Source organism: Urocitellus parryii, chromosome 12 (assembly GCF_045843805.1).
Source record: "Urocitellus parryii isolate mUroPar1 chromosome 12, mUroPar1.hap1, whole genome shotgun sequence".
NCBI lineage: Eukaryota > Metazoa > Chordata > Mammalia > Rodentia > Sciuridae > Urocitellus > Urocitellus parryii.
The window spans coordinates 6,381,675-6,525,538 of NC_135542.1; the positions used below are offsets into that span (position 1 = coordinate 6,381,675).

General features: G+C 41.3%; 2 protein-coding genes and 1 long non-coding RNA gene across 4 annotated transcripts; all 3 read left to right on the forward strand.

Annotated features, from left to right (window-relative positions):
- Positions 1 to 6,164: 6,164 nt before the first annotated feature.
- Il1rl1 (interleukin 1 receptor like 1) lies at positions 6,165 to 100,358 on the forward strand. The gene is made up of 14 exons (XM_026408612.2): positions 6,165 to 6,227; positions 15,955 to 16,143; positions 18,201 to 18,312; positions 20,205 to 20,247; positions 86,164 to 86,276; positions 86,775 to 86,985; positions 88,019 to 88,193; positions 88,295 to 88,457; positions 90,613 to 90,684; positions 92,106 to 92,247; positions 92,560 to 92,705; positions 96,489 to 96,635; positions 98,461 to 98,628; positions 99,973 to 100,358. Exons 1-14 carry the CDS (start codon positions 6,165 to 6,167, stop codon positions 100,356 to 100,358), a joined length of 2,130 nt encoding a protein of 709 aa, XP_026264397.2.
- A 4,287-nt stretch (positions 100,359 to 104,645) lies between these two features.
- Positions 104,646 to 111,096, forward strand: LOC144249706 (uncharacterized). The gene is made up of 3 exons (XR_013342271.1): positions 104,646 to 104,751; positions 105,160 to 105,292; positions 111,011 to 111,096. It is a non-coding gene; the product is annotated as an uncharacterized LOC144249706 (long non-coding RNA).
- A 3,539-nt stretch (positions 111,097 to 114,635) lies between these two features.
- Il18r1 (interleukin 18 receptor 1) lies at positions 114,636 to 140,031 on the forward strand. Of its 2 annotated transcripts, none has more exons than XM_026408621.2 (9): positions 114,636 to 114,757; positions 118,215 to 118,380; positions 120,832 to 120,985; positions 123,619 to 123,681; positions 126,721 to 126,838; positions 129,382 to 129,521; positions 132,710 to 132,871; positions 137,779 to 137,934; positions 139,019 to 140,031. In XM_026408621.2, exons 1-9 carry the CDS (start codon positions 114,687 to 114,689, stop codon positions 139,372 to 139,374), a joined length of 1,386 nt encoding a protein of 461 aa, XP_026264406.2. In that variant the 5' UTR covers positions 114,636 to 114,686; the 3' UTR covers positions 139,375 to 140,031. The 2 variants fall into 2 exon arrangements, with proteins under 2 accessions (XP_026264406.2, XP_077648107.1); XM_077791981.1 differs by having other exon boundaries at positions 132,719 to 132,871.
- The last annotated feature ends 3,833 nt before the right edge of the window (positions 140,032 to 143,864 follow it).

Sequence of the window (143,864 nt, forward strand, 5' to 3'; positions counted from 1 at the left end):
TTTTCCTATAAAAACTACTCAAGATAAAGGTGAATGTGTAAATTAGACATAGTAAGAGATTAACAATGATAACTACTAATACAATAGAGCAATTGTAACAATATACTGCAATAAACATTCAGTAAATGTGCTCTCTCTCTCTCTCTCTCTCTCTCTCTCTCTCTCTCTCTCTCTCTCTCTCTCTCCCATGAAACATCTCATATGCTGGACACTCTGCTTCCTGAGTGGATGTGAGATGGCACAAAGCTTGGGTGGACCAGGAATAGCTGGAACCTTGGGGAGTGAGACCCCCAGATAAGGGGGCTACTGTATTTCTTCCTGGTGTGTCTGGAGTCTTAGGCCTTTCCTGGTCAGCCAGTGTGCCTTCTTCACTTCTGTGTGGGCTGTGACGGGAACAAGGTTACCCTGGGGGAGACTAAGGCCCTGAGGAATTGAAGTGACTCACTGAAGCCTCTAGTAATCTGAGATGGAGAGGGACAGGTGTCTTGTGTTGAGAGCCACAGCCGAAGGGGCCCCAGTAAACTTCCAGCTGATTGGCTCGCAGCGGCCCCAGCAAACTTCCAGCTGCCAGCTGATTGGCTCCTCTGCGGTGATGCTCATTGGGCTGTTTCCCCGCCCTTTCAGACCACGGAGCTGCTCATTGGGGGACTCTTTTGGCTCCACCCATGCGACCCAGCCAATCGGCCTCAAGAGTGGGAGGAGAGGGGGTTGAGAGGCTTGTGGGAAGCCGGTGGTGGCAGTTGGGCTCTGAGGGAATTCCTGAAGAGCTGTGTGGTGCGGTGTGTGTTCTAAAAATAAAGTTCGTTTCTGCTTGACAAGTGGCTCCTGAATTGTGCCCAGCCAGGCTGCAGCAGACTTGGTCTTCTAAGTCGTGCTTTGATTTATATGAGCCCCCCACCCCTAGCAGGATGCATTGGCGTTAACTAATGTCCATCTCTAGACTAGGGAGTCCACTGCCTCCTAGGAATCTGGAACCTGGAGGTTGTGTGCTTGGTGATTTTAAGAGGAAAGGGGACTTAAGTTTGGAACTCACCATCTCCACACTACACCTGTGCAGCCCTTCAGAAGCTGATCAGCCTCTCCGAGTTCCTTCATTTTTGTGGTGGCGCGAGTCAAGTCGGATGAGATCTGAAGTTCGGCATGGGCTTTATATGTAGTGGTCATTTATATGCAACTTGGACACACTTGAAAGAACTCTGCCACCCGTGCTATTTGGAGAAAAGCTTTCATTACAGAGAAAAGCATCAGTAGACATTGAGTGTTTTGCAGAAGGCAGCTTATGGTGTGGGGGAAATCCTCATCTACTACTCAAAGTCAGACAGAAAAAGCCCATGAAGACAGGATGCTCTCTATCTGGATCTATGGGACCTGCAGCTGTGCTGTACGGTGAGGGCTCAGCTGGAGGAGCTGTCCAGGCCACCCCCGCTTCACCTGCTGGTGGCTTTCTGTCCTGTTTACACAAGGACCCCAGTCTTTCCTGATTGCCCTGGATATTCGAGAGACTTTTTTCCTGATGGAACCTCTGATTATTGTCCTTACTACTTGGTATTGATTGGAGGGACTTAAGGAGTTTTGAAGGCCAGTCTTGGGAGGCAGATGCTAAATACTGCTGAAAGCCAGGACTAATTTTCAGTAGCGACCACTCGGCCAGGTAGTAACCCAGGCCAAGGAGCATTTGGAGGAAGAACCTTCAATAGGCATCTGCTGTTGACAGTGCCATCCCTAGCTTGGGCCTCCCAAGGACTAGGCTGGAGTAGAGAGTACAGGGTCACCCCTGCCCCAGCCTTAAAGTCAGTCCCACCAACTCAGACCATCACCAGTTGTTCCTTGGGCCTTCAGCAGCATGATTCCAAACGAGATTTGCAGGTGTTAAGGTCCTGGAGGTGTTCACTTCTTACCATCATTTGATACCAGCACAAGTTTAATGAAACTTGCCAATTTTCCTTGAAGACCCTGCTTCACTCTAGAATTTCTGAAGCAGTTCAGGGGCACCCTTTGTTTGGGGTGGTGGTAGTTGAGAAGAACCTGGGGTAGCATTTGTGTAGTAATCTTCTCTAATCGGCAGTTTTACTTTTCTGTTTCAGTTACCCGTGGTCAACTGCCATCTGAAAATACTAAATGGAAAAATCTCAGAAGTAAAGCGTGCATAAGTTTTTAAACTGTATGCCATTCTGAGTAGTGTAATGAAATCTTACATGGCCCCATCCACCAAGCATCCCTTTGTGCAGTGTATCTGTGCTGTATATGCTACCCACCAGTTAATAGCCATCTGAGTTAGCAGATCTGTTGTTATATCACAGTGATTCTGTTCAAGCAATCTTTATTTTACTTTATAATAACCCCTAAGTGATATTGTTAAGCAATTTGGATATGCTGACGAGAAGTGGTAAAGCACTTTCTTTAAATACCTTCTCATGTCATCACAAAAAGGGTAAGTAGAGTACAATAAGATCTTTGAGAGAGAAATAAATATCTCCTGTGGTTAAAGGAGTTGGGTGGGGGATCTTTATAGAGCCATATCAAAGACGGCTGAATCTCAATGGAAATTTGGGGGGAGAGGTGCTGGAATTCCTCTCACTCAACCACGAAACTCAGTCAATTTTATCCACTCTTTTGTAGGGGTTCTTTAACCTTTGTCTCAACTGAACATGTAATCAAGCTGCTAACAATCAAGATCATACCTTATACCGGGTATCTGCCATTTTGAATCCTCAACAGTTCTGCTGTTTCCCATTTCGTTATCACCAGCTGGGGCACTTGTATTTTTTAAATTCCCGTGAACTTTTAACACTGTAGAAGGGATCCAATACAGCCAAAAGAAAAATAAGTGAATTAGCCTGGCCTCATTACTGGTTGGTAGGTAATGGCTCAAAATACCCAAAAGCCAGTTGATGGTCTTTGTCTAAATTTGCATAGGTAGGAAGGGTTAGGTGGCCAGCCCCGAGTGCAGCAAAACACAGGTTGTCTGAGAACTGAAGACCACCATTGATTTTCTCCTGTGTAACCATCTGGGCCTGGGGCGGAGATGCACTTCTACAGGGTCTTCCCTCCTTCTTGGAAGTGAAGCCTAGCCCTGCTGGGACAACCTGAGGGGCGGGAGCTGACCTGAGCATGCGGCTGCCAAAGGTGACCAGGTGAGAGAGAAGGTGACTACAGGTGCTGAGTCCCTAGGTTCCCTGTAATGACTGAGTGGTCAATAAGGCCCACTTTGTTTGGGCCTTTCCCCTTCTGCCTCGGAGGCTTAGGAGAGACTGAGTCACATGCCATGAAGGGTCTGGGCAGGTATGGTCTTTCCTCAGAAGCCGAACTGAGCTGACGGTGTGCATGTGCGGGTGCTTGACAGACTGTTGGACTCATCTGGGGAATGGGGAAATGGGGGTGGGAGGGCTTGGCCTCAGTGCTTTCTATTCCTGTGGGGACCCTGCCGTGACTCAGACGGCTTCCTGTTGTGTCAGAGTTGACCTTTCCTCAGCTTGCTCCTGCCTCCTGTTACAAACTCTCTTTCAGCACATGCTTGTTGGGTTGATTGATCCAGGGCGTGTGTTTGGAAAATGAAGAAGGTGGAAAATTCCTCTCTGGTTTCCCTCTTGGAACGGAGGCTCTTCTACAGATGACCAACCTCTGCAGAGCAGACTGAACTTCTGGGTCCACTCTGCCTCTAAGAGCTGCAGACCCTTGGGTCTGAATTGCTGGAGGCCTCACAGCTCAAGTGGAACTATTCTGGGGCCCCTGAGAGCTGGGGACTCTAGTGTACACATGGCTATGCTCACCCATACCCAGGGAGCTTCGGGGGATGCCACCTTTCCTTAAATACAATTAAACCCTGCTCTCCCAAGTGATCCAAGGCAGAGATTCCCCACTAGGGAAGGACTCACCTTTCCTCTGAGCTCCTACTGGCTGCTGCTCACCTTTGAGGCCTCACCGCCCTTGAACCCATAACACCAGAGCAATGAAACCACAGGGTATGGCGGGTGATTTGAACTACAAGGTGAGATTCTCCTGTTCTCTCATGAGTTTCTGAGCAAACCCACCACCTCAGGAAGGAAGAAATACCTAGTTCCTGATGTCAGGCCCCAAACGGGGCTTGAGATCACATGCCTGCCAAAGGCCTGCTGATGCTAACTTTTGGTTTTCCCTAAATCTCTTCTTTCCTGCATACCATCTATTCCCTTCTGCGGAATGAGGCTGGGGTTGGGATTTCGGACACCCAGCTGAGCTCAGTCTCAGAGGGCACCCGGATGGGGTGCGAGGTGTGTGAGTGTGAGGTTACCATGGTCATGGTGGGCTGACCCCATCAGGAAGCCAGAGCCCGGATGACATATATGCTTTCTTTCCTGTCTCCTCACATGGAAAATTTAAACTGTAAGTGCTAGAAACATCAAAAGTTCCTGAAATAAGATTCCATTTGTGTTTGAGAAACAAATCCCGGTTTTATTTGTTCAACATCTATGTGGAAAAAAAAATCACAAAACTTTGTGTCTAGAAAATGAAAATCTATTTCTACTACAGCCAAGCAATCAGCTTGTCAGCCTTCAAATAGATATCAACTGAACGTCACTACTATGGAGGTGTAGTCAATTGAAATATTGGTAAAATCCGCACTGCGATTCTAGCTGTTGGACGATGTCGGGGTAATGTGAATAGAAGTTCATGCCACACTTTCTCTTTAGCCTGGGAACCCTGGACCCCTGACCTCCTCATTTCTCCCTGTTTCTCTCCCTTGGATACCACCACTTGCCTTGACGAGAGTCCTGCTTCCCAGATTGCTGAGGTGTAACACAGAGAAGCACACTGAGCCGAGAAAGCAAGAGGCTTTATTGAAGATAGTAGAGCAGACTTCTCCCCAGGAAGAAGGGGACCGGAGAGGCGGAATCCACAGGATGAGGAAGTCCCATCCCTTTTATGCCTAAGGTTTACTTTCTCCTTCTGCATTTCTTCCTTTATCTTCCATGGGATGGGCAATGCAGGTGGGAAGGCCAATGGTGGGAAGAACAGACTGAGCTTCTGGGTCCACTCTGTCTCTAAGAGCTGTACTTGAGTCTGAATTGCTGGAGCTCACAGCTCACGTGGAACTATTTTGGGGGCCCCCAGAGCCCTGATGGGGCCGGGAGGTGAGGGCCCTAGGACAGAAGGTGGGGGGATGGGGGTGGTGGGGGGAGTGACTGGGCATGAAGGGCCTAGGGGACAATTCTTTAGGATGGGCCTGGGCCTTGGGGACTTAACATTTCAGTCTCCCAGGTGCAGTTTTGGATTTCCCGGATGGGACTCCATTTTCTCTATTAGACCCCATATCAGACCTGATTTACTAGCTACACTAACTACCTATCTTTCAATCTAGCTTTGCCTTCACTTTACTTTTGTTATTAAGATCTATCCCCCTGATCCACTACTCATTTAGCACCTTTCTGGAGAATAAAAGCATTTATAAGGAGAAAGGCTTGGACAAGAGCTGGAGGACTTTACAGTGGTCAGGACACAGACCATGTTTTCACTGTCTCTGGGTCCCACCAAAGGCCATACACTAGACAGAGTCAGGGGTGCAGAGTGCAGACTCTAGGTTTTTAGCTACTGGTATCCATCACCTTGCAGTTCGTGTTTTTAAAATTGCAAGCTAACAGGCAGAAAGGCATTATATTTTTGGACTTAGTGTACAGGTGCACACATACACAGAATAATAAAAAAAAAATTCTGTCCCATGTAATTTGTCCTGTTTTGTTCCAGTTTAGTTCAGTTTTACAAAATGCTGGCCACAGCCCAACTTGGTTTAACGACCAACTTCTGCATTTCCAATGCTACTTGGAACACACAGTAACACAGCTTCCTGGTGCTTCCCTCCCCTCCATCCCATCATGATATTTTATGTTCTTCCATCCACAAGGCTTTATCAAGAACCAATTATGGCTCTTTTAAGGATCTAACTTCCGGTCCATCAGCTTTGTTTATTGTGTTAAGTGACCACAGGGCAGGAGAGGTCTTCCCACCAGCACAGGTTTAAGCAAACACAATTTCCTGTGTAAAAGGATGAAACCAAGAGGAACAGAAAGCAGTCCTAGGGGTGAAAAACCTCAAGAAAGAGAAAAGCATCATTTCCTCCCAAAGAAGCCCAGAGCAAACTGTTCAAACCTTAACTTGTCAAAATACAGAGGATTCCGCCCCACGGCGCCATGGCGCCCTCTGGTGGCGACTTGGGAGATGCACTCCCACCTGCGGCTCATGGAGTCATTCCGGTCAGGCAGCCAGAGCAGGTCTTTCCACGTGTGTGGACATGCAGTCAGCTTCTCATGGATCTCCCACTTAAGGCCACGAGTATTTTCTTCTCCTAAGGCTGTGGAGGGCCGGGTAGTGCCATTTTATAATTAGGTAACTGTGTTTTAAATTCTTGGGTATCATGAAATGCAGCCATCTGACCCATTAGTGGAGAGTGGGGGTCAGCGGGCTGTGTTACTGTGGTGTCCCAAGGCAGGACGGCGGTCCTAGTGAGAGAATGGTGGCCCTGGACTCCACTCAGGACTCCACCACTGGGTTATGCTGGCTAAACTTGATTTCTTTTTTATTGGTTCTTTTTAGTTACATATGACAGCAGAATCCATTTTGATGGAATTTTACAAACATGGGATATATCCTATTCTTGTTAGAGTCCCATTCTTACCAAGGTACGAGGTGGTGGAATTCACTGTGGTTTTTGTACATGTACACGGGGAAACTATGTCAGATTCATTCCACTGTCTTTCCTTTGATTTCTTAACCCTTCAGACAAGTGACAAACTATGCCTCAGTTTCTTCATCTGCACCTACACGGTAGGATAACTGCTAAGTAATGACATTTACTCATTATTACAGATTGAATATCCCTTATCTGAAAGGCTTGGGACCAGAATTGTGTCAGATTTTGTACGTACACACATATTTATATATAATATTTAAATATATTACATATATAATGTTTTGATTTTAAACTATATGAATGTATTTATCTTGTATTTGTCTGACCAGGAAATTCAGGAAATTTTTGAATTTATGTTTTATATGCATCTTATTCACATAGCCTGAAGGTGATTTTATTTATCGATGTATTTATTTTTTATTAGCGCATTATGGTTATACGTAGTAGTTGGATTGGTCTCGACAAATGCCTACATTTATGGAATTTGATTTCAGTTCATGTCCCCTCACTTTTCCTCCCTCTCCCCTATTCTTCTTTCTCTACTGATCTTCCTTTTGTTCATCTATGTATTCCATTTTTGATTGGTCCTTTCTATTTACACATAAAGGTGAAATTCCCTGTGATATATTTATAGATGCACACAGCATGAGGTCAGGTGTGAAAGTTTTCAGGTGTAGTCAGTGCTTAACAAGTTTCAGATGTTGAGGCATTTTGGATTTTCAGATTGAGATCATAATTCGTATCCTTATTATACTAATATTTTTACTATCATGGTTATTTTTGCATTTTTGATTTCAGATTTTTCTAGCGTTTGCAGAGTGCTTGCTACATTGCATGCATTTTCGTAATTATCTTGAAACAAGCCCTGTGAGTCCCATGTTATGTTCATTAAGAGCTTTTCAAATGCTGTTCTCTTTCTTGAGGTTTTTCACCCCTAGGAATGCTTTCTTTTCCTCTTGATGGCATCCCTTTACACTTATTTTTTTATTACTGCTTGAATGATTATGATGCATTTACAACATTTCAGATATTGCTCTCCTGACTTACACACATTTTTGCATTGGGAGCTCTGTGAAGCAGGTGCTCTAAGGACTTGCCCTCTGAGGCAAGGTAAGTGTGGTGTAGTGTTAGGGAGGCTTGGGAGCTGGAGGACCCTGGTTCCAGGTGTCTGGCCTCTCTGGGCTGCAGTGCTCCATCTCCAGGTGGAGTAAGAGTGCCTCCAGAGAGTGGTTGTAAGGATTAAATGCAGTGTGTGAAAAGTACTTATTTTAGTTTGCTTTTTTTTTTGCTGCTTGACTAAAAGGACCCAACCAGAAAAGTTGTAGAGGAGGGAAAGTTTATTTGAGAGCTCACAGTTTCAGAGGTTGACAGAGGGCTCCATTCCTCTGGGCTGTAGGTGAGGCAGGACAGGGTGGCTGAAGGGTGTGGGGAGGGATGAAGCTCACATCATGGTGATCAGAAAGCAGAGAGAGAGAGTCTACTCCAAGATAAAAATATATACCCCAAAGCCACACCGCCAATTCCCACCTCCTCCATCCGCACCCTACCACTTCAGTTACCACTCAGTTAATCCCTGCCAGGGGATTAGTTCACTGATTGGGTTAAGGCTATAACCCAATCATTTCTCCTCCAAACCTTCTTTCATTGTCTCACATGTGAACTTTCGGGGGACACTACATCTAAACAATAAACAGTACTTTAAATCCTACGCAGGGACTAATTATTGCTAGTATTATGAACTTGGCAGTGGCCAGACAGCCTTATATAACTGAATTATTTATAGACTGTATCTACTTAAGAAAAATCCAATTTTATAGAAAATATATAAAAGCACATGAAATTAGAGAATGATTACAGCTTGACTTTATTTTTTTTTTTTTAAATCGAGACAAGTTCTCACTATGCTGCCCTGGCTGGCCTCCAACTCCTGAGCTTAAGTGATCCTTCTGCCTCAGCCTCTCAAGTGGTTGAGACTATGGGCATGCATTGCTATGCCTGGATATTTTGCTTTTAAAATAATAACTAAAAAGATTCTAGGGTTCATTTAAAAGTAATTCTTAAAGTTTATATGGACCCCCGCCCCCCGCAAAAAAAAAAAAAAAAAAAAACAGCAAACCATTGGAAAACATAGTTATATGTTATATTGTGTTAGCTTTTTGTCACAGTGACCAAAATACCTGACAAAAAACTTGGAGGAAAATAAGTTTGAGTTCACAGTTTCAGAGATTTTTTTTTCCCATGGTTGACTGATACTGCTCTGGGCCCAAATTAAGGCAGAACATCCACCATGTTGAAAGGGCATGATGGTGGGAAGCTGCTCTGCTCATGGTGGCCAGGAAGCCATCGGGGAGGGATGGGGTAACTGCCTACAGTTACCACCCAGTTGGTCCCTTCAAACTGGGATGCACTAATTAGGTTACGGCTCTCATAATCTAACTGTAGAGCCTCCTATGTAGAAGTCTCTGGGGAACACCTCATATTTAAAACATCACTTCTTGGATTGGAGCAAAAGGAAGGGAAGATTGACACATTTTACTACGTACTTGCAAATAAAGTGAAATGCATAGAACACATTGAATAAATGTGGGGAATAAGTATTAAAAAAAAGATTTGCTATCATGACTGCCTCATTGAAAAAAGGCCAAGGAATATGAACAGAACATTTACAAAATAAGGGCTAACTCATCAAATGCTTAGCAAATGGAAAGATGGCTAACAGCACAAATGATCCAGCACTGTAGTGAAGTACATTTACAATGGCTCAGCCTCTTTGTCTAGATCTTTAAATACATTCTCTCATTAGTGCTCTCAAGTATCCTATATTCTCCCATTTAAAAACCAAAAATAAGCCAGGCTTGTAATCCTAGCAGCCTTGGGGCTGGGGGGGGGGTTGCTGAGGCAGGAAAATTATGAGTTCAAAGCCAGCCTCAGAAATGTAGCAAAATCCTGAGCAACTTGATGAGACCCTGTCTCAAAATAAAAAAATATAAAAATGGGCTGGGGATGTGGCTCCGTGGTTAAACAACCCTTGCTTCAATCCCCAGTACCAAAATTTAAAAAATAAATAAATAACGAAATAAGTAAGAGATTTAAGTATGTAAGAATTTTTGAGTATGGACAAAATTTGGTAACATACCCAAGAGTAACAAAGTTGTAAGAAATAGACCTGGTCCTGGGTGAATTTATCACCAATGGCTGTTTCATGATGTTACAGCATTACTATTAAATTTGTAGACAGCATAATGAAAGCATCCTTCTGCTTCAGAGTTGATACCCTTAAAATATTCAGAGATGTGATACTATGACATTTGAGATTTGCATCAAAATAATCCAGGACAGGGAGATGTTCAGGGCTTTGAAGAGTTGATCAAACACGATTGGCCAGGAATGAGGATTGTGGGGTTCACAGTACTTTACTTTTTCTACTTTTGTATATTTCTGAAATTTTCTTCAAAGAAAGGTTAAAAAATAAAGTAGTTAAAAAGGAAATTGAAAATAAAAAAATAACAGACAAAAAAAGAAGTCTTTTGTTAAATAAATAAATACTGGGCTCTCTAAAAAGTAGGTGAATCTACGGAATCTAGGGAAGGAGATACTGTGTGTGTGTGTGTGTGTGTGTGTGCGCTTTCAAAATATAAAGTGAATTTTCCTGCCTGAGAATTTGTTCATTAGAAACACTCATAAAAATAGTCAAATGCAAAAAAAATATACATTAGCGTTTTGGTGTAGGGATGACTATTCATGCATTTCAATCTTGCAAAATATGTGCTTCATTTATTTAACAATCCTATATTTACGGATTACATTAGTCAGTTTTCCAGAGAAACAGAACCAAGAGGAGGTTTACACCACACACACACACACACACACACACACACACACACACACGAATCATCTCACAAGATTGATCAGGGAGTCTGAGATGCTCCATAATCTGTTCTCTGCAAGCTAGAAACCAGGAAGGCCATGGGTTTATCCATCAGTCAGAGTCTGGGCTGTATTTTGATTTATTCAGCCCCTCAGTGGCCTGGTGATGTTCACCCCCTGCTGGAAAGTTCCATCTCCTTTACTGAGTCCACTGATTCAAATGCTGATGTCATCCAGAAACATCCTCAGAGACGCACCCATTAATCAATCCTGGGCATCTCCTGGCCCAGCCAAGTTGATACAAACAAAACTAAACAGAACAGAACAACAAAACGAAACAAAACTTCTCATCAAACAGAATTCTCATGAACTCTGTTGTTTCCAATTGGTCACTTTTGCAAACAAAGTGCACTCATCTGATAATTTGCCTTGGATAGACTACTGGAAATAGAATTTCCAGGTTGAGATATCTGATGTATTCTTCCAAATTCCCCTCCAGAAAGTTCTACCAATTGTGAATCCAACCTCTATTGCCTGAAGATGCCAGAAGGTGAAGTATTCTAAGTGTTCTAGAGAAGAATTACAGCATCAAGTTTGGATTCCTACTATGGTAACGACATTGGGGAATTTGTTGTTCTATTATATTGATGTACATTTCAAAAGAAATGATCAAAGAGCATGGGGATTTGTTTTGCTCTTGAGTTCCAGTTATTCAAGTCTCCCTTCTGGGAAGGGTTATGTAATTTCCAGTCTTTTGTTTTCCTATCTCATGCACTTAGCACGTTGCATAGGCCCTGCATATTCTCAGGTGGTAGAGCATCCCTGAAAGTTGGGTTGCTGTTTCCATCTCTCTGGGCACACCCTGAAAACTTGAAAGGCCATTATCAGAAGAAAGGAAACATCCAGACTCAAAACAAAAAGGGAATCATCTAGTCATTTCTAGTAACCACTCTGATACAGAAAGTTAGTTAAACAATAGCAACCAAAAACTCTGCTCGGTGTTGTCTCCTTTTCTTACCCACCCCACCCCACCCAAGGGCAAATCAAAGCTATTGCAGGTTGAGCATCCTATACCCAAAGTACTTGTTACCACAGTGTTTTGGATTTCAGAATTTTTTGAACTTTGGTGTATTTGCATATACATAATAAGACACGTGGGGTCGGGACCCAAGTCAAACATGAAGTTGATGTATGTTTTATAAGCATTTTATAAACATACTCTGAGGGTAATTTTTGGGGGGTGGTTTACTGAGGGATTGAACCCAGGAGTGCTCTAACACTGAGCTACATCCTCAGCCCTATTTTGTATTTTATGTAGAGACAGTGTCTCACTGGGTTGCTTAGCACCTTACTTTTGCTGAGGCTGGCTTTGAACTCGAGATCCTCCTGCCTCAACCTCCTGAGCTGCTGGGATTATAGGCACGTGTCACTGTGCCTGGCTCTAAGAGTAATTTTATACAATAGTTTTTATACACCTTTGTTTGGACTGTGGCCTGTCACATGAGGTCAGATGTCAAATTTCCCACTTGTGGTATAATTTCAACACTCAGAAAGTTTCAGATTTTGGAGCATTTCAGAGTTTGGAATTAGGGAGCCTCACCATTATATTTTGTTGGGGGGCATCTATTGCATTTAGGATCTCATGTACGAGATAAAGCTGAGGGGTCCCAGAGAGAAAGAGATGGAGACAGGGGATTGCTTCCCTAGACTGTAACAGAAATCTGCTCCTTGGAGAGAAGGCTGAAATCCCGTGAAACTCAGAGAACACTTGGGGTCTGGAGATACAGCTGTGAAATGGAAAAGAATCAAAGTCATACTATTTTGTTCTGACCTGACTCCACTTGTGCTTGCTTGAAATGTCTTCTTTCCAGCCGCCTGACAGCTGTCTCTATGTCGACAGCACCGTAGGGCCTTCCCATGTCCCTGATTATGGCTCTGATGTCTAACAAAAATGACTCCGGAATGTAAATCAAAACAATTCTCTCATGTAATCAAAAGACCTGTCTCAACCAGGTCTCTTCTGACCCACGTCCTTGTGGTTTTTGTGGGTTTTGCCTTTATAAACTCTGTACTCCCAAAATTCAGGTGCTGGGAATTCTTTGAGGTGCTAGCCTGCTCCCAGTCGCTTGGCTGGAACGCTCATTAGAGGACTTTTTTCCCCCTTTCAGTTTGGCTCAGTAAGTGTGATGGTCTGTCATTCCCCATGCACACTCAGCTGGTCACAACAGCTGACCCTGCTTGGATGCCACCGTCTGTGATTTCACGTCACATATCAGTATACAGGGAACACATGTTCTCTGAAGACATTTCTGAAAGGAATGTTTGGGGTCTTGAGAAGATTATAGGTCTTACAGGAGGCATTGAAAAAAATCAACAAAATCAAAGATTTCATTGGGAACAAGTGCATGGGAAACAGCAGAAAAATTATTCTCACTCTCCACGCTTGAAAACTGGTTCCTTTCCCACTTTTTCAACTTTTTTTTTTTTTTTTGGCTCAAGCAATGGTGATGAGTTATCAAAACACCCACAACACTTTTCTGACTGCATGAATAATAGGTAGCCCCTGCGTGCAAATAAAGGGTCTGTAACTTGCGATTCTTACAAGAGTCAATATATGCCCCCAAAGGTACAACCACGGACTTCTCTGGAGTTGAAGACCCCCAGCATGGGGGCCTTGGCTAGACCCCTCTGCAGAGGTTTGTTAAATGAATGAACAATGAGATTATGGATGCAAAAGCAATGATTAGATTTGCTTATGGTCTTTCCCTGGCCCAAGCTTAATTTCTCCCCCTGCACCAAGCAAGGTAAGGACCTGTTGTTTCCATTTTATTTGTATCTGCGATCTGAGATTGCCACGTGAAGGTCAACACCAAATAGGTGGCAGATTTTTGTTCCAATGTTGGAACCATGCAGTTCCCAAAGCTTGGGCAGTCTGGCCTTGGAAGCTACTCCCTCCTCAGGTTGTGATAGCTCCAGCTTTCAAGGGTGTGGTCTGAGCCAGGGAATCCAAAACGTGTGCTTGATTTCTGGAAATCTTACCTCTGCAGAAGGGTGGCTGGGGATCTGGAATGATCAGTTCTACACTTCGGTTTACCCTACCTCGCTCCTTTCAAATTGAAAGGGAGTCCTCTACAGAGACACCTCTGGAGGCAATGAGAGAGCCCATGTGGTCAGTTGGTGACTCTCTGACAAATGCCCCAAACTGTGTCTTCTACCACCCATGGAACAAATGCCTCTCCTACTAGGTTACAGAAAGGGCCAAATCAGCTTGGTCTCTGTCCTGATGGCACACACCCCAGCATGAATGGATAAGTCAGCAGCAGGAGGGCAGGTGGCTGGGAGAGGAGGTGGGAGATGCAGAGCAGAGATGAGAACAAAGGAAATCATGGAAGAGGAAGTAATCCGATGGGCTCTCTTTCTCTTGCTCTCTCTTGAGCTTATCTTTTAAAAATGCAACGATAGTTGCAAGAGAATGTGACTGACCTGAACGTGATTTCCCTAATGAAGAAGCCTCAGCACTCTATCTGGTTTTGACCTTCAGGCCTCCGTGTGGGAAGAGCTGCAGCCAGGGGCCTCGTGGGGTTTGGAGCACGGTTGCACACTTTGTCCAGTTGAGTTGATTGCTTTAAATTAAACCCAAGGCTGAACACTCCACCAAAGGAGTGTTTAAAGGTCATTTAGTGTGCTCTTTCACTCAGGACTTGGTGAATTTGTCAGCTAGTGATATCAGCCTCAAATGAGCCCAGAGAACATGTTTGGGGGTCCCTGCTCTCCTGTGGAGAAGGGTGGCGGTGGCTTGTCTGGGACAGGGGTTTCCAGATACCCTGGTTTGCTGAGGACGGAGCTAAACAAGAAGAAGCCTTGTCCTCAGGATTGCTGCTGCCTCCCTCTGTCAGTCCCCGAGAGTGTGTCTGTCACAACGTGCCTCCTGCCAACATACCTGCTAATCTAATCTCAATGTCAAATTCCTGACTTCACCATTCCTGGTAGTTGCACAGCTAATGTGTCCCCAATCCAAGAAGTGGATGTGATCGGGCGCCATTGCTCTACGTGTCCTGCAGAGGGCGCCCTGGCGTTTCTTTCCTATTTTGCAGCAGATTCTTGATTTGTCAGAAAGCAGTGGAGATATGCTGAGAACTGACTTTGCACCTTCTTGTCTCAGGCAAACGCACACTCACACACGCACACATAATTGAAAATAACACACAACCTTAGGTTTCTTCTATGATTGGATGGGTGAGCATTTTTTTGGTAGACTTTTCTGGAGACGCGCCATCAACGTGGGAAAAGTGTAAAATGATTGTTGTCAAAACAATCCCATAAGACTGTTGTGGCAGGTGGGAGACAGGAGGTGTATCCAGGTAATTTAGCTCAAAGAGAATGGCACAAACATGATTTTTCCCCAGTCCTAAGCCTTCTTTCCTACTGGATAGAATCTCCTGTGCTGATATTTGGGCTAGATTCCATAGCTTTGTGGTCACTTTTTTGGAGTTTGAGGAGGTGTTGGGGTTGAAAGGGGACATATTGCTGGTCCATACTAGTACTTCTACCATTTGATTAGGGCTTTTCTTTTCCTCTGGCCCTCGTGGAGTAGACCGAAGCTGACCCTCCACTAGTTGGAGGGAAGGGGGGTGTGGGATGCTTCACACTCTTGTCCTCTTCCTTCCTCTCTCCTATCCCAGCTGGAGCAGTGGGAGATGGAGGAGGGCCAGGTCCACGTTCTTGACTGCACATGGTGGCCACCCTCTCTCCCTGGGCCACCACAGCTGCTCTCCTAGCTCACTGTCAAGGGCGTCAGGAAGAGGGACCCTGCCAACCCCTCAGGCTGTAAGGATCTCCCATCTGAGCAGAGCCCTGGGCAGACATGGTCCTTGGAGAGATGACATTGTACTCTGCTGACAGGCAGTGGGTGCCCTCATGCTAGATACTGGTCACCTCTGTGCTGCTTCATGCCTGGCTTCCTGACTCGGCTTCCTGACTCAGCTTCCTGTCCTGGTTGACTCTCAGGTTGCAGGGACACTTGGCATCCTTCTTCCTAACCTAGAAGCCAGACCCTCCTGGCCTATGTCCCCTTGGGAGAGTGGGAGTGTCCATGCCCTGCCCCACTGGGCAATGCCCTACCTGGTCACCTCTTCCAAGTCTACTTTTCTCTACTCTAGAGGCACAGGGACAGTTCAGCAAAGCTACCAGCTGAGCAGATGCACAGCGGAGCTCAATATCCAGGCTCTCTTGCTGGCTCTCAGAGTTTTAGGAGTATTTTCCTTGGGGATCTTGCCCTGTTGAGATAGAAAAGAAATGGGCTGTTTGAACAAACCAAATCCTTCTACCAAAAGTCCAAAGTCGACCCTTGATCTTTCTCCCCATCAGGATGGAGTCTAGTGGTCATCAGGGGGGAACCAGTTTTTGTGAAATGTCCCACCCAGTGGCCCTCGGCCACACCCCTCTTTAGCTTCTGCCTTGGACAGAGGAACAGTCCTGCCTGGTATGGGACATCAGCCTTTTACATCGATCTTCTTGTGAGGAAGAGTGGAAGGTTTGAGGCGATGCGTCAGCACTCTGAGGCGTTAGAGTTAGTCCCCCCTCCGGTATTCTTCCTGGAGCCACGCCGGGAGGTACGCGGCTGGGATCAGCTGTCAATCACCCTATTCTGACCACACATCTAGGAACCAATGCAGGAGAAGGAGAGGAGATGGGCACAATGCAGCAAGGGCACTGACAGTTGAAGACAGGGGTCGGGGAGATTCAGACATGGATCAGGACGAGCTGTAATGGGAAGACACCCAAAGAGACAAAGTGGAAAGATTGTTGTACTTATCAGTCCATTTTCTATTGTGGTGACCAATAGCAGGATGAGAAGGATAGTCAAGATCACAAGACCCTCCACTTTTATCTGTCCTGAAAAGGGACGTCCAGCCTGTGAGTACAGCCCATCTTGGTGTCGATGGGTGTGGCTGCAGCTTTGCCTTTTCACAGGGGACACACCCTAACGGGGAGGCGAGCTCTCTGTTTCCAGTGGGCTGTGACTAGGTTATGGTTTGAGTGTGCTGTCCCAGGCTTCCTGTGTCGGGAGCTTGGTCCCTAATGTGGCAGGGATGACTGGCAGTGAGTCCTTAAAAGTTAGGGACTCATGGAATGTCCTTAGGCCGCTGGAAGAGCTGCTCTGGGAAAGGATTAACACAGTTCTCTTGGGATTCCTGAGCTCTCTCGAGAGCCAATTGTTAGAACAAGTGCCACCCTTGAATTGCTCTTTGGCTTTCTGTTTGTGATCTCTTCCTTCCACATGGGCTCCCACTTCTGTGACGCCACCCACCACGAGGTCCTCATCAGAGCAGGGCTGACGCTGGCACCTTGCCCTTGAGTCTGTAGAACCGTGAGCTAAATAATTCTTTATAATGACCCAGCCTTGGGCATTTTGTTATAGTAGTGAAATACAGACTAATACTGTCTGATTTAAAGGCTACTTCAAGTTCTGTAAAGAGTGATCTTAAAAGATCTCTCCACATAAAGATGGGTTTAGATAAACTATTATGCAATGATTCCTTTTTCATAAATAATAAATTTCTGCATATGGTGGAGACTTCATTTGTTGGGCTTTGCTTTGGTTTTTGGAAGGGGGTGTGGCTTTCTGGAAGAGCTGTAAGAATTGTGTATATCTCTTGCCTGCAGTCATGTGTTAGAATTATCAGCTTGATGAAGTTTATCTTCTCTCTCTCTCTCCTCTCTCTCTCTCTCTCCCTCTTCCCCTCTCCCTCCCTCTCCCTCTCTGCCTCCTTTCCTTCTCTTTCCTTTCCTTCTCATTGCTGCCCAAGACACACAGGACAGACCACAGGGACATAGCAGAATTCTGCTAGTTACTTGTCTTATGTCTTCTGGTCAGAAAGCCCTGATTTGCTTACCACCATCACCACATGTGCATTCACATGTAAAAAGGCATGTTTGTTTACTCAAAGTTGTTCCTGAGTGGAAAGTTGATTCTTTAGCTCCCTTGGCTGATAGCTGCTGGATTTACAATAAAATATATTCTTAAAAAAAAAATAAAAAGGCGGGGAGTGAGGGGAATAAAACCAACAAGAAAATATTGTAAAAGAGGAAGAAGAATCATGAGATACCCTTTCAGGGAGTTCAACAGGAAACTGTTGACAATCAAAATGATCAGGAACGATGTAGGTCACTGATGCTAGAGCAAGCAGAAGAGGCAGATATCACACTAGGCACTTTTCTAGGTAGTGACTGGACAATAAAACAGGAGCTTTTAGTGAAGCCTACTACTGAGCACTCATTCAGTGAGGGGGATCTCAGTGGAGGCCCTTCAGGCCAACCCTTGAAACTTTCTGTGTTTTGAGTTTTTTTATGCCAACTTTCTAATAGATTATGGAAATCTGACTGAAGAATAAGATCATAAATACCCCGAATAATTTGTGTTTTGCAAGTGTTTTGAGTTGAGATCAGTAAACTGGTTTTATGTCTAAGGTTTCATATTAAGACAGGCATCTTGAAAATTGAGACATTTTCTTATTTTCAATTTTTCTGATTAAGAAATAAGTGGAACAGTTTTCATTACAAGATCATAAAATACGCTCCCTTCCCCAATGGAAGGCTATCTTGGATCTTAATGTTTTTCTTTCATCCATTTCTTCTCTTCCTGTACTTTCCTGTGCTATAACAAGAGGAAAGAGGACAGGATTCAGGAGGTCGGAGAGAACTTTCCGGAGAATGTGATTCTGGTGCAAGCCAGAGTCTGATGGAGATGGTAGGTGTGGTGGACGATGAGGGGAAACCATGTGAGCAAAGAAGCACAAAATCATGTGGACGGTCATGTGTCGCTTAATGATGGGGACAGATTCTCAGAGACACACCCTTAGTGGATTTCATGGCCACGGGGCTGAATGAAATGTCTTTTTGCAGCACAGGGTTGTAGTTAGTCCAGTTTCCTGAGATGTGACATCTAGAAGGAAAGTGGGACTGAGAGGCGTGGCGCCGGGAAGAGGTCAAGGAGGAGCAGAGGGAGGAGTGTGGGAGCCTTCCTCATTCCTGAGGTTCCTTCTGGAATGAGGAAGACTTGGGATTCTATAAGTGCATTTTATCTTCAAAGATTTTTCTGATTGTAAATCCTTGGAAGCTTTGAAATTGTGAAAAGAACAAAGAAAAAATCTTCCATAATCCTAGCATATTTCTATAAACACAATTTTAATGCCGTATAATGTGTTTTAACATCTGTGTTTTAATACAAATAATTCCATATTGTTATACTTTTTATTCAACATTTTCCCGACTCTTGCTCATCCATTGGTTTATCAAGTTTTGACAAATTTCTGTTGGTATTTTGATTTGAATTGTTTGGGATTATGCAATAATTTATAATATTTTACCTCTCTACAAATATAGTATCCCTTAATTCAATATGTCTGTAGTGTCTTGATATAATTTCATGCTTTTCTATGCATCCTGGACTAAGCTTCTTAAATAATTTCTTCTCAGGAAGTATTTTGTTGCTGCCATTGGGATTCCCCCCTTCCCTAGTTTTCCCTTTAATATTTAATTCCAGGTTAAAGGAATTCTATCTATTTTTGTATTTTTATTTTACCATGGTCAAACTGCTATTAATTTTAATATATTTTTATCCGATTTGATTATTTTTTTCCCTGCATGGATAACCATAACTAAATGTCATAATAAACTTGTCTTTTTCTTTCCATGATTTACAGCATTTTTTTTTGTTGCCTAATTGTTAAAGTGTCTAGATTTTATATCATAGGGATAAGAGTATGTCTGGGTCTCTAGGGTCTTACTCTTAGCTATGAGGCTAGATATTAATTTTCTTTAGGAATTTTTAAGTGTTTTAAATTTAAATTAGTTTAAATTAAATGATCACCTAGGCCTTTTTGCCAAAATTTTTAAAACTTGTGTGTTGAATTTTGTTGTAGGTGTCTTTGTCAAATATTATGATGATTATATGCTTTTTCTCCACTAGCCTTTTGATATGACATTTTCTGCTATTAAACCATCTTTGCATTCCTGAGGACACACCAAATTTATATATTTTTTAAACTATTTTAATTATATGTTTGGGGGAGGGCAGATTTTTATTTATATTTGCAAGTAAAATTGACCTTTACTTTTTCTAATTCTGTCTGGAAATTGCCTGCTTTATTAAATGAATTGTGAAGATTTCATCTTTTAATAGGCTCTGAAAGCATTTATGGAGGCTGTTTACTGTTTCTTTTTTACAGGTTTGAAAACTGTGTCAGGAAACCATGTGTATCAGGGACTACTTTGCTGATGATTAAATTATATATATATATATATATATTTATTTATTTATTTTACCTTCTATCACATAAATTGATTTACTTGGATTTTTCTTTATTCACATGTAAATATCTAGACGTTATGTATGCATCTTACTTTTCAAATTAATTACCACAGAGAGACACAAGGTACTTCTCCGACAGCAACAGATGCCCCACACAAGCCCACTGGTGTTCTTTGTTTGCTCTCTGAATTTTTTTCCTTTTGCTTTCACTTTTCCCCTCTGTGACTTAATCAGCTAAAGGTCTCTATTTTACATTCTACCCTCTGTCCTGCTTGGATTTATCCATGCAAACATTTTCTCCTTACCTCTTTCTTTCCTTCTTTCTTTCATCTTTAAGTCCTTCTTCCTCCTATTTTTTAGGTTCATTTGTGATTGTTGATCCTCCCCCCACCAACTTCTCAAGGTAAGTACTTAACAACTTTATTAAAATACTTTATTTTACAAATTAAAGATTTGCTCCCACAGTACAGCTTTGGCTGCATTTCAGAGATTTGGTATGTGGTATTCTGCCAGCCTTTACTGGATTAGTATTGAGACATTGAATTTTGACTTTTTAAAGTTTTGATTTTCATTTTAACCAATGTTGTCTCTCCTTTTTTCCTACGGATTCAATTTCTTTGTTAATCACTGCTAGTTTAGTGGCATCGTGATCCGAAAATAGATTCTTTACCGATTATAGGATGTTTTTAAACAATCTCTTGGCACAACTTCTGGAATTCAATTGGCATTAGAAGCAAGGTGGTGATTTTCCCATGACTACTTCAGTGTCCGGAGTACCAGTTCATTGTCAAGTTGCTTTACTCACCAGCTACCAAGTCTCCAGGACTAGGTGGAGTCAAGTGTACCTGGAACATAACTTGGAAGTGCAGTGTTATATCTGTGGCTAGAGAGCAAATGTGAACAGGCCCTTCCCTCCCAGCCTCTCTCACCCCCTGCCCCTCACTACTCGAGGGGCATAAAGGTGCTCTTACTTCAGGGCCATGAGATGGTAGGGATTTGGGCTTCAGAAAACCAATGTTTCAGACTCTGTTTTAAGTGTCAGATGCTTGGGATGGGCAGGTGGCTCCATTTCCTTGGCAGAAGGTCCAGGGAGGGTGTGGCAGTGAGGCGCAAGTTCCAGGGAGGTCCTCTGCCACCCACACAAGCAAAGCTGTCCCTGGAGGCATGCCCAGAACACAACAGAGAGGGCACATCCTGTTATCGGCAGTGGGCATCAGGTCAGGGCAACTGTGAGTACATGCTGCCCCCACCCGCTTCCGTGTCTCTGGCCACCAACCCCTCCCCTGTGTGGGGCCAGTCCTTTTTCAGCCCAGGACTATAGCTCTTTTCTGCCTGTCCTTCTACCCATCCTTCAAAGGAAGGCATTGCCATACCAACGATAGGACCTCCTGAATAAGGTGGGGGTCTCCAGGAATCCCAAGCCTTCTCTCACCCTCGCTTCGATCCCCTGAGACCTTCTCTCACATCTGAGCACGACCCCTGGCTCACACACTCACACTCAGTTTCCAGCGGGGGTATCTCTCCACTGGGTCACTCATCACAGAGAGGAAATAAACATTCTGAAACGTTCACCGAGTTTCTATTCTCTTTCTTCTACACTGAGTCCACAAATAAAATGTCACATGTCTTTGAGCTTCTAAATTGGACTCTGATAGGATCTGTGCCTTCTAAATCCTTCCAGAACACTCTTTTCCTAAAATTTACATTTTTATGCAAAGCTGTGCTTCCATGGCCTGTGTCCAATTTGAGTGAGAAGAATGTCACTTGATGCTCACGTCCAGGCCCCTCCTATGGTGACCACACTGTGCTGTTTCTTGCTCAAAATTCCACAGCCTACCATTATTCATTCTATTGCTTGTCACAGCCACAGGAAGAGCATAGTGGCCTGGATTCGAGACCCAACCTGGTGACATAGTAGCTGGGTGGCCTGGAGGATGCCGCTTTGCCGTTGTTTTCTGGTCTGGGGACATAATGATACCAACTGTAGAAGTGCTCAGATATGAACTTGAAAGCCTGGGACCCTCCAGAGGCTCAGCTAGGGCTGACTTCCTGGTTCTCAGCAGCATCCAAGACTCTTCAGAACTCGGCTGACCAGAGTTCCCTCCCCAGTCTCTGTCTCTGCCCCCAACGAAGTCCCATCTTCAAAACTTTCTTCACGGGCCTATCGCACACCCTCCTGTGGAACAAACCTGTCCTCTAGGACAGTGGTTCTCTGTTGTAACTGCACCCCAGGGGTCCTGGGGATGTTTGGGATGCCTGGAGACCTTTTTAATTGTCACAGTTGCAAAAGGTTAACCCTGGTGCTTAGAGTAGAGGTCAGCTGCTGCTGAGTGTGAGGCAGAAGTGCACCTGCCTGCAGGTTCTTCTTTTTCTGTCTTCGTTTTGTGGTGGGAGGCCATGTCTTGTGCAGCTCACAGCCATGCAGGGAGGGGATCATCTGCAGAATCACGCAACGATTAAGAAATAGCTTTTCATTTCACCACAGGGGATAGAAAGGTGAATTTAGTGACAGGCAATTAAAACTCTCAAAACCACAAGCGGTGTATGTTATGAGAGCAGCAAATAATACAGTGAAAAACTTTTTCTTTCCTTTCTGAGAACATTTCCTTTCTCAGAAAAAAAAAGTGTGAAAATCACTTTTTCTTGTAAAGTGGTGACTAGAAGCAACCATTGGTCACAAGTGCTAATTCAGCTGCTCTAGGAGGCATATTGGATGTGGCTCCTTGGCTTCCCACCACCCTCCTGCCCCCTCACGCACACACGCATACACACACACACACACACACACCTGATTTTCTGCATGTGGTCATGTCTGTGGCCACAACATATCACACAAGTTTGCACTTTTTCTTCAGCCTGATATGAGTGAAATTTAAAGTAAATACAAAACCCAATAATGTTTTTACTGTTATTCACTAAAAGTCTTAGAGCTAGCAGGTTCACAGTGTCTCATTATGACTGGAAAGTATTTTAATTTGCAACTGGAAATTTTGTTTTCCACAAAGAAACAGTGACTTGGTTGGCACCAAGGGTTGACTTTTGTTTAAAAACAGTGTTTTTTTGTGTCTTTTTTTTTTCTTTTCTTTCTTTTTTGTTTGTTTTGTGGTACTGGGGATTGAATCCAGGAGTTCTGTAAAACTAGCTACATCTCCAGATTTATTTATTTATTTACTTACTTACTTATTTATATCCTGAGACAGGGTCTCGTTAAATTGCAGAGACTGGCCTTGAACTTGTGATCCTCCTGCCTCAGCCTCCTGAGTCACTGGGATTACAGGCCTGTGCTACCACACCCAGCTGTTTTGGTGGCTTTTCTAGGACAGGCTTGCATAGTTATCCCTATGAATCCCTGCTGTTTTCCTCCATCTTTCCTTGTAAGAAGAGACTTAAAAATATCTAAATATATGATGTCCATTATCTCTTGGCAATATTTCCAGTTTTGTTCCTCCTGTGGGTCACCTTGCCTGGCCCTTATCTTTCTCAAGCCAAGAGAGAGAGGAGGGCTTTGGACGTCATTGCTGTTTCTCAGACCTGGTGGCACAGAAGAATGACCTCGGAGCTTAAGGAATACCTAATGCCCAGCTGGTTCCAATCAGAGTCCAGCTGTGGCTTGGTGAGGACCCTCTTCTAGGTTATTTCCATCCTTAGAATCCTGTGATCTGACAGCACCTGTGTGGGTGCAGGTGGTGACGTTAGCGTGTCAGCACTGTCAAGTGGAAAGGTGAGGGTCAGCTGGTGACTCTGAGGGTCAGCAGGACTGCAGGGATTATAAACCTTTAAAAAGCACCTAACCTTTGACCCAGCAGGTCTATTTCTAGGTATTCATTCTGAAAAGGTAAGTACACTTGACCCTCTGCATCTGTGGGCTGCACATCCACGGTTTCAACTAACAGTGAATGGAAAAGAGTTGGGGAGAATTCCATCCATACAGGAAATTACATGGAGAGTCCTGAGATGAGGTGAACACAGAGAGCAGTGAGGGAGTTCTTGCTGCCATCCTGGTGAAACTCGATGAGACTTGAATCAGGGCAGTGGCAGTGAGCCATGACCGAGTGGATGATACCGTGGAGACGGCATGAATGAGTTTGCGGACGAAATCTTTCCTTGTCATGATTCACTCAAGAGAACAGTAGAGCCACTGTGTCCATGGCCTGACGTTGCCTTAGATATTGTAGGTGATTTCAAGGGTGGGGGAGGATGATGGTAGATTAAATACAAATACCATGTCATTTTACATAAAAGAGCTCAGTACCCATGGAGTTTGGTATTTACCATGTGTCTTGGAAGCAAACTTTCATGGCTATAGAAGGACAACCCAGTGTTTGGTTATGATGATGTTCATTCTGTAATTACATGAAATAGAGAAAAAAAAATGAAAATAAGGGAATTCTTAAATAAATTATGATACGACCATCCAATGCTACTACACAGACACTGAAATAATACTGTTATAGAAAAATATTTTTTATCATGGGAAAATGCTCATGAGATACCAAGTGAAGAAGTACACAATAATCTCTTTTTGTCTTGGCAGGGGGGACGTGTATAGAGTGACATTTGTCAGGTTATAAAGCAAAACAGTGACCAGGCAGCCATTATCTCTCACTGGTAGTAGTTTGGATTTCTCTTCTTTATTCTATATTCTATATTCTTTGATGGCCGTAGTGCACTGCTGTCATGAGGATTGTCTCTAATCTGTCCCTTTCCCAAAATGTGCATTTACTCCATGAATTCTTTCAGCTTTATCCTGATGGAGCTTAGCTACAAACCCGGGCTTTCCAGAAGTATTGAGCTCAGACCAGCAAACACACACAGACTTCACTCTCAGGTGGCCTTCAGGTCACCCAGAGCAAATGGAGGAGAGTTTCCTAACAGAGGTGGCCTGTGCTCCATCAGCGAGCAACCAGGATGGGAGACTCAAGGGGACTTCCAAGCTAGGAGGGATGCCCAGAGCCTTCCCAAGGTCAAGAAGCACCGGAGAGTGAAGTTTCCCAGGTGAAACTGGGAGGATGACCTGCTGCAGAGATGATGGGAACCTCAGCGGGTTGTTAGCACACCTGGCATATTTGGGGAAAATAGACTGGGCCTGAGTGGCACCCATGGGGAGGGAAACATATGCATTGATGAAGAAACCTGGGAAAGTCCCAGGCTCTGCCTTTATGTGAAGGAGGGAAATGTGCTTCCTATTAAAACCAAACTCAGACTCAGCCCAGGCCAGGGAATTGACAATGGTTGTAGGATGGCTTAGATTCCTGTTTCTACTTACTGTCGTGGCTGGGCACACTCTTGCAGTGCATGATCTGGACAACTGCTCCTACCCAGGATACAGTGACTCAAAGAAGGTAAATAATTTTTACAAAGTCCTGTAACTTTGCAATGTGCAGGGACATGCATCCAGATTGAAGCAATGAATTTGGGCTTTATTTTATGAGCATTGTCGGTTTTTGAAGAGGAAATTAGATTGAGAATTCTAAGGTAGGAGGGTGAACACAGGGAGCAGTGAGGGAGTTCTTGCTACCATCCTGGTGAAACTCGATGAGACTTGAATCAGGGCAGTGGCAGTGGGCGATGACCGAGTGGGTGGGTACTGTGGAGAGGGCATGGATGAGTTTGCCAATGGGTGACGTAGGAAGGTGTTGGAAGAGAACCTCTTGAAGTGGACCTCCAAGGCATCCGCATCTGTTGATGGCGGAAGGTTAAACAAGCACAGATCTTCAGAGAATGCCGCCGACAGGGGGAATCAGTGGGGCATCCTGAGAGGGAAACCGAGAATGGTGTGGGGCGTCCTGGAAACCAACCGAGGAGGGAGATGTAATGGAAACCAAGAGTGGAAGGATGGAGGGGGTTCAGGGGGCCCAAGAGTGAAGTATCAGGGAGGAAGTGGTCACTGCAGCAAATGACAGCAGTGGGCAATTGATTTGCCCAGAGAAGACTCCGTCAGCCGGTCAGCTGGAAGGTGTCCCTTTATCCTTAATTAATAGTCCTGCAGCGCCACAGCAATCTGATCCTAGGCCCCAAGGGGTAGGTGTGTTGGGGTTGGTGAAGGCTGGAGTTGACCTCTCTGGTAAGAACTTGAACAAGGAAAGGCAGGAGGGTGGCAGGCAGCAGTGGCATCAGATAGTAAAGACCAAGGAAGGCTTTAGTTACAGCAGGAGGCTCTAGAACATTCTTAGAGATCAGTGGTGGGAAGCTCTGGAGACAGAGGTTAAAAGTGATTCCAAGCAGACTCACATAAAGGGTGAGACCATCAGTGTCTGGGAGGTTGGAAAGATCACATCTAGCCACCAATGGAGGAGCTAAGCACGGCTGAGGAGGCATGTGTTCCTCAGAGGGGGGGTGAGGAATAGGGAGAAGGTGGGTGCAGAGCCCGGGAAACGCTGGGTTGGGAAAAACAGGTGATGATGGTAGGCCACGTGGTGTGGCTAGAAAACGAGACCTTGACGATGGATTCTCCAATTTGGGTCAAACAGAACATGTGAAAAGATGCTTCGGGAATGGGAAGGACATGAGTATGGGGTGCAGACCAGGGCCAGCTGCAGTTGGATAACTCGATTCCCATGAAATTTGTGAGGAGGGACACTATGTCCATCTTGGTACCATTCCATTTCCATTGCCTCTCTGTGATGGAACCCAGTGCCCGGCGAGGGCAGATGCTCAGGAAACCTGAGTCGGATGAGTACATTCTGTTGTTGTGCTGATGAATATTTATTTAGCCCGTGGAGAAAAACAGAATAAGAGAAAAGGGAGTACACAGGAACAAATGGGGGCCTCCGCCTGGGTCCAGCACCAGATGCAAAGTCCCTTTGCAGTCGATGGTGGGTAGCCCTCCCTTGTCATCCAAAGGTCAGAGGGCGGTGTCTCACCCTGAGTTCACGGACATTTTCCGCTGTATCCTTTGTATCAGTTTCCTTTTCTCAAATCTGTCTGCCTAGCTTGGTGCAAACCAGCGTATGCACAGACCATTCCTGTTACTGGCCGCGAGGTTGCAGGGCCTCCTACCGGTGTGGAAGTGTGAAGTTTCCATCCCAGGACGGGTCTTGCTGGAGGCGGTAGCTCCTTTCCTCTTGACTCTTCTTTTTGCAAATAAGACTTTTTTTTTTCCTTTCCATGGTCCCATCACCTTTCATTTGTATGCTATGATTTCATATCCATATGTTCTCTTTGGCTTCATCACCACCATTTCTCTTCTGGTCTTTGAAGCATGAGGACCTTCTTCCCGGGACCTGAGTTTCTCTGTCTTTGGCTCTCAGTTGAAACATCTGTCCTGGGGATCTGTGGCTCACCCATGTGGATGATGGTTTTTTTTTTTTTTGAGCCCATCTGCATGAAAATTCATAAACCCATTTCCAGTGAGGGACAGTCCCCCTCTAGCTGTTTCCCTGTGTTGGGTTCTACCTTTCCCAGACCACTTTTGGGGTGTAGACTTCCTAATGGAGCATCCTGGCAGTCCCCTCTAAGCAAGTGTGTGGTTCTCTCAGTTTCTCCGGATGAGGTCAGGTGGGCTTTCTCTGAGCCCACACTTGTACCCCAGAACCCCTTCCCTTCTTCTGAATTCTTTTTTTTTTTTTTGTGGGGGCATGGAGGTACCAGGGATTAAACTCAAGGACACTCAACCACTGAGCCATATCCCCAGCCCTATTTTGTATTTTATTTAGTGACCAGGTCTCACTGAGTCGCTTCGTGCCTGGCCATTGCTGAGGCTGGCTTTGAACTCACGATCCTCCTGCCTCAGCCTCTTGAGCCACAGGGATTATGGGTGTGCACCACCAAGCTCGGCTGAATTCTTCTTCAGGCCATCAGCTTCCCCAGCCCATCCTGGAAGCTGCATTTTAGGATTCATAGTGTATCTTAGAATGGAAAAGAGAAAGAGAGGGAGGGAGGGAGGGGAAGAGGGAAAAGGGAGAGAAGGCAATTAATTTCCTACTTGATTTTCTGAAAAGCAAAAATCATACGTAAATCCGGGCACCCCCTAAGACAGCGTTAAACCCGGGTAAGTACAGGAGGATGCCTCCCTGCTTGAGGCCCAGAGGCTTGCAGTTTTAATCAGGAGGGTGGTGAGTTTCCTTCCAGGTGGCGGAAGCTCCTCTTCTTGGCTGTGCCACTTTCTCTATGAGTGGTTTTTCCTCTCCTGGTGCCCAAGGCAGCAGGGTGGAGAGAATGATTCACAGGGTTGGCAAAGGCATGGTGTTTCTGAGGTGCTCCTGGCCATGAGAACTTGTGTGGCTTGAAAATAAGGTGAGCAGGGGGAGCATGGAAACCACGGACTTGTAGGCCCCCTTGAGGGGCTGGGTCAGTGGGAACTGCACTGGGAAAGTGAGTCCACCGCACGGCCTGGGGTGGCTTAAAAACGCACCTCCTTTTCTGTGGGACATGTGAATGCAGATCCAGCGTCCACGGTCTTCCATGACACAGATCAGATTGGGGATGGGTTGCTGCCAGTTGAGAGAGGCCAGTATGTGCCCTTGGGTCTTCCCATGCTGAGATGCAGAGACCCCGTCTGTATTAGCCACCGTGGGCTACTATAACAGAGTGCTACAGACTGGGTGGCTTAAACGACAGAGGGGTTTTTATAGTTTCATTAGGGCATTATAGTTATACATAATAGTGGGGTTCCTTTTGATAAACTCATAATGCACTGAATATCATTTTTTTTTCATTTAAGTCCCCAGTACTTTCGTTTCCCCCTACTACTCCCTTCCTCTGGTTCCCTTTCTCTATTCTACTGGTTTTCCTTTTATTTACTTTTTTTAAAGCATCCACAAAGGTGGAATTCACTGTGGTTTACATTACACTGAATATAATTTTATATGTACATAGTATAATTATATATAATTATATATAATATATAGTTATATATATCTACATATATAAATATATACATAGTATAATCTGATCACTTTCCTCACTTTTCCTCCTCCCCCTGCCACCCCCTTCCTTTGCCTCAATGATTTCCCTTCTATTTTCATGGATTCACCCTTTGCCCCTTATTTTGCTGTAGCTTTTGCATAGGAGACAAAACATTTGACCCTTGACTTTCTGAGTCTGGCTTACTTCACTTAGTATGTTCTCCAGTTCTACCTATTTACCAGCAAGGGCCACAATTGCCTCCTTCTTCTCTCCATTTTCCAAAAAAGGCCTTATTTTCCCTCTTTATGACTGAATAAAACTCCACTGTGTACCTATACCACATTTTTTACTGATAGGAACCTGGGTTGGTTCCATAACTTGGCTATTGTGAATTGCACTGTTTTAACATGAGGGTGCCTAACCACAGAGGTTCATTTGCTCACAGTTCTGGAGTCTGGAAGTTTTAAGATCAAGGTGTTGTTTTCTTCTGAGGTTGTTGAGGGAAAGGTCTGCTGCAGGCCTCTCTTGTGTGTCTTCGCATGGCCTTTCCTTTGTGTGTGCACATTCCTGGTATCTCACTGTCTTAGAAGGATACCTCTGGGTCATATAGAAATTAGGGCCCTTCCATATACAGTAGTCCCCAATTAACCTTGGTGATTATGTTCCAAGATCTCTAGTGGACACTTATAACTCTGAATAGCACTGAACCCTATAAATGCTATGTTTTATAATCCACACCTAAGATAAAAGTTAATTTATAAATTAGGCACAGTAAAAGTTTAACAGTCACTTAGCATAGTTCTTAGCAAACTCAGCCTATGCTGTTTTTCCTTTCCTTATTGAGAACTTCTACTTTTTTACTTAAAGGAAGCACTTTACAGCCATTCTTTGGCTTATTCAGACTATAAACATCACTACTCTTGCACTTCGGGATCATTAGTCAGTACAACATGGGTCACTTGATATGTTAGTTACCTTTCCCTTGCCAAAACAGATATCTGAGATAATCAACTTTATAAAGAGAGAAGGTTTACTTTGACTCAGAGTTTTGGAGGTGTCCATGATCAAGGGGGATTGCTTTGGGCCTGTGATGGCCCACCCTAGTGGCCAAGAAGCAGAAGAGATGAAGGGAGAGATGACAGTTCCACAGTCCCTTTCAAGGACATGTCCTCCGTGACTTGAATATCTCCCACTAAACCTCACCTTTTTAAGTTCCCACCATCTCCCCAAAGCATCAATCTGGAGGCCAACCCTGTAATCCACGAATCACTGGAGAACACTTAAGATCCAAACTACAGCACTTGAAAACATCCCTCGGATACCACGACGGTCTAATCACCAAGATGGATATTAATAGGCTGCATCCTAACTGGACAAAGAGACGATTCCCATCCCGGGTGGGATGGAATGGGACAGTGTGAGATCTCATCACACAACTCAGAGTGCTATGCAGTCAAAAACTCACGATTTTTTTTTCCTCTGGAAATTTCCATTTGATACTTTGGGATCATGGTGGACCACAGGTAAATGGAACCTTAGACAGCAAAACTGTGGTTTAAAAGGATGACTCTCATCTTAATTACCTCCTCAAAGACCCCGTTTTCAAATGCAGCCCCATTCTAGGCTGTGGATCAGGGGTTAGGAGTTCCACACTGAAGGGGGGTCACACTTCTGTCCATACGTTACCCACAGTGTCATCAGGGGCATCGGCTTAAGGAGAAGGGCAGCGTAGTGATCCCTGAGACCACCAGAGACCACCAGACCCCATCCCAGAGGCTGCAGCATTGAAAGCCCCTGTGCCACGGCTCTGCCTGACTTTAAGGACATCACACTAAATGAAAGAAGCCAGACTCCAAATGACAAGTGCTGTGTGATTTCACTTGTGGGAGGTGCCTCAAGTAGTCTAGCTCAGGGAAACCAGAAGGAAAACAGTGGTTGTCCAGGGCCGGGGTAAGGGGGAGGTGGGGAGTGAGTGTTCAGTGGGTGTAGAGTTTTGGTCTGGGATGATGAAAACCCTCTAGAGATGGATGGTATTGGATGGTGAACAAACGGGATGAATGTCCTTAATGTCACTTTCTACTTAAAATTGGCTAATAAAACAAATTTTACGCTATGTATATTTTATCATAATGATAACAATAAAAAGGGCAGGAGCCACGGTGTCAGACCTGTTTCAGCCTCTCATTCTCCTCCTCCAAGATACACACCTTAATTTTATTGTATGGGGTCTCAGATTTTTAACCTGCACAATGGGGATGTTTCCTACCCAGAGCTTAAAGGAGACAATGGAGCTAAAGTGTTTAGCAAAGGCTGTGGGGTAAACTTGGCACTCAGCCAACTGTAGCTGATAATAGGACCAGTGACAGAGAAGGAAAAAAAAAAAGGCAATGTTCAGGTGACGGTGACATTTACTTTAGAGCAATTTGCTTCTCGATGGGGGTCAAAATAACCTAGAACCGTGGATTCAGAGAATTGAGATTGACCTGCTTTTTGCTCCTGGATCCTCTGGAACTAGGAGGTTCCAGCAAAACTTCAAAGGAGGCATTTTGCATTCTCAGAAGAGCTGCCACTTTATCGTGCACGAAATCAAGCACATCAGGAAGAGCTGGCCAGAGCCAGGGGTGGGGCGCCCTTAGCTGTGGACTTGTTTCTCTGCTTCTAGCTTCAGTGGCTACCTCATGTGGCTACTAGGCCAGTCCTGCTAGGCCTGCGGTACACAAAGGGCCTGTTCTCAGGTGAGAGTGCGTGGTTCTGCCAGGACGAGTGGGCTTTTCCCAGCAGGGTTCTGTGCCCAGTGAGGCTCTGCAGCCCTGGCTGTCCTGCTGACCCTGTCCTGCATTTTTGCCCTTCATGGAGGGCCACCTCCCAAGCCCTGAGTGACTTCACTCTCTGGGTTTCTGCTGTGGCCTTTAGCTACCATCTTACTCTCCACTCCCTGAGAGTTGGCCCATGGCCTAGGCACAACTGACTCAAGAGGGCACTTCTTCAAGTATAGAGAAATTTAATTGCTTTTAATAAGTATGAACCCAGAGCTTCCACTTGGAGCTAGAGGAGTGTGGTTTTCAAACCCTGGTGAACAGCAGAATCAAGCACCTGTGGATCCTTTTCCTCCTTCCCCAGTTCCCAGTTCTGATGTAGAGATTTGGAGGGTCCCTGGAAGGAGACCCTTCTCAGGGAGGATGGTGGAGGACTGGACCACTGGGTTGGGCTATTCCTGAGGCCTACAATGCTGTAGTATTTCTTCTTGGCTGTGGACACCAGCCTGTAATGCCATCCTGCCCATCCAGGGCTCTAGCCATGCTGTGCCTCCTGACAAGTCCAGGTGAGCTCTGTGGTCATGTCTGCTCACCCACCCCTTCAGGCCCAGCTCCGTTTGCAGAGACCTGGTCAGCATCACCCAGCCCTCCTGCTTGTCCGCACTTTCTCCGTGGAGGAGCTAGCTGCGCTCAGCCTGCCAGCTGTAAATTGGTCTCTTCGGGGGATCTCCAGTTTTCTCCTCCTCACCATCTCTTATGTGCCAGGTCCTAGCCTTCTGATACGACAGGTTTCACAACTCTTAATACACATTTTCCTTATGGGTCTTTAGGCCTTGGTCACTGGGCCAGGAATGCTGATGGTGTGACTCTCATGGGGACACTGGAGGAGGCTGCATTTGGGAATGATCCCCGGATGCTACCCACATGGCCTTGACGGTCCCCTGCACAGAGTAGACTGCCTTTCAGCCTACCAGGTGGCTGAAAGTGACACCCAGAGAAAAAGTCCCCTCCTTTTGCTTTTAGATTTCCATGAACAGGGGCAAGGAGAGGCCCAGGTTCTTGGTATAAAGTGGTCTCTGCTGCCTCCAAGAATCGCATGGAGGCCCCACTCCCATCTTTCCCTTCCCACCTACTCTTGGGTTCTTTCCCCATCATCGCAAAGACTTCAGGGCTACGTTTAGAATTTCTTTCATCCCTCTTTGAGTCACTTATTGGAACGCCACAGACCCTATCTCCCCTCATCTACAACCCCCTAGTTGACCCTGCTCTCAACACCTCTACAACACTCCAGAAACCCCAATTCCATTTCTTTCTCCCATCCTCACTCAATCTTGAAGTTCTCCCTGATTTTTTTTTTTTCCCCTGGCTTCACTCTCCACCTGCAGTTCACCTCCCGGATCTTAAATTCTTCTGGAATGATCCGTGCCTCCCCTCCTCACTCTTAGCTGGTGATCCTCTTCCCAGTCTTCTGAGAAAATGGATAATGCAGTTTGAATCCTGGTTCACTTGCCCAATGAGTTTGCTCCAGAATGCTCCCTTATTCCTGATACGTATGTGCAGATAGTGATTTTTCTTCTTATATGGAAACAAACTCTCATCTCTTTGTCCTCGTTTCCTTTCTGGATTTTTTTTTTTTTCATGTTTGTTTTCTTCCCATTCTCAGCAAAATTCCCTCAAATAGTTCTATGTCCTCATTGTTTAATTTTCCTTCTCCCACTCTTTCTCAAAACTCTGGACAGGCTTTCACCCCTCCTGATCCACAAACACTGACTTCTCAAGGCGAACACGATGCCCAAGTTGCTAAATCCAGTGATTTTTCGTTAGTCCTCCTATTTGAGTTACTGGCAGCATTTGACGTGGTGGATGGCTACTTCCTTTTTAAAATCTCTTCCTTGGCTTCCAGATGCTGCATATGCTTGGGCTGAGGTTTCTTGTTATCTAACTGGTCTCTCTCTCCCTTTCTGTTTCTTTTCTTCTACCCAACTTTTTCAGTATGAGGGCTCCGGAGGTCACATCTGCCAGTTTCTCTTAGTTATCTCATCTAGTTTCATGACTTAAATTTGACATGCTGATAACTTCTAAAGCCATCTTTCTAGCCTGGACCCATCCCCTATGTTTTAGCTGGTTTACTCAAACTTGCCTCTTAGCTATTTAATGACATCTCAGACTTCATGCATTCAAAATGGAGCCTCTTTCCAAATCTCCCCTACCTGCAGCCTTCTTATCTTAGTTTTACCTTTTAAGGTGCTGTGGATTAAAAACGTGTAGTTTTCCTTTCTTTGCCTCCCATCCAAACCTAATCCCATGGCAAATGCAGTCGGCTTTACTTCCCAGTTGTTTCCAGAATGTAGTTCACTTATCAGGACTCTTGCCTCTACCTCCCTCATCCTAATCTGCCATTTAGATGATGACAACAGACCCCAAATATGCAGCCGCCCCTCCACCCACTCCCATCCTCGACACACACTGAAATCTGCCGGCCAGTGTAATCCTTTTAATGTTTGTCTAAGATATCAGTTCACATTTCTGAAGTCTCTAAAGGCGACCGTCTCAAGCAGAGCGAAAGCTAAATAAAGTTTCTACAACAGCCAACAAGGACTTCACCATCGTCTCCAAGACCCTTTGAGTCATCTTCTCTTGTTGCTCCCTCATTCCAACACTGCCCCATTTGACCTCCCACACGTATTCTTTGTCCATTGCTCTCTGGACCAACCATTTCCACTGTGCTCTGGGGAATCTTCATAGATTAATTGGTTCACTTATTCATTCCACTGAGTAGTCACTGATCTACCATAATGCAGAGATACAACAGTGAAGGTAGGGAATGCATTTCCTGGTCCCACGGAGCTCACAGAAGAGGAGGAGACATATTGAACAATTTGTGTGTGTGAAGAGTGGCACCACAGGCACACCCAGGGGTATGGGAACACACTGAGTTGGGGCAAACCAAAAGTGTGAGTCTAGAGAGTTCCTGTGGGAGTCCTGTGAGCTGAACCCTAAAGGATCAGGAGGAACTGGTTAGGCATGGGGTGCAGGGGAAGCAGGACAGAGGGCAGTCCTGCTCCCTTGTCAACAGTTTTCTTCACCTCTAAAGCCCCCCAGAGAGAACTTTCCAGAACCTGACTCAGTTGAGACCTGGTTCTCCTCTGAGAACACTATGTCTGCCAAGGGGATGCTGCGGCTCCTTTTCCTGACTTTAAAGGTGTGAGAGGATGGGGTAGTGATCTTTTCGTGGCCTTTTCCAAATAGCCAACCTCGCTGAACGTAACTCAATGTTTTTACTTCTAAGGTTCTTTTTCCATCTCTGTTTCCTGCCTGGGCCACCCTCCATATCTCGGAAATCACTTGAGATAAGGTAAGTGGTGACTGTACTTATTACTGTTGGAAACTTCTCTGTCCTTCTCTGCCTAAGCTCTTGGTGGCATTTACTAATGCTTGCACCAGCCCTTATCTGCAGATTGCACACCTGAAGATTCAACCAACCTCAGGTCAAAATATTCAGAAAAAAAACCAAAAAACTATACCTGAACTGAACATGTACAGAATGTTTTCCTTGTCATTATTCTCTGAAATATAGTGTAACCACCATTTGCTCTGAACTAGCTGTTTTAAAAGTCATCTAGAGATGATTTTAAATGTGTGGGAGAATGTGCATAGGTTATGTGTAAATGCTAGGCCATTTCATATGATGGGTTTGAGACTCCACGGATCGGGCCTCTGCGAGAGGCTTAGAACCAACCCTGCCTAAGGAATGCATCCGCCATCATTAATTACCATGTGGAATCTCTGTTCACCCTTGACTCCTGTCCCCTTGCCTACTGCCGCATTGGCAATCTTTGTATTTCCCTTCACAAGTGTCTTTTCTTCAGTTGTCTACTAGATTCTCCTGATGCTAGGCCTCCTTGCTTTACAGGTCTGGCTGTCTTCTGTCTTCCCAAGAGACCCTCTGATATCAGCTACAATTCACAGGCTGACGATACTGGACCTATGATTTAGTTGACTGTGAAACTAAACTAGTTGACATTTCCAAGACCTTGATGTCAAGACGACACCTCAACATCAGCCTATCCAAAGTGAACTGGCCATAGCCTCCTCTGTCCCACATCCTCCTCCTCCAGGGTTTGTACCTCTGGGAGTGGACCTCCACCCTTCCCCTTGGCCTGAATGTGGTCCTGACTCCTTTTTCCCCTTCCAATACAAAATAATGAATCCAATTCATCCTACTTTTTAAACCCAGAAATACAATTGGCTCTTCTTCTTTCTTCCTGCTAACGTTTTATTTTCCCCCTAAATTTTAGTCCTTACCACTTCCTGGTGGGATTCTTGTGGGAGCCTCCCAGCTGGTATCCCAGTTTCTCATGGGCTGCCTCTGGTCACCTCTGTGTGGTCTCAAGGTTTTAGGACTCAACTGACTGGTGTTCAGTTAGAAGGAAGATTGGGTTATATTTTGCTGTGGGTCAAAATGAAGGCTTTCCCTTATCTCCCTTTTCTTCATTTTCTCTTTTCTTTACTCAGCTCCTTCTTTCCAACCACAATTCCTGGAATCTTTACTCTTCCTCAGTATTCTGAACTCTGCTGGAGAGAAACTAACAAATACGATTCCTCTGAGATGTGAAAGTTTAAACTTCTTTTACCTCCTTCTATTTTAGATAATGTACCTTTAACAAATGCTAAACCATATTTAAAATGCTAGAATTTTACATACGGAATCCTGGTATGGCTGCATATTAGGATTTCTGTCTGTTCATTTCCCATTTTTATTTTCTGCACATCTCTCTTTATATGAATATTCACAGATTATGTTCCATTCTTTAACATGTCACTCCAACATGTAGTTGTGAAATTTTGTTCTTTTAACCAAAATACGATTTAATTTTAAATGCTGTTATATAAGAAGAACTTTAACACTTCTTACCTAATTAATTAATTAATTCGTAAAATCATCTTTGCTATCTCACAATCTCTTATGGTATTGGGTCAACATATTATTCTGATCAAGACTCAGAGAATGCTGCCTTAGAGACTCCTAGGACCTCCCTCATTTCTAGAAACACATTGGCTTTTTGCCTCCAAAAGCTTTTCCTGAACAGTCTGTTCTACGAGGCACATGATATTTCTACTTGTCTAAGAACATGTGTTTGTTTTGAGATGTCTGTCTCTGCAGATGCTGTCAGTTCATCTATCTGGGGAAGCAAAGCTCTAGACAGCAAGAAGTTCACTTATCTAGTCCCATAATACATCTAACTCTGTGACCTACTCAGGGCAACAGGGTATCACTGATAAAAATAAGACAAACAAGAAGACACGATTTTGTTGCTAGGACATCACTGACTAGCCCACACTCTACTTCCTAACCTTAAGCCAGAGGGTATAGCCACCCACCTAAAAGACTGATGAGAAATAAACAATCAGCACAAAGATTAGGCAGATAGTGCCACCTCGAGACCACCTTGACTAGGCTTTTGATCCTGGCTGTCACACCTGCTATGTGACCCTTACTTCTGCATGCCTTGGTTTCTTACACAACAAAAATGATAATGCCTTACTATAAAGGTGTTTTGGCTTCTATGTGAGCTTGACTTAGGCCGAACATATAAAGTCCTCAGTAAGTGGCAACGTTCTAGGATTTGAGCCACAGAACTCCCCATAACAGCATCCTTCTTCCCTGACCCAACTTATTTTTGTAAGACGTTGTGAAGCTGTCTCTGGGCTAAACTAGTGCATGTGAAAATATCCAGGATCCTGATTTTGGTACGTGCTTTGATTATAGAAGAAAAGTTAGGATCTGGATCTCTGTTGAGTACTTAAAAGACTTGTAGCTTAAGAGAAAATGTCTTTGGTTCTTTGGAAGGTAACTTTGATGCTTGTCATTCTTCTCAACTTACCCTTGAAGGTGCACGCCATGGTTGCGTAGGGAAATTCAACTCGTTCTTGAACTTCCAATAATTGAGTAGAAAAGGTAACTGGAGAAAAGACATACAAATTTATTTTAAAATGGCCAGATTGTTAAAGCTTGTCATAGGCAAGAGGGAAGTGAGGGTCTAAGAAATGATTTGAGACTAGACTATAGCTGTCTGTCTTATAACCTGACCACTCCAAGTTTCTTCCCTGGTGGTTAATTTTCCTCTGGTTGATGAAATTTTAGATTTCTCTCCCCTCCTTCCTTCCCTTTTTGTTTTCTTTTTCACTCCCTTTTCCTGGGCTGCACTATCTTGGGATTTTTCATTTTCCATATCTAACAGGGTCGGGGAGAAACAAAGGAGCATTTTAGACCTTGATTCTCAGGCAGCTTCTAAATCCTTCCAGTTTCTTTGTAAGCCAAAGTCTACTTTGGGGTCTAATTCTCTGAGCCCCGCTTGTCATCGGTGTCAGTGTACACCAGCTGAACACGCGTCCTCCTGTAACAGGCTTCCGGACCCTCAAGAAGGTGGCCGGAAGCTGTTGTCTCAATTTCCCAGTTCCTAGAAAGGCTACTCCCTTGTGCACCTAATATTAAACTAGGCATAAAAAAATCCAACAGCCCCTTCTCTCACTTTATTAAATTCTCAGATGACTTTAAATTAACATTTTAAATATTAAATTATTAATAAATAGAAATAAATATAAAATATCTGGAACTGACCCCCTCTCTTGTTGAACATGAGGTCATATGTAGGAAAATGAGAAATGGGGACAGTCTTGCTGTCTATTCCCTAATGGCTTTGTGCTCAAGAATCAGGATTCTGTAGTCTTCCTGAAGCTCTCTGCCAGGCAGGACCGACCCTGGGAGGAGGCTGAGGAGGCGTGGCCTGGCCTGCTCTTGATGAGAAGGAGAGAGAGGCCACGGTCAAGGGTGACTGGTCCGGGCACCTGACAAATGTGCAAGAGTCTGACTGCTGCCCTGAGGACTTGACACGGATCTGAGGGCCCAGGGAATTCCTACAGGGGGAATTCTCAGAGTACTTTCCATGCCATGGCCTTGCTAAATAAACCATGGATTTTTGCCTTTAGTTAAAAATTATGTTCTTAGACAATAGTATGTTTTCCCTTTAAAAAGTGTTTATGGCAGACAGGGAAATGCAAACCAAAACTCCACTTAGATTCCATCTCACTCCGGTCAGATGGCAACTATCAAGAAGACAAGCAATAATCAATGTTGGCGAGGATGTGGGGAAAAGGGTACTCTCTTAGATTGCTGGGGGGACTGAAAATTGGTTCAATTACTTTGGAAAGCCACATGGAGATTCCTCAGAAAACTTGAAATGGAACCACCCTTTGACCCAGCTCTCCCACTCCTCAGCATATACCCAAAGGACTTAAAGTCATCGTAGTACGGTGAGACAGCCACATCAATGTTTATAGCAACTCAATTCACAATAGCTAGACTATGGGACCAACCTAGATGCCTTTCAACAGATGAATGGATAAAAAGAAAATGTGTAACATACATGGCATTTGCTGGTAAATGGATGGAGCTAGAGATTAACATGCAAAGTGAAATAAGCTAAGCTGAATGAACCAACGTATGAACTTTTTTTCTGATATGTAGATGCTAATTCACAATAAGGGGGCACTAGGGAAGAAAAGAGGTACTTTGGATTAGACAGAGGGGAGTGAAGGGAGGGGAGGAGGTGTGAGGGTAGGAAGCACAGTAGAATGAATCGGATTATTACCCTATGTAATATGTGATTACATGACCAGTGTAATTCTACATTATGTACAACCAGAAGAATGAGGAGTTATACTCACCTATGTATGATGTGTCAAAATGGATTCTACTGTCATGTATTACTGATTAGAACAAATTTTTAAAAAATGTTTAATGGATGGGTGTGTGGGAGAGCACTTGCCTAGTGTGAGTGCGGCCCTGAGTTCAATCTTCAGCACAAAAAGCCATAACAGCACTTTCCCACTTGCTACCATGACTGCAGCCTTCATCAATGGCGGGAGGGAAATGTTGCTATAGCTCTGCTCTGCCATGTGGGTTATTGTTGGAAATGGTCACTGCTGCTGGATACCCTCCCTGGTCTCAGTTCCCGATTCCAGTTGTACTTCCAGACCCAGGTGGTTATTATTTTCTGATGGACCACAACTGTGCTGGGGACTCTGGCCACAATCCACCTTCATGACTTGAGAGTCTTGTGTAGTAGGGCCACTCTATTGCCCTGTAACTTGCCTCTTTAACTTGGAATCTCTGGAAACAGTATCTTCTCTCCTCCAAGAACCCATTAGGTTTCTGCACAGAAACCTGTTCCCTTCATAGAGTCCAGGAAGACAAAAAATTCAGTTATGTTCTTCTGCTAGGATAATGATTGCCAACTCATTTTTATTACTTTTCTTAGGAGGCACTTAACTGACCATACTCAAGAGAAAGAAAAGGAAGTCCCATTACGTAATGACTATTTCCCAGGGCGGTTGGAGTTGCTGTAGTTTGAATGTGACTGGTCCTCACCAAAACTCACGTCAAGGCATTAATTCCCAAAGTCACAGTACTGCGGTGGTGGGGCCTCTAAGAGATCTGGCTAGACCTTCAAGATGAATTAACGCCACCTCGTTGGACTTTTAACTCTCATGGGAATATTCTGAGACAGGGTTTTCTTTTTTCTTTTTGTCAATTTATACTATTTTGTTTGATAAAATCACAGGATATGGAGCTTATTAAATGATAGGGTTATCATCAACTTATCTGTCAAATAATCTTGCTTCTAAGAAGAGATGATTAACACTTCTCTGTTGAAAAATTAAGGGTCATCCTGTTCCCCTCCTCTTTCCCTCTCTTTCTTTTTAAAAAATTTGTTCTAATTAGCTACACATGGCAGTCAAATGCCCTTTGACACACCGTATATAGATGGGGCATCGTTTCTCATTCTTCTGGTTGTACGTGATGTAGAATCACACCTGTGGTGTACTCATATATGTACATAGGCTATGAATGTCTGATTCATTCTACTATCCTTTCCATCCGTATACCCTCTCCCCTCCGTTTACTCCCCTCTGCCTAATTCAGATTTTTATAAGGGAACTTGGCCGGTCCCTTGAGTCCTTCTTTTGCAAGTGTGTACTAGTGTAATTCTTGGACCTCCCAAACAGTGACCTGAATAAACCTCTTCTCTTTATAAAACCCAGCCTCAGACACTTTGTTGTAACAGCACAAAATGAATAGAGACCAGCTGGAAACACCTATGGGTTAAAAAAAAATACTTTTACTTAAGGATGAGTAGTTCCTATGTGTGCCTCTTATTAGGAGCCAACCACTTTGCATACATTTCCTTATAGATCATGGCAATCATCCTGATAAGTCATAATGGAGGTCTCCATTTTATAGATAGGGCAACTGAGGTTTAGAGAAGTTTAATAACTTGCTCAAGATTACACTGCTGGTAAGCAGTGAGGAGGTTCTTGCAGAGATTGTGTGGATCTTGTAACCACTGTGCTCATCTGCACTCTAGTTCTTGCTGGGGCTGGCCAAGCCAAGTTCGTTAAGCATTTCTTGTTAGCCAAGGTATCTGTCAATGAATGAATGGGAAAAGGCCATGTCTATCTATCCCATGGAGTTTTACTCAGCCACAAAAAAGAATGAAATTATGTCATTTGCTGGTAAATAGTTAGGATCGGAGAACACCATGTTAAGTGAAATAAGCCAGACTCAGAGAACTAAGAATCATGTTTTCTCTCCGATGTGGAAGCTATAGAGAATCAAGGGGGGAGAAAGGTGTTGGGAGGAATTTTATGAAAACAGAAGGGAGACCAGTGGATTGGAGGAAAGGGACCAGGGGAAGGGAAAGGGGAAGTACTTGGGAATAAAGTCGACCAAAGCCTATTGTTATATTATTATTGTATGCATGTACAAATATCTAACAATGAACACACTCTTCTGCATGATTATAATGCACCAATAAAAAGGGGAAAAAGACATTTCCTGTTAGATTCTGTAAGAGATTTTATCTTTAGAGGTGACTCAAGTATAGGTCAGAGAGCTGAATGTGATGTAATAGTATTTGCATATCTTGTGGGTAGATTAAAGAAAAACAAAAACCCTGGAAAGTCAAAGAAAGAGAAAAAAAAACAGACCTCAGAAAAAGAAAAGAAGAAAAAAAGAAAAAAACTTTGATTTACATATATGAAATGGCTGCATTGGTGTCCCTGAGACAGTGAGAAGTATGGCTATGGACCCACCTGGCTGCAGCTACATCTAATGTCTTATCTAGTGACTTGGTGCCACTAAGCACTTGGATGTTAAAAATATCCTCAGCTTTTCAAGAGTGTATTTCTGTGGCCAGAGGAGTTTATGTCCATTCTTACGTTCGGCTAAAGTCACCTTTAGATGAGATCAACTCCTGCAAGTGTCTTTCCCCCCTTAGTAATGGAAAAGCGTCCATTTGTTAACAAAAATTACATATCTGGATCTATCTCAAATAACATAGCCCCAGTAGGATTTGAAGTTCATGTTTTTTTTAATGCATACATTATAGAATTCCTCTACTTAGTGAAGCCAACAGTGTTGCCTGTAGAATTTTTAATTATACTTTATTTTTTTTTTCAAATACGTATTGTGCTAAAAGGTATCAACCTTCCTGGAATCTTTGTAGGCACACAGTTTTGGAGGGACTGGGGCCATCTGTGTAGTATGCTGGGGCTGGGTGCTGTGCTTGACCCTTGGGAATTCATTGCTGCATCCTGGGAACTTCCCCTGAAGAACCTGACCTACAAACATCTGGGCCTGTTCCTCAGAGCACACGCTGAGACATTCCCCTGCACCCATCTTTGTGACCACAAAACCTATTTGAGAGCATTTAAGGGGTATCACCCTGCCTACTCCCATCCCTCTAGATCTGTAATAGGTCAAAGTGGAAATTTCCAAAACACCATCAATATTGGAACCCATCTGAGTTCAGGAGAACATATCCCACCATTCTTGGCTCTGGAATTCCATACCACTCTTGGGTCTTGCATTGCCTTGGAAGCCAACAGTCCTTTTTGATCTTTAGAAATAGGCCCAGTACATTTTCCATTCCCTTTTATAAGGATCTAACCTGTTCTCAGAGATTACCACTTTTCTCCTAAAAAATTCCTTCTCTTCTAACTCAGTGTCCACCTTCATTAAAAAAAAAAAATTAGAAGTTCTGACAACACACAAATTGTTGACCAACACTTGCTTTTTGTTTTAGTTCGTTTAATGAATACCACTTTTTCTTTAGTGTCCAAGATAACAGCATTCTTTGAAACAGTGCCAATTTCCCTTAGGTTTCTGGTTCAGTTTGTATTTTTTTTTTAATTCTTAACCCCAAAAGATATCTGACTTACTTTGTGATAAGGTCATCTATACTTTTTATCTGTTCTGTGATAAAAAGGAACCACCTCCAAGTGGTTGAACCCACAGGTTGGGTCCTGAAATCATTCTTTATCAGAAATTATGCAATCAGTGATGCAAATAGAACATTAAGCTTCCAAGCAGAGAATGCTCCTGTCTGCTGGAGGCCTTGTAGGCAGTCACCTGAACTCAAGAGGTGGTCCCAACAATCAGGTGCTTCCTTCTATTATGAAGAGCAATGAAATGTGGGCAGCTATGACCTCGTGCTGCCAACCCCACCTCCTGCCCCATCCTGTGGCTGATACAGGGAAAAATTTCATGCACACTTTCCTTGGAGCTCTTGCAGTTATTTCTAGATGAGAAACAGAATGAAGTAGAGAAAAATGGTGGGTTTCTGCTTAAATCTCACACACTGGTGACTCCCAGTCTGGGCTTTTCAGACTGGGGAGGGGGGGAGCAGGTACAGCACTGAAGGGTCTTCCCTGCTCACACATCCTGTGGTTTTGGAAGCATGTGGACTCACACCCTGAAGTTCAGAGGTGAGACTTTGAGGGAAGAATTCCCAGGGATCTACTTTCCCACGGCTTAGGAGCCTGGCTGCTGCTGTCCACCTGAGTTATAGGGTTTGGCTATGTAGGACCTTGTCGCTCAGATGTCACTGTTGTCACTTGCCTGGCAGTTTCCTGGTTTGCACATATGTGTTCTACAAGACCAATAAGACTTCAAAAAGAAAATAAATAAAACAAAACAAGCAAACAACAACATTGTTGGTCATGAGTTCAATGTTAAAAAATTAATTATAGGGCTGTGGATGTGGCTCAAGCGATAGGGCGCTCACCTGGCATGCGTGGAACGCTGGGTTCGATCCTCAGCACCACATAAAAATAAAAAAATAAAGATGTTGTGTCCACCAAAAACTAAAAAAATAAATATTAAAAAATCTATCTCTCTCTTTAAAAAATTAATTATAATTTATTTACATATATATTAAATAAGGTGTTTTTAAACAGATACGTGCATAAAACAAGGTTATGCTTAGTTGAGTAACTTGTGACCAGAGACTCACAGAAACCGAATCCTGTATTGCCCCTGGAAGTGATGGCTCAGTGTTCACTAATTCAGTGTTGATGACAACTTTATATAACATAACAGCTCTGCATAACAAGATCAGATCTGAAAATCAACTGTGTTTGATAGAGCGAAGAGTTTTCTACATTTGTTTTCTAACTTTTATGGGTACCAATGAGTTTACTGAGTTGATAATGCTCTGATCCTGGGGCATTTAGAGAAAACAGGATGCACAAATAAAATCAACTTCATGTAGAGTTTCTTGTAGAAATGGGCAATACTGAGGCTGAAGGAACCCAAGGTTCCTCTGGTTGAGCATCAGAATTCAAGAGTGAGGAGAAAATACTTTGGATCTTCAGTTGTCAATTCAAAGTGAATTCACGTGCAACTTTAGTTTCTCCTTGAGGTTTTAATAAATAGAGAGCAATTTAATTTGGGGATGATTTTTTTTCCCTAGAATTTGGTTATTATTATATTGTCATTTGGGTTTATTGTTCCATTGTTGTTGCCTTGTTAGGATATTGTAACTGGGCATCACATAAGATGAGAAAATGGCTAGACTACGCATTTTTGGCTTTAGTTGAAGAAATATATCTGATGTCCTGTGTGAATCTTCTTTTTTAAAATTATTTATTTATTTATTTTTATTGGTTGTTCAAAACATTACAAAGCTCTTGACATATTTCATACATTAGATTCAAGTGGGTTATGAACTCCCATTTTTACCCCAAATACAGATTGCAGAATCACATCGGTTACACATCCACATTTTTACATAATGCCATATTAGTAACTGTTGTATTCTGCTACCTTTCCTATCCTCTACTATCCCCCCTTCCCTCCCCTCCCATCTTCTCTCTCTACCCCATCTTCCTGTGTGAATCTTCTGCAGATGCACTTGAGGACCAAAGCTATGTCTGTCTTACTTGGAGCTGAGCACCAGTGGATGCTATTTATTAGAAAATGAATGTCCTGGGATCATGGAGTTGTCTTTCCCAATTAACTCTTGGTCTCTTGTCCCAGGGGAGATAGTCACAGCCAGGAAGTTTGCAGGCTTGGCAAGTAAACCCCATGAATCAGAAGAACTAACAAGGAGTTGAAGAAGGCTGGAGTTTAAGCAGGAAGACTGGAGGTTCTCTTTTACCTCCAGTCTAGTTTTACTGTTAAAATTCAGTGCATATTTTGACTGACAGCAGATGCCTTGTAGGTATTCAATAGCTAGAACCCTGAAAGGGTGGACACCTTGAACCCATCAAGATGGAGCCCAGGGTCAGGTAGGAACGGTGAGGTCCGGGAAGGACTGGGAAGCTCATCTGAGGAACACAAACAGGGGAGTTCAAACCTCACAGTCTTTAATTCACAAAGAAATCTGAACTGCAGGGGAGATGGGGAAGCTTTAAAACTTCTGGGTTTCTACTTTCACTTCTTCAAGGGGGCCTCTGGTTTGGTACCTCATGGATATCTGAGAGACAGGACCCAAGCCTGGAAAAGGGAGAAGCAAGTACGAGGTGCGGCTCGAACTTCAGGGCCGGATACGTGGGTTAAGGGTGGGGCTTCCTCCAAAGGAGGGGTCTGGGGAGGACAGGCTCCCGGGCAGAGGTGAAGGGAAGTGGTCTTGTAGGAACTTCAGCCTGATGCTCACATGCACACCCGGGAGGCTGCTTCTACTGTAAGCACACTGTTCCTGGTGCTGAGGGCACTTCTGGCCACTCCTGTTAGGGAAGAGGGGGCTTTTCAGATGCAATGATCTCACCACTTTAGTTCCTTGTCATGGCTGATCCCATAGGTATCAGACTCCCGACTCTGCAGCAGAGGCTGAGCTGGTATAGATGGACCAATTTCATAATCAGACTTTTTCTTAAATCTTGCAGCATGGTGGCAGGTGATGGGTGATTTTTGTTCTTTGCATGTTCTATTTACATGAATTTGACAGATTAGAGTTTATGGATATTATAAATTATAACGTGTCATAGGTTATATTGTGGGTTTTATATTATGCATTATGACATATAATAGTTTATGCGTAGTGTATGTTGTAATTTGTATTTGCTATTTTTATCTTTTAGGTTCTATATTATGACATATTATAATTCGTGTTCATTTTAAATTTTTTTATGTATTGTGTGCACCCTTTCATATTCAGACAAAACACAGTTAACTTAAAAATAGAGGAAAATGTCTAGGAACCTGCATTTCCATGAAGTTCTGAAATATTTCCTGAGCAAAAGAAATTTAAAATTAATGGACATATTTTCAGAGAAGGATGAATGCTTGGGGCCACTGAGGTCAAACCAACTGAATCAGACCAGCTGAAGTTCTCGAGTGTGGGTGTCACTTCTTGTTTTCACATGAAAAAACTATCTTTAAGTTGACCAGAGCTTCTCCAAGTCAGTAGCTTTGCCCCTGAAATTGTGGAGCAAATTGAATACCTGGCCAATTTCACCAAGGTCGGATTACAGAGCAATGTTACTCCTGAGTAATTTTTTTGTATGTATTGTGCTTGCAACAACAAACACTTTCTTTACATATAAAGTGGTTCCACAAAAAACTTCAGTTCAGATCACACTGGAACACAGCAGAACCTTCTGGAACATTCCAGAACCCTCTGATCCAGTCATACCCATAATCTATTCTTTATTCTTGCTCACATCTGGCCTTGGATACATTTTTAATGCATACTTTAACCTTCTTTAAACAGAGGGTATAATTTTTAAGACCCCTCCTTACTTCCTTACCTATACATCTGCTTCTACTCTTTCACCACTAACCATTTCTGTCTAGCTCCATGCACTTTCAGCATTTAGCTGAGGCAATCTGTACAATCTGCTGATAGGTGTGACTGTTTTGAGGCTGTGTCGTAGAGTGGTTAAAATGAGGCTTTGGAGCTGGGCTGTTGGTTTTCACATCCTAACTCCTTTATTTCCTAGATGTGTGACATTAGGTAAATTGCTTGATGTTTTATATTTGAATATTGAATAAATTGCTTGATGTTTTATATTTGAATTTCCTCATTCCATAAAGTGTCTGCAATACTTACCTTTAGAGCTGATTTGCCTTGTGTCCGCCCTACAGCAGTTGTCCCTAAGTTTGGGCTCTTATTACCACATTGACAGGATAAAAATCTCTTCTTTAAGTCTTCTCTTTAAAGAAAAATAATAGATGAACGTCTCCATCTTTAGTAAATTGCAGAACTTGTTTTTTAAAAAAGCATATTTGGTTTTCTGAACATCTCCTTTGGGTACCTGCTATGTGCTGTACAATTTGCATCCCATAAAGTTCTCAAAGAACACTTTGGGAAGTCTGTTAAAGAGTTTTCATAAGTGAACTATTCCAGTAATGCTAAGGGGTCAACCAAGAGGTCACCTTATGTTTTCAGGGACACAAAATACTTTTCTGAAGTAGTTATTGTTCTGGCAGCAAAAGCAATTGCATTGATCCCTATACAATTAAAATTGGTACATGAATATTGTTAACTCTGTACATTTTCAAAAACCCTTGTGGGATGTTTTTATAACAAATTTGGGTCCATAATATATGTATAACTCTGTGAACACTCACAATGATATTGCAAAATTACAATTCTTGGGAGCACTTTCTGCAAAATCAACTGTGATTCTCAAATCCTGCTGTCTGCTGCCTTTTAGGTAAACTTGATCACTTGCTGAAAAGTGTTTGGTGCTGCTAAGAGAGTTTCAGGATTTCAGAGGTGTATTTTCCCAAGGTGGCTGCTCCTCCTCCTTCTTCTACTCCCTTTCCCGGCTTCTTCTCCCCCCTTTACTTTTTTATGTGGTGCTGAGGATGGAATGCAGGCATGCACTCTACAGCTGAGCTATTCTCTCATCCCTCAAGGGGCAGATGCTCTCTGTTTATGTCCTTGAATGCACAAGTCACATATTGGAGAAATGTCACAACCTGAGGATGAAGTATTGGTGGGTAATAACTGATCCTTAGTTTCAAATGTCTGTGTCAGGTGATCTTTTCAGAGCTCTTTGTATTCTCTGAAAACCAACTATAGCTATATGAAGGACATAGACTAACAACCTTTGCTAGGTTGAACCATACCACTTCCTAAAATGCATTAGCAATCATATTTCATAGAAATTTTGGAATGTGCATGGAATAGTCCAGACTTTTCTTTGAGATTAAATGCCAGGACTATTGATATGCAGTCCAATGCTCTTACCCAGAACTGCATTTAAGCTGTTTTTTGGGCTGCTAGCTCTACTCCTCAACTTATAATAAATAGCACCAACAAATCATGGAACTCTAACCCTAAGTCTGGGTTTCGGAACTCTTCTCCACATTGTGCTCAAGGGAACCACCACCAAGGGATCAGAGCTGGAGACAAGTTGGAATCCATAAGTCATTTTACATTTTCTTTAGTGTTTCCCTTCTACTTACATCAGCCTACTGTATTATAAAATACCAACATGTTACAAGATGACTTAGAGAACCTGCTGCGAAGGAGCCTGGCCTGAGACCCTGAGCACCACAGGTGTCTGACATTGAACGTGGGTTACTTCTCCTGAGATGGAGACTAGAAAGGCAGGGTAGTGTTGGGAGGTTGGCACCCGAGCCCAGGAGGTGGGGAGTGCAGGAAGCAGGGAGGTACCAATAAACAGAAGATGACCTCAGAGTTCAAGACCTAGGGAACTAGAAATAGAGAAGGACCATGGCAGGAGAGTGTCTAGGAGTGATTTCATCTAACATTCGCCAGGCAAACCGACTGACTTCGGGAAGACACTCCTCTGTGTTCCATCTTCAAAGCAGCCAGAAATAAAGGCGTGGACAGGGGAAGGGTCACCTGGGATGGACACGTGTGCCTGCCAGGCACGGGGAGGCCCCAAGGTAAGTGAGGCTGCGAGTGGAGACAGCCTGCCTGTGAAGGAGAGAACGTGGCTTCAGAGGGTAGACACGACCCTGTGACAGTCACAGGAGATGTTTGCTTGTGGATGGTGGGTGGGGAGAGGCAGCCCGCAAAATCAAACAGGAAAACTCCCTGGAAAGTATTTGGTTTTTCAGAAAAAATAAATTATGAAAACAGAGTTACACTCTTTAGTCAAAGCAGAGTAGGAAAAAGTGTACTTATCAGCAATTATCAGTGAGAGAGGGGGACGGGGAAGGGAGAGAACCAATCTTTCACTGGATTTGGTAGAGTGGGGTCAGTGGTGACCATTGAGTCTCTTTCTACTTCTGTTTCAGCAAGCTCCTTCCATTCCTTATTTTCCATAGGCACCCATTAACTCTACAGAAACGACCTCATGATAGACAGACCTCCCTGTGCCAGATCCTTAGACCTCTCCTCATCCAGCTGCTCACCAGCATTTGGCGCTATTATCTAACGCTCTCCTTTCTTCAGCTCTTCTTCCTTGGCTGTTGAGATGAAAGCCAGCTTTGGTTTTCTATTAGTTCCTCCATTGCCCCTCCAGGAACCTCTAACCTCCCGGTCTCCTCCATGACTATTAAAGCTGAACAAAGCTTCATGCTCATTGTCTTTTCTTCTCTGACTCCCATCTACACCTGGGGTTGGAGTTATCCCTTAAACACTAACAACTCCCAGTTCTATTTTTTGAGTTCATAGATTCAGCTGCTTTCTTGACTCTTTAATTCTGATATCTTAAATTACCCACGATTCAACATTTCTGAAACCAAATTCAAGTTCTCCTCCCCACAAAATACAGCAAGCAAGCAAGCCCTAGTCCACTGCTGGGTAAGCAGCTCCACCATCCATTCCGGTTCTGTGGACTGAGAACCTGGCGATGCCTTCTTTTTTCTCATTTTAACTTTATCAGAGAGTCCTGGTAATTTTTTTCTTAGGTATCTTTTTCTCCACTTGGGCCACCATCACCCTAGTTCAAACTCCCCTCGTTCAGCTCCATCTCTAGAGCAACAACTTTATGACTGATTTTGCTATTTCAAACATTGGACTCAAGTTCTCTGATATTTCCCATTGAGTAGCGAGACCCAGGTTCCATTTCCCTGAATCTGGATGCTCTTGGGACTTCACAGGCCAAAGAAGTACCATTAAAGTAATGCCCTTTGACTTTGGCAAGAGATCATTAAGGCAGGCTTTGCTTTCCTTTCCTTTCCTTTTGTGCAGTTCTGGGAACTGAACTCAGGATCTTGTGCCTGGTAAGCAGGCACTGGACCACTAAGCCACACCCCAGCCTTAGGCTGTGTTTCCTTCCCTGGCTGATCAAATGCTTATGTTGGCAGCCCAGAGATGCTAATATCTCCATGCTCTTAGGAAGCCAAACCACAAGGAGTTATTCTAGCTTGCAGTTCTTGGTTCTGTCAGCCAAGGACAAGACAAGTGAGTGAGCAAGCCTTTGGGTGATTCCATCCCCTGATCATCAAGTCACCCCGTTATTCATCCTTCCCAGCGAGAGCCGCCAGACATTACGGAGCAGTCCAAAGTCATCCATATTCTTTCCTCATGCTGACCTTTCACCCTAGGGCCTGTCCAAATTCCAGAAAGATAATATTAGTTGGCCTAAGCAAAAGGTTGTTCTAATCTGATGAGTCTTGGGATGATGTTCTGCAGCAATAGTAACAGACACAGTGAGCCATCCCAGCTATCTTCATACATTTCAACCTGACAGAGGAACCTCCCTACTGACAGCCATGAAATTATGTCCCACTGCTCTTAGGCTAAAGATCAAAATTCTTACTTTGACTTAGTGGACTACACAGGTTCCTTCCACCCTCATCTTGCAGCACATGTGATCAGACTCTATTCATCTGGCAACAATATATAAAATGGATTGAAGGAACAATCATAAATAGGCTTTACCTGGTTTCAGTTTTCTGCTACTGTGAAAAATACCCAAGATAATTAATTTATAATAAATCAACTTATTTTGGCTCATGGTTTCAGAGGCTTCAGTCCATGGTGGCTTGGCTCCTTTCTTTTGGGCCCGTGGATGTTCATGCAGAACATCAGAGCAGGAGCTGCTCAGCTCAGGGTGGCCAGGAAGAGAGGAGGAGACCATCCCTCCAAAATCCTCCTGGAGGGTATGTCCCTAAGGACCTAACTCCCTCCAAGAGACCCCACCTCTTAAAAGTGCCACCACCTCCCAAGAGCACCACAGACTGGCAACCACAACTTAAACACACAGGCTTTTGGGGGACACTAATCCAAATCAGAGCAGATCTTCTGTTGTTGTTTGTTATTGTAAATATCTGATTCATGTCTATTTCCAGACAGTTAGTTCTCCAAGGCCAGAGATCATGCTGTTTTTGCTTACAGTCATGTTCTTCGTGCATCTCATGGAGTTAAACACATTATACACACTCAGTGCATTTGCTATTTGTAAAATGAATAAACAAATCTCAGTGGTCTAAACATTGTGTTCTATTTAGTAGCTTGGAGAAAGATGAAACCCTTGTAAGTCAGTTCTTGGGGAAATTGCTGTCTGGTTGGGGAACTAGGATAGGTACATAATCACCTCTGGTGGTGAAATTTCTTTTTTATGACAGACACTGTACCAGGGGCTTCAAGTATTTAATTCATTCTTCATAACGCCTATGAGATAGGAGTTGTTATAATTATTATTTTATAGATTAGAGAACCAAATCTTAGAAAGATTAAATAATTGGTTGTTATAGTTTGAATGTGAGGTATCCCCCAAAAGTTCATGTGTAACACAAAGCAAGAAGGTTTAGAGGTGAAATGATTGGGTTATGAGAGCCTTAACTCAATCAGTGAATTAATTCCCTGATAGGGATGAATTGAGGGGTAACTGAAGGCAGGTAGGGTGTGGCTGGAAGAGGCAGGCCATTGGAGCTGTGCTTTGGGGGGTGAGCTGGGCTGAGTGAGCTGCTTCCCCCTACCACATTCTTCTGCCATGATGTCCTGCCTCACCTTGAACCTCAAGGAATGGAAACTGCTGTCTATGGACTGAGACCTCTGAAGCTATGACCCCCAAATAAATTTTTTCTCCCCTACAATTGTTCTGGTTGGGTCTTTGAGTCACAGCAGCGAAAAAGCTGACTAAAACTACTAGTCCAAGGCGATATGGTTAGTATGTGACTCAGATAGGATTTGAACCAAACACTTTGGTTCTTATACATGGATTGAAAACATTTTTATTTATTTAAAATATTGTTTTAGTTAGTTGTAGATGAACACAATATCTTTATTTATTTATTTTTATGCAGTGCTAAGGATCCAACCCAGTGCCTCACATATGCGAGGCAGGTGCTCTACCACTGAGCCCTAGCCCTAGCCCCTTATTTATTATTATTATTTTTTCTTTTTTTATTGATTGTTCCAAACATTACAGAGCTCTTGATAAATCATCTTTCATACATTTGACTCTATTGGGTTTTGAACTCCCATTTCTACCCCAAATACAGATAGCAGAATCACATCTGTTACATACTCTTATTTATTTTTTTAATAAAGAATATTTGGAGAAGAGAAGAAGTAGGAAATATAGTAGGTTGGATATAATGAGGAATTTAGATTTTGTTCTGTAAACAGTAATGTTCTATTAATTAGTTTTGTGATGCTGACTGCCATAATCAAAACTAGTCCTTTAGCACCCATCACAGAGTGGCTGATACCAGACTACACCTGTCACAATAGACAATTGGAAAATTGGATGGTGCACATAAAGAAAAAAAATCTTCCACGCTTTGGACAAAAGGCACTGTGTACATTGAAAAAGGAAAGTATCCAGGGATAATTTCTTAACTGTGAAGGACAAGGACACAAAATTGCAGTACGCTGGCTAGTTGAGAGGACAGCAATCCAAGTTTGAGAAGTTCGTGCAGGGCATCTGATTGAGAAATGGAGACAAGCAAAAATGAAGCAAATGAAAACTCTATAACTAGGAAACAACATCTGCAATGAAAAAGTCACTGGCTAGGTTTAACTGCAGATTAAGCTACATAGAAAAAATATCAGTGGACTTGAAGACAGGGTGCTAGAGACTAAGAGATTACAGAGAGGCGTGGTGAGTAAAAAATATATATGCTGGGGCCACATTAAGTAATTGAACACAAATACAATTTGAGTCCTGGAAGGAATGAAAAAAAAGGTTTAGGAATAAAAAAATAGTTGATAAAAATTCATGGGAAAATTTCAAATTTGATGAAAACCCCATAATTTCAAGAATCTCAACAATCACAAATAGATTAAATACAAAAAAAAAGACATAATCAAAGTGTTGAAAACCAGTGATATAGAGAAAATTTAAGCTGGAAGAGTGGAAAATACATTATCTACAACTGAAGACAGACAAGAAAAATGACTACCTTGTTAGAAATGATCTAAACCAGAAAATAATTGAACAACTTCTTTAAAATGCTAAATGAAAAAGAAACAAGAACCCAATGGCAACCCGTTAATCTATGATTCTATATTCAAAGAAATTATCTTTAAAAATTAAAGTGAAATAAAAATATTTTTATGCAAATGAAATATGATAAAATTTATTACTAGCAAACCTATAGATAAGAGATATTCTTCAGGGAACTGAAAAGTTGTAAAATAGTTCTAATTATTAGTTTAAATCATGCCTCTGGAAAAGAAAGTGATGATCCTCAGACTAGTTTAGTAGAAAATGCTTTGTTATTAGTTGATTTGGGGGGGCTTATTTTCAATAGTTTGCAAGCATCAGTATATATATTTTAAAAAAAAATTCTTTGTAGTTGTAGATGGACAGAATGCCTTTATTGTATTTGTATATGGTGCTAAAGATAGAACCCAGTGCTTCACACATGCTAGGCAAGCACTCCGCCCCTCAGCTACAGCCCCAGCCCAGCATCAGTATATCTTATGCTTATTCGACTTGGGAAAGAACCTGACTCCAGTTGGGGATCCCCAGCTCATTTTAATGCGTACGTTGGCGAAACTGAATCAGGTGAGCAGAGAGTATACAGGAAGGCTGAGGTCACTGGAATGGTCCAGGTTATGGGTGCCCACATAGGATGCTGGCAATGCACAATAAGAACACCTGTGAAGAGATGCACCTGTGTTAGGACAGGTAGGATTCAGCACTGGGTTGAATGTGAGAGGCCAGGGGAGGATCCCCAGGTGTTGAGGTAGAGAGCCAGAGTGCCCCTGATAAACACAGAAACCTTCTAGATTTGTGGGAAGGGAGGTGGAGAGGAAGCTGGGAAGTCAGCGAGGCAGAAGGAGAGCCAGGGAGATGGCAACTCTGTGTGGGGGCCCTTGTTTGATGTTCTGGGCACTTAGGAAGCTTGAGGTTGAAATCTGACTTCAGCCGTGTGTCCTTAGGCTCGTTATATCATCTCTCTAAGCCTCAGTTTCCCCATCTCTAAATTTGGAAAACAATAGCTCTTTCTCTGAGTTGTCCTGAGGATTAAAGTTAAGTAGAACCGGTAAAATGTGGAGCCTATCGCTTGCCACAGAGAACCACCCAGGAGTGATGAAGCAGCTCCCGCCAGTACCACAGCCCCACCCATGTAGTAGCTGTTGCTATGGTAACAGAGCCCTGTCAAGGAGTTCTATCACTAGGATCACAGAATCCTGAGCCAGGTAGAGCTGTTACTATGGTTACAGTGTCCTAAGTAACAGGGTTCCAGGGCCCAGGCCAGAGGTGGCTGGGGTTCCCACCAACTGGATTTGGTGGTCTGTCCCCACCAGAAAAAAAAAAAAAAGAGGAAGCCATATAAAAAGGAAACGTGAATTTAATCATCCAATTTTGGGGCCCAAACTGGGAAGACAAATTTACCTGCCTTCTCCATCCCACAGAAATGTTACCATTTATAGATTTAAAAAGCCAGAAAATACACATAAGTACATTCAGCCAGGCTGTGCTAGCCAGGGAAAGGTCTTAATTCTGGTATTCTGATCTTTTGTCACATCCTCCTGGCACCAAGCCAGGACTTTAGGGACACTCAGCGTCCATTCTCCACATGACGAGGTGGTCTGGGGAAAATAGCCCAGGGAGCAGGTTAACAGCAATGCGCTGCATATGGAGAGAAAAGAAAAATTGGGGGTTTCTAGTTTTAAATGGCCTCCATTACAATAGGACCATGATCACAGAGTCCCTAGTGATTCAGAACTGTTACTGTGACCAGAGTCCTGAGTAACGGGACTGTTCTAATAGAGTGTCCTGGGAGCCTAGATAGAAAGGTAACCCGAAGGACAATGTGGTAAAGGCAGATTGAGGAGGATGGAGACTTTAAGAAGAGTCCACTGGATTTTGTGTCTAGGGACCAATAACCTTCACTGAGAATGACTTTAAGACAGTGCAGGGTGGGATGACCTGATCTCAGGGTGAAGCAGTAAGTGGGTAATGAGAAGTGGGAGTTGGAAAACAAGCCTCGCGTCCGGTGGAGGGGTGGCCAGGCAAAGAGCGTTCTTCTTTGTTCTTGCTTTTCTAGAGTAGGAAGGCAGAAGACTGGGACATGCTTATGAACCGGGAGTAAGAGTCGAATGAAGGAAACCTGAGGATGAGAGGCAGGGAGACCATGGCAGGGGGCATGAAGATTCTGAGAAGAGGGGAAGAGGGATGGGGAAAAGGAAAGGATGGACAGAGGTGAAGAAAAGTGAAGTGAAAGGTATGTGTAATTATCACCGAGGAATAGGACGCAAGCTGGTCTGCCGAGACAGGTGGAGGTGCGGGTGGGCGCTCCAGCAGAGCAGGAGAAGGGCAGCGGCCACTGCACAGGGGACACTGAGAGGCAGAGCACTGTGGGGAAGTGAAGAATCGCCATACAGGTATGGTGGCTGGTCAGGAAGACAGGAGAGGTGACGGATGGCTTGTGTGAATAGGAACCTTCTTAGGAAGAGGGCAGAGCCACTTTAGGAAGGGCAAGCTTTAGGACAAGGGCCACAGAGAGGGAAGCCAGAGAGGCAGGTTGGCATCCACCTGCGGCACCAAGGAGCCAGGCAGGAGTCTCCTGGCCAGAGACCTGCTCCGGAACTCCAGGTGGAATCATTGTCACTCCTGGCACTTCTAAACCAATCTCCTGGCTTTTGTTCTTCTAAACCAATTCCTGCAACCAGTTCTGTTCCCTGGCTGGGTACGGAATAGCTTCTGAAGGTCTGCTGAGTGCCCAGGGAAACTACCTCAGAGTCAGGGAACGAGCAGCATTCCTTCTAGTTTAGCTCTGCCCCAGGAGACCTGCCTCCAGGGACCCAGGATGCCAAGTCACTGTGCCAGCCGACACTTGCTTGTAGCACCTCAGGACCTCCAACCCTGTGTAACAACATTCCCAGAGGGAAGGAGGCCAAGGCTCTCCAATGACCCAGCATAGGCAGAGGGCTGTGGGCTTGGGAAAAGAGGAAGTTGGTTTAGCTTCTGAGCTTTCTTCAAAATGATATTGCAATTTGCAAGCCTTAAGTCTCCCGGGGTCAAGCTTTCCCTTTGTTTCTGGAAAACATAAGCACTAGAGAGGCTTAAGGCTGAGCTGGGAAGTGGAAGTTTTCCTGGAACCTCCTAATTTCAGATAGCCTCAGGCAACTCTGAAGACTTTGGTACGGGAATCACATGTTGAGAAACACTATTCTGGAAGCCCATTTCCTGCTGATAGCTCTCTCATCCAGATGTTGGACAGGAAAACTCAAACTCCAATGTGAACCTAAGGAACTCTGTGTGGTCTGCAGTGCCTAGCTGCATTTCAGCAGAGACATGCCCTAATCCCAAGGGGCACATTCTAGTGGCTGTGGTGGGGCAGAGGTAGAAAGAGAGAGGCATAATGAAGAACAGCAAGTGATGAGTGAATAAGCGTTTTTTTGAGCATAGAGTCCTCATTCATTCAAGCTTCTCTACTGAGTCAAAACAACATTCTCTGAAATTCTTTTTTATTAATTGATTTATTTTAATTGGTATATTCTGGTTATACATAAAAGTGGAATTCAACCTGATGTGTTCATACATGCCCATGACCTAAATGAATTTCATTCTGCTCTTCCTTTCCTTTCCCAGACTCCTTTCCTGCCAGTTCCTCTTCCTCTGCTCCATTGTCATGCCTTTTATTTGCATGAGATTTCCCGCCGTGGAAAGTAGTTTCATGGGAAGTGTGATGTGGCAACTTGAGGGACAGGCCCTGCCCGTCCAGTGTTTTATGTCGTGAGGCCTGGAAAGCATGTTGATCAAAGCAGATCTGTGCAGCCCCCTTTTTAAAAATTCCTCGCTCCTCCCTGGATTCTGCAGAGGAGAGAGAACATCGACTTCCTGAGTCTGGCGTATTTCATTCAGCATGATAGTCTCCAGTTCTATCCAGGTATCAGGAAATAACATAATTTCATTCTTTCTGGTTGAGTAAAACTCCATTGTGCCTATCAATCACATTTTCTTCATCCAATCCTCTATTCAGGGACACCTAGACGGGTTCCACGTGTTCCTTTATAGATTGCCTGTGTCCATGGGACAGGAGCCATGATGACTGTGTAGGTGTAATTTTATGACTGATGACTGTGTAAGTGTAATTTTATGGAGCGTATGTGCCGCAGGACTTCACTAAATCCTGCCAGCAGTGCTCTAAGTACCATCGTTGACTCTATTTTGCAGATTTAGACTCAGAAAGATGACTAAGTGATAGAGCCAAGAAACCACATCCAAGTTGACGCATTTCAGCACCGAACCTTTCTGGTGCTTTCCCGTTGCCTCTGACTTCATAGCTCACCTTGTGAAGCCCTCTTCAGACCTGTCCTTTGTCAGTCTGGTCTCTGGACCGCTCCTTTAACCCAGCAGGCATTTTCTGCTCCATCAGTCATATTCTCTGAGCTTGTAAATATCCAGCTAAATTTGTAGCAGGAGTCTGAATTCATGGTAAGAAAGAATATTTTTGTTTTCATTGGAAAAGAAAATATGATTGGAGATGGGAGATCAGTAGAGAGGAGGAAAGGGACTGAGGGAGATCGCAGGGGAGGGCAAGGGCAAATATCAGGGAATGCTGTTGGCCAAACTGTATTCTTGTGTCATGCGCATGTGTGAATAGGCCACGGCAAATCCCACCATTAGGTACAACTATAATGCCCCAGGTGAAAATACGGGGGAAAGAAAAGAAAAGATGATTGACAGCTGTGACAGCAGTTTCTGGTGAACTCTGAAAAGACTAAGACCAGAACTTGATGAAGGGAAGCCGAGTAGTGCAGTTGGCAGCCTGGGAGGGAAAGGAGAGGATACTCAAGATGAGCCAGGAGGCGAGGGAGGAGGAGATGCGCAGAGAAAGGAGTGCAAGAGAGAGAGGAGAAAGGACAGGCATCTTTCTCGGTATAGAGTTGGGGTGAAGCCGGTGTGAAAGTAGTTACATGGGAAGCGTGATGTGGCACTGTGAGGAAGAGGCACTGCCTGTCAGTAGAAGGGTCAAGTGCCTTATATAGTGAGGCCTGGCAAGCGTGTTGATCAAAGTAGATCCTTGCAGCCCCAACACAAAAGCATCAGTCACAAATATGATGCACGCAATGCTAATACTCCTCCCCAAGAGCAGTTCTGATTGATTCAAAGGAACAGGGGCGTTGCTGAGCTGGGCGGGGGGTCACAGCAGAGCAGCCCCATGGTAAATACTAGTGAATTAGGCTTATCTCTGTAATGAGATATGGGGGCAGGTAGCCAAATCCTGTGAATATCCTTGATAGCTCTGTCAGATGAATTTCAAGTGCCGCCCTGGGGAATTTTGAGGCTAGGAAAGACAATTCATGGATTTATTTCAGTCTTACAATTAATATTAATTTTGTCAAAGTTAGAAATTTTAAAATCCAGATTATTACAGATTGAAGAGCCGCTTAAAAATATCTGCCATTTATAAATCTAGCACATTGTAATGAACTTTAACACTAGATTGCCCCTTTACGATTTAGTAGACTAAATATTTTTAAATGTTTTAAACTGCATTATAAACTTAATGTATTTGGTGTTCCTTCATAAGTATTTCGACTAAAACCTTTTCAAGTGCTGAATTCATTCTTAAAAAGTTGAGTTCTCTTAGGAATTCCAATGCTACATATAACTTTAAATTTTGTATATCTTATTGAAGATTCCACTAAAGTTACAAGTCTAAATCAATTATTCTTTTTAAAAATGTATTTTCATTTTTTAGGCATTACTAATGCAAATTTTTAAATATATTCAGATCCCTTAACATAAAAAAAAATTATACTGTGGTTTTGAGTCTTGACTCATGTATATGCATGTGTCTTCCTACCCAGGTATAAATGTCTAGGGACTTGACAGGAATCTTGCATTCTGTGTACTTCAAAATTCTTTTAATTTTTTTTTTTTTGGTACTGGGATTGAACCGGGGTGGGGGGGGCACTTTACCACTGAGCTCCATTCCCAGCCCTTCCCTTTTATTCACGTATTTTATTTTAATTAAGGGTCTCTCTAAGTTGCTTAGGGCCTGGATAATTTGCTAAGTCTGGTCTCTAAATTGTAATCTTCCTGTCTCAGCCTCCCAAGCTGCTGGGATTTCTGGCATCCACCACCAAGCTGGGCTACTTCAAAATTCTTAATAGATGTTGAAAAGTGACACAGTGGCTTATGGATACATGTTGTGGATTTGTCTTGCTTTTTTTTTGTCACAAATTCCAGGTCATTCTACTGATAAATCATATGAAATATGAAAAATAAATTGTGAATGATTCTCATTTCATCACATTTATACTTGAAGTCTAAATCCACTTGAAGTCGACATAATGCACTCAGTTAGAAAAGCCCCAGGTGCTACATGAAGATGGTGATTACAGTCATGTAGTTTCATACAGTTATTCACACACCTACAGCAGTCCAGCTGGATCTTAGGACCAAGATGTATGTGCCCAGAATAAATCCAGTGAGGAAAGCAGACTCCTTTGCAGTTAGGGTCAAGTGTTACAAGATACAGAATTGTTCAGGGTTTTATAGCAAGCATGAAGCGAAGCATCTGCACCATGAAGAGGCTCTGTTAAGTAACAGGAGTTCAAAAGGCTAGCTGGGAAGGAGAAGGAGAAGTCACAAAGAAGAAGAAAAAAATGAAAAATTCAAAATTAGTTTCAGCTTCCCCTTTTTAATCATCTCTGTGGTTAGTTACCTTGATGCCTGCACCAGTTAAATGAGGAGGCGTCTGTAAACATTTCCCAGGCACACGGTCGGTCCTTCCTGTTGCTAGCCTGGATTAGCATCCCTTAGTCACTGTATACACGATGCCTTCTGCATTAGTCAGTGTTGAAAGGAAAGACCCCCAAAGAGCGTGGCTTAATCAAGACAAAAAAAACTTATTTCTTATGTAACAGAGCTTGAATAGGCAAACGCTCTGGGAATGGTAGATGGATCTCCTTCTTGAGGTCACTTCGAATCCCTGGCTCCTTCTAGTTCACTGCCCTGCCATTTCCTGTCTGTGGGCCTCATCCTCTTGGATGAAGTTGGCTCACTGCCAATGACAACTTCTGCACTGTTTCTTGTGCTAATAGGTGTTTGATGCTTGTGACAGAGAGGCTAGCCCAAAACCTTGGCCTATCTTTTGTAGGCAGTACAACATCTCTCTAAATAGGAATGTTTAGTTCAAAATGTTGTTCTGGTATGGTTTTAGCATTAGGACAAGGATTTAGCTTGCAGAAGCAGAAATTATCCTACATTTAGGTAAAGTACAAAATCTCTTTGTGCTATTATTCGAGCAAGAACTGAAGTGGCTTCTTCCTTAAAGTCACCCTGTAAGTTTCTACCATGAACTATCCATTCTTCAGCTCTCCCGTTGTTCTTATTTTGTCTATGGGAGAAGAAAAGTAATTACTAACTTAACTAGTATAATCTGAGCTCCAGAATCATTAGCCTGCAGTTAGGATAAAGTCTTTAAAGTTGGAAATTAACAGTTATTAAGGGGTTATTAAGTTATTAATAACAGTTATTAAGGGTCTACTATTGCCAGACACTAAGCTAGTTTTTTTAAAAAAAAATTATCTTAATTGTAACACTCAGAAACTTGTGAATCTACTCTTTTTAGAGATAAGATATCTACGACTTAGGGAGAATTTAAGTGATTTTCCTAAATATTGGAGGGTTAGAAGTCTCCTGGGCAGAATAGTAGTGTCCTGGAAGGATCATGGAAGGTCAAAGGTCAAGTCCACTGCACTAAATGAAGACCTCTGCTCACCACTGAATTTGTCTCTGAGTGTGTCATGAGTTAGCCATCCTGTCACCAGACCTCACCGTCACCATTGGAGAAGTGAGGGAGTTGGGTGAAGATATATATATATTTTTTTCTTGTTACCAACCAGGGATTCAAACCAGGGACACTTAACCACCGAGCCATATCCCCAGCCCTTTTATATATATATATATATATATATATATATATATATATATATATATATATATATATATATATTTTATTAGAGACAGGGTCTCACTGAGTTGCTTAGGGCCTCATTAAGTTGCTGAGGCTGAATTTGAACTCGTGATCCTCCTGCCTCAGCCTCCTGAGTCGCTGGAATTACAGGCATGTGCCAACGCACCAGGCTGATATTCTTTAAAGTGCCTTTTGTTCAGAGTTTGTACTTCTTAGTTCTCTCACAGTTGTCATTTACTGAGAATTTTGGACAAAAATCTAACTGATACAATCCATTTTACCAAGAAGATTATCTGATGGCACTTCAGCCGAGTTTCAGAAAGTGCAATGTTGTCTTTTTGACAAGGCCTTTCAAAACTCCCTGTTTCATTTTTACTGTTGGCCTTTAAAGCCCAGAGTAAAAGGCTCTCTGAGCAGATATCACTCAACTGATGGGATTGGGTGAAGCAAAACAGGATTCCTCTCTGACTTGACCCTTCCATCAACTATAGATCCTGGAAAATTAACTCATTTACTCAGACGTCAAGCATTGGAAGTCTTTCTGACTCTTGTCAGCTGGGTAGATGAAAAATGCCACAAAATAGTATCTAAAATGCATTTTTATTATAAAAATAATACTAGAATATTTGAATGCATTTTTTGGTCATTTGAATTTTTCCTTTGTAAAATGTGGGTTGAATTAATTTTTTTAAAAAAATTTTATTAACTAACAAAGTCTCCTAATGTAATAAGGATATTAAATTCAACCTTGCCATGAGACTCCTGGCTACTTTGCCCAGTATTCATATGTGTTTTGATTTGTCTAAGGATTTAATTTGTCTAAGGCAGAAGAGTGGTCCTAGAAGGAGCAAGGAAGATTTTATTATTATTATTATTATTATTTCAGAAGGTCTCAGATTCTGAGTGATATTTTTATTGCTAAAATTTTATTGGTGTATGAAATCCTAAAATAATGAGAACTATATATTCTCTTTGATACTTTCTGGTACATTTTTTATCACTGTTACTTGTTTAAATGCCTATTCCCATAAAGAGAGGAATTATTCACTATTCCCTCTTTTTTCTCTTAATAGCTAACATATGACTTGGATTTCAAAACATGCTATTTTAAAGTTTCTCAAGAAAAAAATAAATAAAATGTGCAAGAGAAGTGAGCATGTGATTTATATGTTGCATGGGTCATCTGAGCACTAACTGAATAATTAAGATCTGTATTCTTCCTTGAACTTGGCAATGTATGCTAGGACGACCTGGAATACAGATGGTTGACAATTGGCCATCTGGCTTAAAAGTGCACCAGGGAACAGAAGAGCAACATTTGTAAAATGGGTCTAAATGATTACAGAAGGTTGGCAGAGAAAGAATTCCCTATGGGAGACAAGAGCTTTGCATGCCTATAGCTGCATTATGTCATAATTTCCTTTCTTTTCATCTTTAAAATAAGGAGACTTATTGTCTAAATGAGGTTAAATGCCATTTTTTCCCAGAATTAGGAGAAGGGTTGAAGAATCTCTCATAATGTTGAGCAATGGCTGTGAGCCCTAGCATCCAGTTAATCACACTATCACAAAGGTAAACGACTATGGGTTGGGTGTACCGAATGCATTTTTTACTTTTATATTTTCAACTTAGGAAATGGATTTTCAGAATATAACCCTATCAAAAACCAAGGGAAATATAAATATATATAACATGAAAAAAAAGCAAACCTGACTTTTTATTAAGTGTTCCTTATTAACTTTGAAGGTGGGAACTAGCTAGAAGTCACTTCTGCTATTTATTTATTTATTTGCTTATTTATTTATTTATTTATTTATTTTGGTGTTGGGGATCAAACCCAGGGCTTTGCACATGTTCAGCAAGTGCTCTACCGATTAGCTACACTCCCAGTCCTAATTTTTCTATTTTGTTTTATCTTTAATTTAATTTTAGAATTATTCTGTTAAATTTAAAAAAAATTCATTGTAAGTTTTTAAAAATTGAGTCTTTCCCTCTAGAAGCATGGCGGGGTACTTTCTTTCTTTTATAGTTCCCAACAAATTTTGCATTTGAAATTGTGTATCTATGTATTATATCTCTACATTTTTATATATGTCACGCAACAATTTCATCACACCCAATCAGGAAAAGGACTGGCAGACACTATGTTAGAGAATTATCTCTTGCGTATTAGGATGTGAGAATTTTTCATTGATGATGATTTTCTATACATTTTAAAATGTCTTCACTGAACATTATGTTGTGAGAAGTACATTATTTTACAAGGACTTGGTTGCCCAACTCTTCCAGTGTTTTGAGCTTCTGGCGTCAGGGCAGAACCTGCTGGACATTCTGTGGTACATATGTATCAAGGAAGCATATTGGCAAATAAACTGTTGTTTTAAAAAGACGTGTCATCAGTCAGGGAAGCTGATTTCAAGAGAACGGAGGAGGATCTCAAAGCAAAACAATTTTAAGTGGATGACTAAATGGGCTTCCTGAAAGTGCGTGTGTTTATACTATCTGAGATCATCACTTCTACCATCCTCTTTTCTTCCTAAGTCAAAATTTTCCTGGGATGCTTCAGTGTATTTGGGTTTGATCTCAGGATCATCTGTCAGGCGGATTTACAGAACAGGAGAAGTCAGCAAATGAAGGACATGGAGTTTTTACCAGCCTCAGATAGAAATTTCTAGATATCTAGTTTTCAGAGACTTCTCACCATAAAAGGAAAATGTTGACGTTTTTTAAATAAGTGGAAAGAATGAGAACAGGACCTACAGATCAGCTTTTGCTCTCATGACCTCACAGTGTCAGAAGGTGAGGAGTGTCTTTGAGACAGCCAGAGAACCAAGGTGCTCCACAAGCAAGACACTGATCATAGGCCCCACGAATCTCATTTCCTTCTGATGTTCTTACTGTGTTATAAGGTGAGTTGTTTGGTGATTCAGAGACAAAGTCCACCACGACAGGAATGTTTCCCATCAAGAGAAGATCTCAAGACAAGACTGTCTGCCCAAAGTCATGAACTCCCATCCAACCCTGTCCCTGCTCTTGAAAGCCCTTTCTGTTGCCACCTGCTGCTACCCCCTTGTGGGTCTTCTCATTGTCCAGAGAGTCCTGTCCCCACCAGGCCTCTCATATGCCACTGCTGTCCTCCGATTGTCAAAGCAGCATCATGGAAAGTCATTTTCCATGACTAGATGAATCTGTTTCCTTCTGATAGATGGGCCCAGATCTGTCAAATATCTAGAACAGACACCTAGAAGAGAAAAGACTTTATCTGATTAGACTGGGCGAGAAGTTCTTTTAAGAGCTATGGAACAAATCTCTAAGAGCAAAAGTTTCTTCTGATAATAGAAACCCCAGAGTGACAATCGATGTGGCTTCCTGACAGCACCAACACCCGCTGAGTAGGGGTAGAAGTTGAATGGTCGATTGCTTTGTAGAGGAAATAAAATGCAAAAACAAGTAAATAGGATAAAAGCCATGAAGATCAAGTCATTCAATTTTTGCAAATATCCCGACTCTTACATCCTTATTAAATGCACAAAGCCAGGAGTGACAACTCTAACAACTATCATCTCTCTTGCAACAGAGCAAATTCAAGTTTAGCAGCTGATACTGCAGTTTATCATCTCCCATGGGTCCTGGGGGTCAGGAATTTGAAAGTGATTCAGGTGGGTGCTTCTGCTTCAGGATCTCTCAATTAGTTGCTGACCGGCTATTGGTCACACTTTGTCATCTCTGAAGACTGGACTGCATTTGAAGATTCACTTCTAAGTCACTTGTGTGGCTGTGGGTGTGAGGGCATCTCCATCCGGATCACATGCTGTGGCTGTTCATGTCTTGGCTTCTTTCTGAGCTATTCAAGAGCAGAAAGTCCCAGATGGGTACTACCGCCTTTCATAACCTAGTCTCAGAAGGGGCGTGTGATTATTTATTCTGTATTATATTTGTCACACTGACCCGCCCTGGTACAGGGAGAGAGAAAAACGTACAAGGGAATGAACATCAGGAGGCACAGATTATTTGGGACCATCTTGGAGAGTGGCTGTCATACCTATTAAAGGGACTTTTCATTGAGACCTCACAATTTCTAGCTTCTACATTGCTCATTCTTTTGCTTAGACTTGCCAGTGCTGGGGAAGGACATGTGAACCTTGATAAAATGTGGGAAGATTGAAATATGTTTTCTAGAAACCATTGTCTAAACATTTTCTATTCTTTTATTTTGGAGAAGGAAAGGTCAGGTGTGTGTGTGTGTGTGTGTGTGTGTGTGTGTGTGTGTGTGTGAGAGAGAGAGAGAGAGAGAGAGAGAGAGAGAGAGAGAAATGATCAGAATTATTTTTTCTTCTAGATGAATCTATCCTTTCCATGAAACTCCTGTTTCCCAAATCCACAAGTCAAGAACCTCTGTTAACTCTCCACTCAACAAGGACCTTTTCTGAACTCCAGAACAGGAGCTATGGGGAAGAGCTTTCAGGCCTGCTTAGGATTGGGGATTTTTCATATAGAGGGTATGCTGTCCGAAGCCTTGACCCACTAACTGCTTCAGTAGCATCAAGATCAGCCAGTTCAATTCCTGAACACAGGAAGATTTTTTTTTTTCACCCATTGTGGAATCATAAAAGATCTGAATGAACTTACTGTAGAGTAACTTACTACAGTAAATTCATTTCCTGCCCAATGTCAGGGAAAAAGGGCCCCGGGGTAAGGGGTGAGGTAGAAACAGGAAGCTAGGTTATGTATTTGGCTCCATTAGAATTGTCTTGGTTGAAACTCTACTCCCACTCCAGTTTCCTTCTTTTTCATACATGCTGGGGTTATTTTACAAGCCATTCAGACATTTGTATTTGTAGAACATTTCTTTCTTTCTTTCTTTCTTTTGAGAAATTCTACTCCTTGGGAGATTAAAGGAGTGAGTCATACTAGTCAACCTGTTTAGTAGATTGTAGCAATGAGGCCAGGGGAGAGAAGTGTCTAGAAGTGGAGAGAAGGGTGGTCATGCAGATGTAAAGGTGACAGAGAAAATTGGATTTGCTGACACCACTTCAGATTCTTTCTAATAGAGGTGCAGCCCTTCCGGCTGCCTAGCTCCTTGGTGGATGTGGGGTGAGCACACATATCACATGCACCAGTGTGCTCCCAAACACCTCTAGGAGAAAATGGTGGTGGTGGGTGGTGGGAGCAAGAGAGAGCCCTGGTGGGTGGTGGGCATCCCTATGGGGGGCTGTGAGGTTGTCCATGTGATGTACAAATCTGTAGAATCACATTGCATTGTAGATGTAGATGGATTTGATATAAATAGATTTCTCATGCAAAGTAGAGAAGAGGCTCTCTCCTGTTCTGCCCTGCAGAACAGAAATGGGGCTGCTGGACACAGAAGCTTGAGACACCAGGGATCACGCAAAAACAAGTCTCCTAGGAATTAGCAGACATCAGTGGGACTCTGGGTTGTCACAAGTTGTGAACTGCTAGTGTCCGAACAAATTATTTCTAGTTTTTCAAGGCATAGGGAAGACCAGCTAACATCTTGTTTTTGTCAATTTAGTGAGGTTAAAAGATTTTTTTGATTAACATAATTATTGTACATATTAATAGAGTATAGTATGACCTCTCTACACACACACTGCATGAACTGATAAAATTGGAGTAATTAGCATTTTGGACAATAATAAAGCTCATTTTAGTTTGGGTGAACAGCTAAGATGTCTTCTACATGTGGACTTACTCCAAACACAAACAAGCACTTGCAAACATGTGTATGTACACACACACACACACACACACACACACACACACTCCAGTCACTTCTTTGCTGTTTAGAAGCACCAACTTATTGTCCTTATCTCAGATGAATGAATTCGACTAATTTTGATCTCTCCTTTCATGTCATTGAGTGGTGAGTTGTCACCGATGTTGTTCTGCCTTTCCGGGAAAGAACTGCCTTTTGTTGGTTTGGGGTCATTTTCATCAAGAAGAGTTCCCTCCAAGGTGTCCAGTCGTTTTAATGGGTAGATCATAGTTGGGGTGCATCTTTCAAGATCTTCAGGACTGGGGAGAGATCCTGCAAGGGGCTGGAGCTAGAACCTTCTTGCCAAATATATGCAAGAGCAGGCATCTTTGAATCCATATCTTGCAGACCCTTTGCAAACAGAAACTTCCAGAAGCCACCCATGGAGCTTCTCAGTTTCCTCACATCTTCATTCAAATGTGACCTCTTCTTCTTGACCCTAGATGACCTGTCTGGATGTTGGCCTCCTGGATTTAATAACATTGCTGGCAGCATGGAAAAGACCATTTTTAATCTTGATAGCAATCAAGTACATTAATGTGAGTGATAAAGTCTTTTTGAAGGATAAATTTCACAGCAGAGATCATTCAGGTTTCTAAATGATGCTATCGTAATACTTACATGATGCTAACAGATATCAGGAGATATAGAATTAGGGAAGAATTATAGCTCAACACACCAGAAAGATGGAAAAATCATTCAATCTTGAGTAAAGACTTAACAATCTCTTAGTAATCCATGCTAATTTTTAAAAATACCCTGATTCTTGAAAAGTTCTCAGTTTAAATCACAAATTTGCAGATTTATAAAATGCTACATTCCTCCCCCCACACACACTTGTTTTTCATAGTCTTAAGTTCCTAGAGCTCAGGAATGAGTCTCATCATCTCTTTCATCTCTAATAGAGCTGAAAGATACAATGTTGGGCACATCAATAAGAACTGTTTGATATATTGCTTATGTGTATTTTCTCCCGTTCCCTAGCAGTGGAAAACAAATGACAGAGGACCTCATATGAAGATTTTATAGTAGGTAATCGGAATCATCATTTTTCCTTTCTATATGAGTTTTTTTTTTTTTTTAATGCAAGGTGCCCATAAATAAGGGGAAGAGATGATTTGGGTTCCTTATGGGAACTGGAGTCTTGATACAAATACAAAAGTAGAGAGACTGAAGGTGGAGTGTTGTCCTAATTTTGTTATTGACTTGACATAGATGTGGCATTTAGATATGGTACATATTATCAATAGTATCATCGTTTTTTTTTTGTTTTTTGGTCCTGGGGATGGAACTCAGAGGTACTCAACCACTGAACCACATCCCAGTCAGTCCTATTTTGCATTTTACTTAGAGACAGGGTCTCACTGAGTTGTTTAGTGCCTCACTGTTGCTGAGTATGGCTTTGAACTCGAAATCTTCCTGCCTCAGCCTCCCAATCTGCTGGGATTACAGGCGTGCACCATTGTGCCCAGCAATAGTACTATCTTTTCAAATACATCTGAAGGTTTCTTTTTATTTTAAACACAGTCATACTGGGTGGAAAAGATAAATAGTGATAAGGCAAAAAGTCACTAGTACTAATCTTATGGACAACATTTTACATAGGTCATTCATTTAATATTAACAATAATATCCCTTGCACAAGAAATTTAGAGAGGGTAGGAAATTTGCCAAAAATTCACATAGTCAGTAAGAGAAAAGCCAGGTTATATCTAAAGCTCCTGTTCTCTCTCTTTATTGGAACATTTGGGCAGATGGCATCTCCTGATTATTCAAAAGTCACCATTTAGAAAAAGAATTGCATTCATAAATAAGCTTTGTTTATTCAGAATCCTAATACTTGCAATATGTGTCCACAAAATCTCTATTACCACCATCTGAGACAGACCATCTGGGGTCGGGGGGCATGTGGAAAGAGTCCAGTTATGGGAGCTTTGGAATCTGGATTTACCTTGTATCATCCATTACTTTGGGTAAAGTAATTAGCCTCTCTGAGCCTCCTGGCAGCCTCTGAGGATTGCATGGGATAGCATGTTGATGCACCTAGAGCTAGGTGTACATTTAAGCATTCTGCAAAAAGTGCCAGAATCTTTAAAATGTTGACACTAATGCGTCAGCAGTGAAACTGATTGCAGAAGTATGAACTATTGCTCTTAGAGGTGCAATTGTGGGGAACTTAAATCTATGGACCCATAGACGGCAATGAGGGACCTGCCACCCAGTCAGGGAGGTGGAGGTGGGTTGGTTCTGTTGAGGTATTCACCTCCAAGGAAGGAAAACTGTAATTAAGATGAAATGTGAGCTCTGTAAGATTAGAACAGGAAAGACAACTTCATCAAAGATCTTTGAAATACCGGAGAAGGCGGTGAAAACTGCAGGTGATATTTGTTAACAGTATTGTTTGTCCATTTCAGCTTATCAGTCACCGGGTTCCTGTGTCTTAACTGATAAGAAAAATGGGAGGTTTTTAAAGATTGGGTAGCTATTGCATTTTGCATAAAGCAACTAGAGAAATGTAGCAAGTTGAGGAAGAAAGAGCTCGAATAGAACTGGAGTCTGGCTGATGGTGAGTGGGTTCAGGCTATTTTTCAAAAGTGCACTTATTTCACAGGAGATAGAACTTTCCAATACAAAGTTAGATTAGACCTAATAATTGCTATCGTTTTTTTTTTCTTGTGGGAAAAATTGTATTACCAATGGGAAAACCAAGTTGCAGGTTGATGTAGTCCCTTGAAATCATGTTTGTAGGATATAGAACTTTGGTCTAATGTATTGGAAAAGATCTGGTTGAGGGTAGGGAAGAATGAATGGGTGCTTGCAGCATACATCTAGAATGAGCATATCTCAGAATTAGTATTTTCGGAATTCACTAAAATCCAGAAGTAGTATCTACTATGAGGGTGGGAAAGGAAAAAGAACCAAGGAAGCAAGGGATTGCTAGCCACAGGGGTGAGGGAGTTTCATCCATTTATCCATTTACCAGCAAATGACTAAATTTCATTGTTCTCTGTGGTTGAGTAAAACTTATTGTAAATATATACTATTTTTAAAAAATCCATTTCTCTATTGACGGACACCTAGGCTGGTTTCTTAACTTGGCTGCTGGGAATTGTGCTGCAATAAACATTGGAATGCACATTTCCCTTAGTATGCTGCTTTTATTTCTTTGGGATAAATATCAAGTAGTGGGAGAATTGGGTTGTATGATGGTTCCATTCCTAGTCTTTTGAGGAACATCTATACTGCTTTGCATGGTGGCTGTACTGATTTACAATCCCACCAGCAGTGTATTAGTGTACCTTTCCCCCACTTCCTTTCTAGAAATACTCATTATTTGTAATCTCAATGATTGGCATTCTAACTGGTGTGAAATGGAATCTCAGTGTGGTTTTGATTTGCATTTCCCTAATTGCTAAGAATATTGAACATTTTAAAATATATTTGTTTGCCATTTGAATTTCTTCTTTTGGGAAATGTCTATTAAGAACATTTGTCTATTGATTGAGTTATTTGGGATCTTGGTGATAGTTTTTTGTTTTTGTTTTTTTGTTTTTTTTTTTTTTGCTTTCTTTATATATTCTGGATATTGTTTTCTCCAAGGAGTAGCTGGTCATTATTTTCTTCCATTCTGTAAGCGCTCTGTTCATGATTTTGTTTCTTTTGCTATGCAGAAACTTTTAAATTTGATGCCATCTCACTTATTGATTCCTGGTTTTATTTCCTGAGGTTTAGGATTCTTGTTAAGGAAGTTGAAGCCTGTGCCAATATGTTGGAGTGTTGACCTTGTATTTTCTTCTAGTAGTTGCAAGGTTTCTGTTCTGATTTCTAGGTTTTTGGTCCATTTTGTGTTAATATTTGTTCAGGTGAGAGATAAGGATCTGTACATATGGATAGCTAGTTTTCCCAGCCACCATTTGTTAAAAAGGCTAACTCTTCTCAAATGCATGTTTTTGGCTCCTTTGTCAAGGATTAGAAGACTGTATTTGTGTAAATTTGTCTCTGAGTCTTCTATTCTGTTCTATTGGTCTTCATTTCTGTCTTTATGTGTCTCTATGCTGTTCCAGTTACTTTAGTCTGTAGCATAATTTGAGATCAGGTATTGTGATACCTCCAGCATCACTCTTAGTGTTCAGAATTGTTTTAGCTCTTATGGGCATTTTGTTCTTCCATATGGATTTTAGGATTATTTTTGCTAGTTCTGTAAAGAATGTCATTTGTATTTTGATGGGGATTGCACTAATCCTATAGATTGCTTTTGGTGATGTGGCCATTTTGACAATATTAATTCTGCCCGTGGAGGTATGTTTCTCTGTAGCTGCAACAGCTCTTTTACCAGATCTTGAGGCAAACTATCGATGAGCCATTGTCCCAAATCCCCTTATGAACCTTATTGTCCCATTTTGGCTATTCCATGTATACAGCAGAAGATGGGGGCTATTTTCTGACAACTAAGGACTGAGGGTGATGCAGACCTGCATTTATTCTCTGCTCTTACACTTATTTGTTGCATGACTGTACATCATTCGCTGAACTTTTTAAATTCTTGGACTTCTTACCTTTAATTATAGCCTGTTGATGGTTCTGTGGGTGAAGATCAAATGAATATAAAGTGTTCAGTATTATTGTACTGAGCATTCAATAACAACATGTCAGATTTCATTATTTTTATATTCTTCCTTTTCTACTCTGGGAAATTTTAACTCCTTGTCCTGTAGACAGGCTGAATATGGGATCATAATGGGAATGTGGTAAGGGATGGGGAGTTTCCAACTTGTCTGGGACACATTTTTCCTTAGCACATTTATGATAAAGTAGCAGTAGCTGTCAGTAATCATTCAAAGGAACTCTCCTCCCTGCTAGCCCCTAAGGTGAGTACTTTCCATAGATAACATCCTGCCATTCGCATGGTCGTTATGTAAAGTGGGGTGGGAACCAAGATCTGATTGGCTCAGATTCGGTGCTTCAGCTGGTGATACCGAGAGCCTGATGGACACACATGTGGTTGGTTTGAGTCCCCAGGACTGGTTCTGATGTCAGGTGTGACTGGTTCCCAAGTGGGAGGGGATGATGCCCTAATGGAAAACAAACAAACAAACAAAAAAAAAACAAAAACAGAATGTACATGATGCCCACTAAAATGTAACTGAGATTTAGATAACTGCTTGTAACCTCTTCCCAAGGTGGGCAGATAGTTCTGAATTTCAATACCTGCAGACCCTGCCCAAGACCACCCTTCTTTTGACAACTTCCTGAACCGTGATTTAAGGGTGGATGTCAGTGGCTAGTTTTGAGCCCATTCTCAGCGGGGAGTCAGGATTTTTCTCTCCCTCCCTCTCAGAAGACTTGTAGTCAAAGTGGGACACAGGCAGCAAGGGCTGAGTCCCCCAGCCCTGGAGCCTCCCGTCTCTTGGCCCCACTGAACCCAACTGAGGCTGCCAGGGTGGGTTTTATGCCATCTAGGAAGGAACGGGATGGTGCGGGTGCCCCTGGGGCTCCTGATTGGTCTCCCTGCTCCTCACTCTCCCTGCACACTTGGGGCCAATCAGCATTTTCTATAAGTCCTCTTCACCCTCAGTCCTTAGTTACCAGAACATAGTGCCCACCCTCTGCTGCCTGCGTGACTGGAAGAACTCCACGGTGACCACTTCAGGAGTGGCCACTGAAGGTCTTCACCACGCCACCGGAGCAGCAGCCCCAGGCTCCGAAGGGAAGCACAGAGTCTTGAGACCCACGTCCAAGATAAGTTTCCTCGGGCTTCACCCTGTGAGCCTGGAGGTCGGGACAAAGCGGTCAGTGGTGAATTCTCTCATCTCTTTTTGAGCAGGACTATGGTAGTTCTGATCGTAATGTTCAAATTTGCTCCTTTTTTTTTTTTCTTTTTTTGAACGGTGATGTCTAAATTTGAGCTGTTTAGTCCCCTGGCAAGTTTCAGTTAGATCATCCCAGATACAGATACCAACTCTTAAAGACCACAGAAATTATGCATTAGAGGAATTCTCTAGGAAAACTGACCCTCATGGGAAGTGAATGATCTTTTTCAAAAGTGATTGACATTAAGATTTTTAAAACTAAGACATTATTAAATCATGGTGATGACACAAATGACTTTAGAATGAGTTTGGCATCCACTTTTTTTTTTGTACCTGCCCTTATGGAATTTATAAATTAGCAGAAAAAGACAATAGGTCCCAGAAATAAGTAAAAGGTATTCATAAAATACTTTAGATGATGGGAGACTTGGGCAGAAAACTAAAGGAATTGAACCTAGAGGTGCTTAACCACTGAGCCACGTTTACAGCGCCCCTCCTCCCTTTTTTATAATTTACTTTGAGACAGGTTCTCACTAAGTTGCTTAGGGCCTCACTAAATTGCTGAAGCTGGCTTTGAACTTGCCATCCAACGCCTCAGCGGCCAGAGCTGCTGGGATTACAGGTGTGCGCCACCACACCCGGCGGGCTCCTGCTTTTATTAAGGGAGTATTTTGAACAAACGAGAAGTTCAATGGAAACATGAAATTGTGGTTTTTTTGTTTTCTCTGTCCTTCAGTCTCTGTTTATTATTAATCAGATACACAGTTTTTGCCCCAAGCCTGTGAGTCAAACCTCTGGCTAATTTACCCACGTCTTATTTTTTACTTTCATCTTTCTAATAAAAGCATTCTTAAATCTGACAAGGATTCAATTAAGTAAATATATATTTGGAGATGAAATTAATCATTGTGTTTATCTAACATAGTCAATTCGTTTATTTTTTTCCATTCAAAACATATTTACTGAGGACCATCTGGCTGGGTATATAAGTTTACAAAACAAATATAAATGACGCATAAATCAAGTATTCAGTAACGTTAGAAGGTTGTAAACACCATGAGAAAAACATGGAACAGGGTAAGGAAAATCGGGAAGTGTGTGGTTAGCTGGTCAGGTGGTGGGGAAGGGGGCCCTCATTAAAGGGCAGGAGTGAGCCGCCGCACAGATGCCCAGAAGGGAAGAGCCAAGATGGAGGAAAGAGCCAAAAGGGGCACTCCAAGGTGGGAGCAAGGTTGGGTATTCAGGAGCAGGGACGGGGAGAGTGCCTTTCTTGTGGCCTAAGGGTGAGAAGCCCAGAGAGTCATGGATCAGAGAGCTGGGGGACAGAAGGTCACATAGAACCTTCTTGCTCCTATAAGCAATTTGGCTTTTACTGGGTGAAATGGGAGCTGTGAGGAGAGGAGTAACTTGAAAGGTTCACCTTGGCTTCTGTTATAAAAATCAGTCACAGCAGGCACAAGAAGGACCAAAGGGTCTGGTCTGGAGGTCCCTGCAATAATCCAGGAAAGAGATGGTGGTGGCCTGGATCAGGAACAACAGATATACAAAATGGAGAGGCGGCTGAAGTCTCGATATGTTTGGAAAATAATTCACAGGGATCTGCTGGCAGTTGGGAGTGGTGGGTTGGAGGAAGAGCGGTACAAGAAAGCCTCCAAGGAATTTGATGGATGAGGCTGAAAAAAGATGGAGTAGCCATTCATCAAGAAGAGAAGCAGTGTTGGAAGAAGAGATTTTAATAGGCAGAAGGAGAATTCTGAGGTTGAGACATCTGGAGTGCAGGCAAGTGAGGGTATCAAGTCGGGACTGGGTACCAGAGCTGGTGGCAGGTTCAACTGCAGGAGTGTGACCAGGACAGGGTTTCAAACCTGTAAACCCGTGTGCATTACACGGGGAGTGAGTGTAGATGCAGAAGAAAAGGGGCTCAGGGACTGGACCTGGGGAGGAGGCCGTCTGGAGGAGAGCGTGGGCTGTGAGGACAGATGGGGGAGTTGCTCAATTTGACAGAGGCTGCTTACGGCTCAAGGCAAAGTGAAGACACGACTGGCAATTCTTTAGTGACACGGAGGTGTTTGGGGACATTGAGTGCAGCACCGTGCCTTGTTAATCTTAACTAATTCTTAACAAAAGTCCCATGTCCCGATGTAGGTCATGCCATTCCTTGGCTTGAAAGTCCTGTTTCTGCCTCGGGGCTCCCATACTGCCTGTCCCTCCACCTGGGCTGTGCTTCTGCTGTTGATTTAATGTCACTTCATCAGCTGGACTTCTCAGGTCATCTTTAAAGCCCAGTTGATGCAGGGTTGGTATGTTTGACTCTACTAGATGCTAGAACATAGGACTCCTCACTTCCCAGTGAGTCAAAAGCTCTGCTCCCTCCTTTCCACTCTCCCCTCACAATGCAGAAAGTAGAGCCAGACCTCACTGCCTTGAAGTAGCTTCCCGCCATCCTCCATGATCTTCTTTTAACTGAGCACACTTTATCTCCAAGTGGGTGGAGACACATAGTAGTTTTACTGTTTGTTGCCATTCATTGATCGTAAGGGATTGGAGACATCACAATATGGAGGATTGTAGGATGTGACAGCTCTGGACATGTTTCTGCTCAGACAATGAGCCATTACTTAGGGTCAGGAAATTGACTTGCTGTGTGTGCGCTTAAGGTGGCAAAGATGAATTAATTTGAAGGGCCACAACGATGGTAGGAGACCTGACTTTTCTGTCTCAAACTAGTCAAATCACTGAGAGAGCACAAATCCAGTTCTCTTTACATTTTCCAACCACAGGAAATTATTGAAAGCACAGCCAACGAACCTGGTTCCAGAAATATCAGCATTGGATAGCAAATATATCTCTGCTTTCCAATGGGCATAGGAATTCCACCTTTGTTCTCCTTTGCAACTGATTAAATTTGTGACTGAGACTTGTCCTTCTGGCTGGCCAATTCCTATGTTAAATGCATTTCTTGTTCTTACCCAAGAAACTGGAAATAAGTCTAGCCGATTGCCCTTAATTTTAAGTGGGAAAACCAAAATAAATATAGAGGAAAACTTTAATGACTGTTTTCAGGGAAAAAAGACAGATCAACAAAATTATTCACAGGACAACTTGTTATTGGAATTACTTTGTAAAAAAGAATCAGCTGCATCTCCAGAACATTTATTATGCAAAGCTTTCCAATGTTGATAAGGCCTCCACTGGACATTTCTCACGGTTTGACAGATCCCAGAAATGAATCTGCTTTTCCTGTTACATGTGGGGAAGGAAATTTAATTTTAAAATCTTTTAAAACCTTTTAAAAATATACTTTTTAGTTGGAGATGGACACAAGACCTTTATTTTGTTTATTTTTATGTGGTGCCGGGTATTGAACCCAGTGCCTCACATGTGCAAGGCAAGCACTCCATCACTGAGCCACAACCCCAGCCCAAGAATACAGTTTTCAAAGGCTTTTATTTTACTTTAACTTTTTTTGTTGTTGTTGTTGAGAAATAACCAACATCAGCTAAAAGCAATGACTTTAAGTGTTCATTTGAATGAGATTTGACCATCATATTCACTCATGGAATTACCAGTCCACACAGCACAGAATACATCTCTATTTCCCAGAAAATACACCACTTTCCCCTCTCCAAATTACTTTCTGGTTTCCAGCAAGGTAGATTATAACTTGCTTATTGCTGGATTTCATATAAATGTAATATGTAACATGGGCTCTTCATGCAGGTGGGTTATGTGATGTAGAATCTTTGTGTAAAAGGGAATATATGTTAAGTAATATTGGACTCTTCATGTTATTGTTTGGAAGTTGGAGTCTCCTTTCTTGGGTTTCTGTTGCTTAGTATGATTTGAGGAGAGGAGACTTTGTTTGCATTTTGGAACAAACCTAAGTTACAGAACATGCTATTTCTGCTATTCACCAGGCTGCTAAATTGCAGTTTCTTCTTCTTGCTGAGTACTTTGAATTCCCCTCCCCCCTTTTTTTTGTCCTTCTCCCATTGATAGACACTTGGAATATTTTCAGGTTTTGGTATTGTGAATATGACACTTATGAACATTGTTTTATATGTTTGTAGTCATGTGATTTAATTTTTTGAGTAAATACTAGGAGTAGAATAAGGTCAAATGCCAGATGTTCTTTGTTTTGTTTTTCTTCTTAGTGATATATAACCTACATAACACCAGAATATGCACATTTGAAGCGTAAAATTTAATAAGTTTGGAAAAGACATCATCCTTTATATTTTTTTCAGACTCCTCTGCAGATAATTGCCCCCTCATCTTTCATCCCAGGTCACCATTAGTTTTGTGGTTTTGGAACTTTATGTAGATGAGACCAGATAACTTGCACTGTTTTGAACCTGACTTCTTTAATTTAATATAATGTATCATAGATTAATTAATACTACATGAGTCAATATTTCCTTCCTTTTTATTGCTGAGCAGTGTTCCATTATAGAAACATAGAATAGTTTCCATTTCCATGTTGATAGACATGGGTATCATTTTTAGCTATTATAAATCAAACTATTATGAACATTTGTGTGCAAATATTTTTGTGTGCATGAGTTTGTATTTCTCTTAGGTTAATCCTTAGAAGAAGAATCCCTGGGTCATTTGGCAAATGTTTAAGCAGAAACTGCTATGCCGTTTTCCAAAGCCATTGTATCAGTTTATAATCCTGTATGAAAGTTGTAGATGGATCACGTTCTTTTTTTAAAAAAATTAATTAATTTATTTTTTATTGGTTGTTCACAACATTACAAAGCTCTTGACATATCATATTTCATACATTAGATTGAAGTGGATTATGAACTCCCAATTTTTACCCCAAATGCAGATTGCAGAATCACATCGGTTACACATCCACATTTTTACATAATGCCCTATTAGTAACTGGTGTATTCTGCTACCTTTCCTATCCCCTACTATCCCTCCTCCCCTCCCCTCCCATCTTCTCTCTCTACCCCATCTACTGTAATTCATTTCTCTCCTTGTTTATTTTCCCTTTCCCCTCACAACCTCTTATATGTAATTTTATATAGCAATGAGGGTCTCCCTTCACTTCCATGCAATTTCCCTTTTCTCTCCCTTTCCCTCCCATCTCATGTCTCTGTTTAATGTTAATCTTTTCTTCCTGCTCTTCCTCCCTGCTCTGTTCATAGTTGCTCTCATTATATCAAAGAAGACATTTGGTATTTGTTTTTTAGGGGTTGACTAGCTTCACTAAGCATAATCTGCTCTAGTGCCATCAATTTCCCTGCAAATTCCATGATTTCATAATTTTAAGTGCTGCGTAATATTCCATGGTGTATAAATGCCACATTTTTTTTATCCATTCATCTATTGAAGGGCATCTGGGTTGGTTCCACAGTCTAGAAGAAGAATCCCTGGGTCATTTGGCAGATGTTTAAGCAGAAACTGCTATGCCGTTTTCCAAAGCCATTGTATCATTTTATAATCCTGTATGAAAGTTGTAGAGATGGCTCACGTTCTTGCCACCACTTGCTCTTACCAATCATTTTAATATTAGCTACGGAGTAGAATATCACTGTGGTTTTATTATTTACATTTTTAAATAACTAATAATTTTGAGTATCTTTTTCTTATGTTTATTGGCCATTGGTATGATTTTCATTTGTGAATCTCCTCAGTTGGAATCTTTTCCTCATTTTTATTGGCTACTTTTTTTGCATCTTTATATTGACTTATAAGAACAATTTATAAGTTACAAGCAGATATCTTTCATCAGATGTATGAATTGTATTTTGTCTGAATCTACAGCTTGGTTTGTTTAAATATTAGTGATGTCTTTTGAAGAAAATACGTTCTTAGTTTTGATGAAATCTGAGGTATTTCATTTTCTTTCATGATCACTGATTTTTATGTTTGGTTTAAATTTTGTTTTTCCTGATCCAAGTTATGGAGATTTTCTGCTATGTAATGAAAACCATTTTGTTTTTACTTTTTCTGTTTGTGGGGTAGATTTTTTTTCCATTTAGGTAGTCAAATTTCCCATCATCATATATTGAAATAAAAGCACATTTTCCCCATAGACTTAAGTTAGTGCTTTTATCAAATATCAATTGACTACTTACTGTACACATTTGAGTCTATTTCTGAATTCATTTATGACTTTTTCATTGACATGCAAGTCTCTATTACATTACTACCATAATTAAAGCTTTATATTGTTAAGTTGGGCAAGTTCTCCAACTCTGTTCTTATTTTTGAACAATGTATTGAGTATACTAATTACTTTGATTTTCCCATAGGAATTTTAGAATTCCCATAGAAACTATATAAATTGATTCGGATACTGAGAAAATCAATGCCACACTGACCTCTGGGCAAAGAAGTATGTATCTGAACTCAGAGGATGATGAGTGTATATCCCCAGAGTATTTCAAAATCTGTGGAATTAGTATGGGGATATAATACAATGGCCTTCAATTTCATCCTCAGAGGGTCTAAATTATGATTTCATCATTTCACATGTGCAAACACTTAAAATTGCTGGCAGATTTTCGTGTGACCATCACCCCCTTTTCTCTGTCCTCGGTGCACAGAGTTTTCTCAGTCCAGGTATTCCTGTGGACTCTCCTGGAACAACTTGGACCTTCCCTAAGATAAAGGAGAAAAGACAGAGTTTCAGGGGAGATACTTACAAAAGCATGGTAGAGACACATACTCCTGTTCCGATCCACAAATAAAAGCTTTACTTTTCAGACCTCAAACTCTGCCATCGAGTTGGCTGTACTGATTAATTCAACCAATTTTTTTTTTTTTGAGTACCTCCTTTGTGCTGGTCCCTGTGCCAGACATCAGTGACAGAACTGACAAAAACACCTTGCCTTCTGGAGCTAATGGGGGAAAACATCAAATAAACAGTGAACACGATTCAACAGTAGGATGTTAGAAGGTGATCGAGAACCTGGAAAAGACTCACGTGGGTCAGGAGTTAGGGAATGGGCGAGGAGACATTGCAATTTAAAATTCAGGTACTCACATATTTTGACTGGAATGTGTTCAACAGCATTATTCTAAATAGTCAAAAGGGAGAAGCAACTCCAAAAAGGAATGAATGGATGAACCCGCTGTGATATACACACTCACTGGAACATTACTCACCCCTCAAAAGAAACGAAGCATTGGTACACTCTCAATGCAGACGAAACTTGGAAACAGGCTAAGTGAAAGAAACCAGACTGACAAGGAAACTTTTCATATAGATGACTCCGTCAATATGAAATATCTACAGGAGACAAATTCACAGGGTAGGAAAGCAGATGGGTGGTTGCCCTTGGAGGGGGAGAGAGAGGATATGTGCAGAGAAGCCCATCCTACCTGGCGAGCTTCAGTCTGAGGCTGTGCCGTTTGGAGTTGCCATGGGTGACAGAGGGCATCTGGGAGAGAAGCCTGTTCTTCTTAGGGACAGGAGAAGGAAGGAGGAGGGAGGAGACCAGGCGTTCAGTTCTGGAGATGTGGCGTCTCTGTTCATTCTGGTTTGTCCTTGAATGTATTCCAGTTGCTTCCGATTCTTGGAGAGGAGGACTGGGTGAGGAAAAAGAGGGTGGGAGGGAAGGAGCAGAGCACTGGGTGTCCCTCGACTTTGGGGTGTGACAAAGGAGATCCACAAGACCAGTTTTTTATTAAGGTGACAGCTGTCGGAGTTAGACCAACCTCCTAACGTGGCATAGGTTCTGTCCCTGTCCACCGTAGGCCTGACACAGGTTTTCATGAGGAGAAGAAAAGATAGAAAAATGGCATCCAAAATGCTCTCTGATGAAACATGAGTAGTGGGGTGGGGAGGTGGGGATCCACCTCTTGCTGGTTCCGAGACCAACTTAAATTCATGTAAAGTTAATGTCATAAAAATTTCCTGGCTTATGACTTGGGTTTACAGTAAAACCAAGGCTCAGCTGGCCGGCTCTGGAGGGTGGCAACATGCATACCTTACATTTAGTTGTGACATGGGCCAAGTCAAATGAGTAAACCTCGTAAAACATCTTCTATGTAACCAAATACTTGAAGGTCCAAGGCGAGCAGCTAGCTGTTAACTCTGGAAATCTAGGTTTAATGTAATTTAATTTTAGTGGAAATTTCAGAGAAGTTGATTATGAATAGATGGTAAGAGTTTAAAATTATCACCCCAAACCGGGGCAGGGGGAGGGTCAAGTTAGATTTTATTTATCAGATGAATTTTGAAAACAGAGTAGTTATAAAAACTCTTTTTTAAAAGGTGGGGGGAAGGTTGTTTGCTTGAGAAACAGGAATTCTGATTAACTTGGCAGATAATCAAGGCTGTTTTAAATCCCTTGTTTGGTTTATTGATGAATCCTCAGCCTTGGCCGTCAACATTTTAAGTTTCTATAAAATACTACATTCTATGTTGGACCTGTCAGGGTTGTTAGAAGCCAAAATGGTTAGTTCTTTTTAAAGAAAATACCTAAGGGAAAGTAGACTAGTGTTTGTTTTCTTTAATAACTTAGTCCCAATTATAAGAAGGGAAGCTTTAACATTATAATCTATCTCTCTTTGAGTTGATATTAGGAGCGGGTGGAGACCTTGGTTTTGAATCTCAGCAGGTCTGGTTTTAACCTCAACCACAACCGGGTGAGCTTGGTCATATTATATCACCAGTCTTATCCTCGGGTTTTCATGTTAATCAATAAAATTCCAATGATGTATATAGTACTGTACTTTGATTTTTCGAATTTTTAAAATTTGTTTTTAACCGATAGTAATGTACTTTGAATGGAAGTTCTTAAATTTGCCAAATAGATGTCTGAACTATTTCACTGCAGTTGGACTTTCTCAAATGCTTCTGTAAATATTTATTATGTTAAAATTTTGACTTGACACCTTATTTTTAAAACTATGAAGCCCAATACACATGTGGCCTCGTTTAACGAGTAAATGCCCAACTTTAACAAATATTTTGAAAAAGACATTTCAGGACACAAAATATATAAAAACAATTCTGAGTTTTTGCATTATTTAATTTGACAAACCCTTATCTGGTGCTGATTAAGCTCTAGGCAGGTTCCAAACATTCGGGCTCTTTGCTTTTTGATCTCATGCTCAGACTCATAATCCGATCTTGACAGGAAGAATCAAAAATATCCATGAGCAGAACTAATTCCTCAAAGTCACACCATCTATCTCACGGCCAATCCTCCAGTAGTCAAAGGTCTTGGTATCTCTTCCTCTCAGATCTTGTCACTCATGTCCAAGGACTGGCCAGACCCTTGTGCAGTTAAGATATAACAAGAGGCTCCCAGCCACCGTGGGGAGCAAAGAAGCTTCTGGAAACTGGATGAAAACGTTTACTTAGGGGTCTCTTTGGCTGTACTTCCTCCTTAATTTCCCACACCTGGTAGCCACGGGATCTGGTGATGAATCTGGTCTTTGTAGCTGGCTGATTTGAGATTCAAGTTCCGGCTCTATCTCACAGTGTTATATAGCTTAAGCAAGTTACTTAATTTCTGTTCCTCCGTGTCCTTGTCTGTAGAGGGTTGATAGTTATAATAGTGCCCACACCATCGGGTGATTTTGAGAATAAAGAGATACATGTGATTCACTCAGAACGGCATATGGCACGGAGAAAGTCCCACGTAAAGGCTAGCTATTTTTATTCTGCTATCATGTTGGCCTGGAAGTAGCCCCTAAATCCTTCCCAGATGTGATGACTAAAAAGTTAATTTGAATGTACTTTCATAATGGAGTCACAACAACTATGTATAGCTAAAATCAAATTTAACCATTAACATTTAACATTAATATCATGGAGTCCAAAGTCCGAGGTGATGCTTTGTTCCTACCTTGAAATGGAAACTTCTTTTCTTTTTATTTCTACATTTTTTATGGGTGCATTAGGGTTGTACATAATGATGGAATTTGTGGTTACATATTCACACATGCTCACAATATAACAATGTAAGTTGGCCAATATAACTCCTCAGGATTTCCCCCTCTCTTCTCTCCTCCTGCTCCCTGGTTCCTTTCCTCTATTGATCTCCCTTTGATTTTCCTGAGATCTTCTCTTCCCACCTTTCTTTTCCTTTTTTCTCTCTCTAGCTTTCACATATAAGAGAAAACATACAGTGTTTGACTTCTGAGTTTCACTTATTTCACTTAATGGTCTCTGGTTCCATCCATCTTCTTGTGAATGACATAATTTCATTTTACTTTATGGCTAAATTAAACTCCATTGTGTATATATGTACCCTATTTTCTTTATCCATTCATCCATTCAGGGACACCTAGGCTGGTTCAATATTTTGGCTATTGTGAATTGTGCTGTTATAAATGTGGGTATGCTTGTATCACTGTAGTATGATGACTTGAATTCTTCAGGAAAAATACAGAGGAGTGGTGTAGCTGGATCACATGGTGGTTCCAGGCCTAGTCTTATGAGGAATCTCCATGCTGATTTACATAGCAGTTGTACTGATTTACAATCCCACCAACAGTGTGAGTTCTTTATATATTCTAGATGTTGATCCTCTGTCAGAAGAGAAGCTGGCAAAGATTTACTCTCATTCTGTAGGTATTTTCTTTACATTCCTAATTGTTTCTTTTGCCATACAGAACCTTTTTAATTTGATGTCATCCTGTTTCTTAACTCTTTGTATTTTTTACTAAGTTCTAATTAGGAGTCCTATTGAGAAAATCATTGTCTGGCCTGAAAGCTGAAGTGTTGGCCCTACATTTTCTTCTTGCACTTGCATAGTTTCTGGTCTAATTCCTAGGTCTTTGATCCATTTTTAGTTTATTTTTGTGTAGAGTGAGCATTAAGGATCTAGTTTCATTCTCCTACACAGGGATAACCAGTTTTCCCAGCACCATTTGTTAAAAAAGCTGTCTTTTTTTTCCAATGTATATTTTTGACACCTTTTTCAAAGATCAGATATCTGACTGCAGACGTGTGGGTTTGTTTCTGTGTCTTCTATTTTGTACCATTGGTCTATGTGTCTGTTTTATGCCAGTGCTATACAGTTTTTGTTTCTATAGTTCTATAGGATAGTTTGAAGCCAGGTATTGAGATGCCTCCAGCATTGCTTTTTGGCTTAAAATTGCTTTTGCAGTTCTGGGTCTTTTATTCTTTCAAATGTATTTTAGGACTGATTTTTCTAGTTCTGTGAAGAATGTCAGTGGTATTGTGGTGGGGATTACATTGAATCTGTGTTCTTTTGGTAGAATGGCCATATTAACGATATTAATTCTATCTATCCATGAACATTGGAGGTCTTTCCATCATCTTCTGAGATCTCCTTCAATTTCATTCTTCAGTGTTCTATAATTTACAACACAAAGGTCTTTCACCTCCTTGGTAAGATTTATTCCCAGGTTTTTTCTTGTTTTTTTGAGGCTGCTGTGAATGGAACTGTTTTCCTGATTCCTTTCTCAACAGATTCATTGTTGGTATTTAGAGAAGTCTTCGATTTTTGTATGTTAATTTTTAAACCTGCTTCTTTGCTAAATTGCTTATTAGCTCTAGCAGTCTTTTGGTGGAGTTTTTTGGATCTTCTAAATATAGAATCATATGATCTGCAAAGAGTGATAATTTGATGTCGTCTGAAGGGAACTTCTTTTATTTTTTTTTCTTTTTTTAATTTATATATAACAGCAGAATGCATTACGACTCTTATTACCTAGATAGAGCTCGGATTTTTCATATCTCTGGTTGTACACATAGTATGTTCACACCAATTCATGTCCTCATACATGTACTTTGGATAATGATGACTATCACATTCCAGCATCATTAATTACCCCCTGCCCCCTCCCTTCCCCTCCCACTCATCTGCCCTATCTAGAGTTCATCTATTCCTCCCATGCTCCTGCTCCCTATCCCACTATGAATCAGCCTCCTTATATCAAAGAAAACATTCAGCATTTGTTTTTTGGGGATTGGCTAACTTCACTTAGCATGATCTTCTCCAACTCCATCCATTTACCGGTAAATGCCATGAAGAGAACTTCTTATTCACAATTTTCCTCTACTTCTCTAAACTCCTTAGAAAAACTTGCTTATTTTCCATCCAAGCTGAGAGTATTATTTGGATTGAAATCTGAGAAGCCGGGCCCTATTTTTGGATAAGATTGTCACACTCTGGACCACAGAAGGAAACATTTCTAAGTAATACGAAGTCCGGCTTGCTTCTCAAGGCTTATTCCTCCCCCCTCCTTTTTTTTTTTTTTTTCAAAATTCTCCAGCACAGCTGACGGGGCCTTCCTAAACAGCATCTGTCAAATGAGGCGTTAGGGAATATCTGGAAGGACAGTTCAAAGGTCCATGTGTCAAGATCATTTGGAAGGAAAAGCGAAACAATACCAGGGAAACAAACAACAAACATTATTTTATCATTCAGCCTGAGCAATGAGTGCTAAACACAGGGAACTGATTTGAGTGTTCCCTTTAGAGGGGATTTTTCAAAGTTGTCATTCTTTTTAAACATGTATCAAGCTCACAGATTCTTAGACAGTGATGCACTGACATTTTTTTAACTGAGTCATGATTTTGGCTAAAGATCAAATTTCAGGGTGTGAGGGAGTGGCTAGTTGCAAGATGTCTTTGAGTGTTTAAAATAAAAGAGAGTGTGTCCAGGAAGGAGCTAAAGGGCAAGAAGCCATTCTTAGCTCAGTCCTTGACCTGGAGCTGGCTCCCTTCAGTCCTTCAGTCTAGGTAAGCATGAATTACTTATCTAAAGTTGGGAGTCAGGAAAGTATCAATAATTCATGTTGAAAGGAACGAGCTTGCTTAAGGGTGGTTGTGTTTATTAACATGCATGTAAATTTCTATATTGATTACACCTCTCCCCAATGAAAGAAAATATCATCAATGATCCTCTTACTGAAAGTAACAAGGAAAGTAATTTCTTGTTGTTTACAACCCTTCAACTATTCTTAGAGAGCCTTTGGTGACTATTGGGGACAAGCTAAGGCAGGGACAAATTTTTGAGGTTTTGGCTCTCTCTCTCTCTCTCTCTCTCTTTCTCCCTTAGTTGCTTTGTGATGATAATCTCCACATGTGCTGGAGTGTGCATTAACATGTGTGTACACAATTCCTCTAGCCTGTGAAAATGTTTGCCATTTTATATAATATTCCACTTTCTGGAGTCTTTTGAATTTTATGGGTTTTTTTTTCAGTAAACATTCCTTTTCTTTGCTCTTCACTTAAATTCTTTGAGGACATTCTCATGAGACTAGTAAAATATAATTGTGAGATAGCATGATCATTGAGGTAACTTTCCAAGTTACCAAAGTTCAAAAGGAATAAATGCAATATTGCATGTCTGAAATCTGCTATTATTATACATGTGTTCTTAATAAGTCTGTTGATCAATTTTTTTCTCCTTGGTAGCCTTGAGCTAGTAAAAATAATGACTAAATAATTATTTTTCTTCTGGTTTTGTATAATATATTTTTCAGTAGAGGCTTTGGATATTCTTCCTAACTGTAAATCTCAAGAAGAACAACCAATGGCCTTGTGGAGACCTTCCCTAGCCTGTACCATTCATTTATCTAGTGCAACCTCTACAGTCAGTCACCGACACTTGCCCTGGGTTGATAAACAGAGACTGGGCCTTTGGATCTTGGCAATTCTAACAGTTCCCATCCACTTCATAGAAGCTAATGGTTGTAAGTATTGCTTTTCAACTAATACAAACAAATTAATTCCAAGAGCATGTGCCTTGTTTTAAATTGCTTACTTCTAATTGTTCCGGCTGAATTGTAAACTAGAAAGCATTTGCAAAACTGTAAATGCTTGACAATCATTCTTCATTGCAAATCTATCAGAAGAAATTCTTCATAATGAATAAATAATGATTTTAGATGTAAATATTCAAATGCATCAGAATTTTAACTTTTAATTTACAAGCATTTGTTGACTGACATATCTGTTTAGGTAGATGGTTGCTTTTCCACGGGAACAGTAGGGTGAATTTGGATCCAAATGACTTCACTGATCTGTGGTACTCAGTAGAACACTTCATTAAAGATTTTACTCATTGACTTATTGTTTCTTAAAATGTCAATATATGTGACCCATGGTTAAATTTAATCCTAGATGGAAATATTAAGAGTAATAAGAATTATATAATTTCATTTGATCATGTCTATGTTCTTTTTTTGCAGATAAACCATTCTGGGGCCTAGAAAATGAGGCTCTGATTGTGAGATGTCCAAAAAGAAGAGCACCCCTTTCCTCTGTAGAATGGTATTACTCAAAAACAAATGAGATTATTCCCACCCAGAAAAAAAATCGCGTGTTTGCCTCAGGGGAACGTCTTAAGTTTCTCCCAGCCAGCGTGGATGATTCTGGAATTTACACTTGCATCATCAGAAGGTATTATCCGGGAAGCCAACATTGTCTTTGAGCTCGCTTCTCTTTCGTTAGTAGTTGAGAGTCTGTTCCATTCTCACCTGTCTTCCTTCTCTACTCTGTTGTGGAACAGCTGAATTTATAAAGTGATTTGGATAAAAGAGTAACTCTAGGAACACCACCAGCTTGGGGCGGGGGCGGGGGGATGCGCCAACTCTTTGGATAGGGATTCACTGGTACCCCAATTAGAAAAAGAACTAGCTTTCCCAGTTACCAAAAGAACCAAGAGCAATGACTCCCTCTTGGCTGGAAGGAAGAACCCACTGGCACAAAACCCAGCAACCTAGACTTTTGGCATCATGGAGATTTGGGTGGGTGAAAAGGGGCAACTGGCCAGACCTTAAATCTTAGAGGTCAGCCAAGGAGGGTTGCATGAGATTGCATGGGCTATAGATCACTAGTCTGTATGTAAAGTGTTACATTTTGAATTCATGCCCATATTCTGGACCTACAAAATATTAGACAAGCTGCATTCAAAAGATAACCTGAGTATAGTTACATGCCTCTGATCCCCTACCAGTTTCAAGTTCACAACCTAGCCCTAGCTAGCTGTGTGGCACCAGCAAGCTGCTTCTCTTCCTGTTAGTTTCCTCTTCTGTAAAATACATGTGATAATATAATCTACTTCGAAGCATCACTGTGAGAATAAAATGAGATAAGGTTTGAAAAATGCTTACCACCATGACAGGCACGTACTTTCAATTAGTACTGGTGATCATGGTCATATTGGGATCATGCTTTTACAGCAGACGTAGTATATAAAGTCGTCATTTTGGAGCTGAAATAGGTGTTATGTTTTCTTTTTTCTCAAGGGAAATAAAAACTCTATTGTGTCAAAACTCTACATTTAAATGATTATTTTTCCCTAAGAAAGGAACCACTATCAATTATAAAAAATAAATAATATAAAAATAATATCAATTGAAGGCTAGAGTTGACTTGTTATTTCACAATTCTGAGTAACTTTTTTTTTTTTTGGTCTGGCTTATTTTTTTAGTTCCAACTTGAATAAGACTGGCTTTGCAAATGTCACCATATATAAAAAACAACCAGATTGCAAAATTCCAGATTATTTAATGTATTCAACAGTATCTGGATCAGAAAAAAATTCCAGAATTTCTTGTCCTACAATTGACCTCTACAATTGGACAGCACCTCTGGAGTGGTTTAAGGTAAAAGGAAATTTTTGGGGGGGGCGGCGGGGAGTGGTGAAATACATGAAAATAGATAAAAGTCCATAATTACTGAAAAGGGAATGGAACTTTTGTTTTAGAATTGTGAAGCTCTCCAGGGATCAAGGTATAGGACACACAAATCATTTTTGCTCATCAACAATGTAAGGAGTGATGACGAAGGTGATTACACCTGTAAATTTATACACACTGAAAATGGAGTCAATTACAGTGTGACAGCGACCAGATCCTTCACAGTTACACGTAAGCTTCTAACTTAGACAAAACAGGATGTGTTAACAAAAATAACATGGGAAGAGTGTGCCTTTCTTGTTGAGATTCCTGCACTTTGTCCTTACTTGTTCTTCTTTCACCCTATTGTCTACATCTTCTACTATGACAAAGAGATATCCCCAAACACTAACAAGATCTAAGAAATTCAAGGAAGAGATCATACTATAATCCAAAGCCACATCTAGTCTTTCTCTTGTGACTTAATTTTCTAAAGGTAAAGCAATGTGAATGATAATGTAGTTACTTTTATTGAATGGCAATGCAATGATCCACAGGGTATTGGTTCTAGGGGCCACTGCCTCAGATACCAGAATCCTTGGATGCTCAAACCCTCATCTAGAACAGTAATATAATCTATGCATTTATCTATGCAATAAATTATCAGTATTTGCATAGATCCTGCGTGTCTCCTCCTTGAATTCAACCCTAGGTTACTTACAATACCTGATACAATGTAGATGCTATGTGAATAGTTGCTATACTGCATTGTTTAGGGAATGATGACAAGGAAAAAAAAATCTGTACATATTTATCAGGGAAGCAAAATTTCCACCTAAATTTTCAATCCATGGTTTGAATTTATAGATGTAGAATCTATAGAGATGAAGGGCTAACTCTAAGGGGTACAGTTGGGTATCTAAATGTTTGGGGGTGGATTTTTAATCCTAGTTTGCAATGTTTTTGACATCAACAAAGACCTAAAGTAAGTTACTTATTTCTAGACAATACTTTTGTTTCTAAATATATATTAAATTTTATAAAAACCCATTTAAGGAAGAGACTTCATAGTCACAACTTGTCAGATCTACAAAGAGCTGAGGTCTCCTTGGCACAGCTTGGTCTATAGTGCAGTGAAGTAGCACATTTACATGTGGCAGTTTTCTTAGAGCAAAACAATATTGGAGAAAAATTTCTGTGTGGACAGTTTCAGATCTCCACTGCTACAACATAAGTATTGCCAGACCACTTTTCTATTTTTTTTTCCTTTTATGGTTTTAACTTCAATCCCTATAGTAGTCCTTAATCACAGGACCCTGAAATAAATCAGCATGAAGGGGTGCTCCAAAATACTCACCTGCCTCCCTGTTCCTCAGCCTCAGTAACCACCAGAATGAGTACTCCCTAAGAGGAAGGGACTTCTCCCACTAAGGGTGGGCCACCATGGTGGAGAGCAATAAGTAGGGAGAGAGAGAGAGAGAGAGAGAGAGAGAGAGAGAGAGAGAGAGAGAGAATTTTAATATTTATTTTTTGAGTTCTCGGCGGACACAACATCTTTGTTGGTATGTGGTGCTGAGGATCGAACCCGGGCCGCACGCATGCCAGGCGAGTGCGCTACCGCTTGAGCCACCTCCCCAGCCCATGCATGCATATTTTTTTATGAGTCTTTTGACATCTTCTCTGTAATTTTATGCTTATCCTGTAGATTTGTGGTTCTTGAATGTTTTTTTTTTTGAGAGAGAGTGAGAGAGGAGAGAGAGGAGAGAGAGAGAGAGAGAGAGAGTTTTTAAGATTTATTTATTTATTTATTTATTTTTAGTTCTCGGGGACACAACATCTTTGTTGGTATGTGGTGCTGAGGATCGAACCCGGGCCGCACGCATGCCAGGCGAGCACGCTACCACTTGAGCCACATCCCCAGCCCGTTCTTGAATGTTTTTTAGGTCACACAATAAATTTAATAGACTGGATCAACATTTGTTTCAGTTATATTGAAGAGAAGTAAAATACAAAAAGAAAGCATTGTTGGGGCTGGGGATGTGGCTCAGCGGTAGCGCGCTCGCCTGGCATGCGTGCGGCCCGGGTTCGATCCTCAGCACCACATACCAACAAAGATGTTGTGTCCGCCGAAAACTAAAAAATAAATATTAAAAAAAAAATTCTCTCTCTTTCTCTCTCACTCACTCTCTCTTAAAAAAAAGCCATTGTAATATAGTAAGAGAAAGTATTTACTTATATTTTGTTGTTGTTGTTTCATTTGTATGTAAGTGTGTGTTGCCAAAGATTATAGTCAGAAAAGTTTGAGAACATTTTTTTAATAAGTTAGAAATATGAAAATACAAGCTTTATATTGATGACCATTCAATGTTCTTAATTCTCATATTCTCTTTTTGTTTTTAATTTTAAGATACACAAGGCTTTTCTATGTTTCCAGTAATTATAGCCCCTCCATACAATGAAACACAGGAAGTGGAAATCGGTAAGAAAATTATATGAATGCTGTGTTGACTGAAAAAAATTCTTCCTTATGACCCCCGATCTGAATTCCTCTAGATAGAGTCAGCTGATTAGCAAGTGTACCTTAAGGAGTATAAGATGACAGTGTGGAAACACCAGCCCCAGGCACCTGCTGAAAATGGGGACCACTATTGCAGCAACATGCGACATTTACGTCTGTTTTGTGCTTTGGAATTTATGGTGCTCTCCTGTGTAGGTCTGTTTTATTGTTACTTCTGTACAGGAGACAGACATTGTTTCCTCTTGACTTTGGAGAAAACAGAGATGCTGAAGGGCATGCCCAAGTTCATGGATAATAAATGATAGAAAAAGAATGAGAAGACGGACCTGGTTCTTCCACCGCTGCCTTTCCAGTTCTCATTGGAAGTGGGCACCATTTGAACGTCTCGGCATGTGGAACAAGTGTCCTCATGACGTGGCCTCCCCTGCCTCATGGCCTGTCTGTAGCCATGAGCCCTGCACACTCACCACCCCTCTGGGTTGCTCTCTGATGAGCAGCACTTCCCACATTCTTCCCTACTGCCACCACCTTGTGCCTCTGTCCCCTCTCTCCAGACTAAGCTCAGACATTTCTTCTGTGTGATTCCCTCACACCACCCTCCTTCCCGAGGAAGAGCAGGATCCAAGCCTCCTCCGTCTACCCCAGTCCAGGACATCTTTTTCTTGTGCCGTGTTTGATAGCCATAGCCAGAGGTTTGTCCCTCTGTCCTCATGGTCAGTCTTTCTATTTGAACGTGGCCATACTTTGTGCTCTAACTTTTAACTTATGCCATTACCCCTCCCAGAGGCTCCACGGTCCTCATGTCTCCTTAGCTGACTTCTTGTTAACACAGCTTCCTTTGGGAGCCAAGGGCTCAGGGGAGGATGGTTGAACATACACCCAGGATCAAGCAGCGTCTTTCAGTTCTGCAGGGAGAAGTCTCCCGGTTAGGGATTTGGGGTGGCGCACTCAAGAGTGCTCTTCGTGGATGATTAAGTTCTGGATGACTGTGGAGTGGTGTAAAACGTGGTTTTGTCTCCAAAGGTAGATTATGGATAGATGAAGAAAATTCAGGTGGTAGGGGGAAAGTGTAGAAGAAACAATTAAAAAGAAACTCTAGTTGCTAGTAAGGAGAAACCCTGCATGATCATGTGAGGCTGTGAAGCTAGATCATCTGCCCCTTTAGTTTCCTCTGAGGTGAGACGGTGGTGGGAGCTGAGCTTCCAGTTGAATTGAGAGTGACGTGAAGACTCCGGGGAGAAGGGAAGAGGCAAAGAGGGTGAAGAGAGAAGGCGCTCTGGAGACCACATCAGATGTTCTGCTAACATTTTTCACATTAAGTGAAATTAGATACTACATGCATGATTTAATTTTACTGGTGAATTCCTTTACTTCTCATCTAGGAAAAACAGCAAACATAACCTGCTCTGCTTGCTTTGGAAAAGGCTCTCAGTTCTTGGCTGCCGTCCTGTGGCAGATTAACAAAACCAAAGTGAGAGACTTTGGTGAAGCACGAATTCAAGAAGAGGAAGGCCAAAATGAAAGGTATTTTTATATCCAAGTTGAAACATCTCCTTCTTCTCCCTCATTATTGGCACCTGCAGAGAAAACATTAAAAGTAACAAGTTGCTGGGCATTCTGTAATCCCAAGGGCTCCGGAGGCTGAGGCAGGAGGATCGTGAGTTCAAAGCCAGCCTCAGCAACAGTGAGGCGCTAAGCAACTCAGTGAGACCCCCAACTCTAAATAAAATACAAAATAGGGCTGGGGATGTGGCTCAGTGGTTGAGTGCCCCTGAGTTCAATCTCCGGTAAACTCTGCCCCCGTCCCCCCAAAAAAGTAACAAATTGCCTTCTCAGTTTTAGCAATGAGCTCATTTGTCTGAGCACAGTTTTAAGAATCACTGATGTGAAGAAAGAGGATTTGTCCTTGGAGTACAACTGTCTGGCCCTGAACCTGCATGGAATTATAAGGAATACCGTAAGACTGAGAAGGAAAAAGCCAAGTAAGGAGTGTCTGAGGCTTTGGTCGCCTGCGTCTGCTCTGTCAACTGTAAGCTGAAATCATTTTCTTAGAGGACAGCGTCCTGCAGTTTGGTTCCAGGGACTCCACCATGACAATGGAAATGGGCTGTCTCATAGAACACGCTTCTCCTGTACCGACGCTCAGCGCTCTGGTCTTTTCAGAATATTTCCATTTGCTAGGAACCTTCTTTACTGCTCTCTGTTCTCGTCCCCCTCCTCCCCTTTTCCTCCTCCTTACCTCTTCCCCTTCGTCCTCCTCCTCCTCTCCTGCTTCTCCTCCTCCTGCTTCTCGGTGAGCTCCTCTTCTACCTGTGACTGCTTCCTAGGCCCTTCCTACTTAGGTGCAGACCACAAAGGGATGCTGCTGTGTACCGAGGAGTCAAATCAATAATAAAGCTGCCTGTGAGTCATTGTGCTTCTGATTGTCACCACACCCAGATAGCACTAATTCTTCTCAGTGACAAAATGCTCTCGGCAGGGGCAGATGACCCCATGGTCCACTCCTTCCATCAGTCTCTGCCTGCAGTGTCATCGAGGCGAATATCCCGATAATCACTAGGTTCCTGTGCACTTGTTCTTTGGCAGACCAGGGACAGTCATTTCGTTTATTAGGTGAAGTATTTGACCCCAGGGAAAAGGGAAAAATATGGGTCTGTTAACATAACATCACTCTCTTCGTAGCAGTAGAGCTACGTGGAAATTACATGTTATTTGTCAAAGACCCTGGGTTCATACCCACGTGCAGGGTATGGCCTGGATTCATCTGGATGAACACACAAACACCCAGAACAATGAAAAAGAGCTTGGGGCGGGAAGAAGCTGACCCGTTTGATATGGTCATGGTAGGTCTCTGTTTAAGTTTTCTTGTTTTGGCTTTGATTTTAACTTCTGATTTGTTTTTATAAAACAAAGAGCCACGACTCATGAAGAGGAGCTTAAATGCAGTCCTGCTCAGTAGGACATTAGGCTTCTGCCCGTGGTGACTGTGTCACCCCAGGATGGCTGTGGACCAGGTCAAAATGTCCCAGGGTGGTAGTGGGCATGTGGATCCTACAGGAAAGGGGAAGCCATACACCACTTCCCACCTAGCACCACCTTTGTGTCCTTGTCCCTGTGCTTTGCTCATGTCACAATTCATGAATATTCTCTGATGACCTGTGTATTGGAACTTTGTTCATGTGACCTTTTTTCTTTGTGTGTGTGATTTTGTAGTTTCTAGTTTATTTGTATTTTATTGGTTTTGTTCAAATCAACAGTTACACTCTATTTCAATGACTGTGTAAATTAAACAAAAATTGTCTCTACTGCTATACCCTTACTTCTGAAACTACAGCATCTTTTGAACTTAAATAACAAACAAAATCCTATGTCTCCATATTATTATATACTACTAAATAAATATTTGATGCTCATAATATTAATAACATATACGTATGCATTGGTTTTTGTCCCAAGTCCTGTCTGGTTATTTTACAATTAAATTTCTCATTTATTCTCTCAATACCCCACAAGGGAGAGAATGTTTCTGTCGTCTAATATTATAGATGAGGAAACAAAAGCTTAAAGAGCCAAATAACTTGCCAAGCACTATAGATTACTACAATCATGGAGCCAGGATTCAAACACAGTGACATTTTTCTATTTATAAACACTTGCTGGGAGTGTTTAGTGTTTATTCATCACATGCAAGATTGTCCTGTACCTTTTTTTTTTCTTTTTAAGAGAGAAAGAGAGAGAGAATTTTTTAATATTTATTTTTTAGTTTTCGGTGAACACAACATCTTTATTTTTTTATTTTTATGTGGTGCTGACAATCGAATCCAGTGCCCTGCGCCTGCCAGGTGAGCGCGCTACTGCTTGAGCCACATCCCCTGCCCCTGTACCGTTTTAAGTTATTGTACTTAGGTAGATGCTGAACACCAATTCTCTTCTACATAGTGAATCAGTCTCTTTCCTCCAGTTGAAAGTGTCCTGCACAGGACCTCACAACAACCCCCACAAGAAGTGTTCATTCTTAGACTGCATCCAGATAGGACTTCTAGAAACCAGCCCCCTCCCCTTAACTCCTGGGGACTGAACCCAGTGGGGCTTTACCACTGAGCTGTATCCCTAGCCCTTTTTATTTTGAGACTGGATCTTGCCCAGGCCGGCCTTGAACTTGTGATCCTCCTCCCTCAGCCTCTCAAGTAACTGGAATTACAGGTGTATATCACCGTGCTCAGTGTAGACAATCTTTTTGAAATGAGTTCCTTAGAGAGTTTTTATCATTCACACTGATGACAATGTAGACAGTAAGCTCTCTGCCAATTTTTAGTTCTTTTTCCCAGCTTTGGATCACTTTGCCTCCATCATTCTTGATGTCGTAGTGCTGGGTACTCAGAGAGCTCATGAACATACAAGAGGGGAGAAATCTGTGAAGAAAGGTCAGTGTCTTTCAGCATCAATCGTGAGAGCCCATGAACTGAGTCTTAAGATTGAACCCAACCAAATCTCATTTGATCTCTCTTTCATTTTTAAGCAAGGCTGTTTCTAAGACAAGATGGCTGACAATTCTAAGGAAATAAACATCAACCACCAAGAATACTGTGCAAGTCATCAACCTCAGCAAAAGTGAGGCACTGAACAACTCAGTGAGACCCTGTCTCTAAGCAAAATACAAAATAGGGCTGGAGATGTGGCTCAGTGGTTTAGTTATCCCTGAATTCAATCCCAGGTATCAACAAACAAAAATCTCAGTTATTATGTTCAGCTTGTACACATCTGATACAAGTCCTGGAAGATGGAAACTATGTTGCATTTGCATTTCTTGAAACAAGATAAAGTTCAGTGATGGCTAAATAATATTTGCCATTAGAGGAGGAAGGGGTAGGTGAAGGATCTAGAACCCAGTAACTCAACTTGATGGGATAGGCTTCCGAGACTTCCAGGGCTCTATCTGCACCTTTTCTTCCTATGCCATCGAACTATCAGAGCTCATGTGTCCTCCAGACCCATTGATTCATTCTCCTTCGTGTGCCTGACAAACACCAGGCTTGTCTATTCCCCTCCCATTATTATACGAGTTTGAATCCTCATCTTGTACCCCAAATTCTGTGCTCTTGACTACTCAGAGCACCTGCAGTCTGTCTCCACAGAACCCAACCTTCTGCCATCAGATTAATCTCGTGTGAAAAGCACTTACATTGTTGATGGCTCCCATGCCTTTCAGATCAGAACAAGGCGAGTGTGTTGCCTGGGGTTTCAAGTCTGGTCAAATAGAGCCCCAACCCATCTTTGTAATCATCTTTCACTAATTTCTCAAATTGGGTTGTTCCAGTTCCTAAGAAAACAGACTCCCCTGTCTGCACTTTGTCTCACAGCATTCTGCTGGACAGGAGGTCATTTCCTGTTTCTGCATGTCTCTGAATCCTACAGGTCCTTCAGGAATCTTCTGCTGGAAGTCTTCTTTGCCCAGGATGGAGCAAGCTCTTTTTCAAATGTCTCTGCCGGTTATAATCCTGCTTTTACCTCCCAGCTTAGTTAAGTTTACATGTGTCTCTTTGGCTCTTGAGAATCCTGGGTGAGGACTACCTGGTGCTTTGCGCAGAGTATAGGTTCATTAATGTTGACGAACTGAAGCTTAAAGCAGCCATGAAAATTCCCGGGAAGTATTTTTGGTGTGAATCTCTTCTAATTCCAGTGGAGGCCACTACGCATATATTTGTCTGTTTATCTTGTTTTCATAATACTAAGGATTGCTTTTCTCCTCTCCCTGTCCTTTGTAGTTGATCATCAACACATCTACTATGTAGTTGCAGGATGTAGTATCTCGTTAATGATAATCAATATCTTGGTGATAATTCTGAAATTATTCTGGATTGAGGTCATTCTGCTCTGGAGAGATGTAGCTAGACCTTACAAAACTAGGAATGGTAAGTGACAAGTTTCAAGTTTTTCTTCAAAAGAAAAAGGTTTCATAAGAACAGGTTATCAGTAAATGGGGCGGGGGAGATATTGGGGATTAAATCCCAAAGTGCTTTTACCCTTGAGCCACATCCCCAGCCCTTTTTATTTTTAGTATTGAGACAGGATCTCACTAAATTGCTTTGACTGACCTTGAACTGTGATCCTCCCTGCTACCTCAGCCTCTTGAGTCACTGGGATTACAGGTGTGTACCACCACACGTGGCTTAGTGAATTTTTTTGAGTCTACTCAGAGACCATTTTCCATCCTGTTCTGATGTTCTCTGTGGTACTGAGATTCATGACAACAGCTTAAATATTCTCCTTGCTGGATTTGCTTTTTCTACTAAATCCCTAATAGCAGAATCTGTCCCAAGCCCAGAAAGTTTTGAATATTTGGGAAATGTATGTTACTAAAACTTTATGAAATAAAGCGCAGTAAAAAAAAAAAAAGTTGTTTCTGTTTTGCATATGTACATAAGTTAGACAGATGCAGCAGAATGCAAGATCATTTTCCCTGGAAAGTTGTTTCAAAAGTATATACATGCACAAGAGCACACATATGCATGTGAGCATACAGTAGTATACACACCTATGAACACATACACGACACACATGCACATAATGTATACGTAAACAAGATAGTTCTGCCTACTAAATACGGACATTATTCTTTCATTTGTAAGCAAACAGATGTATATGTTTCTATATACTCTACTCTACTATAGCTAATTCTTTATGGGAAATTGAGACGCCTTAAGAAATTCTGTTCTCTAGTTAGTCATTACTAGCCTTTAGCATTTTCACTTCTTCCAGGAAAGTATAGTAGTTTCCCCTTATCCTTAGTTTCATTTTCTGTGGTTTTAGTTACCCAAGGTCAACTGTGGTTAAAAACAATATATATATATATATATATATATATATATATATATATATATATATGAAAATACTATAACTAAACAAAACACAAGCTATAAATTCTGCACCATTCTGAGTAATGTGGTGAAAATTGACACCATCCTGCCCAGGACTTGAATCATGAATCATCTCTTTGTTTGGTGTATCCACTAGACTAACAGGCTACCTACCCGTTAGTCAGTGTCTTGATTATCAGATTGACTATTGTAGTATACCAGTGCTTGTGTTCAAGTAACCTCTATTTAACTCCATAATTGCCCCCAAAGTACAAAAGCAGCTGTTTTGGCAATTTTATTACAATATTTTGCTGTGATTATTCTATTTTATTATTAGTTATTATTATTCGTGTCTTACTGTGCCTGATTTATAACTTAAAACTTTCATAGGTAGGCATGTGTAGGGGAACACTTAGAATATGTAGGGTTCAGTACTTTCTGAAGTTTCAGGAATCCACTGAGATTTTGGAACACATTTCCTGTGGATAAGTGAGAACCACTGCATTGGGGGGAAATAGATGACACTGAGGTCTACCAGACACCAGGAGAAGGCGTATCAATGACTATAAATAGTTCATAATAGGTTAGTGATCAGTCGTGACCACACCACTTGACCTGCACTGGGCAATATCTCTTCTGTTCTCCATTATTCAGTCTGAGACAATGAATAGCAAGAGAAGTTTGGGACTAAGACTGTTATTTCCATACCACATTTTGTGGCAGTGGATTGCCATCATCTCTTGGTTCTAGAATATTTTGGAGGATGGGGATCATTCACCAACAGCCATAGAACTTGGTGAGGAAAGTAGTACTCGGAGAAGTGAAAATGAGAATTTTTAGAACCCAGTAATGGAGTTGTACTTCTTGTTTTCATTTTCAGATGGAAAACTCTATGATGCTTATGTTATATATCCACGGAACTACAGATGCAATTCAGAAGAGGCCGGTTCTGCGGAGTACTTTGTTCATCAGATTCTGCCTGATGTTCTTGAAAATCAATGTGGATATAAATTATGCATTTATGGAAGAGATCTGCTACCTGGAGAAGGTAAAGCTGTCTCTGTATACATCATATGATTCTTTCCAGGAAGCTCCCCTTTCATTCCCCAGCTCTCCCACACTGGTAGAAAGTAATGGGTGATGGTTTCAAGAGCTCTTTTCATGTCACAGGTCTGCTCAAGGGCTCACTTGTCTGTGAGCTCACACTGTGCACCACCTCTGGGCATGGGCTCTTCATCTCTTCTTTCTTAGTGCATCAAGTTCATTGCTAGTTCCACCTCTCCCCAGCCAAGTTTAGATACTCTCTGGTGCTCATGCCTGTGTTGCATTCACTGGGCAACGACACACTTATTGAAATGATTTCCTCCTTCCCCTCCCTCAAGGCATAACCTATGATCTTTCTTCCACTCCGATAGAATAAACCCACCAGATCACCACTGGACTCTCTTCTTTCCTTAGAAAAAGTTCGCACCTGGCTTTGTGGATATTCTCATGCTAGTTACCTTCCATTTTCATCCCCTTTACGGCCCTTCTGCATCCCGCTCCATCCAGGATGGAGAATCTGAATTCATGATCTTCATTTAACAATATTTCACAATATTTATTTTTTGACTTCAGACTGCATGAATTTGCAGTCTTCGGCCCCTACTCTAAAAAGATCTTGAGTCACTTTGTTCATGGTTGTGTTTCCTGACTGTACTTTCACCTTCTGTGGTGAGAACTAGGTACTTTACATGTCTTTCTTATTCCACCCAGAGATAGTTAAATCACCATGGTGTTGATGCTTCTTAGACACTGACTTGGAAAAAGATATAATATTCCTTAAGATTTTTCTAGTCTCCATCAAATCAGTCCCGACAACAGAGATTACTGGGGTATGAAGTGGAACCAGGATTTTCCTAGAGACCTGGGTCAGCTTGGGCTGGGGGCAGGACTTCCTGAAATTGCACTCTCCCCTATGTGAGTTAATATGTTAAAATATGTTCAAGTTAATATATGAAGCCCTTTTAACATATGCACACATATTCTAAGTCTCTTACAGTCAAAGAAGAAAATTCTGATAATTCTCAATCTCCCATGAAACAGTAGGTGAGATACGTCCACACTCCCAATTCACTGGAAGAACGTTTTAGTTAGAATTGATTTTTACCTGGTGAAAAAGAGGGCATTGGGTGGATGTTTTTATGGTGATAGGAGAAAAAAGAAAAAAAAATGGGTTGGTTCTCTATCCAAGTTCATTCCCACTTTCTGAATAAGTTATTTGATCAGTGATCAGAATCTCATGCCAGATTACAACAATAAGAATATTTTTTAATGTTCAGAACAACCTCCACTATTAGACTATAAAAAAGGCAATGATAGGAGATTCCCAATCTGTTTCTCACCTGACCAGATGCCGCCATGGCAGTGGAAACCAACCTGCGAAAAAGTAGGCGACACATGTTTATCCTGGCTCCTCACATCACAAACAGCAAAGAGTTTTCCTATGAGCAGGAGATTGCCCTGCACAGTGCCCTCATCCGGAATGACTCCAAGGTGATTCTAATAGAAATGGAGCCTCCGGGAAAGACAGGTGGACTGCAGGTGGATGACCTTCAAGATTCCCTCAAGCACCTTGTGAAAGTGCAGGGCACCATCAAATGGAGGGAAGATCACGTGGCCAATAACCGGTCTCCGAATTCCAGGTTCTGGAAGCACGTGAGGTACCAAATGCCCATCCCAAGCAAACTCCCCAGCAAGACTTGCACAACAGGGACTAGCACTTCTGTTGATGCATGAACACGTCTGAGTTTGCAGCTCTCCTGACTTCTGGGGTTGGTGCTGGGATTTGCCTCTGCACCAGTTCTGAAGTGGGAATAGAAGGAATGTCCAGGGTAGTCAGCCCTCGGGGCTCCACTTGTAACTTTACTTCTGTTTTCCTAATTCTAGGTGGATACAACTGCCCAGAAAAAAAGTTTACCACCCCTTCCCCATTTTGTTTTGTTCTGATTTTTTTTCCCCTCCACAATGCTTTTGATTCTCTGATTTTGATTCTCATTCCTCATGGGTAATTTACATTTTGAACTTTGAACTGGAAGTTTTAGAGTTAAATTTTGGTGTCATCTCAAAGAACACTCTGAGAGCTGGATGCAGTGGCAAACACCTATAATCTCAGGGACTCAGGAGGCTGAGGTAGGAGGGTTGCAAGTTTGAGGCCAGGCTGGGGAACTTAGCAAGCCTCTGTATCAAAATTAGACATAAAAGGGCCAGGGATGTAGGTCAGTGGTAAAGTGCCTCTGGGTTCCACCACCTGTTATGAAAAAAAAAAAAAAAAAAACCAAAACCAAAAAACCAAAGCCCCAAAAAACATTCCAATCCCCACATATAGAAAATCAGTAGTAAATCTTATTCCCATCATGTTACAATTTATTGTATTTTATTTAATAATTGTTCAGCCTTACTATCTAAATATTCACATACTTTTTTTTTGGAATGCCTTATCCAAATTGCCATTAAAATAAAACAAAATTTTTCAGTTCTAAGATTTCTTTCACATGTTTAGATTATCTTTAGTAATATTATTTTCTTATTATCAAAGTAGACAGAAGCATATTGTAGAACAGGAAATATAAAATGGGAAGTTGATAAAAATCATTCATAAATCCACGATCTTTAGATTATTTCTGATAAATGTTTCTCTAATTTAAGAAAGTTCCATATTTAACTGGCAAAAGAAAGCTGAAGTACAGACTCTTTTCAGGGAATGTCATCTTGAATTCACTGTCATACCTTTCAGGATCCTGGGTAGAAATAAGTCATATGTCCAGAAGTTTGTCTAAAGTATATAGAGTTACTCTTCTTCCTAGGTACTCTATACTCTTAACCTGTACCTTGAGATTAGGTTGCCAGATAAAACACAGAACAGCAGTTAAAGTTGAATTCAGAGGCTGAAATTTCATCTGAAGTTGATCCGAAATTCAAACTTAGCTGGACATTCTGCATTATTATTTTTGCTAGATTACTGTACTTTTTCTGTGGCAACATCTGATTTTATTGCATTACCAAAAAAAACTGGATGCTGCATATCTGACTTGTTCACATCATAGAACTTAAAATGAACAAATCATTATCTGTTTGGGATCCACCAGGAATATGACCATGAGGAATTTCCTTAACTTCATTGAAACTTAGTTGCCTTAGGTGAAATAGATGTAATAATGCCAAACATTTTGGTTTCTGTGGTAATAGTAAAAACATATATTAGCATTGCCAGAAGAATTCCATCCATGGTGACAGTTGTAATTATGAAGCCTCCCTGTACTTCTTGTAATGCTGATTATGTTCTGTGACACCTCTCAATGAAGACTCCTAAACAATAAATTCTCTGCAGTCTCATTATTGGGAATAGATATACCTTTATCCCTGCTTCCCCACCCATCTAAAATGATAGGTGTGTTTTTTGGTGTATGGACGTGGGAAATTTTGAAACCGATTTTATTTCCCTCTGTACCTCAGGTTTTTGGGATCTTTCTACCTTGGATATTTAGGATTCTTAACATACAATTGGTGACGATCTCTTACTTGGTTCTGTAATACATTTGTTTTCAACTTGCCCCATATTTCTTAATTTTGAATGTGTCTCAGGCCTCTATGTTATGAGCTGTTAAGGTCTGTAAACAAGTCAAAATAACACCTGGTATTTTGCCAGGGGAATGTTAGAGTTGTAAACAAGTCTGGATGGTGCCTGGCAAAATGCCAGAGGGAGTGGTTTGAGAAGTAACAAAAGTGAGCCATTAAGTGTGGAGATTCCTTATTGGTTGACTGCTGTATCTAGTTTATGCTAATTAAGATAAGCTGTGCAAAATGTATAAATAGCTCTGTTGTCCTACAAGAAACGGCTCCCATTCCTGCTGTATCAACCTACACAAGTTATTCGTCACCACCGCCCGCCCCCCCCCCCCCTATTTTGCTGCAGCCGGACTCCGGCAATGAGCTCCTTTGCAAGCATTCAACAAATATTGACATTTTCTGTATGTGTGCAGAGCACCTCCTTGGGAAGGACGAGAAAGGAAGGCTGAGAAAGGAGGTAAGCACCCTCTGTGCCTGTTCTTACGGAGCTGGAAGCCTACTGTGGAAACTTGGTGGGAAGAGAAAGCAATTCAGAGATCCCAGATAGGGCTGGCTTCAGGGAAGTTGATATTGCTGAGTTCTTTTCTTTCTCATACACTTTCCTAAATTTACACACCATTTCCCAAGTCACCTAAGCTCTTTGGGGCTCAGTTTCTGCAGCTGACAAAATGAGAAGATAGAAAAAATGACCCCTAAGGGTTTTCTTCGTTCCAGGGGCTCCTAATTCCAAGTTGCCTGCTCACAGGGAGGTCAGGAACCTGCTGGATACCTGGATTCTCCTGCCAGCACCACCTGTAACCTCAGTCAGTTTCTTGCTCTGTGTGACAGGACTCGTAGATTCACACAAAGTAGCATAAATAAAAGAAATTCAGCCCAAACTGATTGGGTGTCAACTATCTGATTGTGGTGAAAATGTCTGTGGATTATAAAAAACATAAAGAATTGTTTTTAATTGAGTCAAGTTTGTGCTCATAAAACAAATACCCTAAGTATTCAGGTCAGTGAGTTTTGACAGCTGAACCACACTTGTGTGGTTACCACCCAGAACAGAACAGAAATGCTTGTCACTCCAGGAAGTTTCATTTCGACATTTCTCAGTCCATTCCTTTCCTTCCCCTGAGGTAAACAACGTTCACACTTGTCAGACCTCGACATTCATATCAACACGCTTATGTGATGTTTGGTCTGGCTTCTTCTATAACATAACATTTTTTAAAAGATTTATCCATATTTTGCATCAGTTAATAGTTTGTTTCTTTATATTGCTGAGCAGTGTTCCGTTGTATAGCTACATAAGAGTTTGCTTAGTCATTTTCTTGTTGAGAGACTTGATGGGCTCTTTCCCATTAATGGCTATTATAATATGGTTCCCATGGACATTCTTGTGGGCATATTTTTTTTTAACTTCTTTTTGTTTAGTACTTAGAAGCAATGACAGGGTAATTGTATGTTTAACTTTTTAAGAAACTGACAAATTGCTTTGCCAACTAATCATTGCATTTAAAATTTCCTCTAGTGAATGTGAGCTCTGGTGCTCTGGTGCCTCACCAGTGATGGGTATTTTAGTGGCTAATGAATCTCACTGTGGTCTTACTTTTGCAGTTCTCTGACAATTAATGGTGTTACATCTTTCGCATGCTCTTATTGGTCACAAGTGTATCTTATTCAGTGAAGGTAAAATCTTTGCCCTATTTAAATTATGCTGATTCTTTTTATATGGTGGATGTATAGACATTATTTATATATTGTGGATACCACAGGTATCTAGAAGCCCTATTCTCCTCTGGCCTCCTTTCTTTTGAACAATTTCAAATCTTAAGTCAACAACTCTGCACCCCTCTAGATTACTCCCCAGTAGGGAATCCCCATCCTTCATGCCAGGCAATGCCTGGAGTTTGACCTGAGTTCCTTCAGTGGCTTGGGGACTTCTCTGTTGTCCTTCTGAAACAGAGAGCTCCTGGATTTCCTTACTCAGAATTAAAACTCCCTCAATCTGAGGCCAAATGCCCAGGAAATTGTGACTGATGCGTTTTCTAACTCATCTACACATGTGTATGGCCTGGATTTTGTTTCTTTACATAGAACCGTTTTTGTGAGGCTGGAGGAGAAGCCGTCTAGCCGCTTCCTCCCAGTTTGAGCAAACTACATAAATTTCATTTTTCCCCATCATTTGTCTATTTCTCAGGCGGGAGGAAACCGGTCCTGGGGAGGCGGGGGTGGGGTGGGGAGGAGGATCTCAGCCAGGTTCCTGGGGAGGCTGCGGGTAACACTTCCTCTCTCCGATCCTCCCCCAGCCTCTTCCTCTTAAATGAGGACAGGGCGCTGGGGTCCAGGTGTCCTGGCTCCTCCAGCTAGTCAGGCTGTTGCGCCTGGCGGCCTCCAGGGTGCGCAAAAGCGGGAGGGGCGCGCCAACTCCTGACTCTGCAGGTGGCACCACCGCCGCCCTGGGTCGCTGGAGTCGAAGGTCACCCCGGCGTGGAGGCTGGGGCGGTTCCCAGGGTCTGGACGCGAGCGACCAGGATTTTCCCGCGGCGCCCGACGCCCCAGGGATCCCACAGCTCCGGTAAGTCGCCGGCGGGCACCTGCGCAGAGGAACCGGTCCCCGGTCTCGCGGCCCGAAGCACGCAGCCCACACCTGACCCGACACCCCGCAAACCGGGGTCACTCCTGACAGTGGGCGCCTCCAGCCTGGGCGACTCCATCCCTGGGAGCATCCCACGGCGGACAGCTGACACGCTGCCCCTGGAGCGCTCCCGGGACCTGGGATCCGCGCCCACCCGCAGCCTTCTCCACCGGGTTTCTCCGCCAGGAGCCGCGGGGCCTCTTCTTTTTTCACCTTTGATCGGTGTCCCCTCCCCGCCCCGATCACCCTCCCCGATTACCCCTCTCTCCCCCTCTCCCCCCCCCCCCTCTCTCTCTGTCTCTCTCTCTCTCTCTCTCTGTCCCGCCCTGCGGCCGCGCCTCCTTCCAGTCTCACAGTGGCCAGGAGCTCCTCGGGGAATCACCTTTTCTCACCTGAGTTTTGAATGCCGCCTCGCAGTCCAGAATCCGTGCGAAAGAGGGACGAACCCCCGCGCCCCAGCCTCAGAGACACCCCTTCGAAGGTAAGGACGGGCGCCCGAGCCTGAATGCTAAGTCCCGGTTTTCCCCAGCCGCTTGGAACAAAGAGCCCCCAAACTCAGAGGCCGGTATCTTTCAGATGAACTGGATGAATTGTGTGTGTGTGTGTGTGTGTGTGTGTGTGTGTGTGTGCGCGCGCGCCTAAGAATAATTGGTGAGACAGCATCATCAACTCTCACTGAGAGTATGGTTTTTAGAAGTGAAAACATTGTCAATTCTTTTCCTAGAGACGAAAACAGCTGAAATAAGTGATGACAATCGTTATTGTTTCTTCAGCACTTACTGTGGGCCTGACACAGTATAGAAAACTTTTGTTGTAGGCAAGTAAGCCTTTCAGAGGTGAGATGAAGGAGGAGGTATTATCACATTTAATAAAAGGGAGGGAGATGCAAGCACAAAGAGATTTAGCCATTTATCCAAGGGCATCCAACTTTTTATTCAAGGGAATGGATTTATAGCTGGTTGTTCCCCCTGGAAATTCTGGAGGTAGATTGGCAAGGGAATGGTTTATTCAAAGCCAGCTTTGAGGAAGATGGAGAAAAACTTTCTGACTCAAATACCCATCTTTGGGGGATTTAGGGACATGGAAAGATTTTATAAAAGACAAGAAGGCAGAGTGTGACAAAAGGCGGGAAATGGACAGATGTTATGTATATAGGTAGGCCTTGTAAGTCAGAAACATGCCGGTCTCCTCTGAGTGGGGGGAGAGATCTCTTCCTTCTGCCTCCACTCACAGTTTGAGGAAATACAGGTTGTAGAAACACAGTTATTAGGAAGTGGCCCTTATTCTCAAAGGCAGTCTGTTCCACAGCTATGAAGCAGTAGATCCTAGTTTCACATCGAATGTTCCTGGTTCCAAAGCTCTGTCTTTAATCTGTGGGGCCTCCAGAAGTCAGAACACCTAGCAGCTTGTATCCCAGTGATCAGAAATGGTCAGTCAGGGGCAGAGATCAGAGAATACTGTAATAATTTCACCAACTTCCCTTGCTCTATTCTTGGGACCTCTGCCAACATATTCTATGCCACACACACTTCTGGGACCTAGGGAACTCCTCTCAACCCCATAGCTTGGGTAGACTGGGAGGTGCAAATTTGGGGAATTGCATTTGCTGGTCTGGGCACACAGTGTAGAAAGGCAGGTTCTGCCCTCTGGGACCTGACCAGGGGCAGAAGGCTGGTTCTGGAAGAATGGAAATGTCCTCTCAGATGAGCTTGGACAAGGCGATGCCTGTGTGGGCAGTAATAATTAGCTTCCTTGAGAAGCCAGCCTTTGAGCCACATTGCAAGGACTATAGTTTCCTAGTGGCTGGGAGGAGTGGGGAGATTGAGGGAAAAGCATGAAAAGAACAGTAACAGATAATTGTGGGACAAAAACTATGAGGTGGCTATGATTTTCCTTGCCTTATAGAGGGAAACCCAATTCCACATAGATTCTTTGTTCCTTTGAGTGAAGTGCATGCAGTTTTCTAAGATATTTTTTTTTTTCTTTTTTCTTTGGTTGTTTTATCACCTTGCAAATGGAGTGAAACCCCATGTATTGCACCCTGGAGAGAAAGAATTACCTGAGAGAAAAAAATCACTGGTGAGCTGCAGGTGGAGTTCAGTGGTAGAGCTCTTGCCTAGCATGTGTGAGGGCCCAAGTTTGATCTGCTATGTAAAAAAAAAAAAAACAAAAAACAAAACAAAAAAACACTGATGTTATGGTTTTTGTCAAGGCAGCTTATCTTAAGAGGAACTCAATTATATGTTTTGCTAATGAGAATGGGTGGTAGCAAGGCAATGCACATTTATTTTTGCATAAGTCAGTGAAACTAGCTTTAATCTAGACTCACTTCCATGAGTCTCAGGAACCTCATTAGATAAATTTTTTAATGTCCTGACATTTATGGGTTTCTGTGAAATATTTTATTCTAGAGAATGGTCAGTTTCTTCAGGGTGGGGGTGGGGTCAATAAACAAGGGTGGCTGGGCAGAACCAGCAGCTTAGGAGATGACCAGATACACTGGGAAGGGCCTTGTTCTGCATGGCCTTGTGGGACAGAAATGTTTGTAATGATCTTCTCCCTAGGTCTCACAATTTTTGAAAGAGAAATTATTTTTTTTTAATTTAGAAAAAATTTCATGACATTAGATGATTCAGATAAGTGTATGAGTATTCTTTATATACACACATATACAGAGGTGCACATACATTTATTTTATACTTAAATAAAACATTAGATATATGGATACATTCACCTAATGTATTTATTATTCAAGATATAATGTATGTTTTATTAAATGTATATGTATATATGTATATATATATATGGCATATTACATTTTACTTCTTTAAGTATATGAATAAGTCCAGTAAATCAGTGGCTCTTGTCCTTGGCTTGGCATTAGAATCACCTGGGGAGTTTTGGTGACTCAGGATTCCTAGGCTATACAGACAGGGAAGTTCCAGACAGGTGGGTAGAGCCCTAGCTTCCTTATTATTTTCAAAAGTTCCAGTTGAGATATAGCACCCTGGACATCATTGAGGTTAAAACATTCTTTTCAAGATGTCATGATTTAAAAAGTAGAAAAGCAGGGCAATATGCTAATGAATCAGATGATCACATGAACTCCAAACTCTAAATATTTTAAGAATTTAATGCATTAATTAATTCAGCAAATAATCATTAAGCAGACATAATGTAAAAATGTCAGTGATAATTACTACAAATAGAAAAACAAAGGGAGAGAAGACAATGGAGAGTGTGTGTGTGTGTGTGTGTGTGTGTGCGTGTGTGTGCACGCCCCTATAGACATATATTTGAACTTGAGCAAGCATGCTCTGCTAGATTTTCCACAGAGTCCTCAGGGACCTATGCATTATGACCTGCTAGCAACAAACTTTAATGGAAATACAGGACTACTGAATTAATGATAGATAATTAATCTTGGCTATTTTGGAAAAGTTAGATTAATTAGACCCTATCTTCATGCTAACCATGAAAATTAATCCAGTGAATTTTTTAAAAAGTTAAATTAAAAAATTAAGCCATAAAAATGAAGAAAATAATCATCTGCTTTACAACTGTGAGAAGAGGAATCATCTATATTTGAAAGTAATAGAAAAGTCACAAAGCAAAAACAAAAAAAAAGTTTGGTGCCCTCAATATATAATCTTCCATTTATTAGCACATCAAAAGAGGAATTAAAAGCAAACTAAACAAATTGGACAAAACACTCAACATCTGAGAACTGAGCAATGGATGTGAAGAAAGAGTTCATAATCATAGAAATAAAATAGCTCAAAGCACATGGTTAAAATTGACCTCATTTATAACAAAGCCAACAGGTACCATCTTTCCATATTGACTACCTGGTTCATTTTAAGACATGAGACTGCCCAGTGCTTTTCCAGGTGTGGTGGGTGGAAACCGTCTCGCACTGTGAGGGAAGGCATATGAATCATGGCAACATTTCTGGGCAATATGATCGGCAATGTCTCAAGTATGTTGTGTTCATTCACATCCTAACACGGAAATGATAAGAAATGCAAATAACAATAGCTAACATTTAAGTGGGTGTTTATTATTCTTCAGTCACTTGTAAGAGTAATGCATGTAATTTATGGTCAGCTCTTAAGATAGATAGTATTGCTGTCTCCTTGTTTGGACAAAGAAATTGGGGCAGAGAGAGGATAAGTGACATGTCTGGGGTTCGTTCACTGGTAAAAGAAAATGGAGATTCCAGTCTTTCCCCGCAGGTCCGAGAGGCTGCGCTCCAAAACACTGAGTCACATGCGAGAGTCAGGTGTCGTGAGGATGGTCATGGAGTTATTTCACAGTGTAATTCATCTTGTAAAGAATCATATGTCCATCAGAAGGAATTTTGGGTAGCAATTAAAATGATGTTAACAAAGAGAACAGCCAACAGCCTGATACAGGAAAATGCTCACTGCATAATATTAAATGGAAGTGCAAGATATGAAATTAATTAAATACTTTTAACTATTTAAAATACACAGAAAAATAGTTAAAATGCTAAAATATTATTTTATATTGCTTTCTTTCAGTCTTCATTTTGTAAATGTTCTGTGTTAGGCACATATTGCTTTAAAAATCAGAAAAACATTTAAAGAAAGAAGAAACTTAACAGTTACAAAAAAATCAGAAAAAACCGAAAAAATCCTACATAACAGAAACTTAATATTTATAGTCTCCTATATTTATTTTATTTATACTTGATAGTATATAAATGACATTTCTCAGAATAGTTCTTTTTCTGGAGATGAATTCATTGTTTAATAAAATATTAACCTCTTAATTAATACCTACAGCTTAACAAGTACATTCAAAGCTTAATGCACACACAACCACACACACAGAGCTTCGTGAATATCAGCTATTTTTGGTATAATAGGGTCCTATCATGCTTCATATTGAAACTAATAACTAATCAGGATCTCATAACTTGCTGTGTGTGTGTGGCACACACCCCTAATCCCAGGGATTCTGGAGGCTGAGACAGGAGAATTGCAAGTTGTGAGGCCAGCCTTAGCAATTTAGTGAGGCACTGTATCAAAAAAAAAAAAAAAAATTAAAATGGGCCTAGGGAAGTGGCTTAGTGACAAAGTACCCCTGGGTTTACATCCTAGGACAGGGGGAAAAAATCAGAATCTCATAATTTTACCCATTTGTAGACCTTGTTAAAAAACCTCAAATCTTAAAAAAAAGAAAGAAAGAAAGAAATTGGTGCCCTTTACAAGGTTACGTCAGCCTTCACCAGAGAAATAACATAAAGGAAACAACACTTATCATTCTACCCAAGATACAAGAATAGACTGAGTTAATGATAAAAGGTGTTGGTGGGGGGGAATGGAAGAAATTTCAAGCATAAAACTGTTCTAATTCAATTATGAACAGTGGGTACTTTCCATACATATTTATTCCTTTCGCCTTTACATTATTGATGTGTAGCTCTTGGAAATTCCACCAAATGTTTGGTGGTGTTATAGGTAAGGATTGTTATAAATAGTTCAGCAGCTTCATTATTAAACTTTTTCTAGGATTCAGGAATTAATAGCTCCCCTTTTGTTTAGGATGGGAGGTGAGTGGAAGTTGGTAAAAGGAACATTATTCTAGGTGAGAGGCTTCCATGTATCCAAAAGTCTTCATAAATATCAGACAGCTTCATTATGTAATACCTAATACCTCTGGAGGTGAGCCTCTTTAGCTTCGTTTTGATAACAAGCAAACAGGCTATAAGACTTTTAAATACCTTGCCCAAACTTGGAGAGCTCCTCAGGCCTGGGTCAAATTAGACAGCCAGCCAGGGTTTGTGTGTCCGTGAGACTAAGCTCTTTAGATCACACTGTGTTCCCTCCAGCTGGTAGGTCTCTGGGGTGGAAGCAGCGGGGTTTTGGGTAAACAAGGGACATAGGGTTAGTTATGAAATAGTTGGATTTGGTGAATGGTCTCCACTGAGGAAGAATTTGCTGACATTCTGCTTTCTAAATTTTGTAATTAAAAGGGTAAGGGTCATTAATTGCCTTGACATTTCGTTAGTTCTCCATGGCTGGAACTTCTGAGAACTGGTGACTACTTTAAGGGATTTGAAAATATCTGGGCTATGTTTAAACATCTGCTGTCACATGATTTTTTAAAAGCCTTCCTAAGACAGGTATGTTTTTATTAAGTTTTTGGCATAAGCTATCTTATTCTGTTTCAGATAAACTATTTGATACGGAGTCCTAAACATGCATTGTGGAGGATTATTCCTGACTCTTTTGTTTCTTATGGTTACACGTGACTCAGGTAAGTTGTGAAAAAGAAAATACTTTGTTAGTAATCTGGAGGGAATGTCAGGATTTTGTCTTTTTTTGGAGGGGGGGGTGGAGGTGGTTACTAAAAATGCTGAGTTTACCAAAATGTATTGATTTAAAATTCTACTTTAGAAAGTTGACAACTATTTGATGTCTCTGAGGTAAAGAATCAAAGATCCATAGCAATGGAATCAAGTAAAAAAGATCCATGCGATAATATATTTTTTTAAAAGGACTGAGTTCTCCAAGCTTGTAAAAACTTGTGTCCTGAAATAAATTACATTTGAGAAGAAACTTTGGTTCATGTTATTTGAAACTGAGGAGGAAGCAACTATCTTTATTATGGATTTTTTTTTTTTAGGAAGTTTTGTACACACCAATTCCTTCCTTAGAGGGATGCAAAGATTCATCGGATTCTTTAGGAAATAATAAGTACCTTATAGATGTATAAACAATATCTGGGCTAGAAAGAATAAACAAGAACGAGGCGGGTTAGATGAGGGAGACAAGTAGGTTTCTAGGTGGATACGATTACTTGGAAGTCCCCTCTGCCTCAACCCTCTTTGAAAAGAATTCTGAAACCCCATTCTTTGGAGAAGAGTTCCATGATTGGATGGCAAGTCTTCCCTCAGGCTTTGGAGGGTAAAGTGGGAGCATATTGTCTAGGAGAAGGGAACACCTACTTTGGTAAATTATTGCTGAAGGTCTAGCTGAGTTAGTAGATACTTTCAAATAATGTAGGTCCAGTCTTGAGGATGGTCACTTAAATGGGTCCTCTATTGTTGTGATGGCACCAAGGCATACAATGCAGTACTTTCCAAACACTAAAGGAACAAAGTAGACATTCTCTTCCTGATAGAGAATAATCTGTCAGAAAGTACTGAGTGGAAAAGCAAGGTGCAGGGAGAGGAGTGTACATGGATCCCACGTTCTGTTCAAATGCACTAACAAACTTGCTCCCAGTTACTATGAAACATGTTCATCAGCTTTGCCTTGTTGTGACTAAAATACATGACAAGAACAACTTAGGGGAGGAAAAGTTTGTTTGGGGGTCACGGTTTTGGAGGTTCAGTCCATGGCCTTTCCATACTTCACCACTCTGGGCTGAAGAAAGAAGCAAGGGATAAAATATGTTCCCCCAAAGCATGCCCTCAATGACCTACTTCCTCCAACCCCACCATCCAAGCCTACAGTGGCCTTCCAATTATTAATCCATAAAAAGGATTAACCCTCTGATGAGATTATAGCTCTCACACTCTAATTACTTCACCTCTGGACATTTTTTTAAATTTTTATTTATTTATTTATTTATTTTTAGTCATACATGACAGTAGAATGCATTTTGTATATAATACATACATGGAATGTACATACATTAATCATATTGTCTATCATGTTGCATTGCCCAACATGAGCTTTTTTGGGGTCACTTCTTATCCAAACCATAACAGGATGTTTCAGAACACAAACACAACTCTAAGATCTGCTCTGTCATGTTGCCAGAGTCCCAGTTTCCTGTCTTTTCAGGTAGTTGGACAGGACCTTCCATGAGCGGGTAACTGGGGGCAGACATAGCACTATTCTACCTGTAGAAGTCACTTAACTTAGTTGAAGTCAGGTGACAAAATCTTATGCTTGTCCAAACTCAAGACTGTTCCCAAGGATACAGGTTATTGGGATTGCTGGATTCATAGACCCTGCTCATGGAAAAATTGGAATACTGTTCTTAGACCTTGAACTCTACTTACCTGAACTTCACTCATTTCTACAAACACTGTTCCAAACAAGCATTATATTTCTTCAAATGATAACTATTTCCTAAGAGGAATGAGTGCATATGTTCATCAAAACACAGGCATATTTATACAAGCATTTAAAAACTTTTTTGTTCCTTTTAGATATATATGACAGTAGAGTGTCTTTTGACATATTATACATACATGGAGTATAACTTATTCTAATTAAGATTCTACAAACATTTTAAAATATTAATCAAAACTTGGAAAACATGGAATAACCCAGATATCCTGTAGACACTTCTCCAATAACCCAATTTCTTAGTATTTTTCAATTTATAGAATTAACAGTCAAATAGTAACACAACTTGCATAACAATGAAAAACGAACACATCCCTGCCGCATGTAGCAACCTGGTGCCTGTCACAGACACAGTGGTGTACAGAAGAATTCAGACTCAGAAGAGCAAATCTGATATGATTCTGCATTTTATTACATATGCAAAACTCTAATACAGGAAAGCGAATGAACTGTCAATGGCTTGCCATATTTTGAGTTTCGTATATATTTTTATCACACCTTCTGTGTAGAAGTACTGAAATGTAAAACAGAGATTATGTGACAACCACTAAACAGAACTGGTTGATGCTCATTAACTCTTGAACTTTGAGATAGACTTGATATCCACGGTTTCAAAGAGTGTTTCTACCCTTTGGGCCACTTCCTCTTTATGCTGTGGTCAACGATGCTGAGTTAAAACCAGCCTGTTGCTTTCAGAAATAAACTGTCGCTGCAGAGAGTATTTTGTCCATATTCTCAGGGAAAAGTTGCATTTGATTAAAAGATTCTCATTTTCTCAATGTGGATGAAGACCACCTTGGAGCCACCAGAGGACAGGATATGAGAAAAAGGCCACTAAAGCCAGGTTTGAACTCCCAGGAGTACAACAAGAGTGGCAAGAAGAACTACCCTCTGAACAAATCAGATCAAATTCCGAGGCCAGAGAATCTGGGCGAATTGAGAAAGAAGGAGGGAGACCGAACAGGAGACCAAACAGCAGAAGTGACAGATACCAGAATTTGGAGTGATACTATATTAATCAATTCTTGATTATCCCCATGGTAACCTACAGAAATAACAACCCTATGCACACTTCAAGCTGCAGGAGTACCTTTAACCGTCCTCACACCTGCCCAGGAAATGGGCAGGTCAACTGGCAGGCTGGGTACAAGCGTGGTGAGATTTCTGAGGATGCAGATGAGGGTCTCTAGGTATCTGTTTCCTTTGGCATGGAGAATTCCTGGCTAGGGATGCTTTGTGGGTAGGTGTGGCAACCCCATGGCCTATGGTTTCAGCTGTCTTGTGCAAAGTTTTCTTTTGAAAGATGGCACTTGTCAGGTCTATCTTCTCTCTGTGGTAGGTTAGGTTCTCACACCTTCCTGTTTAGGAGGAATCATTGGAAGATTTGTCTTCATTGTCTTCTGCAAAGTGTCTTATCCCTCATAGTGTTTGAAAGACAGATGGTAAAAATAAAGAATCCATGGGACGGTGACCCTGAGAATTCTCAGAGCTTTCTTATGAACCTTGGCTTCTTCACCTAACGCATCAAGAGAAAAAGTTACTTTCTTCATTTGGTTTTTGGTTTTCTCCCTTTTCTTTTCCTTATCTTTAGAAACGTGTTTTTCACGGCCCAGTATTAGCGCGGTGGAAGGGGAACCCTTTTTTCTGAAGCATTGCTCCTCTTCCCACACAAGTGAAAATGAGGAAACCTCTGTAAGGTGGTACAAAAGCAGCAAGTCGAACGGACGCACTGAGCTGAACCCAAGCAGCTCTCCCAGAATTACTATGTATGGCAACACTTTGGAATTTTGGCCACTAGAGTTAGAAGACCAGGGCTCTTATTTTTCCCAAATGGGGTAAGTAGATCTTTTTGCTTCACAGTCCTCTGGGCCTCGGTTCAGCCACTCAATTATAAAGAGATCTAACATGAAATAAATATTTCATTATTGAAAAAAATAATCTTTTTTTTTTTTTTCTTCTTAGTCATCATAAAGACTTCAGTAAGATTTCCTGTTAAGGGACCCTTGTTCATTAGTGTGGACTGAGTAAAGGTTGGTTTTAGAAGTCAGATGCTCCTGTGGTCCTGATATCCCGGTGAAGTGAAATCAATGGCTAGGACTTCATAATGACATTGATGTGCAGAGAAGGGGGAACAGGGTCAGTCTCCTGGGTAGCATCTTCAGGTGGCAGAGAGAATGGCATTGATGGCGACACAAGGTACTCTAGTTTTCAGGGCTCACTGGGATCCAGGTGGCGGTGCTAGAGGAGGAGGTGTGTGTTCAAGAGTCAACCAAAATCCTACAGCCCTGAGCCAGTGATGAAGGGGAACAGGGACAGGGCTCTGTAGTGTACTCATGCTATTGCCTGAGATTATGCCAGGATAATAATAATGGAGAAATGCAACTATTCTGAAACAAGAGCAATCCATTGAATATTGAATACGTCAATCACTGTTACTAGACTTGGTTCTGTTGACAGGAACATACAGAAACATGTGCACACATATATGTACACATATACACATGTATGCATGCCTTTATCTAGAGATTTGAGAAAATACCTCGGGGCTGGCTGAGTGGTGTCATTGTGCTGTGAGATGTAGCAGAGTTCTTTTAGAAATCTCGTTCCTTGCACTGGAGTGAGTCCTGATAATTATCACCCCGTCTTTGAGAGCAGGGTGCGATATCACAGTGAAACCTCGATATCACTCCTGTGGTTTTGCACAAAATGAGGTCATGTTTTTTTTTTTTGTTTTTATACATAGAAACTCCCAAGAGTCATAAAGAAATTACAGAACTCTTTCAAAAGTCAGTACGTTTCATGTGACCTTTTAAAGAGAGATAATTGCAGAAAATGGGTCACGACGGGATATTTCAGAGCAGGTTAAGGAAGACTGAAGAGGGTACTTGTAAATTGGGTGGAGGAAGAGAACAACAAACACTTCCGAACCCTGATTGAATACAGGAACAAGGACAGGGCAGAACCATCAAAACCAAGGGGACAAACCCGTTGTCTGTGACCAACTTGGAGATGTGACATGGAGTACTGAGAACACAGCTCACCACAGGAAGCCACATGGAGTTATTAGCTAGAGAGATGATGTCAGAGAGGCATGGAAACTCAGGGGTTGGAGAGGAGAGGGGGGGCTCAGAGTGGCCTTGGTGACAAACTTTGAAAGTTGTTGGAGACTGATGAGTAAAATGTGAGAGTAAGCAATGGGGGAGAAGCAGCTTTCACAATAGAGTGACGATGGTTGGGTTCTATCTGGGAGTGAGTTGTTTAGGCCACCTAGGATGGTGGAAAATATAGAGGTGCTCAACATAGAGCAATCAGTAAGCAGCGTCCTGGTTTTACTGTAGGTGTGTGTGTGTGTGTGTTGTGTGTGCACGTGCGTGTGTGTGTGCACGTGCATGTGCATGCATGTACATGCACACGTGTGTGCCTGCTCAGGTGCGCATTAGCTTTTGTAGTTTGGTGTGGGAGCTGCTTTCAGTGTGCAGACCCTCCACTTGGAATTCTCCCATGGGAATTGTAATCCCTTAATTCTTAACGGACTGCATTTACTAATAATCAAATGCTTCTGGGGACCCATACTTTAATCCTGCAGGGATCTGTCCCAATATATTTTAAGGAGGAAACCAATTAAGAAGGAAAGGTTTCCAGAAGGAAGAATTTTCTCTGAAAGAGGCAAAGAAATGAAGGTAGAGCGAGAAGTGCACTTTAAAAACTAATAATTAGATCCTGAGTTGATGAGCAGCAAGTTGGGCTTGGCGAGGTGCCCCCAGAGAGCAGACTGGAGGTTTTTAAGCCCTTTCTGTGCATGGCCAGAGGGGGAGCTCAGAGGCAGAGTGCAGTCAGTGGTCCCACCTAGCAGGGGGTCAGAGTCCACGGCTTTGGGTCCGTTGGCCTCAGCTTCACATCAGCCTCCAGTTCTTCTGTAGCAAGTGTGGCCTGTTGCTTCTTTCCACATCTGTAGCGTAATGTTGCACGTGTGACGAGAGCATTCATTCCTTCAGTTTCCTGAGTGTTAGGAGGTGGACTACACAGGTAAAGAGCATGATCTACTAAGATGAGAACTTGTACATGTCTGTTCCTGCAACAGATCAGAGAGACCTGGAAATAATCTCTCTCTCCAGATTAGTGAGGCTGGAGTTGGGGAAACTTCAGCAAACACTTGAGAAGAGAATGGTGCCAATGGGAGTCTGAGTCCTTCTCAAGGGCCAGGCGGCTCCATTATGTCTCACGGCCACTGACCCACTGCATTTCACTGTGACAACCGCCTGCCACCTTCTCCAGCACTGGACCATCTTCATATAGGGAATGCCCAAAGCGAGGAGCCAGATTTACATGGAGTGTACAAAACACTCCTGGCCCTTGGGGCTAACCAGATGTGCATTCCCATCTGGCCTCACCCTGAATAGGTGTGTGACCTTGGGCAAGTGGCTTAACTTCTCTGAGATTGAGCTTTTCCTTCTGAACATAGGGAAAATACCTGGTAGAACAGCTGGAGCTTGGTGGTAGCCTTGTCTTGCTCCGAGCCTATTCTAGACTTAAAGGGGAGCTGGGAGAGCCTAAGTTGGGTGCCCATTGGTCAGGCACACAGAACCCGTCTGCTGTATTTGGGAGATGGATTCCTATGTATACAGGTCTATCACATCATGTATGGATACGTAGATCACATGTGCAATGTAAGCCAACGTCAGACTATAAACTTTTTTAAAAATTACTCATTTCTGACCAGAAGGAACACTATAAAATCTATTCAGATTCACTTTTGTTCAGTAAAGGGCTCATACAGGTGTGCCGAGGGCCAGAGTAGACTTTGTGTGACTCAACAGTGTAAGAGACAGGGATTGCAATACACTGCCCTGAGATACATAAACCTAATGTATGTACTTACTCATTCAGAAAACTGCCAGGAGTTTGTAGATCTCAGGAAAACAAGGCTACCCTCCCATCCTGACCTAGGATTCTCTGTTCTTGTCCCTTAATAAAGATTATCCAAGTTTTAGATATTTGCTGTTCTGACATCCATAAGATACAGCCCGGGGTGTGTGTGTGTGTGTGTGTGTGTGTGTGTGTGTGTGTGTGTGTACATTGCTCAGGCTTTTATCTTTCACCCTAGGACTATTGTTAAATTTCTTGCTGCTCTGAAATAAGAGGAGGCAAAGTAGGGTATAGACAATCAATGAATGAATCTCTTTATACAAAAATTAGGAACAAATTATAGGATCAATGACAACAGGGAAGGTGGTTGATAACTATAAGGTTTCTGTCATAATTATTAAATGCCTTTACACTTTTATTTCATAGAAATGATACTCAGGAGCGGACATTAACCGTCACCAGAAGAAACATACACAGCTGTTTTAATGAAAAACAAGTAACTAGCAAACCTGTGGGAGTTGAGAAAGCTTTGGAGATTCCATGTACAAATGATTACTACCAGAAACTGATCAAGAAAACATCATTATATAAGGTAACACTTGGAAAGTATTTCAGCTTACAACATGATAGCAAAGATAAAATTCCCAAATGAAGATCTGGTGGCTGTGGACCATTTTGGTCTCCTCACAGACAAGCCTTCTGAACCTACGCAGCTCGCATGGCCTGTTGAGTGGGGTGTCCCTGTGGGGTTATTGGGAAGATCTAACGTACACAACGTGTGAAGCCCAGTAGCTTCTCTGTTCTGTGTGAGTTGTTCAATCAGTTTTAACAGCTGCCCTCTTCTGCCTTTCCTTGATTTTCTTTCTCTTTCAATTAATAATTTTTGGTAATGTGAGTTTAAGTTTTTCATTTTCTTCTGTCACAAACACTTAAAATTCACAACTTGAGTGCATGTGTTTTTTTTTTCCCTAAAAATACAAGTTTATTTTATAAAGTTGAAAGATGGAAAAATATAAAATAAAAGCAAGAATCACTCATAATCCCAACAGCCACTTTTTTTTTTTCTGTGTAAACATCTACTTTTAAAAAGTGCTTTGTTCTATTGTTAGTGTCTCTCTTTTACTCACTAAAAATTATATTTGATTATTCGCCTACATCTTTAAACATTCTTCCAAATAGAGGATTCCATTGGTTTCACCTAACAGATTCCCTTGTATTAGACATTAGTACATTCCCAATTTTTCTCTCTTATTTAAAGGCTAAAAACGAGTATGATTTTCATAGGTCTTTGGGTGTTTATATAATTTGTCTACAATCAAATCCCTAAAGTATATCATTGGATCAAAAGTTGATGGCATATTTGTGACTTTTGATACACAATATCATATTAGTTTCTGGGAGGCTTTGTTAGTATAAGGCCCCACACTTGGTATAAGAATTCCTCTTCCTTATACTTATCCCAAACTGGGAAATGATGCTTTCAGAAATGAAAAATCTGACATGGAAAATTTCTGAAACTCTTAGTAATTTTTTTTCTGTTATTTTCTTAATAATGAATTAAATACTTTAATATGTTTATTATATCATATTATTCCTTTGGTGGACAGCTTGTATATTTTTCTTTTTCAGTTGCTGTACCTTTTTCTTGTTGGGTTATAAGAGGTCTTTTAAACAATGCTACAGAGATTCTATATATACTTGTGTGTGTGCGTGTGTGTGTGTATCCTGTGTTGTATGTAAAGAACATACACACACATGTAAGCACTTGCACAACTCCAACAACATAGTTTCTATAGAATAAATATGAATAATCTGACTCTATCATGGAAACTTGGAAGAGCTTCAGGAGTGGGTGGTCTGAATAGGAAAGAGCTGGGAAACTTAAAGCAACAAAGGACTTACCCTGTTTACTTGGAATTTTCAAGGAGACCTCTTACCTGACATGTTTTCTGAACATTGAGTCAGTCCCCAGTTGACTTGCTTCTGTTTCCCATCGAAGGTCCACATGTTTTACAGAACACGAAAATCAGTAAGTTCAACATATTGGGTTTTAAAGTCCCAAGGTTCAGATACCCACATTTAGGAAAAGGGCATCCTGAGGATGTTTTTAGCTAAACAATTGACACAGGGGCGAAGTGTTCTCATCCTGTGGACTGATTGTGACCTGTTTGAGGGGAGGAGAACAAGGACGCTCAATTTGCCAAGGGCTAATTGGAGTTTCTGATATTTTGTGTATCCTGGAAAAATCAGTTTGGGTTCATTAAAATTTGACTTATACAGAAACATGTTGCTGTTCTGAGGTACCCCTGTGGGTACTAGCTACACAAGCCTGTTTTGTCTGGGTCCAGCCACAGTGGCCACCAGCTTTGACCAGCTTTGAGGGAGAAGTCTAGGTCCTTCTTATTTGGTATTTTCAGGAAGAATGTCACCTGGTAAGGGTCAGCCACTCAGTTCCCCTATTCTCCTTCTGTTCTTATCCCTAGTACTTACTCCCAGGGTGCCTAGTTCTTAGTATACAGAGTCGGAGTTAAGTGTTACCTTTTGAAACAGGCTTGAGCAGAAAGTTTTGAACAGAATAGAAATTATTTTTTTGCGGGGGTGGTATTTGTGTGTGTGTGTGTGTGCGTGTGTGTATGTGTGTGTTTGTGGTGCTGGGGATTGAACCCAGGGCCTTGAGCATGTGAAGCAAGCACTTTCCACCAACTGAGTGATATCCCCAGCCCTTTGATGTGTTTTTGCTATTATTGTAGTAGTGTGTGTGTAAAATATAGTTTAAAATAAGATGCGGACAGTGGTTAGGGTGCCCCAGTGCTCCACTTCCCAGGACAAGACGGGGATAACAAGGTCATGGGGTCACACTTCATTGATCATTGCTCCAATGAGAGCAAGATCAAGTCACTGGGACATTTTCTTAATAATTGCTGATTTCTGTTCAGTTTTCCTTTTTTCTCTAAGGATCTTAAGCTTTCCATGTGAATGATTGTCATACAAATATCGCCTTTGCTTACTGAAAATATTTTAACTTGCTTTTTTTAAAAAACAGAACTGTGAAAAGTTAGCTGAAGACAATTCTAGCCTATTTATGAGGAAGAACGCCGAGTTCAGTGACCAGGGATTTTACTCCTGTGTGTTTTCTCTTTATCATAATGGAAAATTTTATAACATCACCAAAACCTACAACATAATAGTAACTGAAGGTAAGAGAAATCCCAGAATTGGGAAGAAACAAAATTATATTAAAAAAAAAAAAAAACAGAATCTTTCTTGGAAGGTCACCTCGGAACTCAGAGCTCATTTTGTTGAGCTTGTGACCATGTCACTTGTTAAAATTAATAAGATTCAAAATCTTCCTTTTGGTTCCCAGCCACCTGACTGATTTTTTTTTTTTAATTGGGGCAGCAAATGAAAGGATACATGGGTGAACCAACCTCACAGAAGTCAGCTGTATTTTATTTATCATTTGAGTAAATTGTAGAATTTTAAGGTCATTAAACTTTTTGTTTCCACACAACATTTACTGAGGACACAAATATTTCTGGAGGGCCTCTATTTTCAAAAACTGTACTTAGTATGGAGAGGCCAGGGAAACAGGGGCGGGATGTACTAGGAAAGGGCGGATAGACTGAGCTATAAGTGGCACATGGGTGCTACTTGGATTTGGAGGATAACACGTGGTCTGGTTTGCCATGCCCCCCAGACTATGTATGATGGAAAAATTAAAGCACAGCATTTTAGAGTGACAGGGACCTTAGAGTCATTTAACTAAACCTCATTCTACGAAGAATGTGGTGTGGACGATAATTGGTCATTTCTGGTCCCTTCTTGGGATTTTCCAAGGCAATCATCAAATGGCACAGAAGCTTAGCCTAGATTTTAGTATCTGACGACAGGAAAGTCTGTTTATTTTCCCACGGAGTTCAAACACGCCTTCTTGCACCTTCTATCTTACTGTTGCTTGAATTTCAATAACTTCAAAGATTGGTCCCTTCTTAACATAAACATTTCTTCCGTTGCTTGAAGATAGATGACTTGTCCATGCTGGACTTATGTCCCACCCCTCCACCATCCTGGAAAACTAAAACTTTGGGTGGGTAACTCATCCAGCCAAATCTGTGGGTTCAGTTTTCTTTCTTTTTTAAAAAAATTTGTTCTAATTAGCTATACATGAAATATTGGTAGCATACCGACTTTTGCAAAATCTTTCCTCTTCAACTATCCACATATATGGCTATATACCCGTGGGCTACTACTGTAACAAAGTGCCACAAGCCTGGAGTCTGTCCTCAAGTAGCATATATCTATTATCTTACAGTTCTGGAAGTCAGACTCCAGAGTAGATTGACTGGGCTTAAAATCAGAGTTTCAGCAGGATTGAGCCACTTCTGGAGGCTGTAAGGGAGAATGTTCCCCAGCTTCCAGAGGCCATCTGCAGGTCTTGGATCATATCAGTTCATCTTCAGAGCCAAGAGCAGAGGACCACCAAGTCTTCTCTCTCTCTCAATTTTGCTTCCATCATGTTGTGACCTTTCTGTTTCTTCTTTCTGAGGACACCTGTGATTGCATTCAGGGTCCACCTGGATAATCCAGGATCATCTCCTCATGTCAACATCCTTCACTTCATCTTGTCTACAAAATCCTACGGCCCCGTGTCTTTGTCCACTTCCTTTGCTATAACAGAGTATCACAGACTAGGCCCATGGTAAATGATAGATGTTTACTTGAGGAGGCTAGGGATTCCCAGAGGAAGGGCCACATCTGAGGAGGGTCTTCCTGCTGCATCATGCCTAGGCAGGAGGGCAGTCCAGCATGTGTGAGCAGAGAAAAATGGGAGTGGACTCATCCTTCTCATCAGGATCCCACTCCCACAACAACCAACCCACTCCAGCAATGATGATATTAATCAGTTTTTAATCATGACCTCATGACCTGCAGAATGGGATTTATTCACTGTGGGAGCTATTAATCTGCCTTCTGTGGCCATTAGCTGGGAATCCCACCCCTGAATTCCTAAACTCCAAAGTCTTGAATTCTATTGTGATTATCGACTATAAGTTCTTGAGCTTTACTTTCTCATGGGTATATTTTCTCATTTCCTATAAAGCTCTGGTTCCTTGGTATTGTCACCCCCTCTTCTTTCCCCCAATCATCTTTACTTTCTGCCCATCACCACCTCTTTCCTTCCTTCCTTGAAGAAGCAACAGGAATATCTATTATTAAATGGCAGAGATGGCACCAGCTGCTTTAGTTGAACCGTCCCTTACCGTCTTCATGACAGTGAGGTTGTGACCCTGGGCTGCTTGGCTTCTCTCTAACGTTTTGTCTTCAGTCGATGGGACAGTGCTATTTCTCAGCATCCTGCAGTTCTCAGCTGCTGTAGCCGGCACGCTAGCATACAGTGGGGGGCTGCTGGGTGATGCACTCCTATCTAAGCATGACCAGATGGGCCGAGCAGGACACCATGGTATTCTTCTAGTCAGGGATGGAAATCTCTCAGGATCAAAAGTAGAAGTGGACTTTCAGGTGTGGACCCCAGCAGGGCTGGGGCTGGGCTGAGCCGAGTGAGTCACCAGGACAAGACACTGAAGGGAATCTCCTCTCTGTGTCCTGTACAAGGAGGCTTGGCTCCTGAGAGTGACATCATTCAGATGATACGAACTGTTTAGAGATTTTTCTGTTTAATAATTTTGGACCACAATGGGCCTTGGGTGAGATTGTGATTGCAGAAAGCAAACCATAGATATGGGGGACTGGTATGTTAAGGGTTTTATTACATGGAATGAGCCTATTGTGACAGGGAACTTGACCTTTTTATTTTCTTTTTCACATTTAGGTCAGAAGAATATGGCTCCCGTTCTTATTGGACCAAAGATCAATTATGTTGAAGTGGAATTAGGTATATTTTTAATATGTATATTTCCTGCATTTATGAGTCTGGGGCATAATTGGGTTTTCAAGGGTCAAATCTCATTCATTTTTAATTGACATCATGTGCACAACACACTCCATATTTGGTGAAGAGCACTGGCACTACAAAATCAAGAAAAGCATGTCTTTGAATGTTGCCATCTTTAGACTGATGAAAATGATCAGTCTGTTCAAAAGATGTGGCACTGTCTATGGTTTTTAGACTAGGATTTCTGTCACCTTGTGTGTGGCTTTTCCTCTAATGGTCTCCATGATCATTTCTAAATAGGAAAATTTGGTGATAACACTCTGCGGAGATGAGTCAAACTGGCTTTGTGCTTTGAGTATTCAATTAATTAATTCACTTTGAATCAATAGGCCGCGTCAACTGTAATTTAGGATTTGTTTGACAGGTCTTATGAATCAACATGTCCAGTTGAGCCATTTCTTTCAAATAGGAAAGTTAAAAAAAAAAAAGGCAGAAATTCACATCTGCTGAATGTGCTAACCCAGGTATTGGCTAAGTGATTGAAATACTTTATTTGAATTAGATTTTCTAATCAACTCACAGGGGTATTAGACATGTTTTATGGATTAAATAACAGATATACAGAAAGGCTAAGTAACTTGTCTAAACTTAAACTGCTGGAAAGTGAAAGAGTGGGGATCATAGTCTCTGTCGTTGCTTCCAAAGTCCACAGCTTGCGATTGATGTTGGGGTCACAGTAGTTCATATGATAACGCAGGCCCGGAGCCTATCAGATAAGATGTCCTCTGTATTTGCACTTTGTCTGCTTTTTATTTTTATTGATTCTAGTCCATGTCTATATTATTTCTTTCCTCTCATTTTGGGCTTTTTAGTTTTCTTTTTTTTCTAGTACTGGGGATTGAACTCAGGGGCACGCAACCACTAAGCCACATCCCCAGCTCTGTCTTCTATTTTATTTAGAGACAGGGTCTCACTGAGTTGCTTAGAGCCTCATTTTTGCTGAGACTGGCTTTGAAATTGTGATCCTCCTGTCTCAGCCTCCTGAGCTGCTGGGATTATAGGCATGGGCCGGGTGGGCTTTTTGCTTTCTTCCTTTCTTAATAATATGCACATTTTATGCCCCAAATTTCCTTCTGAGTACTATTTTTAGCTACTTCTACTAAGAATTGGTATACCATATGTAATACTATTTTGTTTCAAACATTTTAAAAAATAATTCCCTTGTGATTTCTTCTTTAATCCATGGATTACTTTTGTTCTTAATTTCCAAATGTCTGGAGGATTTTCTAGTTATATTGCTGTTATTGATGTTCAATTTAGTTTTATGATGGTCCATGATTAGAGACTATCATTTTAACCTTCTGAAATTTATAGTGATTTGCTGAAAGGCCAGGATAGGGATTATTTTGATGAATGTTCCAAGTGTAGTTGAAACAAAGATGTATTCTGCAGGTTTGGGTTATATCACTCTTAAGTGTCAATTGGTTAAGTCAATTAATGGTATTATTTACATGATTTATATCCTTACTCATCTTTTGTTTTCCTGCTCTATCTCTTTCCAAGAAAGATACGTTAAGATTTCTAAGTGTGGTGGTCAATTTGTCTACATGCTCTATGGTTTTTGTCAAATTTTGCTTTCTTTGTGTTGGAGATGGAATATGGGCACATATAAATCTGTGCCTGTTGAATTGACACCTTCATCATTAGGCGATGTCTGTCTATAGCTTTCATAATGCATCCTTCCTCAGTGCCTAGGCTCTCTGGTATGAAATAATCAAGACAGTGTTTTTGGTTTGGGGATTGGCATGTTTTATCTATTTTTAAATCCATTTATTTCTGAAATTTCTTTGTCCTTATGCGTAAATGCTATCTCACATAAACTGCATATCTTTGGACCTTTTTTGAAGTCCAATCAGTACTTTGTTTTATATTTAAGAAATTACTGATTATGGTTGGTTATAAACCTGATATGAAAATGTTTATTCTTTTTAAATGAATTACTCTCATTTATTAAAAATGTCAATCTTTTATTCACTTGTTCATGGTTTCCTCTGTTTTCTTCTAAAATAGTTACTCGAAGTCTTTATCATCTCTGGACCTGCTTCTATCGTCTATATTTTCTGTTGATCATTGTCACGTTTTCTTCCTCTTTGTGTGTCTTTGAATTATTTATTGTTATTGATCTTCATGAATTAAACAACCAAAATGAATGAAGCTTGCATTATTTTCTTGCTATGACTCTTTTTTTTTCCTATTAGATAGGCAGAGTGAGGGGCTGAATATCTCTGTTCACTAATGATGGAGCTAGGGTGTCTGGGATGCGGTGTTCTGGGTTACCAATAGTGGGGGTGGGGGAGAACACTGCAGTTGTATTTATTGTAGGCCTTTTCCTAGAGTGGAACTTGCTTTCCTAAGTACCACAGGATGACAGTCTTTGTGGCCTCCGATGCTGCCCAAGGCTTTAGCGATGATCCTGCAAGCCTGTGCAGCTGACAAAATCTCCATTGGATTCTCTTATCTCTATGATATTCCTTCTATTTATCCCAAACCCAAACAAATTCCTCCATGGAATAAAATGGCTGATCATCTTTGCTCACCCTTGGAGATGTCTTTTTTGACTATGCTTTTTTTATGTATCTTTTTTTTTTTTTTGGCTATTTCTCTTTATTTTCCCCTGCACTTTGATAACTTTAATTTTTAGTTAACTTAATTTTTGTAACATTAATTTTGTTTTTCTATAAGTTGTCTTGACAGTACCTAATAAATCATGTACTGAACATAAAGTCTACTAATGACCCTGTGTTTTAATAATTGATTTAAAAGTTAATATTTATGATTCAGTTCATAGCTTGACATTGCTATCCAATTCCTCTACTTTATTTTTATTTTTTTATTTAAAAGCAAAGCATATTTGCTCTCTTTCTGGAATGTAGTGCAGTTTTTTTACATTGAGTTAACATTCATTGATTTTATTAATCTGAAACCTCTGGGAAATATGAGTTTCTAAAATTGCAATGGTGGTTTTCAACTTTTACCCAGGAAAAGATGTACAGCTGAATTGCTCGGCTTTGATGAATGAAGACGACATAATTTATTGGAGCTTCTGGAAAGAAATGGACCGATTTAGTAATATACAGGAGGAAGGAAAGAAAACATGGTATGCATTATGTGATATATAATATATCATAATACATATGATAGGAAAATCATGATATATATATATATATCTTTTATATCATATATGTGTGTATATATATTTATATATACACACACATTTATATATATTTATATATACACACACATATATGATATAAAAGATGCAGAATTCCTAAGTGGTTGATGTAGTGTTTGGGGTTAGTTTAAATTACAACCAATGTATATATTTTAGCATTATGATTTCCATACCCTAGATTGATGAAATATGAAGAAATTTATTGCCAACATCTATGTTATATAAACAAGGTCCACGGGGGTTTTTAGCATCACCTTGTCATAGTGGTTATTTTGGTCCTAGGTAGGTGGGATTGTACTTTGTTTCTTACAAAAGAGCAATTACCTAGGATTCATTGTTTTGGGATTTTGAAAAATGTGTTCAGTGCTTCATTTTTACCAATGTGCCCAAAACCATACATAACTGATTCTTAAATAGTCTATGTTTTAGTCAGCTTCGTATCACTGTGACCAGTGACCAGAGACCCAGATGAGAACAATGTAGAGGAGGAAATTGCCGACTCCTTAGGTCTGGGCCTGAGATGAGGCAGAACATCATGGCAGAAGGGTACAGCAAACAGAGAGAGAGAAAGCTCCACTTTCCACAGGCAAAACATCTCTTCCAAAGGCACACCCCCAATGAACTGCCTTCTCCAGCCATGCCCTACCTGCCTGAGGCTTCCACCCAATTAATCCAAAGCAGCTGGTTAATCTACTGGTTAGGTGATACCTCTCATCATGTCATCATTTTACCTCTGAAAATTCTATCATTTTCTCACACATCAGCTTCTGTGGGATACCTCCATAACCGTCTATATTCTTACCTTAAAGTATGGCCAGACTTACTACAACAAAACCTACTGAACAGATGGTTGTTTATATTGTAATGACTATGTTGTAATGATTAATTATTATATGAGTATACTCCTTGGGGTCCAGGGAGTGGTGATCTGACCTATCACTTAAGCTGCACCCTGATTTTTTTTCCTGAATTTTTACTTTTTTAGCATATTCTTTGTCAGCCTCGTGACTGATCTGTAAGTTCTTTGCACTGCAAGGTCTGGGTCTTCCAGAGCGGACACATGGTTAGTGCCCAATACATGTAGAATTTGGCTGAATTAATGGTAGGGCTTTCCTGCTGGGGTTTCATCCTCAGCAACCATCCTCCATTGAAGTTTTTACATTTCCTCCTTCTAATGATGCATTTCTAATATTTGGAGGGATAGTAGAACAACTCACCAGGCTACTTAGAATTGAAACGTAAGCTACAAGAGCAGCAGGTCTTAGAGTAGTCTGCACAAGCTTTAAATGTCATCCCTGTTGGCTTCCCAAAGCCTTTTGTGTCTCACTTATGGGTTTTTCACAGGTTGGAGATAGATAGTATTTCTGGATTGGAGCTTCTGGAAATTCTGTACTGAATTGTGTTCTAAGATGTATTTGAGACAGTCAGAGGCTTCAGTGGGGCTCCATATCCCAGGACCCACACAAGAGTGTGCTGCCTCCCATGCCCTCAGAGCATGGAGGAAGTGAACGTTGTCATGAGTGTTTGCGTCACATCAGTGAAAGGACTGCTTGGATCATTTGAGGAAGAGGAAGACAGCTTGCTACCAGTGGTTGTCGCAAGCCATTTTCTGATGTGTCTGAACAGCTTAGCTGATATTTCTCTTGTGCCCTTGGTATCTGAGAATAGTGATTGAATACTCTGGATATGAATCTGTATCGTGCACAACAGTTGACAGTTGCTCTGGTTTGTATATTATTGGTGTTCAGAACTCCTGCAAAAGTTTAATTCCCAGTCTTGTTAATGATATTGATAGGGAAGACAGTTAAACCAACAGTAGTATTTTGAAGTAACATGTTTTCAAAGCAATTTGATTAGAGTAAGTCATTACAGTGGAGTCCCCATGACTGAATTTTGGTGGCTTTATAAGGAGAAGAGAGGAATACATGTGGAAATGCACACATGATCCCTAAGATAAAGGGATCATGTGTGACAAAGTTCAGGGGATTCCTTCCTAGAACCTGGGCCATACTGTTTGGACTTTTAGAGTTCCAAAGCTATGGGCTAAATATGCTTATTTCCTTTATAAAGTTACCTGTTCCAGGTATTTCGTTACAGTAATAAAAGCTACCCAATACAATTGCCTTGTCAGAATGGGTGGAAAATACTTTGTGGGAAGAAGGAGAGAAATAGGAAAAATAATTGATGATTAGAATAATTGTATTTTCAACTTTGCATCATTATCTTCCTGGCATTTAAATTCTAGATTCTTGATAACATCATTCCAGCTGATCGCAGGAGGACTGTTTCTGTTGATTATGATGCTCCACGGAGAACAGGAGGCTTATTGTAGCTTTAAGAGTATCCACCAGAATGAGAAGATTTGATATAGTCAATGTAGTACCTGCCTTTGAATATGAATTCCCTCTCCTGGGTAAAATGTGCTGATTTTGAAAAAAGCCTCTTGCTAAATCATTTTCTTCTTACAGGATCTCAGAAGGCAAATCTTATGCTTCAAAAATACTGAGAATTGAGAAAGTTAAGGAAAACGACCTAAGTTTTTCATATAATTGCACTGTGGTCAATCAGGAAAAAACAGACACCAGTATGTTCATCTTGTTGAGAAAAGGTATGCTTGGAAGCTTGTGGAAACAGCACACAGCTGCTGAGTCAGACGCTTCTTCTTTTTTTTTTTTTTTGTAGTAGAACCGGGCTTCCGAGAGGTGACAAGATTCATCTTATGTCCCAGGCATTCAGTAGCAGGATTAGTGCTCAGCCCTTGCTGAAATTCTCTGTGTCGTGATCCCAAGCAGAATGAAAACACAGAGTTTACACCTTTACTCTCACAGTCATATTCCAAACCGCAGAGACCAGGTAGACAGAGCAGGGAGGCAGGTGAAGCTCGGGCACGCAGATGCTGGTAGGTCTCGGGGGAGCAGTCAGATCAGCCTTTGCACAACCAATCCTTCACACCCACGACAACCAGAGAAGAGCTTGCAGATCAGTGTGGAAGGAGCCCATTGGACATCAGGCATAATTGCTTCCTCCAGCCTCCTGTAGCAGGGTCCTGGGCTCAGCTGGCCCTTGGGGGTGGTCGCTAATTCAGAAAGCTTAACTGAGGCCTCCTTCCTGGGCCATCTCCAGGACATAGCAAGTGGGCAGTTGATGGTCCTTATCTGTGGGATTCTTAGCATTTTTAGTGCCCACCTGATACAATGCTCCAGGGTCGTCCATTCCATCATCTACCAACACAGCAGAACTCAGGGCCTTGGATCCAGTGACTGCTCAGGTGCAGCTGTAGCTTGAGCCAGAAATCTTCTCATTCTGTTTGTCATAACTTACTGCTCATTCCCCCATCTCCCTGGATTTGTAAGGAAAGGTCAGGATCTGAGAGACGGAGAGGAAGACAGAGACAGGCAGACAGACGTGGAGAGATGGAGACAGAGAGAGACAGAAACACAGAGAGACAGAAATGGGAGAGCGACACAGGGAGCTAGGGAGGAACACACAGAGGACAGGAGAGGCACACATGCAAACAGAAAGAAGCAAAGACCAAAGACACAGAAATGACTGCCGTGGGTTTTGCAAGAAGCAGAAGGGAGAGGCAGAGAGAACCAAGGGCCAGGACCCTCTGTGCTTCCCCAGGGTCCGTTGGCATCTCCCCAGGCACCCTGTTGGAAGCCCTTGTTCTCCCACATGCAGTAAGAGCAGAAGCTCACGTTCATTACATGCTGATTCTGTGACAGACTTGGTGCTCAGCCCTTTCTATGATTTCACCCCATCTCAACAACAAGCTTTTATAATTGAAGAAACTTGCTCAAGGTCACATAGCAGGTAAAGGTATTAAAACTCACAACTGACTCTGGAATCGGTGCTCTTCTTCACATCGACAGGTCCCTTCCCTTGCGGGTACCTCTGCCATGTTCATGCACTTGCCAGGCAGAAGCTTTCAAATCTGCTTCTCCTGGTTGACACGCAGACTTGCTTGCATTCCTGGCTGCCTGCTGGCCACCTGTCACCTCCACCCTCCGTGCAGGACTGTCCTTCTTCCTCCTTCCTCCTGCCCTGATCAATTCTCCCTATGTTGAGCTCAAAAATACAGGCTGGGGAATTAGGGCCTCCCAACCCACCCTAGCCCCTGGAGGAAAGTGTGGGCCTGGGTGCGTGTGTTTGTGTATGTGTCTGTCACAGTCATGGCTATGTAGACCCTTCAAAGGTTTAGGAATTCCAGGGCCTGACTTCATTCAGATGCACTTATTAAATAACTTTAGTTGTTTACTTGCATCCTAAAAGTTAATTTCACTGGAAAGGACATCACTAAAAATTGTGCTGCTTAAGATGGCAAACACTTTAAACATGTTTGTATTCTGTGAATTAGAATCTACTCTGAGAAAATACTCAGAAATATGGATAAACATGTCTACCTGTGGCTATCACCACATTGTGGGATGGTTGTTAAAATTAATTTACTCTTTGTAATCCTCTGCATTATCTTATACAATGAGCCCAAACTGAGTACTCTAAGAAATGTAACTTTTTTCCCCAAAGGCAATTTTCTAATGAAATTTTGCTCAAATTCTGAGGACATTGTGCCAGGCACTGTGTTAACTACTTTGTGTATAATATCTTCCCCCCAAAAGCACCTGTAAGTAAAGCAATAACTTTATTTGTTTATTTTTCTTTCTTTTTTTTTTTTAAAGAGAGAGTGAGAGAGGAGAGAGAAAGAGAGAGAGAGAATTTTTTTAATATTTATTTTTTAGTTCTCGGCGGACACAACATCTTTGTTGGTATGTGGTGCTGAGGATCGAACCCGGGCCGCACGCATGCCAGGCGAGCGCGCTACCGCTTGAGCCACATCCCCAGCCCTTATTAGTTTATTTTTAAAAATGAAAATACTAAGATTGAGGAGTCTCTGTGATTTTGCCTCTAATATGAACTAATTGATGGAGCCAAGGCTGCAAACCTAGATAATCTCAGTCCAGGGTTCTGTCAAACCATGCATTTCCATTTTCTGCTTACCAAAAGGTTTAGTTTAGCTTTAGTTTCAGTCAGCGTTTTTGTCACTGTGACTAAAAGACATGATCAGAATAATTGTAGAGGAGGAAAAGTTTATTTGGGGGCTCAGGATTGCAGGGGTCTTGATTCATAGATTGCTGGCTCCATTTCTCAGGGCTCAAGGTGAGGCTGGACATCATGGTGGAGGAGTGTGGCAGAGGGAAGGAGTTCACGTGAAGATCAGAAATCAGGGAGAGAGACTCCATTGGCCAGATACAAAATATATATATCCCAAAGACATGACACCAAAGACCCACTTTCTCCACCCACACCATACCTGCCTTCAGTCACCACCCAGTTAATCCCATCAGGTATCAATTCACTGATTGGGTTAAGACCCTCATCACCCAATTGTTTCTCCTCTAAACCTTCTTGCATTGTCTCACACATGAACTTTTGGGGGACATCTCACATCTAAACCAAACCATAACACCAACTGAGATTTCTATTTGAGTCCTTTGTATTTCACCCTAGTTTATCATTGTCCCAGAAATCTGAATTCTCCAGGTGCAGAGTATGTTATAATGTTTTCAGTTCAGGTTTCTGAATATTCTTATACCTATTTTTAATTCTTTAGAAATTTGAATAGCTGAGTACTGCAGACTAACAGCAGGCATTCGAGTTGTTTGATGGAATGTGGGTGAACTTGGGTGGATACCCGGATTAGTGAGAAGGGCAGAAACTGACGACCACAATGTGATGGTGGAAGATGCTGGTGATATTTCTTGGATTAATCATTTTCTTTTTCTCTTTCTTTTGTAGCCAGCAAAGATGACATCCCAGGCCACATCTTCACTGGAGGAATGATTGTAGCGATTTTGATCTCGGTGGTGGTGGTGTGCCTAGTGATGATGGGTATCATCTATAGAGTCGACTTGGCTCTGTTTTGTAGAAAATTAATGAGAAGAGATGAAACACTAAAAGGTAACAACTGTCCTAACGCTGGGACTTCTTATTTCATGATGAAGTTAGTAAACCCAATAGGGAAACATTGACATTCATCTTATTTTGATGGTACTGTTGATTTAATCTGTAGGAGAGGTTTTCCATGAAAAAGTAACCCCACATGTACCCTCCATCATGCATGTTATCATGTGACCTTTGCTTGTGCCTATATGTTTGCAAAAATTGTTTTTTAATTGTTTCACGTATGTATGTCCTGTCCTGCATGTGACACTTGAGTCCAAGAACTGCACATATGGATGCCTTTGTTGACATACCACTTACTGATCTCACCCAGTGCATAGACTCAATAAAGCTTGTTTATATGGAATTGCATTGTTATGTTTTATTATTTTGAACTGGAATAGGAAGCTGTGTAATGTACCTGTAAGAATGCAAAACTAGAAGCCAAATTATCTGGGTTCTTGTCTCCTAAATCTACCCGTCTTACCTGCTATTATGTCTACCTGGGTACTCTAGAACTAAGTTTTCCCTGTATTTAAAAGGAGTTGACGTCCTTACAATTACTGAGCTTTAAAAAATCAAGCTAATAGATTTCACTGGCTTTTGTTTATAGATATATTTGTCTGACTGTAGGAAAAAAAAAAACCCTTCATGTATTTCAAACACCAAAAATTCTAAGAAATTAACACAATTGGGCCTCCCCTGCCCAGCCCTGTCCCATGTCTGTGAGTCCTACTCTGACCCACTGATACACACCCAATTGAATATTAATATGGATTCTTGTTTCACTCCCCCTTTTACAAAAAACAAATCTTGGTTTATTGTGCGTACTATTGTAATCTGCTTTATTATTCCTTAGGTACTTCTCCATATCACTTTATGTATATGCCCCTTATTTCTAAGTGCTGGTCAGTGTTTTATGTCTGTGGAAGTCCCCATGTTTACTTGGTCTCCTTTTGACAGGTATTTGAGTTGTTTCCAGTTGTCTGTTAATACAGAAATTCTGTGAGGAATGGCTTTCTACACGTGCAGTGATTGGAAGGGAAAATTCCCCAAAGTGATATTTCTGGCAATACAAAAGGAAGACACAGCTGTTATTTTGGTAGATATTGTAACTTTGCCCTCCATACCACTGTTATTATCACTTTCAAAGAATGAGAGTACATTTTTTTCCCATAGCCTCACCCACCACAATCTGATAGGTGACTTGTGTCCCCCTTGGTATAGTTTTAATTTCCATTGCAATTATTATGCAAGAGCCTGAGCGATTTCTTCATTTGTTTAAGACTTCTCTGTGTTTTCATTTACAGTATACCTACTCTTATCATCTGTTTCTTCTTCTTCCATTGGGCTGATAGGCCGGCAGTCTGGCTGGGCACAAAATCACGAGCCACTCAGGCAGGAACAAACTTTATTTCTGAACTCCACCAGCACACTCCACACAGGCTCCCCAGGAATTCTCCCGCAAACCACACACGCAGCGTTCTCCCGGGACACACTCCAACAGGAAATCCCTCCTCCGGAATTCCCTCCTACCGCACTTCCCCAACCAATGGGAACTCTCCTGGTAGCAGGCCTAGGCAGACAGCAGGGGTCTAATCTCCAACTGAATGCACATCTTAACATAATCATTATCATCTCATTGGCTTGCTGGGGTCACCTTTCAACCAAAAATGCTATGCGTCATTCCTACTTGGCTATGGTTCTCTGCACTGATAGCTTTTTATTTATTTATTTTGTTTTAATTGGCTCACTGTTCTGGGAGCTTTTTACTTGCCTATTCTCTATAATAAGAAATGTAAATATTCCCATATTGTCATTTGTCTTTTGACTTTGCTTATTTGGGGTGCTATATGGAAGACTCTATTATATCTTTGTGGTCTCTGGATTTGGAGTTAAAGTACAAAGGGCATTCTACCTACGGACCCCAGGTAAAGGAATTTTTTATATTGGATCCTTTAAAATTTTTATCAATTTCTTTGTCTCACTTAGGACTTTTAGTCTGACAACATAAAACTAGCAAAGTCACCCTGCATGTGTGTATGATTTTGCTATGAGGCAAGAGGCTGCAGCAAACTGGGAGGGCTGTGTTTGGTATTTCCTGCACTGTCACAGCTGGAATCAACTGGTATTTACCCTAGAAAAGGCATTAATAACTCTTTGTCTTTCAGATTTTTATCTAGGATTTTTGTTTTCTTTCCAGTGTGTTTGATCTGATTTACAGACTTTCTTTTTTTGTTCATACTTTTAACTCTCCACATGGCACTGTACAGAGACATTTAGAGATGTGCTCTAAACCACTTCTACTCAAAGTGTGGACTGTCAGCAGATGCAGTCCATGAAAAGGGCAGAAATGGAGATTAAAGGTTAAAAATAAAAAAACTTTTATAGCAGTTTAATATTGCTGTTATATCCAAGAGTGTGTTTAATATTGGTTTCTGAAAGGTTGGAAATGAAATCAACTAATCAACAACAACAACAAAAACAAATTTAATTAAAACATGCTTTTAATCACACATAGCTTAAGAGGCATTGATATAACTAACTCCTTGTTTTTTTCAACTACCCACTCAGATGATGATTTCCTTTATTCAGAATAAAAAAAAAAATCTTTAGCGTTTTCATATTTCTTGAGCTCTTTGTCAAATTTTAAAGCTGTTAAATCTTTCATTACCTGGATGTTAAAAAATTGTAACATAGATTTGCAGATTTACATTACAAGAAGAGAGTTGTTTGAAAAAAGAAAATTGAAAACAATTTATAGTTGAAAAACCAATTCTTCATTGGTAAGAGCAACACTGAAATAGAAATCCATCTTTGACTAAATTGTCTTCCCAGTTTATTGTGATCAGTAATAAACTGAATGTAAAACAATCACCATCAATAATTCCTACAATCAGTAGTAAACAGTGCTTAGTTATATAATGCCTATTTTCATCAATGAGCACCGGCTCTTAACTAATAAATAAATATATGGTACAGCAATCTAGGATAATCATCCAGGTGAACTATTTACTAATTAAACTAATAACCACTTTTATTTTTAACATCATTTCCTATTTTTAATATGCATGCAACTCTGCAATCTTTATAAAATTTTCTATCTTTCATATGCATGAAATTCTGTAAAGTAATTGCTTCACATCAACAACAGGTTCTGACTCGTGCTGTTTATCCAGAATGAAATAGACAGGATGGAGCCAATTTTTGCCAGTGGAAAGTGTTGTTTTGTGAGCCTGATGCTATTGAGGATTTTGGACAGGGCTGGTGGTCTTAAATGCTGTGACCCAACAAATGACATGGATCAAGAATGATTTCATCCCATAATATTTTTTCCATATTTTTTATTGGTGGATTATATATAATGATGGGATTTGTTGTTACATATTTGTACATTCACATGATGCAGCAGTCCGGCTGCAGCAAAATAGCTGGGGGTGACGAATAACTTGTGTACGTTGATACAGCAGGAATGGGAGCCGTTTCTTGTAGGACAACAGAGCTATTTATACATTTTGCACAGCTTATCTTAATTAGCATAAACTAGATACATCAGTCAACCAATAAGGAATCTCCACACTTAATGGCTCACTTTTGTTACTTTTCAAACCACTCCCTCTGGCATTTTGCCAGGCACCATCCAGACTTGTTTACGAACTCTAACATTTCTCTGGCAAAATACCAGGTGTTATTTTGACTTGTTTACAGACCTTAACAACATGATATAACAATGTAATTTGGGTTATATTTTAACAGAAGATTCAAATTTATTACATTTATCAAATTTTTATTAATAAATGTATTATGGGCAATTACTAATCATTAAATAAATATTAATAGTAAATAATATAATAATTCCATAATAGTATGATAAATGATAAATAATAAATAAATTGTTAATAAAAAATTAATCGATAAATTTATTAAAGCCAGTCATAGCTTTACTGATCCTGATAATAAGCCAGGCATAAATCTCAGCCTCTACCCAGTTTTCATGAGATAGAGATAGAACATTCCACTACCACGTCCCTTCTTTCCTTGCCCATCCCCAGTAGTCTTAGTTTCATTATTTAGGATCTGACTCAAAATGTCACCTTTCATAAAGCTGGTCCACTGGGATCCCTCTTCATTCTCTGACCAGGTTACTTTGTCTTTCTGCTTTACTTTGTTTTTCATCTGCTAATGGGTCGATTGTGACTTTTCCCAAGTTGTTGCCCTTGTCTCCTTTGTCTCCTCAAGTTGATCAGATCAAGCTGAAGAGAAAACTGCGTAATTGTCCAGCTATCCAGTAAGGAGAATGACCTTTGTCATGTAGGTAACACGTGGCCTGCCAGATCTGTCTGTTGGCCATGAAAACTGCTCCCAGAGCAAGAGTTCAGTAGGGGCAGATGTCGGGACCACGGAAAACCCTTCAATGGGTCAGAAGTTTTCCTTTTGACACCTGATATGCTGTGATATTTTAAATCATCAGTGTGTGTTGTGCTAGCATACTGTCTCAATCACCTCTCTGTTTCTCTTCCTGGTGCAGTGAACAGGGACTCAGTATTGCCTCCTCCTTCCTTGGGTGGGTAGAGATTAGGATACTGGTAGAATTGAATGATGTGAGTCAAGTGAGGTTCGCTTTCACTCCTGGAAGGAGGGCGCGTTCCTGCTCCTTGGCCTGCTCTTGTCTTTAAATCACTCTATAGCCCTGATTGATGGCTTATATTTCTTTCCAGCTCTCGATGATATCAGCATGAGTCTTAAAGTAGATTTTCACAAAGACATTTGATTCAATGTCTGGTTAGTGACAGAGGTTTGGCAATGCTATTTTTAACTTTCCTTTTTTAATGATTCTATACTCACTAATTATGACTTTAGATCAACTTTTACTTAAAACAACTTTGATTTACACATTAATTCAAAGAGTTAATTTTATCTCCTAGATGGAAAAACATATGATGCTTTTGTGTCTTACCTAAAAGATGGCTCGGAGAATGCAGAAGAGTACACTTTCGCTGTGGAGACTTTGCCCAGGGTGTTGGAAAAACATTTTGGGTACAAGTTATGCATATTTGAGAGGGATGTGGTACCTGGAGGAGGTAAGAAAGGGGATGCCGAAACAGAAAACTAGTAGAGATGCTCTTTTTCAAAAGTTGAGTCAGCCAGTTATATAGATAGATGGCTCTCCCTTTTTCCTTAAAAATAAATGAGCAAGGTTCTTTAGAGCAGAAATAACCAGACCCGTCACTATTTGGTTCTTAGTTAACCAGATTAATGTGGTTAACCAATACCTTATTATCTCACAGTGGAAAAACAAACTATTGTATTGCCTGCCAATCATCTCTTTCTTGGGCTATATTTGTTCTGCCTCATGGTTCTGCAAAGTTCTGAGACAAAGGTTGGACATTTTGTTTTCAGAGACAAGTTTAGAATTGTCCTTATCTTGAGACATTGATCTAGAAACAACTCCCAGAAAGAACATTTATTCCTTGGAACCAGTTTCTAATTTAACCATTGATGTTTGCACAATGATAAGCAGGATAATTCTTACAAGGAATGCTTGTTCTTCATGGCGTGATGTTGGTGAGGAAATTAAAGTAGAAGATAGGGGAGTTAGGAAAGAATAAGTAAGAGGAGTTTTTGGGTGTTTTCCTATCAGATCATAGGAAATTCGATGTTTTTACTAATATGTAAATACAAACGGCCACAGCACATGTTTCAAGGCAAATTACAGTAAACTTTGGGTACAAGTTATGCATATTTGAGAGGGATGTGGTGCCTGGAGGAGGTAACAAACGGGATGCTAGGCAGAAAACTAGTAGAGATATTCTTTTCAGTCAAAAGCTGTTTCAGTCAACTTGCTATTTACTGGCTTTGTGACTCTGGGGAATTTCCGTGACCACCCTGTGCTCTGGCTTAGTAAAATGGGAGTGATAACAATACTTTCCTCATGGGGTCTCGATGATGATTAAATGAGTTAATATGGGTAAAATTTTAAAAGAAGTAACAGAGTAAGTGCTGGGAAGGTGATTATTATTACTGCCCCTAGGTGGTTGTTTTCAATGAGCATATAAAAATTAAGAATAAATGGCTTATTTTAAAACAAGACTGTGCAAAATAGTTTTTTATTACATGCCCACCCTTCCAGTCTGCTTCCATTAACAACATGTCTTGTGTTTTCAGCTGTGGTTGATGAAATCCATTCACTGATAGAGAAAAGCCGAAGACTGATCATTGTCCTCAGTAAAAGTTACATGTCCAATGAAGTCAGGTATGAACTTGAAAGTGAACTCCACGAAGCATTGGTGGAAAGAAAAATCAAAATAATCTTAATTGAATTTACACCTGCAAGTGAATTCTCATTCTTGCCTCAGTCAGTCAAGCTCTTGAAATCCCACAGAGTGCTGCAATGGAAGGCTGGTAAGTCTCTTTCCTCTAACTCAAGATTCTGGAAAAATCTTCTTTATTTGATGCCTGCAAAAGCCACCAAGCCAAGCAAAGGAGAATCAGAAGCCTTGCCTATTTTTTCAGCGTATTGAGCTCCAGAAAAGCGGAGTATGGGAAAGTACTCCAGCTGTTCTGGGGAGCCAGCACAGGAGCCTGCTCATCACAAAGGCTGTTGTTTAAAATAGACGACTCTATGAACATCCTGCTCACAGTTCAAAGATGAGATCTGTCATCAGGTCATTGGGGATAAGACCAAACATTGAGCTGTGGTACTTCTGGAAAACCCTGGAATGCAAAAGAAATGGAGCTCTTCTTTCTTCCTCTTCTGAAACTGCTTGCAGCTGCTCACACCAATCAGCTGATTCAGCAAGTGTGAGGCTGGGAACCTTGTAAATCAACTTTTGCCTTACATGGAGGGTGCATCTTTAAGAGTTTTCAATGCTAACAATTAATTTGAACCTGAGGATTTTAAGGGCACAAGGAGTTATTTTCTATGAACCACTGGATGGTAGTCATGGGAATGCTGCCTTCATCCCCCCAGCACCGGCCACCAATCTCTAAATGCATGGGACGTGGAAGCAAAGAGAGGCCTGATGATGTGCAGAGCAGGGAAGTGAGGAGGGCCGCTGCTGCAAGCAGGGTCTGAACCTCAAGATATGGGTCCTGTGGCCCAGCCACAGTTTCGAGGAAACAGTTCTTGGAACTCCAGAGAGGCACTGCATGAACCTGGTTTATTCGAACCTGTTCATAAGGGCTTTTAAAAGAGAACCCCAAACAGAAGGACTTTTCACAAAATACCCAAATTTTAATTCATAGGATTCTCTGGGTCTTTTGCTCATACTGTCCTAAAACACTTGTTGATTGTATGTAAATGTTTATATCCAAGGTGAGTGCCGCTCATAAGATCATGGGATGCACTGAATCACAATAAAAAAATAAAACATAGTTATTCACCTTTTTTTTAAACAATTAAATTTTTTAAGTGCCACTAGTGTGGAAGAAGCATGGCATGATGGTGGAGGGACTGGCTGTGTAATCCTGAGCCCCGATCTTGAGTTTGCTACTTAGTTCTGTGCCCTCTACAACTTTACCCAACTTCTCTGTGCCTGCCTCGTTTCCACATTGTAAAATTAGATTTTGTAATAATTTTACCTTCTTCTCAGAGTTACTGTGTGAATAAAGTAATTCCAACTAACTATTCTTGGTGCGGACTTACCACTGAAGTGTTGCTATCACTATTATTGCTGTTACTGATTATTACTTATATCAGTTATTTAACAGTGGATCAAATAGAAGCCACAGAGCTGGAAGGGGAGGCAGATCTGGAGAAGGCGGCATCTGAATTTGAGGGCATTAGTAAATAGAAATATAAGGAGATGCATATTAATAGGGCAAAAGTTACACCTCCACTCCACGGACATGTGTTACTTTTGGCCTTAGAAGTCCTACATCTGTTTCCCTAGAGGAACCCCAGTTCTGTGGGCCTTCCAGTTGACCTCAGAAGTAATGCCTGCCCATGAAAATCAACTAGTGAAAAGCTAGGCATGGTGGTGCACACCTGCAATCCCAGCGATGTGGGAGCCTAAGGCAGAAGGATTGAAAGTTCAAAGCCAGCCTCAGAAACTTGGTGAGACCCTAAGAAACATAGCAAGACCCTGTCTCAAAACAAAAAATAGAGAAAGGGCTGCAGCTATGGCTCAGTGGTTAAGTGCCCCTGCATTCAATAGTCCCCGGTACCAAAACTAAACAAAACCAAACCAAAAAACACTGATGACTCAGCCTTACAGAGCAAGGCAAGACAGATATGTGCGAAACTGTCAATTTGGGAGTCTGACTAGAACTTTAGTGCAGCATGAATGTTCTGGAAAATTTAAAGAGTCTCTTTAAAACAGAAGATTTTGTTGAACATCCAAGACAACGAGATTTCTTTGTGAGAGAGTGAGATGCAATTTTTTGGTGCTTACGATTCTGGTTGCTTGTTGACTGGTTAAAGCTGGTAAATGATTTTTTAAATGAATACCTTATGTTTTATATGTGAAAATATATAATCAAAAAACTTATATTTCTATTATAATGCATAGGATAATTTTGCTTGTCTCTTTTATTATGCATTCTTTAAAACACATTAAATGTGTTTTGTATTAAATGTGTTTCACATTAAATATGTGTATTCTATATATTAGATATGTGCTTTAAAGAACTTCAAATACAAAGAAATATGTTAATAAACCTTTGGTCTCTGTCTTTATTTTTGAAGTGCCTTATGACTCTCTTTTCCACTTACTTGAAAATTGCAAACCCTCACTTTAAACAGATTCCCACCTGATTTTTTTTTTTTGTACAAAGCATTGAACCCAGGGGTGCTAAACCACCAAGCCACATCCCCAGCCCTTTATTATTATTATTATTATTATTATTATTAATTTTGAGAAGGGCTTGCTAAGTTGATTAGGGCCTGGCTAAGTTCTGTGGCTGGCTTTGAACTTGAGATCCTCCTGCCTCAACCTGAGCCACTGTGCCTGGCCCCACCTGTTTTAATAAGATATGGGACATTCAAAATGAGCTTTTACCCACTCATATTTTAATGTGAAGTTAGTTTGTGTCTACCTTTTTATTTATCTTCTATCCAGGAGCAAAAGAATTCCCTTTCCTCTCTCACAAGTCCACATGATACTAAAACAAGGACTTAAAAATGATAGGTCTTCACATGCCAGTTAATGTGCATATTTTAAATTTTAAAAAGAATCCAACCAGCATCAATAAATAACTTTTTAGGTATTTGAACGTGTTTCTCTTCCATGATTTCTAATACCCTTAAACTGGAAAATCTTGTTTCAGAGAATCAGAACAACTAACTCTCTGGATGTATAAAGAAATGCTTCATCTATGTCTATTATTCTATTGGAAAGCATTTATTAAATTTAGAGTCATAGTCCCTCAAAGCAGAGATCAACTTTATGACCCAAGTTTTCCAAACCCAGGAATCTGAGACATGGTATGACTGAGACATTCAGGATGTGACTGCAGTCACAGAACAGCCTATCCTACCAGTCTGGAACAGGAAAATTCCTAGTTTCCTCTCTTTAAAATTGCACACATTACTTTTTTGACTTAGAATTGCTTTGGCTAGTCTGAGTATTTTTTTTTTTCTTTCTGTGATTTTTTTCTAGTTCTGTGAAGAAAATCATTGGCATTTTTGATGGGAGTTTATTGAATCTGTCTCATTTTTTTGTAATCTGGTTATTATAACAATATCATTTCTGTCTATTCATGAACATGGGAGATCTTTTCATCTTATGATGTTTTCTTCAATTGTGGAGCAAGTATTTTGCAGGCTGCAAGCACTTCTCTGGGGATGCACATCATACACAGAGAGCCTAGGGCAAGGTCCCACAGAGAGGAAGCAGGTTGCTTAGGACTGGCTCAGAGGATGAAAAGACAGTTAAGAGGAATGTGCTTATAGCCATTAAGATCAGAGTGGAGGGCAACTAAGCCTTTGAGTTCTGTGTAAGATTAAAGTGCATGCTTACTAGAGCATGCTCATGTGGCATCGACTGCATTAGAGGGATTTTGGACCCTCAACAGGGACTATATCGAAGTTTAGTAGCAGGAGAGGTGGGTTAGGACTCCCAGAAAGCTATAGAAAGAATGTAGCTACCAACAGCTGTCTGAAGTGAGGACATTAGAAAAATCAGTGCCCCGAACCAAGTTGAATTATAGCTTTAAATACCCCGAGGGAATAATCTGTTGCTCTGACTTGAAATGTAGCTACACGGAAGGAAGTACAGGATCAGGAGAAGCCGAATTTCTGAGCAAAAGCTTCTCTAAGAGTAGGATCTTTGAGCCATGGAGGTTCTTCAAAGAGTGGCCCAGCCACAAATCTAACAGGAAACAGCATGTGTGCACTGTGGGCAGGAACTGGGGCCTTTCAACACCTCTGCGTGTCACACCGATAGTCATCAGGGTCCCGGCTGGGAGTTTTGAGCCAACAGCTTTGTGTGTGAGGTTTCTCAAAACATGTTTTTATCTCTTTCTGGTGTATCTTTTGAATGTACAAGCACACAGGGAGCACCGTACCTTGTTTATACAATTGCTACACAAATGAGGCAAATGCTTAGTAGTTAGTGGTGACTTCCATACTGAGTTTTAGGAGTCCTAGGGTTCTACAGATGTGCCTGGGGAATCATACTGGATAGAGGGATGGATTCCTGTGAATGTAGTTTAGTCCATTCAATATATTTAGGTTTATTTATTTTATCTTGATTTTTAGGGATTGGTACTTAAATTTTTATTTTGTTTTCTACCATTGCAAAAATGTTTACATTCTTTTAGGATCTCACCTCTAAAATGAAGTATGTGCCTGGATGTTCACTTTCTATTCCCTTCCCATCACTTGTTTGCTCCTTCCCCTAAAGGCAAACATTTAAAAAAATCGTGTTGGCTTAGCCTCCCCTATTTTAATATAAATAAACAGGCATGCATATTATATAAATATTCTCTCGTCTGTCATAGATAAATTGGAAATATTATATACAATTTTTCAAAACCTTGATTTTCTTATTTGAATATATTTTGTGATCAC

Coding starts and splice junctions, on each gene's coding strand:
- Il1rl1 (XM_026408612.2), top strand. CDS start 6,165: ATGGCGCCCTCTGGTGGCGACTTGGGAGATGCACTCCCACCTGCGGCT. Junction 88,458..90,612: donor CAGATCCTTCACAGTTACAC/GTAAGCTTCTAA, acceptor TTTAATTTTAAG/ATACACAAGGCTTTTCTATG. Junction 90,685..92,105: donor AACACAGGAAGTGGAAATCG/GTAAGAAAATTA, acceptor CTTCTCATCTAG/GAAAAACAGCAAACATAACC.
- Il18r1 (XM_026408621.2), top strand. CDS start 114,687: ATGTATGGCAACACTTTGGAATTTTGGCCACTAGAGTTAGAAGACCAG. Junction 118,381..120,831: donor AGAAAACATCATTATATAAG/GTAACACTTGGA, acceptor TTTAAAAAACAG/AACTGTGAAAAGTTAGCTGA. Junction 137,935..139,018: donor GGATGTGGTACCTGGAGGAG/GTAAGAAAGGGG, acceptor TTGTGTTTTCAG/CTGTGGTTGATGAAATCCAT.